Source organism: Cnephaeus nilssonii (genome assembly GCF_951640355.1).
Source record: "Cnephaeus nilssonii genome assembly, chromosome: 16".
NCBI classification, from domain to species: Eukaryota; Metazoa; Chordata; class Mammalia; order Chiroptera; family Vespertilionidae; genus Cnephaeus; species Cnephaeus nilssonii.
The window spans coordinates 47,927,322-48,071,500 of record NC_137087.1 but is presented as its reverse complement, the minus strand read 5'-3'; positions in this window follow the sequence as shown (position 1 = coordinate 48,071,500).

Genomic DNA, 144,179 nt, shown 5'->3' with positions numbered 1-144,179 from the left:
CTGTAGATGCAAGGCGATGAAAAGACCTGTCTGTGACCCAGGATTTTTAGGCCTTTATCTGTTAGAATGAAAAATTTCTTCACATTTTCTTGTTATTGGTGTTGTTTTTCAAATACAAGAAACAACTTTCTCAAAGGAACACTGATATCTTTATTTCTTGAGAGCTAGAAATGTGTATTGTGTTTAATTGTGAAATATGTATGTATATATTTTCTATCATTGAGGCTTTTGAAAATCCAAATATTCAAAATAGTTTTGCAACTCGTAAAATAGTGTGCAATTAAGTTGAGGCAGATGAATGTCATTAAAGCACTGAAGAGCTTTAAGTAAGGCACAGAATGGGAATGCAAAAGTCTAAGGATTCAAGGAAGGTTGCATGGAGAAGTGGGAGCTGGAATTGGACCTTGAGAGTTGGATAAACTTTCCATTTGCTGGAATTTCCATTCATAAAGATCAGCATGTGTATCACACTGGAAGTGAGGCCGGAACATGATTCAGGTTAAATGGTTCATATATCTAGTGTTGTGTTTACTTATTTATTTTTTTGTGTTTATTTTTTGCTGCTAATTTTTGCTGTGTACATATTCATTGCAATATATCATAAAATACACAAATCTTGAGTGTAGAGCTTGATTAGCTCTATGTACACACACACACACACACACACACACACACAAATACACATACAAACATACACACATACATAAAACACCTGTGTAATAGCCAAATGCATGGAGGATATAGACATCTCCAGCACCCCATTTTCCTCCTTTGTACCCCTTTCAGGCAATAGGCATCCACCCACCAAAAACTGTGGCAGGGGGTTAGTGAGAGACGACCAAACGACTGACCAGCAGGCTGCGTGGGGCAACCAGGCCAGCAGGGGGGTTAGTGAGGGATGACCAAATGACTGACCAACAGGCTATGTGGGCAATGAGAGGTGACCAGGCCAGCAGAGGGGGGCAGTTGGGGGTGACCAGGCCGGTGGGGGGCACAGTTAGGGGTGACCAGGCCTGCGGGGGGGGGGGGGGAGCAGTTAGGAGCAATCAGGCTGGCAGGCAGAGGCGGTTAGGGGTGATCAGGCTGGTGGGGGGGTAGTTAGGGGTGATCAGGCAGGCAGGCAGGTGAGCAGTTAGGATCCAGCAGTCCTGGATTGTGAGAGGGATGTCCAACTGCCGGTTTTGGCCCGATCGGGCCAAAACCGGCAGTTGGACATCCCCCAAGGGGTCCCAAATTGGAGAGGGTACAGGCTGAGCAGAGGGGACCCCCCCTCCCACCCCCCTATGCACGAATTTCATGCACCAGACCTCTAGTACTTTTACAATTATTCTTAAGTGGACATATGCTTTTATTTATTTATTAATTATTAATTAATTAATATGTCTCATATTAGTATAACTACCCAAGTTTTCTTCTGGTTAGTGTTTATATCATCTTATTTTTTTTAAATCCTCTACTCCATGTCCTTTAAGATGTTCCTCTTGTAAGCATCATTATTTTAGCCTGCCTGAAAGGCTATGTTATTTAACCAAATTACTGTTTTTCTATACATAATGTAATTGCTAGTATGTTTGGGTTTAAATTTACCATGGTAATATTCATGTCTACTTTTTCCACGTTTTCTTTGTTCTCTTTTATTGTCCTTTGTCTCCTTTTTTCTTGCATTAATCAAATATAATTATCATCATCATATCTCCCCCTCTATCAACTACAGGGATATACTTTTCTAATGTTAACTTAGAGTTATCCTAGACATTACAATGTGCATCATACAAAAATTAACATTTTGATTCTAATATAAATTTTGAACCTCCTGGACAATAAAACCTCATAAAATTTTAACTGCATATCCCCTTCATTCTTTTCATACTTTATGTGCTACTGTTGTCCTGTATTTTCACTTTAAATTTAAATCACACAAGACATTTTAATTATTGTGTATACAACAGATATGATTTGAATTTACTCCATATTTATGCATGTATTGCTTTTCATTACCACATGCATTATCCTGCTTCCAACTCACAGCATTTCTGCATGAAGAATTCAGTTTATTATTTTGAATGGGGATGGAACTATTGGCATAAAATGTCTCGGTTTTTATTTGGTTCAAAATGTTTGCCTTCATTTTTGAAGGACATTTCTGCTGAATATAGCATTTTAGGCTGGCACCCATTTTCTTTGAGGTCCTTCAAGATAACATTTTATACCTTCTTATACTCATTGTCTCAGTTACAAGTCAGTTTTCTATCTTTTACTACTCTTTTAAAAACACTAGTGTTCCCTTTGACTTATTTAAATAGTTTATACCTACATTTGGTTATTAACAGTCTTATTAAAATTTGTTTTTGTCACATGTTGATGTATATTTTTCTTTGATTACTCTGCTTGCATAGTCTGTCATCACTTATGAAATTTCTTGGCCAACATCTTTTCACATGTTGCTTCTAATCCATTCTTTACCTTTTCTCCATCAAGACTCTAAATATATTTGTTCAATCTTTTCATCATGGTCCCCAGGTCTTTACTCCATTTTCTACATTTTCCATTCATTTTGAATCTCCATACTTAAGTCTGGATATTTTGTTCTAACTTCTTTTCCAATCATGAATCTTGTCTTCTGCGGTGTTTGTTATTAAGCCAACAGATTTTTTTAAAATTTAACTTAATAAAAATGTTTAAGAATTTTTAGCTCGAGAATGTCCACTTGATTCATTTTATAAATCTTACTTTGGGTGAATTATTTATCTTATTATCTGTTTTGTTAAACAATGAAATCTGAACTGTTTTATAATCTATATTTAAAAACTCAAGATCCGGGTCTTTTACTATGGTAGGCTTGGTTTGGTTTTTGTTTCATTGCTTTGTTCCCCTCTCTTTATTGGATTTTGATCTTGGTCTTCTCTCCAGGCATATCTGAAGTTCTTGTTTTAAATTGAATTCAGTCCATATGGACAAGAACGTTCAGAGGCCCTGGGCTGTTATCTTTATCCAGAGAAGTTTTGGTGTTCTCCTGTGGACAGTTAATATAAGAGAAGATTGCCTTAATACAGTTATCTTTCCAAATGACTCATGCTTGGGTCTCAGTCTTGGTGAAGGCTGGTCTATACAGAATGTTACTACTCTTTGAGGGTTTCCTTTTCATACTCTCAACTGAAAACCAGAGTTTTACCAGGGCTCCAAGCCCTTATTTTTCTCTGCTCCAATTTTGTCCTCAATAGTATTGAGAATATCAAAAGCTGAGCTTAAGTTTTTTACTTTCCTAACATCCACTTGCTGCTGGCTTCTAAGATTAGGAATCAGAAAATGCCCTGAGGATAAAAGTGATGCTGAATATCAGGCTTCCTTCTCCAGGTGTCCTTGCCTCCCCCACCCCATTCTTGGAATTACCACTTGCTAGTTTTTATATATTCGCCCTGAGAAACTGCTGGAAGTTCATATCCCCCAATTGTGATTATCTTCCCAGCCTGGTGATACCTAAGAATGTCAGATGCCTCACGTGGAAAAGTGATGGAGCACTTCTAGCCTATCGCCTGGTGTTGCCAATCTCTTGGGCTCATGATCTATAAAATCCTGACCCTCTCAGTTGCTTTCTGATGCCCCTGAAAAGCTGTTTTGTGTTTCTTTCAATTTAATAGTTGTTCTCTGTAGAATGGTTTTATAAAAGCTACTCTGCCTTAGCTGAAAGCAGTAGTTACTTGGAGGTTTTTAATTTTGTCAAGCAATCAGGTGTCAGTTAGGACAATGGACCAAACTGAATGCAACAATCAAACCTTTATTCATTTTCTTCAACAGTGAAAGCCAGAGGCAAAATGAAGGACTGGTCCCCCAGTGTTCCATTCATCCCCACCCACTGAACGGTGCCAGGGACAGGATAGGTAGATGCAGGAGAGACAGAGGGAATCTAATTGTGTCACTGTGAAAGAGCCTGTCTCTTTTTGGAGGGAGGTGGGGAAAGGCTAGAAATGGAAATGTACTGAGTCACAGTGGAGAAACATGGCCCAGCTAAAGATCCTAATAAGATGATCTTGGTGTAGATGCCTCACCCGAGGCCTCTGAATAAAGGGCTGTGTCCTTGAATGTAATCCCCCCCAGAAAACTGTCATGCACTGGCTGGGCACCAAGTCTGGTGTGCAGATAGCAGCTTCCCCCATGACTCTTGCTGGGTGTATCCTTGGAATTGTCTATGGTCAGGTCTGAAGGATCACTCAGAGGCCTGGAGCCAAACTTCTCCATAAGGAGTCTGTTTAATGGATTCACACTCCTCAAGTCCCTCTGTTCTGACTTTCTATTATTATAGTCCTTCCTATTATGTAGTTCAAGGTAGCCTACTTGGCTGTGTACATGCCATTTCTTCCTGATTCATTAGTTCTATCTTCCTGTACCGACAATTCCATGCATTGATAATCCAGGTCCTATTTGTAGCATCTTTAGCTTCATCCAACATCAGTTTCTTTATGGCCATTAGATAAATATCACTTCATTCTTTTATATATTCATACATATGTACGCACATATATTAACCAGTATATATATTTAGAAACAAGTTTCATAGATAATTTTATGAGATGTTCTATAGATAGACTACTTTAAAATAATTAGGTGGGATGCTGGAGAAATAGAGTTTATCAACTTCTAAGTCTATAGGAGTTGATACTTGTCTTGATTTTTATTTGGTATCTCTCTTAACTCTTGTTCGCCTCTTAGGGGACTCAGTTGGCCAAAGGACTTGATTTAGTGCATCTGCTCTACAGGGTGATGTGGCTCCCAGTGGGGGTGTGGCATGGCTCATTTTCTGGTTATTAAACAAGAAAAGATCATTTACAATTTACAGAAGAAATGCTCTGCAGCAGAAATAGTATATTCTTGCCTGCAGTGAAGGCAATCATTCTGCTACTCCAGGCAAGAAAGGGGCTTTCCCAAATCTGCTTCCATGCCTGTGCATGCCGCATCATCATAGCTCCTGTGATCACATTGCCAGTGTGTACAGTATGAGCAAACAGGGACATTTGGAGTTCCTATCGATCGTGTAACCTCCAGCTAACGCTCCCTGAGCTAGTAACTCTCAATTTCTTCCTATATTTCTACATTTTAACAAAATTAAAATGGCACTCACTTGTCCCCCAAACTCAACCACCACATGAAGACAGAGCCATTGCCTGCTTTAATCAGGTGTTGGGGTTGTTCCCCAGCATTTGTCAGAGGAGCAGGAGGGCTACAGTCCGCTGCGGGGAGGTGCTCGGGCTGTATGCCAGGACTGTCTGCAGGAGAATGCCGGTAAGAGCATCTTCAACTTCTCCTGCCAGCCTAAAATGAGGCAAAATTCTGGGTGACATATTTCTCATCTGAAGCTCAAAATCTAACATTCAGCTTTGTAGGAGGCGAGATGCTTCTTGGTCTTTTAAAGCTAGTAGGATCCTCTGTGGCTCTCCTGAAGTGAGAGGGTGTTTGTACCCCATCATCGTACCTTCGCTCTTCTGTTCCACAGCAGGAGGACTTGGAAATATGCCTCATCCTTGACTCCTGGTTGTGGGGTCACAGAGGTCATGGAAGTGGAAGTTCTGAGCCCACCTTCCCTGCAGGCCCAATCACCAAGGACTCCTGAATTATTCTCCTCTGCTTTTCTCGGATAGTGAATGACTTTAACCTTTTGCACTCGGATGTCGAGTGTGACGGTTATTGAATGTATCAATAATTTGAAATATAAAAAAATCCAAATAAATAAGTTTGTATGAAAAGAAACTCCAGTTTTTTATTCTACTGCTGCGCTTTGTAAAATCTGGGGTATTAAAAAAATTAAATCCCAAGTAGAATAAAGGAATCGAGAAAAAAGCAAGCGAGTGCAAAGGGTTAAGAAATCTTGGCATTTCAACAGCATGTAATCGTTGCTTAGACCCATATTTTTCATCTTTTTCTTAAACATGTCCAGGTCAGCTGTAAATATCAGAGCATTCTGTATGCAGCCTGTTTAGCGAGCTTGTTAATTGCAGCATGAGAGGCTAAGCATTTGCAAATAAAGCATCTGTCCTCTCAGAATCAATCTCTTTGCCCAGAGCCTACAGATCAGAGAGTGTGTAAACATAAGCAGTGCTCTACACAGCAGACGTGGGCTCTAACCACAGCACAGGATTATTTTTGTGGAACTTTTGAGCGAGTATTGCTGAAATGAAAATAAGTTCAGGGTTTCTCTTTGGTTGTTATTTTCCCCCTAAGTATGCATTCCCTTGAAATAAAATCCATACTGTTACAAAAAAGTACACAAATCAAGTTTACAGCCAGATAAATTTTCAAAAGGGAGACTCACTCCTCCAACATACACACCGATCAAGAAACAAAAATTATCATCACGGCAGAAGGTCCCCTCACTTCCCCTTCCAGTGAGTTGATATCTACTCCCCATGGACAACCAGAATCTTGAACTTTCAACACCATAGATTCATTTTGCCTGATTTTTGAACTTTCACATATGGACAATCATGTAGTATGTGCCCTTTTGTGTCTAACATTTTACTCAACATTGTGAGATTCAAGAATATTTTTGCTTAAATAGTTTATTTATTCTTAATTAGGTCTGGCTTTTATTACATGAATATACCACAATTTATCCATCCTTTTATTGGACATTTGAGTTGTCTTCAATTTGGGACGATTAAGAATAGTGTTTATGTAAACAGAACTGCCTTTTTTTTTTTTTGGCAAATATACAGATTCCAATTAGTTGGGTACATACTCAGGAGTGGAATTTCTTGGTAAAAGTTTATGCCTATGATCAGTTTTGCTCGATATTGACAGATCATTTTCAAAGTGGTTGTCTAGATTTATTCTCCACAGAAGAATATGAGACTCCCAGTGGTTTCATTTGTTCACTAATGCTTGGTATCGCTTACTTGCGTTTTTCCCATTCTGACAGGTATGCAGTTTTAGTGCATTGTGGTTTTCTTATGCATTTCCCTGATGACTAGTGATGTTGAGAAAGTTTTCAATGCATTTTGTTATTTAAATATCCTATTTTGTGAAGTGTCTATTTGAGTTGTTTGCCCATTTTTAATTGGTCTCTTTTCCCAGATCTTATTGATTTGTGCAATTCTTATTATATTTGTATTTCATTTCCATTATGTGACTTACCATACTATATTTTGGTTAACAAATATATTTATTTAAAGTAATATGCAATTTTTCATTTTATTACTGAATGGTTAGCACATTTGGTGCCTTGATTAGGAAATCTCTGTTTGTCCCAAATGGCATGGAAGTATTCTGGTTTTTATAAAACTTTTATTGTCTTACATTTTGTATTTAGAACTGCAATCTATCTAAAATTGATTTTTTATAAAGCCAGGGAGGTATGGAGTCACGATTCATATTCTTTTACCTTATACAGTACGGATATCTAATTAATCCAGAACTATTTATTGAAAAGATCATCTTTTTCCTCACAAAACAATAGTATTGCTTTGTCATAAACTACAGTCTGTTTGAGAATTCTCCATTTTTGTTGTACTGGTTTATTTCTTTATCCTTGGATGAAGATCCAGTCTAATTATTATAGCTTTATAATATCCTTGATAATTGGTGGTATAATACTCCAGCTTAATTTTTCTTCTTCAAGATTCTCTTGCCTATTCTTGGATCTTGTGTTTCCACTTAAATATTATAATCCACTTGTCAATTTTCAATAAAAATGGTTCTATATGATTGGAGCTTTCTTAAATCTACAGATCAATTTAGTAAGAATTGATATTTTATATTAAATTTTCACTCTATACCATACTATATGCCTGAATTTATTTAAATATTATCTAATTTCTAACATTAATATTTGTAACTTTTGGTGCAGAGGGCTTGAATATCTTTTGTTACATTTATCTATAGGTATTTGGTGGTTTTGAAGTTATAGTGATGAGTTCAGTTTTAATGAACTCAGGGAGGTAGGGAGTCACGATTCATATTCTGAAAGATGTCTTCTGAAAGAGATTTTGGCAAATAGGCAAACAGTGAGAGATCCACCTACTTACTAACATGTCATTCTGAATATCTAATGTGGAAAGTTGAATGTGGCAGTAGTATTAAGATTCTGGAATTAGACTGCTGGAATTTGAATCGTAACTCCACCATTAATAGATGTGTAAAAATTGGTATTTTATAAATATGTCTTCACATCTCTTTCCTCATCTATAAAAAGGGGGTAATAATAACATATACTTCACTGTGTCTTGAGAAGCTTATAAATAGTGCATGGAAAGCACCAAACACAGATCCTGGCACATAATACACGCTGTATAGTAGATGATGATGTTGGTGATGATTAAATAATGATGGTAGTGATGATAACAACAATGATCTATCTATATATAAAAACAATATGCAAATTGACTGGACTCCAGAACGGACTGATTGGCTATGACACACACTGATCACCAGGGGGTAGATGCTCAATCAGGGCCTGACTGCCAACCTCTCGGTCCCTTCCCCAGGCCAGCAGGCTCTGATTGCCTGATGGGGAATCGGGAAACAGGGGTGAGTGGCGGTGGACGCAGGCGACGCTGGTGCCCCAATCACCCCGCCGGTCATCCCACACACAGAGGGCGACTGGCGGTGGTGGGGGGTGGTGGGGGGTGGGCCCGGCTGCCGGCAGCCGGGGAAGATTGGCCCTGATCACAGGCCAGGCCTATGACCCTACCTATGCCTGAAATTCATGCGCTGGGCCTCTTGTGATAATAATAATGATTGTGTATCTGTGAGTTTTGAGATAATTGTTTTTCCCTCTGTCACTGGTCTTGTTCAGAACTCTTCACACAAGTTCAAAGGCCCGGGTGTTACCTTCATCTGATATATTTAAACATCTGTAGTTCCAGAAATATTTTTCTGACAAAGTACATGTAAGAGGTTGGCAATTCTCCAAACCCCTCCTTGACAGCCATGTTAATTATGTCACTGTATTAATGCATTTCAACCAAATAACATAATATAGGAAGGATATTCTTATATAGTTACTCTAAAAAGTAACAGGATTGATTCACATTAGAAAGATCGCACTGAAATCACCTTGGAAAGTTGGAGTGCATCAGAATTAGTTGGAAGGGGTAGATAATGATATATTTCTATATTGTTTGCTATATTTGTCTTTTGTGTTATTTCTTTCTGTTTGCACTAGGCATATTCTGGATGCCTAAACTCTTGTATATTGGCAACTTACGTTTGTTTTTTAAAAAAACAAAGTTCAACTCTACTTGCATTCCTAAACATCCTCTTAAATATTTCTTCTGTTTCAACCAAATTTTTATACACAATACAATTCATAATAAAGCTTTTGCTTTTGCTTCTGCTGCCTGCTCCTGGCAAACTGGATTATCCCAACCCTATGTGCTTATTGTTCATTAAAAAAGAAAACACATGTGAGTCACAAGGCCTGCCTCATCTCTAAAGTCCTTCCTAAGCCAATGTGTTTTCTTTCCCCTCCTGAAACTTAATGCTTGTTATTATGCCTGTATATGTTCATACTCTATGCTCATGCAATAATAATAACATAACACAAAAATATTGATTCTTTACCAGATGACAAGCACTCTCTTAAATACTTTATAGGAATATCCCATTCAGTCCTCACCATAAGCTTCACAAGACAGACACCGCTATCCTCATTTCACGTATGATGAAGGAGAGGCACAAAAGCAAGGGTGGTATTTAATGAAAACAAGCATCATTTTCAGGATGTAGCTTAAAGAAAGTGAGTTGTACTCAAATTCTTTTCCCTCTTCCTCATTGGTGTGTCAAGGGGAGCAGAGGAAATGAGAAGGAAAAGTCCCTTTTAAATAAAGGTATTTTTGATCTTTATTGCTGAGTGTATTACAGATGTCCCTCCCCGCCACCCCCCACTGCACCTCTACACCCTATCCCCACCCTCCCCCCAGTCCTTTACCATCCTATTGTTAACAAATTGGCAAATTGGTAAAGTACTAGTATGTGTACGTCTGGGAGCAGGTGTATGTGACATGCACAAGCTAATCCTGTCAATCTTCTTTGTTGCTTTTGTTGTTTTGCCTCTTAGGTCTTTGCCTCTTAGATAACCCAAATCTTTATACTTTTCATTGCCACAAGACTCTACACCCACATGAGTTAGTCTGTGTATCTTCTCAGTAACTGTATTATTCACAAAATGTGGTACACGTTATTCAGGATTTCTGCCTGGCCTGTGTCTGCACTCTCTGCATGGCCTACATCCTGGTTATAGACAAATGGATCAGGAATATGCATTCACCCAATGCAGTTTACCCTGGGAATTTAGAAGAAATGAGAGTGACTGGTCATTTTGGGCAGGTTCCATAGTTGGGAGGAGTTATGAAATCAGAATGAGAACAGCCACATTTGGCACATTCAAGCCAACCAGCAAGAGCTAGACAACAAAGAGGGAATATGAAGCTGTCACACTGAAAAAAATCAAATGAGAGCCCATGCAGCTCTAAAGAAAGTCAAATAGTAACCCTGTTCCTAACTTTCTGTTGTTGGTTCAATTCCTCATGATTTAATATGTACTGATTTGCCCCTGGATTATGAGAGCTATTCCCCAGATTATTCCAATATGTTTCCTTCCTCCCGCTTCCTGTCTTTTTTCATATGTCAGTTTCATGATTTTCTTTTTTTTTTGAAATGTCTCTTTAAATATTTCTGTTATTGAATTTAGAGACAGAGGAAGGGAGAGGGAGAGAAACATCTATGTGAGAGGGTAATATTGATGGGCTGCTTCTTGCATGCCCCCTACTGGGATCAAGTCAGCAATCTGGGCATGTGCTGTGACAGGGAATCAAACTAGTGACCTTTTGGTGCATGAGACAACACTCAACCAACTGAGCCACACGGGCCAGGGCAGCTTTATGCTTTTCTGTTACTTGTGGTCAAAGAGTTTTAACAAGCACATTATGAGACTCTCCTTGTAACATAAGACAATTGTCCCTCCCTAGCCTCAGAGATGTCCTCATTTTGTCCCTTGGCAAAGCCGTGAAAAATAGTAGGTGGGATTCTACTTGTAATTCTGGCACTCCACTATGTCTCCTGTTCTCATTTCTTTCCAACTTAATCTATTTCTTCCCAAATGGACTCATTGTACTCATGCTTGAAGTTTAATCATTAATATTCTTGGAAAATGTACATTTTTAAAATAGGAACCTGCAGGAGATGATGATTAGTACAAAGAAGTAAATCACTGCTAATGCTATTCATATAATAATGTGCTTTCATGTTTCTGTAGATGATTTAAGATATACATAAGTATATACATTATCTCATGTTGTTCACAGAGCAATCCTGTTGTGGATACTTTACTCATCTTTTCCAAGCATTATGATACCAAGCAGAGTTCCCTATGCTCTCCTGCACCGCACAAGGAGCCCAGAGTGTGCACACTGCAGGAATTGCTAGATTCCCTGCTATTATAGCTATTTAAGACAGGGACACTGACAAATGGTTTTACTACAAAGGAAACATCAACAAAACAAGAAGACAACCACTGAATATAGAACATATAATATACTGATAATGATATACCAAATAGGGGTTAATATCCAAAATATATAAAAAACTCATTCAGGTCAATATAAATAAATAAACAACAATCCCATTTTAAAAATGGGTAGAGGGCCTTAAATAGACATTTCTCCCAGGAGAACAAGCAGATGGCCAACGGACATATGAAAAAATACTCAACATCACTAATCAACAGAAAAATGCAAATCAAAATTACAATGACATATCACATCACACCTGTCAGAATGGCTATTTTCAACAAACAATAGGTACCAGCAAGGATGTGGCGAAAAGGGAACCCTCATGCACTGTTGGTGGAATTATAAATTGGTGCAGCCTCAAAAAATAAAAAATACAACTACCAAGGGGGGACATATGTAATACGTTCAACAATGTAGATAATAAAATAAAATAAAAATAAAAGTAAAATAAAATAAAAATAGCACTACCATACCTAGAGAGTGAATTCTGAGCCCCATCCAAATAAATGTCAATATGTGTAAATAACAGTTTTAAAAAATGGGGGGAGGGAGAGAGGCTACTCAAATGCATTATTCTTAGCATAAAAATAAAAAACTGGGTCTACAAAGAGTTTCAGGAAGAGAAGTTGAAATAAATTAAGAGTTTGAGGACGTAGAAAGTTTCTCAATGGAAACAGATGGTATGTACTTACACAGATCTGCAGTGTGTTCATTGATGACAAAATGGCAGCACTGTGCAAAGAACAAAGAAAGAAAAAAATAATATATTACCTATTTAATTCTCACAGTATCACTCTGCTGTGGATCACAGCGTGATCCCTACACCAGCACAATCAGCATCACATGGCAGCATGGAAGAAATCCAGGTCCCCACCCTAGTATTTTTGAATCAGAATCCCAGCAATTGCTGGCGCACAGACCCAAGCTCTCCTAGGTGATTCTCATGCATGCTAAGGTTGGAGCATCGCTGCATTGTGTCCATCCTAAGGACAGGAAAACTAAGGATGAACAAAGATATAGAGCTTGCCCCACGTCACCCAGTTTGCATGCGGTGGACAGGACATTTGGACTCAACTCTTTCTAACCCTAAAAGCCACGCTCTTAACCTACACAATCTGCAAAGAACACAACCAACGCCATCTATGACCTTCTCTGATACAGTGCTCTTTCATATTTTTGGCTTCCATGGAGATTTGGCTCATAAGCAAATAAGGTATTAGGATGGAAACTGAATTCTTCCAGGGAAGGGCATGGGGAGAGAAGGTAATAAAGCCTTCCTCCCAGTCCACAGAAAGAGACAGCTGCAGAATCAATGTCCCTCCATGGAAACAGCTCACCAAGAGGGAGGTGTTCAGCAAGGCAACTGGGGTGAAAGCCCTGAAAAATGCCCCAGTCTTTCCCTGCTGGGTTTATGAACCGCTTTGGCAGACTAACAGCAGCACATTATACATAATTGCCGGTTTACTCTACCTTGTCTGCCTTTTATTTTCACAAGGAATCCTTGTTATTCAGGGGAATTAGCAAAGGAATCCATTAAGTGCTGGCTACAAAGACTGCACAGTATTTATTCCAGTAATAAAAAGTCTAATTTTGCAATAACATGGCAATCTTTGGAGAGCGCTGGCTGATGGGTATCCAAGTCTGGCAAAATTAGCCTCTTTTGGTGGTACTGATTATTATAATGCTTGTCAGAAGGGAGGGGAGGGAGAGGAGGCTTGCCAAGCTAGCATTTTTATAAAACAAAACAAATTCTCTTCCACAGAATCCTAAAATGGGGGAAATGGGGAAACCGCCATCAGGCTGAGAGAGTAGGACCAGCAGGGACGGGCTTGGAATTCATGTGGACTGTGGCTCACTGCAGTCAGAGGCAGAGATGGGTCCTTGGCAAATGTGCTGAATAGTTTGCCACCTGGCCCGATTCTTCCCTTTCTGACCCAGCCACAGGTGCCCGGTGCTATCAACTGGTGGTCTCTAAGTGCCCTTGTGACTCAGTGAAAACCAGCTCACACGTAGCACCTAGGGATTCACAGCAGTCAGAGTTTAGAACTTGTGTTCTCATCTTATAGGCAACTAACAGGTTATCTGAGACACAGCACTAGGACTTTGAATCCTGTCTCTTGCGTGTATTTTTCCCTTTCTTTTCCCAATGCTTCATTAATTAATGTTGTTTTACACATTACTATTTCCTCATAGCACAGTGATAAAAGCAGAACGCTGGACCACCTTAAAGTGGTACTGTAGCTTCAGAATTCCTTATTTCATCAGCACAAATCCCACTGGTATTTATTGATTAGGATCCCAGTTGGTTCCTTCTTGATGTAAAAGATGTTTTAAAATTCAAATTCTTAGCCTGACAAAAAAACAAACAAACAAACAAACAAAAAAAAAACAGCTGTGCGTCTCTGTCCCAAAGTCTGCTGGCTCCAGACTGAGGATGCCTTGTTTTGCTCAGCGTACCCCTGCCTCCAGAGGCATTAACTGTGAACCTGCTTATCTTTGTTTCTGAAACAATGGCTCTGGTGCTGGCAGGATTTAATAAGGGGGCTTCAAAGCCTTTGTTCTGATTGTAAGAACATGAGACTGATCTGTTGTGACTGCATAGAAAACTAACACTCCAATTAACCCCGAGTCTCCAGGAGCTCTGAGAGGCAGCTACATTTGATAGAGAGATTCTCATGAACACACAAAAGTGGGCTGTTACCAATAGGAGTGGGCCTTCTACTCATCTGACCAGAAATGACTGACTGCTGTCCAAACTGGGAAGCACAAACATTACAAAGCACCTAAAATGGTAATTATAACATATCAACAAGTAAAAATCGGGTTATGTCTTTTATTCTTTCTCCCATATTTCTAATTTAGCATCCACACTTAAAGAGTAAGTTAATAGCATTGCATATACCCTTATTTTGTCAAAACACATAGTAGAACCTTATAATTTTGGCATAGCTAAATATGTTCCCACCATATAAAATTTGTATTGAAATTAGTAAGCCCAAATTATCTTTGAGTTTAGCCAGTAAACATCAAGGTGAAAGACTGATTCCTAATGTATGCTTATAATGTGGAATAAATGGTGGTTTTGTTTTCCTGCCCACTGAGAGAGGTAATGGGGTTTGCTTGTGAAAGCTTCTACCTCGGTTATACACATTAGCAGCCATTTGTTATCATTAGTAAAGGAACTCGTGTTTGAAATTCATAAGTAATTACTTATAGCACCTAAAGTCTGTCCATAGACTCATTTACCTCTGATTTAAAAGAACAGTTCAGCCCTAACCAGTTTGGCTCAGTGGATAGAGCATCAGCCTGAAGACTGAAGGGTCCCAGGTTCGATTCTGGTCAAGGGCATGTACCTTGGTTGTGGGCACCCAAGTTGGGGTGTGCAGGAGGAAGCTGGTTGATGCTTCTCTCTCACTGATGTTTCTAATTCCCTATCCCTCTCCCTTCCTCTCTATAAAAAAAATCAATAAAATATATATTTACAAAGAGAATAGTTCAGTTAAAGGACAGTGTGGTTAACTTGATTTTTGGATTAGCTTGGTCTCATTCATAAACTGTTGCCCTCATCTTCTATAGTCTATGCTCTTTTCCCCCCTAAATATATATATATTTTTTTATTTCAGAGAGGAAGGGAGACGTAGAGAGTGATAGAAATATCAGTGATGAGAGAACACCATTGATAGGCTACCTCCTGCATGCCTTACACTGGGGATCGAGCCAGGCATGTGCCCCCACCGGGAATTGAACCATGACTTCCTGGTTCATATGTTGATGTTCAACCACTGAGCCATGCCAGCCAGTCAGCACGCAGCCTGTGCTCTTCATTCCTTCCCTTCCTTTTGACCTTTCTGGCTGCCTTCTGTGAAACACCATGGCCTTCAATAGAAGTTCTGAAATAAAAGGGATATACTGATTCCCTAAATTCTAGTCAGATCTCGTGTGTGCCATCAGGTCTGTGGATTCTGTGTGAGTGCTTAGAATAGCACAGTCATGTGAAGGAAGGAATCCAAATGTTGCATTTTCAGATCAAGCTTTCAGTCATTTCTCTGTTCAGAATCTAAGTGACATTTAATAGAAAAGACATACAAAGGAATATGATGTATTAGCTTGTTGATAACTAGTGTCCTTCTAACTCCATCTCACCCTACCCCACTGCATAGACACCTCAACACACATACATATCCTGATACACACATGGTAAAACATCTTAGAGTGATAAAAATTGTGTCACTTTCATTATTAGCACTGTTGAAATTATTACCACTTACGTTTCATGTACATTTAGAAATCATGACCCAACATGGTTCTAACCCCTCTATTTAGAGAGATGATATAAACACTAAGGAGTAGCTTCTTCATTTCTCTTAATTTGGACAGGATAAAAGCACCCATTTGTTAGAAAAGTGAATGTAAGCTTTGATGCAAACAAGTGATTCTGAAAAGAAGGGATCCTTCCAATACACGAACCTGTGGGGATGAGATGAAAAAGAACTGCGACTTCTTTAAAGATAGAAGAAACTCAACTGTGAATAAACAAGCATGCTGCTAATTCTTTTTGAGACTCTGCTGTAACGTTCCCACAACAGAGAGCTATTAAAGAGAGCGCACAGTTTTTAAGTCATTGTGCTGTTCTATTTCCCACATTTGTGTTCAGCAACAGCAGTGCTCTTTAACTGCTCATCCTGCCTCCCACACAGCGACTTATTCATGTGTAAAGGTCAAAGCTGCATAATTAGGGTAGAACACATAAAGGCTACACAGCCTGATGAGTTCACATAATATTGGAAAGAGTAAGGGGCAATATATATATATTATATATGGAGCAAGTTAATAGGTGATAGGTAAATAGATAGATAGATAGATGATAGAGATGATGATGATAGATAGATAGATAGAGATTCTTGCAGAAAATATGTTTGTGGCTCTGAATCTGATAATGGCCATGTGTTACCAACTAGGACAGGAAGAAAATTTTGCTTCCAGACATCTAACTACCATCCCTCTAAGGACAATTCATGATAACACCTATGATACTTTAACTCACAAACGTGGGTATACTTATAGAAAACAAAGATTGACCCAACTTACATAGTTTAGAATTTTTTTTCCAGGAAAGGCACCCATTTAGGCACCCAGTAGGTGCAAAGTCAATGCTGAATAAAATAAGTTTTTTATGTGGAATAATTATGTTACATTAGTATATAGTTGCATTGGCTTAAATTAAACAATATATTTTGGGAAAGTTCTTGAAAATTCATTAAATCTTGGAAAAGAGGTCATTTCCAATAAATTGGAAACTGGACTTGTCAGATGTAACTTCCTGAAAAGGGAACATAGATCAGTAAGTGGGTGAAATCCCACTTGTAGAGCAGAAGTTTAATGACTAAGATCACCTTCCTTACAAATGAACAGGAAATCAGTGCCTTGTGTAAAACTTATATATTGCAGCTGAAAGAAGACCCTGATGAGATGCTAGGCATTTTTATTATGCATTCTTACATTAATTCTGTTTGCTCTTTAATTTAAGGAGACTTTAAAAGCACAATCTCAGATAATTTCTGTAATAATGACCTCAGTATCACCATGGTACTTCATGGATTAAGATACAATTGGCTTGATAGAAGCTGGATGATAACTCAACACTTAGGCGTACTTACTGATTTCTTATAATTAGTCCAACTTGAAAGAGAAAGAAAAGGTATGATGCTCTAACCCCAAGGTATATAATGTTAGGACCAAAGAGATATTAGGACTTATTTATTATGAGACACCTATATTATATCTATACCAGATAAGGCCTCAAACAATGCCTAACTTTGGAAGTGAGGAAATTGATATTCATAAAATAATCAAGTCTAAGGCTAAACCCCACCTCTTCTGGCTCATCTTTTAGAGCTTATTTGCCATGTTAATTTCTGAACTGAAACATTACAGAGTTAATAGTATCCCAAAGGCCTAAAGGAAAAATTCTCATGACTCCTGGTCACTGGGCATGTTTATCAGCATCTCTGCTCATTCTTGCCTAACTTCTATTCACTTTTCTACCTAACTCAAGCCACAAAGGTTTATATCTGTAGACGTCCATCTCTTTGTTAAAGTTCTATGCCTCTCTTGAAAACTAGAAGTATAGGGCTACCTGTAGACATAGGATATCCTGATCTTACAACAATAAAAAAAAAACAAGACAAATGAACTAAAACTCATAGACACAGACAACAGTGTGGTGGTTACTAAAGGCAAAGGGGGGTGAGGGGAGGTAGTAAAGGGTAAAAGGGGTCAAATATACGGTGATGGAAGAAAAATTGATTTTGGGTGGTGAAAACACAGTGCAATATATAGATGATGTATTACAGAATTGTACTCTTGAAACCTATTTTATTAATCAACTAGGGGCCCAGTGCATGAAATTGCATGAGACCCAGACCTGGCGTGCCACGGGACACAGTATCAAGTCCCACTGGTGCCGCAGGACGCAGCGTCAAGTTCCACCTGTGCCACAGGACCCAGTGTCAAATCCCGCCGGCCACATGGGATGAAGCATCAAGTCCTGCCAGCACTGCAGGACCCATCAATGCACCTCCTGGTGACCAGTCTTTGGTCGTTACGGCATCACAACCACTGGGTTTTTATTATATAGATGGCACTCCAAGAAATTTAACAAAACAATTGAACAAACAAACAAACGAAAAAAACACCCCTGACACTTAATGGAACTAAAAATGGCATTTTTAAAGATATTAGCTTTTAAAAATTATTAACTTACATAAGGTTGCATACGGATGTTTATTTTTTAAAAGAATAGTTTATTATATTTGAGAGAGAGAGAGAGAGAGAGAGATAAACATCGATGCTGCCTCCTGCATACCCTCTACCATGGATTAAGTCAGCAATCCAGGCATGTACACTTGACCAGAAATATAACTGGCAATCTTTAAGTACACAGGAAGATGCCCAACCAACTGAGCCACACTGGTCAAGGCAGAATGTTTAATTTTGATTTTATTATTTTAATTTTATATTTAGCATCACCACAGAGCTAGTGCATACTGATAGTAATACTTTCAAAGAATGCAAAAGCACTGGAATAACTAAAATAATAAATAATAAAAATATAAAATAATACTGAAGCATACTTATTTGACACTTTATTTTTTTTTCTTTTGAGCACTGTACCTGAATTATCTCATTTAATTTCCACACCCACTCCAGTAGATAGTATTTTTAGTATCCTTATTTTATAAATTAGAAAATCAAGAGTTAGGAAGGCTTAAATGATTCATCCAAGATCACGCAACTAGTAAATTGCAATTAAGCTCTAACTTCATGTTTGTGTACTTCCAAAATGAATGCTATCAACCACTATTTTATTCTGTATAGCTATTTTTTCCCATGAGAAGAAAGTAAGCCTTTATGGTAAAGAGACCCATCAGATTCCCATGAAGAAAGAAACATAGACCAATCTAGTCTCCCAAGAAATTAATTCTAGTGTAACAAACCAAGCATAAGAAATTCCAATCCCAATTTAATAGTCACAGAAATTTGCATGAAGAAATAGGTTTTGTCTGTAATAGCCACCTTGGTCTTAACTATCCTGCCTCCAATGCCTGATTCTAATTTTGTCTTAGATTCCTAGTATGTGCATACCAAATGCACCAGATATTTTCAGGAACTAGTAATAAGTAGATCGGAGAAGCTATTCTTCTCCCCTGAAGTTTATGATCATTTGGACAAGACTACCATTAATTTCCCTCCTGCTCTTCTTTTGCTGGATTCCAAGATTGTGTGATATTTTGTAACTTGTTTCCAGAGTAACTGGAGAATAGAAATTAAGAAAAAAATCATAAATTTTTAACTTGGTCTTTTTTGTCTTTACTTCCTGCTCTGTATTAGACATAGTTTTACTCCTAATTATTTCTTGATCTCAAGGAGTTTCATATCTAAAAGCATAAAGTGAGAAAGGGGTGGGGTTGAAAGAAAGAAAAAAAAGTTTCCTTTTTTCAGTCTACACTACTATAAACAGAGATAAAGGATAGTGCTTTTGCTTTCATCATAGCCACTGCCTCTTTAAGGCAAAAATAATGAATTTGACAGATCTTGCTCACTCCACTACTTCTATGAGAGGTTGCTTAGCAACCATAGGACATTGGAGAGAGGGAGATGTTAGAGCAGGTTGCACAAAGAAGAAACTAACATTAACTCTGCGGATGTTAAACAGGATCCAACCCCTATCTTCCTTTCTTTCATGTTACTTTTGGTCATTTTACAGAACTTGAGGTTAACTACTCCATCCTTTACCCTTCAAACCAAAGATCTGATCCAACTAAAGAGAGAAGATCTTTCACAGAGCTGAGGGAGTGATATGTTAAAAATAAGAATGCCCTTTTTGGATGTTATTTGTTTGATCTTTCTAAATGAACTAACTGAAAAGCAAAGTATTTTCAACAGTTTCATTGGCTAATTTTCACTTTTCAGTTCAATTTTGGACCTTTTTTGTTATTGTTGTTCATGAGATGCGCTTGACTTTATTAGAAACTGATTCTCTGAGTTTTTAAGTTTTTGGGATAATAACTTTGGGCCATTTATATGAGATCCTGTTGCCCTTGAGAATCTGCTGCCATCAGATTCTGTTGTTATTATTGTTTTATATGTGCAATGCTACATATACATAAATAATTCTTAGTCACCTTTGTTGGATTGCTATCTCTTGATTTTATCCAAAAGTTCTATTTTCTAGTTCTGAATAGAGATGTTAAAATTTTTAAAGCAACTCAAAGATTATGAAATATAGAAGATTAAATTTAATTCATAAAATAAATAGTAGCCAAGAGAGCAAAAATTTTATTGTGTGTTTACTATGTGCCAGGCACAAAGCTAATTGCATTCATAAAGCATTCCATTAAATTTTCATAACAACCCTATAAAGCAAGTACTATTATTATTATCCCATTTAAGAAAAAAGAATCAAAGGTTTACTATCTTTTTCAGGATAAAAGCATTTTCAGTAGTGGAAAGAGTGACTGAGCCTAAATCTGCCCACCTCAAAAAGCCAAACAGGGACTTCAGAGCTATCATATCATTCTATAACTTATTCTTCAAAGATGACAACAAAAAAGGAAAAAAGAAAGGGGGGGGGAAGGAAGGAAGGAAAATATATTGATTTATATTAGAGTCTTAAAAAATAAGAAAACAGTAAAAGCATGTCCTCATCTTCCAGTGTGCTCCCCAGAAAACCATCAGCTCACTTTCTTGTGATGGAATCCAGGACACACAATGTTATAACAGATTATGGTGTGACAAAACCACTCATGTGCTTTAATTAGATAGACCTGTATTCACACCCAGTCTCCTCCTACCCCTGGCTTTGCAGTTGGGCTGAGTGTCTTACCCTCTCCACAGTTCAGATTAACAATCTGTAAAATGGAGATTGTAACACTGGGTTTGTACAAGGATTTGAAACTACGAAATAAAAATGTCTTACTGATTTCTTATACATAAAAGGCAATCAATACTCAACATACTGGTATTATTTATAGGAAATGAAATAAATGTGAGTGATTGAGGATCTATAAAAATCTTAAATAGAAACAATAAACTCTTTTGCTAGTCTAAGAAACCCCCCCAAACTGTACATTACTGATTTCCATGGTTCCCTAATCATTTACACTTATTTCATTTTTCTAAATGTGATATAACCTATTTATTTTAAATCCATGTGAAATATATAAAAACTGAAGCACATGTAGTTTAAGAATTGCCCACCCTCATGCATCTAGTACACAGCAGAACCAAGATGAAATCCCTAGTAGGCTTGTAACAGAGTGAAATGTTTCCTTTCTCCCTTGGCCTTTGGGCTAATAACTCCTGCTACATATAGGATAATTAACTAGAGGAATTCTGCTTAAGACTTGAGTTTTTGCAAAAGCAGCCCCTTGCCAGTGCACACTTTTTCCCAAAAGGTGAGAAATATGAACAAAACAATGACTGTTCATCAAAGATCTACAAGAGTTTCCAGGACCAGACTCAGATTAGTGGGGCCAATGGACAAAGAACAAAGAGATTTAGAAAGTTTGCACTTTTCCTTGGATCTCTTCTCAGATACTAGCTGTCTATGGTCTCATCCATACCTTGTCTCACCAATCCTTCCTTCCTCTTACACATAAGATGCCTGAATTTTGAGCTCTATGAAGATGGATTTGAGAATTAGTTCTCCCATCTGCTTGAGCAAGGCCTTTTGATCAATAAACCTTTTATTACTCCAAAACTTTGATAGATTGAATATTGGCCTTTCTTTTGAAGCATCGGACGCATGAACCTTGTATCTGCAACAGGCTGGCCCAGATCCTGTAATTATCACTAGAAAGCTATGTTCTCCTTCACATTACTAATTTGTTTGGAATGGACAATGCTATAACATAGTAATTCTATCAATAGCACTTCATCAGGTATATCTATTATCCCCTGTACCATCACTTATCAATACAACTAAGATAATATAATTTGAGCAGTCTCTAGGTCTTCTGCAACCTCACAGAGCAATACACATAAGATAGACAGAGTGAGTCTTGTTGGTTGATTGTTAAAACTTCAGATACTTTGGAGGGACTAAACAAATCTTAACAGCTACTTAGTAATCCTACATCTTTATTGACTCCTGGTTGGGAATAGAATCCTAAAAACCAAAACGTAGAATAAGAAGAAATATATGGATATAGAAAGGAAGAGAGAGTACCTATGTCAAACTTGGGCTCCTTTATGATTTTGCTTTTGCTGTTTCTGCCTCTGTTTTTGCTCTTTGAGTAAATACATGTGGGGCCACTTCTCTTTTTTAAGACAAACCCATCTGGAGGCAGAGTATCTGGAATGGTAGACAACACTGCAGACAATTCACATTTGTGCATTACTGTCCTACACATGTGTAAACTAGGAATCTGCCTCCCTTCCTGGATTCTCTTTACTAGCTGCATTTTCCTGTAGGGGGAAAAAACCTTCCAAACACTAATATACATATTTTATAAAATCTATTTTGAGAGTGATTTTTAATAGAAATGTTTGCAATAAAAATGCTCAATAATTATTATGGTTCTTCCTTGCTGAACTAATCTAAAATGGTGACAGAAATTGAATTAGTTATTTATAATAATAGTATTCATATTATGTTCCTTGTCTTTCCTATTTGGCATATGATTCTTTTATTAAAAGCGTCATAAATGGCATTTATCGGATGAAACCGAAATCTGTAACAGCTAAATCTAACTTTTTCTCTTATTTAAGTAGAATATATATTTTAAAAAATGTTTCCACTGGGGAGCTATTTAAAGCATTCCACTAGATTAACTCACCATCCTTCTTCCAGGAGCAAACTTATATTCTGTTTAGGAGGTCATGAGTCAAAGATCTGGAGATCTAAGCTAATCCTGATATGAAGATTTCAGCTACGTCCCCAGAAATCTTCCTCAAAATGTCTCAACTTGATGGTTGGAAAAGATTCCAGGATAAGAACAGAATACATCAGCAAGGACATCCTCAGAAGCAATGTTTTGTTTTGATTTGTTGCTTGGTTTTGTTTTCACTTCAGCTTTCTCATCTCTCTTGATTTTCCTTATCCTATTCACAAAGCTAGTCCTTGGCAATTTCCCCCCATTCTTCTTTCATCTCACTTTTCACCATCTCAAATAGAATGAACTTTATAAATAAAAACTTGACTCAGTCTCCTCTGATTCAAATAAAGCCAGAAAATAATACAGAATACACAAAATTGTCACCCTAAGAATGCTAAATATCAGGCAAAAATTTTTACCTTTAAAAAAATCAGACAGTCTAACACTAAATTGTGTAGGAACATCATGTATTGTGTATTATATATATATATATGTGTGTGTGTGTGTACATACATACATACAAATATGTGTATATATGCATATACATATATTTATACCCATACAAATATGTGTATATTTGCATATACCTATGAGTATATTTTATCTTACTGCACCTTTGTGGATTAATATAGCCAAGTCAGATAGTACAATTTAAATAAGCAATACCTCATTAAACACCTTGGACCTTCTCTAAATGATATCACCACAAATAATTAAGTCAATTTAGTGAGAAAATCTGTCATAGCAGCTACTTGGCACAATATAGACAAAACATGGCTAATTAAGTTTTCCCACTTAACTGTGGTTGCTTGAGCCCATAAAGATTTGATCCCAATAACCAGCTAAGAGTACATAGCCTTTCTGATATTTATTAAGCAGCTATTTTAGTATTAATCCCCCCAAATTCTCTAAATACCTACAATAGTTTAAAGCTATTTTCCTGTTAAACCTTTACTACAATCATTGTTTTAAAGACCTCAAGATGAAATGCACAACATACTAAGCTATGTCTTAAAAATACCTGACTTGCTTGTATCTACCTCTGAGGATTATTGTGTTCCTATTCTCTGCTCCATCAGCAGAGCTCCATTTACCTGACAACATATTGAAATAGTAATCTACATTTCCTGCCACATATTTTTCACCTACCATTTATTTTTAACCAACTGAAACCTAGTTGTTATCTTCATCATCCCCCTAAGACTGTTTCCTCAAAGGTTAGCCATAATCTTCAAATTGTCAGGTGCAACAACTTTTTCTCTGCATCTGGTTTCAAGTCTATATAACTTGACTGTGTTGAAACTTTGTACTTTAGCTTTTATAGAATCACTTTCTTTGAGTTCCTTGGCCAATATTTCTCAGTATGTCTCATTGGCTCCTTTAGCCTAATCTGTTCCTTAAAAGGAGGTGTCAAAGAATATCCTGTTCTTTTACCTTCTCTCCTCACACAACACAATTTTTATTCATGGCATGGCTACCTAAATATCCTATGGATACTCAACATGCTCCCATAGCAAATTCTTTTTTGTTGTTATTATCCTCACCCAAGGATATTTTTTTCCATTAATTTTTAGAGAGAGTGGAAGAGATGGAGGACCAGGGTGAAACTGAGAGAGAGAAATTTCAATGTGATAGAGACACATCGATTGGTTGGCTCCCACACATGCCCCGAATGGTGGTGGGGATTCAGCCTCCAACCAAGGTACGTTGTGCTCTTGACTGTAATTGAACCCAGCACACTTCAATCTGAAGGCCAACACTATAACCACAGAGCCAAACCGGCTATGGCACATATCAAATTATTTATCTTTTTCTCCAAATAGTTTATATTAATTATATTCTTAAGGGTGAACACATTCTAAATCCTTCCAGTCTTCTAAGAGCTTTATATGTATAATGTCATTTTACATTTGCAGCTACACTCCAACATAAGTGCTATAGTACTATTATTATGATCATTTTTAATGTGACAGAGGAAAGTTAAATAATTTTCTTAGGTTATCCAGCTAGATACCAGGAGACCTTGACTTTGAACTCAAATTGGCTGAATGTATGTTCTTAATATCTACACTATTCTGCACAAAGGTGAGGAGAGCAGAAAGAGGGAGAAAAAAGAACCCTCCTTAAATAAACTGTTGAGAGAAATATACTATTTATTGCACTATGCTTTTATGCAGCCAAATTGAAACTTTATTTATTAAAATCTGCATTGAAATATATACTGAGTGATTTAGTATTGAGCAATATGTGTTATAAACTACTTTTTTGTTTTACTGCTTACCATTCCCTTGATAGGGAGGCCAATTTGAGAAAAAAATATGTATACACCCACATACAGACACATTAAATTCATCTCTCTAGCAAATGAATATATGTATGTGTATGTGCACACAAACGTGTATATTTTAGTTTTCCTCATTATTTTTAATGTTGTTCATAAAGGGTCATAGTACTTCAAAGCTAAAAGAGATCTTCATTTAGGAAAATCCTTTTATAAAGAGGCCTAGCGAATTCAGGTAATTATCCATTGTCACAGAACATGTTAGTGACCAAACCAAGAAAAGAACCTAGATCTTAAAGCATCAAGTCCCATATTTATTCTACTACATTGTATATATATTGTTGTTTTTTTCTTTCATAAAATAGGTAGAACTTGAGAATAATAGTGTTTTAAATACCAATTCACAATTTGAATCTTTTGTCACTTTGCACAGAGTTCTATCCTTCCTCAGCACTCTCTGGGCATCTCCCAAGTGTGGAGACTTGTTTTTCCACATCCCCATACAGCTCTTAGCAGGCCTCTCACTTGTGAAGAGCCTTCAGAGGACTGGGTGGCTCAGCACGCATTCTTCTAAAAGCCTGGGCTGAACTGCCCCTGCCTGGGACCAGGAAAGGGGATATTGTTGGAGACAACAGACTGAAGTATCAAGGGAGGTAGCATGTGCAATGTGGCCCAAAAATGAGGATGAGAAGAAATAGAGCTCAAATTGGCAGCTCGAGCACTTCCCTGTCGGAAGCACTCTCAGGGGTGCAGGTACAAAGAATGGGCGCTGTCACATCGGCGGACAGAGCATCAGGCATCAGTAGCTTCTAGTGGATCCACTGCACTTCCGGCTTAGGCACCCATTCTTCAGGGCCTATCATGGGAGCAGCCCACATCCTGTGGCTCCCATGCCAGTTAATGAACCTGTCTCCAGGACTTTATGCCCTTGGCTTCTACAGGTTATAAATCAGGCAACCACCATTATCACTTGACTTTTCTTTTAAACTCGACATTGCTTCACTGTGGACTGAGTTTTCAATGTACAGATGCATTTATGAATTTCCTTTCATTTAATTCCTACAGGAGCCAAATACCTGAAGTGGGTCTGGAGCTATACTCCATTTACAGATCAGAAAATTGAGCCCTAAACCGATGGACTGAGGCCTGGAGTCGATGCTGGCTCCACCACTAATTAAATTTAGCAAATTATTTCATTTCTTTGGGATAATTTCTCCTTTTCTGTAGGACTTTTTATCCTAACACTCTGAATCTAGGATTTCCAAGTAGATGGGTATGTTGTCATAATAGTTCCTATTACTTCTGTTCTTATTTGAGGGCCCAGGGAAAATAAAGGCTAATGACTAACAATGTTTATAATTATTTGACATTATTTTAATTTTAGGGTTCTTGTGCAAAGACAACATACTAAAAAGAGGTAAGCATTCCATTCCTTGCCTGTGAAGAAAGTCAGGTGAAGACACTCAGCATTTGTTTCTGAGCTAAACTTCATCCTAGGGACATACTTGTGGCCAAGTCTATAGGCGTTAAGAAAAACTGTTTGCCCCAACAACATTCTTTGCTTCTCATATTTGGTTTTTGTGCTAGATGAAGAGAAAATAGCTGTTTTGATAGATTGTGGTAGCCTTGCCCAGTTTTGTTTAATCTCTTTTCTATATGCAAACATTATATTTACAAGGTAATTGTAATGCAAATGTATCCTTCTTTAGCACCTTTTTCATTTACCATCACCTCAATACTATGACTATTAGTGTCATCTCTTCCAGCTACACACTTTTACTAGTCAATGCTCTATAATCTAATTGGCAATTCCTCAGTGTTGGACATTTACATTATTTTCAAGCTTTTCTCAGCTGTTATTTTAAGCAATTCTAAAATGCATGTCTCATGTTTATAGCATATATGCCTTTTGTGATGTGAATTTCCTTTGAGTAAATTCCCAGAAGTGGAATTAATGGGCCAAAGGCTATGACCATTGTTACTTTTAAAATAGATTAGCACCTTACATTCTAAAAACCATATAATAATTCAAAAGTTCAGATTATTGCAAAAGAATCATCATGTTTGACCATTAACAAAATTAAAACTCACCTATAAAAATAATTTTAAAAAAGTAACCTATAGTTCTTGAGAAACCTGCAGAAACAGGCACACATTTTCCTTTCAAGTTCTAGGGAAGTACTAGGAGGTCTGTATTCCTCATTTAGTGGTTCTTAATAGAAACTTATTCTCTATGTTTAATAGCAGAATGTGGTTAATTGATTTAAAACCATGAGTTAATTGTGACAGAAAATCAAAATTGGGAGCTTTGTGTTTTTTCGGTTCTCACAAAAGCAGAACCTGAGACAAAGACTCAGGTACAATTTATGAGTAAGACAATCCCAGGAAATAGAATTGAGGGAATGGTGAAACTGAGGCAGGGAATGATGCTTTGGGAATTAGGACTCAGTCCCCTGACCTTCAGGTGTCTTGGAAAAGACTCTGCTCAATTGTCTCATGGAAACTGGGTATTTGTCTACCAGCTACAATTATGTTGCCCTAGGTGTATCAAGCTTCAGCATTTTTAGGTTGTTGTGCTTTCTTAGAACTGAAGAAATCTGTCAGGTAGAGAAACTATCAGGGTGCTCAAGATGTGTCCACCAAAACTATATGTGAGCTTAGGGAGATGAGTAGATTTAGAACAGGTCATCAACAGCAGCTTCTACACCTGTGAATAAAGGCCTCTTGCTAACAGAGTGTGATTCGAAGGAGGACTAGATCTAAGGACCTAGCTCCTTCCTGTAGGAGTTTGCCAAGCCTGAAGCAAGCTCTGAGCATTGAACCATGGTCGAAAGTATAAGAGTTCTTACATTATAGAGTTAATTAAATGTAAATATATCAATCGAGCCAACGACTTGGGAATAGGGGATTCTGATTAATTGAATTTTTAAGTTAAACAAAAAATAAATTAAAATTCTGGTTTTAATTCTTGATGAAAATACTTTTCCACAGAGTTGCTTTGCTTGCTTTAATAAGAACAGTCTTGTAAATGTGAATAAATAGTTGTTTGATGTTTAGGACTTTGTAAGGCATTAGACTAATCTTTTCAGAGTCAATTCTCTTGATCCATGGACTAAAGATAGAAAAACATATGGGAATCTGAGTTGCATGCAAATTGATCTATTACATACTCTCAGTTTTTAACATCTCCTTAAAAAAATCTTTATTGACTTTTAACTTTTTTAATAAGCAAAATGTACAGACATAGGAGAAGAAAAACAGGAAATCATACTTTTCCTATTCTATTCCTTTCAGGTTTTTATTCTGCTGAGCTAATAATATATGGAAATACTTGAAACTTGAACTCTTCTCTAAGCAGGACACTGAAGATTAATTAGAACAGTAGTCAAAGTAATTTGGGGGAAAGGGGAGATTTTAGGCTTGAGCAAATTAAAGTAAAAATATTCAACATATTAACAAAAGATAACTATAAAAACGGGAAATTGCCCATAAAATAATTACTAAATTATCATGATCATAAGAAAAAAGTTGGCTGTGCCTCTTCAGGCCCCACCAGGACTGCGAGAATTTAGGTCAGTGTGATTGGAGTATTATATTGCTATCTGAAAGGCTTTCCCTACTGTGGAGATGGACATATCAGGCTTTTTCTGTCTCACACCATTAAGTTTAAAAATCATCTAACTCATGCTCCTTTCTCTAATTCCATACTAATCAAGCAACCTTATGATTATAATTTGGTTTCCCGCATTGGTCTGCCTACAGGGCGAGAATGTGCTGGCCATGCTGATATAAGTTTTCCAGCCCACAGGGTGACTATAGTTCTCAGTGCAGATTAGTGATTTTTCATCCTGAGCTACATCATTTTCATAAGATATGGAGCTCCTTTTGCGATGATGCCATTTGGCTTATATGCTCAGAAGACTGAGGTCCACAGATATCTTATTATCACATTAAAGTCTCTGTACAGGGCTGAATCATTGAGCACCACTCCCTAAATTCCAAGAGCCCCCTGCTAAAGCTTTCCATTTGAAGCATCTATGTGCTGTTGGTCTTGACCATTATTAGCCTGAGAACTCTCATAGGCAAAACTTTCTACTGAATCCTCAAAAACTTCTAGTATACAAATCCAAAAGACCTATATCCCCTCATTATAACCTACTTCAATATTTCACTAATGAGATGAAAAAAAGAAAAGGGGTAATTGTTTTTTCTTTGCTTTGCTTTTTTTTTTTTTTTTGGTACACCATTACTGGCATCATTCAGCAACCTCACACAAACCCAGTATTAAACCTTCTGAAAAAAGGGAAGGTCAGAGAGGGGATATGAAACAGACGCTGTAGTAACTTAGGGGAATGTTTGAAATCAGGCAATAATATTCTGCCTGGATATGAATTTTGGCTTTTGGATATGTGATCTTTGCCAAGGTACATGAGCTTTTCTATGCTTTAGTTGTCATATCTGTAAAATGGGGCCATAGATAGCGTCTACCTTGTAGGATTGTTAAGAGAATTAAATTCAAACATTAAATTAAATGACCACATAGTGTTTATACATTTAAAAAAAATGTACTTACCAAATGTATTATACCAGTCGCCTAAAACACCAGACACTGCCCTAGCTGGTTTGGCTCAGTGAATAGAACATCAGAGTGTGGACCGAAGGGTCCTAGGTTCAATTCCAGTCAAGGGCACATACCTTGGTTGCAGTCTCCTCCCTGGCTCAGGTTCTGGTCAGGGCACATGCAGTAGGCAACTAACTGATGGGTTTTTCTCACATCAATGTTTCTATCTTCCCCTCTCCTTAAAAATCAATGAAAAAAAATATCCTCTGGTAAGGATTTAAAAACAAACAAACAAAAAAACTCAGGCACTAGTATTTGATTTACCAGTTTTATAGATCTTGGGTACAAGTCTACAACGCTCCCATTTGGGGCAGATGATGTAATGCAGCAATAATTTTGAGCCTTTTTTAAATCCACACTAGAAGCCTCTTTCATTCATTCTCTGGAATTTCAGTTGAAGCAAGGATAGTGTGTGTAGACAGAGGATGTGTTGCCATGCAGTGTTGTTAAAATACTAGAGGCCCAGTACACAAAATTTGTGCATGGGGGGCAGGGTGTCCCTCAGCCCAGCCTGCACCCTCTCCAATCTGGGATCCCTTTCACAATCCAGGACTGCTGGCTCCCAACTGCTCACCTGTCTGCCTTCCTGATTGCCCCTAACTGCTTCTGCCTGCAAGCCTGATCACCCCCTAACCACTCCCCTGCCAGCCTGGTCACCCCTAACTGCCCTCCCCTGCAGGCATGGTCTCCCCTAACTGCCCTCCCCTACAGGCATGGTCTCCCCTAACTGCCCTCACCTACAGGCATGGTCCCCCCCAACTGCCCTCCCCTGCAGGCCTGGTCGCCCCCAACTGCTCTCCCTTCTGGCCTGATTGCCCACAACTGTCCTCCCTTGCAGGCCTGGTCCCTCCCAACTCCCCTCCCCTGCTGGCCATCTTGTGGCTGCCATCTTGTGTCCACATGGGGGCAGCCATCTTTGACCACATGGGGGCAGCCATCTTGTGTGTTGAAGTGATGGTCAATATGCATATTACTCTTTTATTAGATAGGATAGAGGTCTGGTGCATGGGTGGGGGCTGGCTGGTTTGCCCTGAAGGGTGTCCCGGATCAGGGTGGGGGTTCCCTTGGGGTGTGGGGAGGCCTGGGCAAGGGGCCTGTGGTGGTTTGCAGGCCAGCCACACCCCACGGTGACCCAAGCAGAGGCCCTGGTATCTGGGATTTATTTATCTTCTATAATTGAAACTTTGTAGCCTTGAGCAGAGGCCAGGGTGGCCAGGGCGGGAAGCTTGGCTTCCTCCATCTCCAGGGGCAACACAAGCCTCCGGCTGGCTCCAGCTCCATGGCTGCTGCCATTTTTGTTGGGATTTATTTATCTTCTATAATTGAAACTTTGTAGCCTTGAGCAGAGGGCAGGACAGGCCAGGGCAAGCAGAAAGCTTGGCTTCCTCCATCACTGGGGGCAACCCAAGCCTTCTGCTCTCTCCAGCTCTGTGGCCGCTGCCATATTTGTTGGGTTAATTTGCATACTTGCTCCTGATTGGCTGGTGGGCATGGCTTGTGGGCATAGCGGAGGTACAGTCAATTTGCATGTTTCTCTTTTATTAGATAGGATACCAGTACTCCCATATTTGCCAAGGGTCACTTTCGAACTTTGTCTCCATCCGTAAACTCTAATATCCTCTCCCAGATCCAGAGAAAGTACCAGAAGAGCAAGTAATGGTTGGGCTTGTTGATCTCTAAGATCCCTTCCAATTCTCATATCTGGACTCGGAACTGACCTTTCTCCTTCCAGGTCATTGGTCTCAGTGCAAGCTGAAGCCTTGCCTCAACCAGCTGAGGGTCTGTTCTTCCAGAGAACGTGAAATATGATGGCCTGCTGTTGCTCTGGGTTATGATGTTGGTTCCCACAACTTAGGAACACAAGGGCCTAAGGTTTCAGACACGTGTGTTTAAGCATTGAATTATCTTGTGGGCAAGAAAAAAGCTTGAGGTCAATTTTATCTCACTCTGTAGAACTGTATTACTACTGCACTACAGTAGTCTATAAATAATCTTAGCATTCTCACAACTCACCAGCTACCATTATTCTATATGTCTTAAATAAAACAGATAGCTTACTTTGGCATTTTCCAGGTGATAGAGGGGAAATGACTAAAAATAGAAAATTCCTGTCTTTCCACATTACTAGGGCTTGCATATTGTCTGTCAGTGGAGTTGTTCTAGGTATATAGTTGAAAGTATTAAAATTGGAAGAGTGTCAGGTGTGCTGGGTGTTTGCCACATTCAATGTGATGTAAAGTATTTTAAAATTTGCCATGATGACTCTTGGTGTAACACACTGTTCTGTCTCAATCAAGGGAGACAATTACATTTCAGTCTTATGTAGATAATTGTCTTTTCACGTTAACATAATTTAATCTTGTGCACTCAACTTTACAACTTGTAATATTACTTTTGTGTAGTGAACATGAATGCCTTTAGGATTTCTTAATATAGAGGCAGGTGTAGAAGCCCCACTCTCAAAATATATGCAGGGAATGCCAAAAATATTTTAGCAGAGGAATTTATTCTTACTGCTCAGGTTACTGCTCAGGTTACAGAAAAGCGATATGTCTGTATTCTAATGTGCCTAACTTTTACACTTGATGAATCTCAGTCATTCTGTAAAATTCACAGAAAATTAAAAAAAAAAAAATTAGAAGGGTATTGGATTGGGAGCAAGAAAAAGCTGAGCCAGAAAGTGGTAGCTCTTCAATTAGAATGCCAAGCATTCTAATATCTTCCAAACTCCTAGCAAGCTCTTCTTAAATGGATATAATCTGGTAGATAAATTTTATTGATAATTCAGTTACGATATAAGAAGCATAGTTTTTGTTTTTAATTATCAGCCTTTGCAAACAGCTCTGAAATGCTCCATAGTCCCCCAATTTCTCTCTAAATAGCAGCCAAAAATTCTACCATTAAGATGGGCTCATTTGGTTAAACATTGCTGTCTCTCTTCAAAAGCACCTATTGCCCAAGGGACCAAACACTGGTGGGTCTATTGGTTTACTCAACTAACATTTATTGAGTGTTTATCATGTGCCAAGCATTGAATGGGTGGAAAGATGGTGATCTTAGTTGGAATGAGCATGCTTTTCCCTGGAACATCCTGCTCATTTTACTTCGGCAGAAGCAGGATCCATATACAAAGCTTACGTGCAGAAACTTACTCTGGTGAAAGCAGACTAATTAAATCAGAGCAAACCTTATTTAAATCCAATTCATGAACTATTTTAACAACCGGCAGTTCCAAGAACTTACCTCCTCACTCCCCTTGGTTAATCTATATAATAAAAACCCAGTGGTTGTAACACCATAACGACCAAAGACCGGTCACTAGGAGGTGCATTGATGGGTCCCTCGGCACCAGCGGGTCTGGGTCTCACACGGTTTTGCATGCTGGGCCTCTAGTTTATAAATAATTTGCATGCTGCTTCAGTTCTGTGTTTGGAGGGTGAACTAAAAATCTATTTACCAAAGTGATTAATAGCCACCCCCACCCAGTCATATATGCATAAAAAATTTATTTTCTGCATAATTTTGTTTGCTTGAAAGATCAGGCATATTAGAACGGGTGAGAAAATCTGCTTTTTGTGATGTATTCAATGAATCTTTAAAGTAGGAGGACGTTAAAAACCTCAAGTTTATCCCTTCATTCTAAATACAGGGGCTGGAAAAACTGAGAGCTGAAACCCCGGGAAATTCTTCTATATTCTCAAATGGAAGTTCCTCTGACATTTGAATATTATTTTCTCCTAAGATAGTCCAATTCCTATTGTAGCCAAGAAAAACAAAACAAAACAGAAATGTCAAAAATAATGGAATGGCCTTTTTTCCTGAGACTAGTTCATTCAGGAAAATGTGTAGTTGAAAATTTCATAAATTAAGTGTTAAAAAGTATTAATATACACACTGCTCATTATTTGTTTTGTTTTGTATGTCTCTGTTCCATGTTGTGGAATGACTAGGAGAGTTGTTTCATTTTCCATGGGTATGGAATCTAACCACTAAAAATTATATACACTTTGATCCCTTCCCCCTACTTTAATGAATAGATTGCTCAGTCCTTTTACTAAGAAATAAAGTGTTCTTGGGGTCTGGGTCCTGCCTATGCCACAATTGACACACTGTATTATCCCTCCCCTTCTATGCCTCAGTTTTCTCCTTGGTGTAAAGAGTAAAAGACATTGTCTCAAAGATCCCTTCCACCTTGGACCATAGAGAGTTGTGAGACTCAGTCACAATATACTTCCTTGGGTCTTTGGCACAGTGTTGGGCACAATCTCAGGGGCTTGGATTTCTCTCAATATCCACACATCAGTAAGGCTTTTTGAGTTGCCAGATAGTATTATTCTGTGGGGAAGAAAAATTCAAATCCTTATTCCCTGCCTCCAGGTATACTGTTGGAAAAAGTCCACATTCTTTAAAAAGGCCTTTAAGACCCACCGGACATAATTTCTGAGGACCTTTCCTGACTCACCCCTCATCAGTTTCCCCTTTCTTTCCACATTCCATATTTAAATGTTCTTGGTTCCCACTTCAGCTTTGTCATCTGCCTTCTCCCTGTCCCCTGTTTTGGCCTGGCTGAGTCCTATGGATCCTCTCCATTTCCCCTCGGATGTTGCTTCTGGAATGCATTTCCTGAATGCTCTGCATCCCACAGACAGGTCCAGGTGCTTGTCTTTCATGATCTCACAGCTCTCTGTACTCCTTTCTCACCAGTTTTAGCCTTAAAATGTAGGTGTCACCTGCATTTACTTATTTATTTTCATTTCATTCGTCAAGATAGCCTTTACTTTTTAATACAGTAGAGGATGTAGGACAGGGGTTTGGTGAATATCCCTGACATGAATACATGAAGGAATGAATGCAAGTAGAAGGATGCTTATAAGTCTTAACCGTCCCAAAGATATCTCTCTCCATAGCCCGTCTAACCAAAGGGTTCCACAGCCTTCTCTAGGCTGAATTTCCTGCACTGGGTCAATAGTGGGTGCTCAACAAAGACAAGGGCACCACCTCCAGAATGGCCCAGATCACCATCCCGGGAACCACTCCCTAAACTCTTCTATTAAATGCTGCTTGTATTGTGTCACTGCAATAATCATATTGTCTTTCTGTTTCCAACTGTTTTTATTTTTTCCTCTGGCTGGCATAAAATGTTCTCTATAATCACAACTCATACAACCCATTCAACAATTCTCTTTTCCTCTTCAGTTAGTACCATACACTTCAAACATTACAACAGAATGCTGTCTCATCCACATGTTAGTGGTTATTCCCACTTCTCTATATTTAGAAATGTTTATTTGTTCCACCTGAAATGTTCCCATTCCCTTTCACCAATCCCAACCCTATTCACCCTTCAGAAAGCACTGTGAATCTTTTTTAGGTAATTTTAATGGAGCAGATTATTAGACTCACTAGTTGGCATCAAAAGCATCTCTAAGTCTGAGGTCTGAAACATGTGTTCAAATTCATCCCACAGAACTTTTTGTTGGATCCACATTACACTTTTTAAAAGATTAGTTACCAACAGTTATAAAGCAAGAGAGTTTGCACAAAAGTAAAGATTTGGAAGCATCTCTTGAAAAACATCAGAAGATCTGGGGAGAGCGGTGGGACCAAACTTCCACAGACCAATAGTCATTTGATGTTGAGGCTGTGACCTCTTCAGTTACCATTGTCCTCCCATCGCCATAATCACCCAGGTATGGTAGTTGCCTAGCCCCTATATGAGTTTAAGACCTCTAGACAGACTAGTTTGGGAGTGGTGTAAGATGATTACCTATTCAATGAGGGGCAGTACTCAATATAAATTTCCCCACCATAAATTTATTTTTTTCACTGCTTTGTTGCTGTTTTTTTTTTTTGTTTGTTTGTTTGTTTGTTTTTCTCAATATTAGTCACAGGACACTAGTACTAAAAGAATTCATTGTCTTTGTCTTTCTTGTACTGAGCATTCACACATCCTTGGTGGCCGCTGAGATAACAGGGAGGTACAGACAGAAATATTTCAAAAAGCTTCAAGCTACCACTTAACAACATATGCTCCCTTAAAAATACAGGAATTTATAAAAATGCCAACTGTTGGAATTTCAATTTTCTATTATAAATCATCTTCTCTCTTTTATGTTTTTGATGGCTGGAAGCTGACACACATCATTATTTCTTGTTAGATATTGAATAAAAAGGCGCAGGAGATACTGTTCAGGCTGTTCAGGGTGTGGGAATGGTAGAGGGCATGAGACTGCTGAGTAATGAAGGCTTTCTTGTGTAATAGCAATATTTTTGTTCAGACTGCATGACAATTATTAGTTATTAGTTACATTTAATAATACAGTTCCAATCTATCTGTGCACAATTTGGAGAGTACCTAGAATTCCTTCTATTTTATTATTTCTGCAAATCTGATTTGTGAATACCTCTAAGAGCATTCAGTGGACAGGGAACAGGGCTAAGAAGCAGAGAGAGAGGGAAACAAAGAAGCTACAAATACCATGCAGTTGGAAGAACTGATTTATTCTTCTGGCACCCAGGGCCAGGGAAGTACATAGGACTTGAGAGGTAGAAGATTTAGATATAATATATTGACGCACTTCCAAACACGTTAAGTCTCTGAAGATACTCTGGGTTTCCTCAGCAGTTAGTGAGCTCCCTGTCGCAGAGAGGTTTGAGAAGACATTACAGGGCTGTTTGTAGGTGAGTGGGCATTAAAGCATCAAATACTAGTGGGACTATATCTTTGCACATCACTTCTAGACCATTCAGAGTTGCATAAGACAATTTTATGCCTCTCACATTCTGACAAGAAATCCACTCATATCTCACATTTATTTTTAAAAATTGAATGGTTTACAAAAGGTGTTGTGGTTAAATTTTAAAATAATCACATAATTTCTTAAAAAGAAAAAAAATTGTGAATTTTAAAACGATACCCTCCCTTTCCCTCTGGATTGCCTAAGGAAGCTTGCTAGCACTAATGCTTGGAGTTAGAAAAACTTTGGAATAGTTAAAGGTTGCAAAAGAATAGATGAGGTACTTAACGCAGCTTCAAAACCTAATTTAAATACCGCTTTCTTTGCACAGCATGTCCTAATTATCTAAAAAATAAACAAACAAACAAAAAAAAACACCCAGCATCTCTCCCTCCAGAACTCCTTTACAGCATGTCCTATGGCTACCACCTGTTTTACTCCATATGACCTGGATTAATTGTCACCATCTCTTGTGTGCTTATTCTGTTACTTAACTAGACTGTAAACTTTGAAAAAGTAAGTGCCCCATGGCAGCAATTAGCAGAGCACTTAAAGTACTTGTAGGTATGTAATTTAAGTGCCTCTGGTGTGTGCATTGACAATTTCCAAACAAAGATAATCCTATCTCTCTGTATGGTTCAGTTTGTTCATCTTTATGATATTATATATCTCGTTCAATTGTAAACAATAGCTAAACAATAGATATATTAAAGGCATTTGCATGAAGTCTTATGTAAATATATTTACATGTTTGTTTTCTAAACAAGGTACATTTAATGGTAAATTATTAATGGCAAATGTGTGTTTATGTATGCATGTTTGTGTTTCCCCCCAATATCCAGAATTAAAAAAAAAAGTACCAAAACCCAACATAATAATTAGAATGTTATTGGCATTGGCTTTTAGAATGAAGTATATTTCTTTCTAATTTTTTCTTACTTTTCTTGATCTAAGCTACTCATTTTTAGTTAAGGTCATGTTATTTCTCACTTGTCATGTCCACTTTTTCTGAGCACAAACCCACTAGTAGGAAAAGAGGACAAAAGACATATTCAAGTGCATATTGGAGATCTGGGTGGTTGCAGCTCTGAATGTGTATTTATATTTCCACTGTAGGTCAAACAAAAGTTTAAAAGATGTTCTGTAAATTTATGTTTGGGGGCACAATTATGGTCAACAGGCAGTTAGAAATGTCACTAATTTAGTTTCTACTAAACTGTTTTATAATAAAATTACATAAAATGAAGGGGTTTGTGTTAGATTAGGGTTAATGGCAATATTGGTCATTTCTTGGTGTGTTTCCATTTTCATAATCATCTGTCTCTAGATAGAATATTTTAAACCAATCAAAGTCATCCAATTGTTTTCCTGAAGAAATATAGCAAATGCTATTGGCATAGTTCAGTATGGTCAATTGCAGCCTTCACTGCAGTGGCACTTAAGATAACAATTGAAACTAATGAACAAAAATAGATCCAGAGACAAATCACAGGGGAGGTGGAGGGTTTAGAGATCAACCAAAGGACTGGTATGCATGCATATTAGCATAACCAATGGACATAGACACTGGGGTGGTGGGGGCTTGCCCTCAGGGGTGGGAATGGCTGGGGCGGGGAGGTGTCAATGAGGGGAAAAAGAGATATATGTAAAACTTTAGGAAAAAAAAAAAAAGATAACAATTGACCAGTGTGGAGTACACAAGCCCAGAACTCTTGCCTCAAAGCTGGATTAATTTACACTTCAGAACTTCCTAAGAAATCAGCCTTAGGCTAGATCACATCTGAACCTGTATTTACTACCCCTTCCTCTTTCCTAATCTGTTTCCCTCCCTGGTTCTTCACAGAGCACTCTTTTGACAATCTGCTTGCACACAAATTCCTGTTTCAGGCGCTTCTTCTAACACCTAAAACCTAAGACAAATAACCTTAAAATTAGATGGATAGAACTAAATCATGTGCCTTGACAATAAACCTTGGATAATAATATCTATAGTAGGTAAGAAGGTTTGGGATGGTCCAAATGAAAAAGTAATTGAGGTTTTTGCATTAGACCAGTGTTACTTAATCAGAAGCAAATTTGCTCAACAAGCAACATGTGGCAATGTCTGGAGACACTTTGGTTGTGAGAAGTGATTGTGAGAAGAGGGGAAGAAGGCAGCTGGCATCCAGTGAACAGGATTGAGAAATGCTGCTAAATATTCCACAATGCGTAAGACATCCCACCACAGCAAAGAATATTGGGTCTAAATTGTCCCTAGTGCTACAGAATACCTGCTATAGATCTAACATACTTGTTAATTCTTGAAGTCACACTACATTGGAACTTTTGTTTCCCTGACTCAATGGATTTTGATTAAAGCCCTATAATTTGGGAGTAAATGAAAAAAGAAATCTACCCAGACATAGGTTGGGATACATAAAACAAAACAAAGTAAGATTTAATGGACCAAATAAAACTTTTCCTTTTAAGCAGGTATTTAATTTTCTTCATTGAGGCAATTGCCCATTTCATCTTGCTCCACACATCTCATCCCTAGGAACATTCTTGTGTGAAAAGGAGTAATTCGTAAGCCAGCAGTTGGACATCTCCTGAGGTTCCCTGGACTGTGAGAGGGCATAGGCCGGGCAGAGGGACCGCCCCCCCCCCCCCCCCCAGTGCATGAATGTTGTGCACTGGGCCTCTAGTATATAAATAAATGAATATATCCACTAATATATGTCATTTTCTATAATGTTTAGAGTTATTAATATTAATGTTCTCAAGGAATTTGAATCCTCATTTTTGGCAAGAAAATTTAAGTCTCTAGGATTAACACAACTTTTGTCTATGCTCTTCATAAGCCAGGGCATACTGACCACATGCCCAAAAGGCAACAATTTGATATGATTGCTGTCGCCCTTCCGTGACTAGGCTTAGTCCCATTGTGTTTAAAATACACCACTCAGCTCATCCCATCTGCAGGGGCAGTGTGAAAGGGTTGATTCCCTTCTGGGTTGATTCTGAATCTGTCTGGTGCTCCAGTGTAATGGCCTTCCTTAGGTTATCTAAACATCACTTGATGAAGGTACTGCTGGTCTACCAGCAACTATCAGCTTCCTTGTGGCTCTTTGTGGGGCCACAAAGAATCCAGGAAAGTCTTGGTTTATGGGAAATGAAGCACTGCAGAGGCAGCTTAGGCAAATTTAATCTGTGAAAACTCAAGTTTACACAAATGCTGAATAATGGACAGATTTTAGAAAATAAGTCTTCATTTTGTGAATTTCATGAAGTTTCTTTAAATTGCATTAGCCAAGTACATTTACAATATAACTTAATTTCTCAAAAAAAATCATACAGAAATTCCAGGAAATGGTTCTTTTCAGCACTAAAATTATAAATCACAGACAGTGTTGGGAGAGAGCTTATTGATCACACAGCTCAAGTTCTAACCTTTTCAGCTCTGAGGAGAAGTGCTTAAAGAGATGCGGTACCTAACAGTCCAGATCCCTTTGACCTCACTGTAGCTTTGAGTTGACAGCTTCCATTTGATAAAGAGAGGCTTTGGCAGGGCTATTTCTGATCCTCCTATACAGAGCTTCCCTTCCATTGTTGACATCGGAAATCACAACTCCCTGAAGACTCTTCCACAACTATTGAATCTGCTATTACCCTCAATGCCCAAATTATCAGTCTTTCTGGGGAGATAATCAGTCAACCTAATGGTTCAATAAGTGCTTGTTAAATTGCATTGAACCAGGTTTGTTCACCCATCCATCCAACTGTGCTAGACTCTGGGGATGCCATGGTGAAATATATAGAGTTTGAAGTAGACCCGATCCTCTCTTGATAGTTTGTTGGTGGCACAATTTTAATGTGAAGTCTGGAAATGGCCTTAGTACTCCACACACTTCCCACATCTCTTCTCTGAAGTTTGAAACTTTTTACAAAGTAATGGGCAGCCATGACTTTGAAGTGATGAGTTCTCTGGGAAACTGAGTTGTATTAAGCATTTAACTGGAATTGTGGCGAGTGAGGATTGATTCAAGCAGCAGGTTAAAGTGCTGGTTCAATATCCATTATCCATTGGGTCTCAATGGTGCTTATCTGCCTTGTAGCCCTTCTTCCCTCTTTTTAGAAACATACCCCATCTTGTTGGTTATGGGGATTGCCCAGAACCTAGTCTAAGTCAAATGGAATATCTCTACAATTTGACCTTATTTATTGATCCAAGGATAGGCTCATTAACCATGTTGTACCAACCAAGGCATTTCCTAAGATTGTTCCACTTCTTACTCAATGAGCCATTCTTCTAATAAATCTCCTAATTTCTCTGTAATATATTTTGAGTTAGGGTCTTGGCACTTATCTTCAAGTGGGTTCATGCTAATACAATGGTTAAAATCCTTGAGATTGTAATTCTGTGTGGATGATGCATCATATAAGTCATGCCGAGATAAATAATTATCTTTTACATCTTTGGCCTCTCTTTTTAAATCCCTAATTTTACTATTATGTGCCACAAATATGTGGCTTTATAATAAAACCAAACATAAAAACAAACTCTTTGCCCCCAACACTTACAAAGGCACAAATTCTGTGTGTGTGTTTTTTTCCTGAATTTAAAATTAGTTTATAATTTGTGAGGAGCTCAACTACCCCTGTTAGCAAGCAGGTCAATGAATCCACCTATTACATTCCTCAATACCAAAATAATGAAAAAGAGACAAAGACAGACAGAGACAGAGACAGAGACAAAGAGAAACAAAAGAGAATGTAGCTCAAAGAAAAACCAATAGTAGTGATCAAGGTCAGCTGATGCAACCAAATAGTTGTCCTCAAGTTTATGAGAAAATGATCTAGAGCAGTGGTCAGCAAACTGCGGCTCGCAAGCCACATGTGGCTCTTTGGCCCCTTGAGTGTGGCTCTTCCACAAAATACCACGTGCGGGTGCGCACGTACAGTGCAATTGAAACTTCGTGGCCCATGCGCAAAAGTCAGTTTTTGGCTCTCAAAAGAAATTTCAATCATTGTACTGTTGATATATTGCTCTGTTGACTAATGAGTTTGCTGACCACTGATTTAGAGTGAGTGTGAGTGTGAACAAACCTATATTATTAGCAAATCCCAGTTGCTATTCTACCCAGCCTTTAAAAAACAAACAAACAAACAAACAAAGGGAGGAGATTTCATTGTATATTTTTGGAAGATTCAGATGCCATCTGTTTCTGGAAGGGTTTTGAAAAAAAAAATGGTTTTCCTAAAAATGTATCAACATTTTTGCTTCACTTGTTGTCTTTTCTAACTGACTCTGAGAGGTTGAGGTGAGGAGCAGGGAAGGGGAAGTGGAAGAGTTTGGGTTGACGGATAGGGACAAAATTGCGGGTGACTTCTGAGAACTACCAGAAGATGCATATATGTGGTCTGTGTTCACAGCCATTCAAACCCTTGGGGAGTGGGCATTCTTGATGAGAGGCACAAAAACCCTGGTTCTCTGTTGGGTCAGCCTTCAGGCACATGTTCATACATTTTGTGGAGAAGGTGGCTCTGTCATTCTCCCAATGAGCTCTATTAGCTACTCACTGGATCATGAAGGCTCTTTCATATTTTTTTAAAAGTCATTTTTGGAGGAAGAAAGAATGTATTAGACATGAATAGTTGGTTAGGTAGAATAATTTCCCATTCCTACTTGCTAAGAAAGCCGCAAAAGTTGCCCTCAAGCCTGGAGGAAGATGAACTCATTCAGAGTCCCACGGGTAGGGATGGTTGGCAGGGGGAAAGTAATGCTCTTAAAACTGTGCTCAATCTAGAATTTTGCACTTAACCTCATCCAGGAAGGCTGAAGGGAAGATCATTTACTCCACAATTACAAAGAAATTGTTTTCATTTCTAATTTTTGGATGCCTAATATGAATAAGGAAGCAGTGAGTCCGAGTTATTACAATCAGCCACAGATGCTACCAGCCTGTGGATTAAGCCAATTCTATAATTGGCAGAATGGAGAAACTGATCCCTAAGAATGCTACTGAGCTGTGGAGTTGACATACATGACTCCTGCCCTAATACGGGACTTATCATATTTAAATTTTCATTTCCATAATATTAAAGGAAGTTAAATGAGGCATTTCTGATACCTATATCCAAAATTGGAAAAGAAATGACATTTGAATACTAAGAAATCATTCCTTATTTTATACAATTACATTTTAGTTTGGGGAAAAGAAAGTGAAAGCGCATACAAGGACTCAGGATGACAAAAGGGAGGACGGGAAAGGGAGAATTGAAAGATCACAGAAACTGGAGACCAGCAGAGCTCAAAGAAAACCCTACTGAATTCACCGTTTCCCCAGGAGCTGTTTTAAACCCAGCTAACTTTAGACCAGAAGGCTGCCTTTTTTATTCAATAATTTTCTTTTTTAAATCCCTGCCATATGCTTAGAGTAGTCAAAATCATAGGGACAGAAAGTAGAATGGTGGTTGCCAGAGGCTGGGGGGAAATAGAGAAATGGGGAGTTATTGTTTAATGGGTATAGTTACAGTTTTACAAGATGAAAAGAGTTCTGGGGATAGATGGTACATAATAAATGTATTTAATACCACTGAACTGTATGTTTAAAATTGTTAAGATAGTAAATGTGATGTTATGTGTATTTTACCACAATAAAAACATTAGAAAAAAATTATACTGGCCATATACTGTTATTGGAAATGCAAAAATTAAAATACCCACTTAGCTATTTAGAAATGTTCAATATTAAAATGTCCATAATAATATTTAAAATTTTAAATAGTTTCTTGTACTTACATTCCATCATTTCATCCTTATAATGACCCTGTGGACATGCATATATTTCCCCACTTTATAAAAGGCATTGGAGACTTTGTTCCCTATTGTCCTTTTTTGTTGTTGTTAATCATCACCCAAAGGTTTTTGTTTTTTTTTTAGAGATAGTGGAAGGGATTGGAAGAGACAGAGAGAGTGAAACATCGATGTGAAAGAGACATCGACTGGTTGCCTATCACGTTCACCCAACCTATGTACGTGCCCTTGACTGGAATCAAACCCAGGACCCTTCATTCCACTGGGCCAATGCTCTATCCATTGAGCCAAACCAGCTAGGGCCCTGTAGTCTTCTAAAAAGCAAATTGTGAAGCTAAGGTTTCAATCCCAGTCTGTTGGATTCTTATCAAAACAACCTTGTTTCTTATATTGTACTATGCTCATGGGAGAATCAGAAGTTAAAATTCACCATTCCCAACCACCTTAAATATTGTAACCACATTTTGTAGAGGAAATTTTTAGATAATATAGTGATAATAGGACTCTCCCAAGGCCCAAAACTCTGAATGACACTTGGAGAGGGACTGATGCTTTGATAGAATAAAGTTGTTCGTTTGTCAGATGGCTAGACATCATTTAACATATGATCTGCAGCCACAAATTGAAAGGAAAAATGGCTTCAATCAAGATGTAATCCATTAGCTCCACATTCTAATGACTGAATCAAGACTAGCATAGTCTACTGCCTGGAAAAGGTCCAGAACAGACCCTTTGCTTCATGAAGGTGCCCCATATATTTTCGGAGCAGAGATAAAAGACAATTTGAATCACAATTTCTGAGAGTTGTTAGTGCACTAAGTATCTGTAGATGAGCTATTCTGGTTGCAAAGAGTGTCAGGGAGCTGTAATAATTACAACACAATTAGCTAAATATTCATGGAAGGGCAAGAAAAGGAGTTGGATAGTGAAATATGGAGTGGGCAAAGATATTGTGGATCATCATTAGTGGATATTTTGTAATTTCCTTTTCTTACATGACTATATTTACCTGTCATGTCCCAGGTAAAACTTTTCTATGGCTGATCATGGTCCGTAGGTTTATATCAAAGCAACTTGACATGCCATATACATACCCTTATGATCTGGCTGATGTCACACTTTCTATATATTTTTACCATCTCCTTCTAGCATTATGTTTACATCCCTACATTTATTGAATCTCTTATATCTCCAAGCTTTCATTATTTCTGCCTTATCTGGCTGAAATTTTCTCTTGGAACTATTAACTTCTAATATGCTTTCAATTTTTATCCATTGAGATCATAGTAGATACCCTAATTCTGGATTTCCCTGTTGCCAACTATATCAAAGCCATTCTAATAATCATAATTACTTTTTTAATTCATTATCAATATGGATAGTTTATGAATATAGGATTATATGTTGATCACTGTTTTATCTCCAGTCCCAGATACATCACAGTCAATAGATAATTGTTTATTGAATGAATGTGGAAAGACTATACAGCCTTCTAAATGTTTAGGGACTCACCTGCTGATGAATAGCTTGGCTGTCAGAAGTAGTTTCCTAGACTAGGTAATAAGTTAGAGCTCATATCACTCAAGGAATATTCTTGCATTAGAAGTCCATGATTCAATGCATTATTAACCCTTTGCACTCGCTTGCTTTTTTCTCGATTCTTTTATTCTAATGCTAACCGTGTCGAGTCACACTCGACATCCGAGTGCAAAAGGTTAATGAAACATTAAGTTTTATATATACCTTATAGTTAGAAATGGCAGAAGTAAAATCTACTTCCTAATCCTCACAATGATAGAAATAGTTTACTAATGGATGAATCAAAAAAGGATAAAAGACTGGGGAATGAGAAATAAAAACAAGCTTTTAGAAGCAGGAAGCAAATGAACAAGTGAAAACTGACTTAGCAGAACCAAGAAACCTGAATGCTGTGCTTGAAGTGGGAAAGCCAAGATGAAGCCTTATGTACATAGCTCAGTCCCTAGAAGACTTGGAGAAAATAGGAGCCTTGGCAGTGGGGATTAACGTGGGACTAAAGGATTGTTTGAAGATCTCTTTAGGAAGGAGTGAGGTCCACAGGTATTCTACCCTGCTCTGTACAGTCACATGGCTGACTTTCCTCAATATGAGTTGATAACTAGAAGTGTATTCTTTAGAGAGAGTGAGACAGTGTGTCTAGATTTGGAATTATAGACATAGTTGAGGGTGAAATCCATTTTTTAATATAAAAATAAAAAGAATTAAGTGAAAGCTTCACAGTGAAAGTTGAACTGCCCCATTGCAGTCTTCTCCTACATGGTTCCCAGAAAGCTAGCAACCAGCTTATACCCTAACAAATAGAAATTCTGCTATAGTTCTTATTTAGGATGTCTCAGCAACCTGAGCTAAAAGACCTAAAGATGCAGACATTAAGGATTCCCAAAAGACACAGCCCATTCAGATAATGTTAGAGTTAGGACCATTGAACAGTTCCAATTATATGCACAGGATTTCCGATCAACTCTTTATTCTTCACTATATAATGTGTGCAAAAAAAGGGGGATTACTAGACATTTGAAGCAAGCATTGGATATGAAAACAAAGACCAAAACCAAATAAACAACAAGTGTTTTAAACTCCAATTTCTTTAGTTTTATGCACCCTGGATAGTTTCTATCATTGATATCTTCAAAAAAGAGAAGTATATATATTACATTTGTTATTCAAGAACAAAAGGCTGCATAAACATGTGTAGAACATACTTGAGCTCTTGATAATAGAGAAAAATTAAAATAATAGAATATTTAGAATATAAAGTTATGGAAATCATATAGAGAGCAAGGCAGAATAAAAGTGAAGAAGAAAAGAAGGTAAATGACTGGAAAATTAGAGAACCAGTTCAGGAAGTGCAATGTCTGAATAATAAGAGACAAGAGTAAATGGGGGGAGGATATCATCAATGATATAATTCCATGTTTTTTTTTCCAGAATTAAGATGCATAATTATACAGAAAATAAAGACCAAAAATTATTACTGCAAATTTGAAGACACAAGTGATAAAAAGAAAGTTCTAGAAGCTTCCAGATAAGGGGGAAAATATTCATATGAAAAAATAGGAAAAATGGCCTAAGATAGTATATATCTCCATTATAGCAATATCCTTAAAGCTCTGAAGAATTGTTTTTTCAAAATAGAACTGCATATTCATAAAAATTGTCAAGAAATTTTCAGTGTAACACTCCCCAACCCCCCCCCCCAAAAAAAAGGTAAAAAAAATTACCTGCAATGCACTTTATTAAAAAAGAAAAAGAAAGCTCTCAGAAAACATGCTGTATCAATGAGGGAGAAAACCAAGAAACAAGACAAAATGTGAGATGGAACTAGGGGAGTGAGCAAAAGTGGCAGGTAAGAAATTCCTTGTGGTGGTGTTAAAAGAAGTTTGCATAATGGCAGTTATTCAACCATTTTAAAGAGCTACTTTCAAGACCAGAAGTGGTTGGAAGAGAACTATTACTTTAAGAAAATGAAATTGATAAAAATTTAATTTCTTTGATGATATTAAAGAGAAGATTTACCCAGTTGTTGAAGAATTTGGAATTGGATTAATGATTAGTACTTAGAAAACCAAGCAAGTGAAAAGAGAGAAGGATGAAGAGGATGAGAAGGAAGAGGTAGTAAATGACTAAGAGCAGACAAAAAAAAAAAAAGAAGAAAGAAAATTCTTACACAACAAAGGACAACTAGCCATGTTCTATACTACATGTCTCAGCTGTGAACAGTATTAATGTGGTAAAAAAAAAATTCAATAGTACATATTGACCTATTTAATGTTACAACTATGATGGAAGGATATGGGAGCAGGGCAGGCAAGATGGTGGTAAAAGATGTATTCTTATCTTCCATAATGAAAATTCAATAGACAATTTAAAAAATAGCAATATAAGGTTGTCATTTAGAGATTTTAATGTAAATTCTAAAATTAGCAATTTAGAGAGTTGAAAATGTTTGCTCTGGGAGCAGATAATGGAGGTGGCAAGAGCATGCTATCACTGTGAGGTCAAATCGTACTATTAGGATGACACTAACTGCTATAACACACAAACCCCAGGATTTACAATGACCTCAAACACAAAACAAGTTTATTTCTCACTCACTTAACAGCCCAAGGTGAGTGTTCTGCATGGTTTAGATGGCTTTTACATGAGCTCAACTAGGAAGAAGTTCTACCATTTTCAAACCTGAGTGAAGTTTATCACCATCCCAGTCTGTCATCGCGAACAAGGAGCATGGAAGAGCACACACACTCTTGGGAAGTTCCGAAGGTCAAACCTCAGAGTCACACCACCCTGTCCCAGTTGCACTGAAAGAACAGAACCACAGGGCTACTCCTAACTGCCACAGAGGTTGGGAAACAGAACCCAGCTGTGCATCAAAACAGGAGGCCCCAGATGTTGGTGAACAGTCAGAGTTTTGGCAACAATTTGTAAGACTATTTGATTCTTTAAACAAAGTACATGTACAGCTTGTTGCTGCAATTGCTTTTTGTTCTAAACGGATAAAAGTAAACAGACCAGAGGGAGTGAATACAATTTAACAGGGGTTAGATTATAATCTATTTATCTGATATTTTTAAATTATAAAATTTCATTGAAGGCACAAAATACTGCTTATCTGGAGCCATTGCGCTCCATGCCCCCGACAGGGGCAAGTCCAACAGCCCTTCCTATGAACAGAGGCTGGAAATCCAACAGCATAATCCTAACATAATGGCAGAGAAGGTAGTGTTGTCCCTATTTTACAGATGAGGCAACTGAATTCTTGAGTTACTAAGCGAGAGATACAAAGATTCAACAATATTTTTAAAGCCTCTACCACTACCATGGGCCACTCATCATCTATGTGCATCAGATAGAGAAACAAACAACCCAGACACGCCCTCCACTCACACAGAGCTTTAATCCTAGGGAGGCTGCCCAGTGGCAGAGGGAAGACTCTAGCTCAGGTCTGCAGCCAGGGGGCTCAGAAGATCCCAGCAGCTCCTGCCAGGCCTCTCTAGCTATTATGCTTTTCACATATCACCTCTCATTAGTTGCACTGAAATAAACTCTCTACAGCTATTCATTCTGAGGGCTTTTCCTATTTATGGAGTCAACAGAAGATGAAAATTCTCTTGGGAAAAATCTCTGTGAGTCAAAATCACACCCTTCCCTTCCCCCTCGCCCCTTAACAGCTTTTGACAGATGCTTCAGACCAGTGTGGAAAAGACATGAATGCTCTCTTTCTGGGTCTCCCCTGTTTTATCCCAGCGATTAGAGGCACTGTGACAGCACCTTTCCTAGCTGCCTCTAACACTTGTTAGGCATGCTCTTCTATTCCAACAGACTTGGGCTGTCTGATCTCCTGAATTGTGATGTAAGATAGTCACCCAGTTGTCTGAAAATTAGCAATCATCTCTGCTTCCTACATGCCCCACTTGCACTTAAATGATGGATGCTTTGTTGGTGCTAGGTTTAATGAATGAGAATGTTTGTAGGAGAGCTTTAAATTTGTAGTGAACATGACAAGTGTTACAAGAAATATGGAGATTCTGGAGAGTTGTTCTCAAGGGATAATCATGCAATTAATTGTCCAAACTGGGATATGTTGAGAATGAGAGGTGATGCTGTTAACATCAATGATGTTGAGACAACAGGGATAAGTGGCACTCTGGACAAAAAGGATATGTGAGCCTTGAAGACTGACTTCACTTTCCTTACCCATCAGTGGAGAAACAAAAGGTGGTATATACACCAATGAAATAGTATTGTCTTAAAAGGAAGGAAATTCTGACATGCCACAAAAGGATGGACCTTGAGGACATTTGCTAAGAGAAGTAAAGCTGTCTCACAAAAAAGACTATAAGATTCCATTTATTTGCCATATCTAAAGTAGTCAAATTCATGGAAACAGAAAATAGAATGGGGATTGCCAGGGGCTAAGGGGAGGAGGGAATGTGAATTTAATGAGTACTTCTGGTTGCAAAAATGAAAAAGTTCTGGTGATATTTGCACAACATGTAATTGCACTTAATGACACTGAACTGTTCACTAAAAAAATGGTCAAAATGGTACATTTTATGTTATGACATTTCACCACCAAAAATATAAATACAATTATTGATTTCACTTTTAAAATCTGGAATATTATCAAGCAGACCAGAGTATCCCCAGGGACCTCTCTCCCAGAGATAACACATTATGATTCCAATGAAGAGTAATTGGGATGTAGTTGAATTACCCCCTGCTGCCCTCTGTGTTATAACCACTTGAGAAAATACATGAAGAGTACAATGTAGATTTGTCTCTGGGGAAGCTGGTCAGAGAACTCAGTAAACCTTCCCTCCTCCCTCCTCACCCTGGACTTGAGCACAGCCTTGAGTGCAGAGAGCAGTAGCAGGCAGAGCATCTGGAACTGGGAGAGCGGCTACACGCCGGTTCCCAGAAAGCAAACTCTTGTTTGATTTACTTCTCACAGGTAGCAAGGCAAACCCTCTGTTCCCGAGAGTAGGAAACCCAAGAGGCCAAGAGGAAAAAAAAAAGATCAAGGACATCAAGCGGGCAATGACCCACACCATCTGGGGTTTCAGATAGTGGCACTGTCTGCCCTCCTTTTAATGCCTTACAGATGGCAGGTTCTCCGAGGCTCAACAATCACACCAGAGGCCCCAGGCTCCATACACAGAGAGGAGGAAACCATAAATGGGATGAAAGAAAGAACTGAAAATAAAGATGTCCCTTCCATAATAACCACTTCTAAGCTCTGCTTTTCCTGTGGCCTCCTGGATTCACGACAGACATTTTTCTTCCTGTTAACATCTGAGAATGGGAAAAACTGGTTTCTCCTTTACCTGTGGCCCATCATCAGTGTGTGCCAGGTAGTTCCTCATTACTCCCAAGGCTGCCCACATAAAGGAGAACTTTTTGGAGTACAATTTATAAAAGGGAGGGGGTAGGTTATGACCCTTGGATCCAAGTTGAGCAGTTCAGACACAGTTTCAATCCTATAATCAATTTTCCCCTGTATTATTGTGTTGATTAGCTGATTCATATGTCTATGACTTACCCTACCAGTGAGCCCCAATTCTAGAGCAAGCTCCAAAAGGGCACACACAATGTTGGTGGACTGCTGTCTCCTTTTTTCATAAGACAATGCATGCTACCACACCCTAGGGATGCCATAAAGACCTATGGTGCTTGAACATTTATTAAGTTCCCCCTACATGCCTAGGGCAGGTTCCTACCCTAAGGAAACCTATTATTTAATAAGAATCTATAGATTGTTGAGCTGCTGGTGGCAGGGATGCATCGGAGCAGGCCCCGTGAGCCTCAGGGAGGGAAGATTTTCAAGATTAGGAGATGAATGTGTTCTGAAAGACAGCACACAGTTAGCCTTGACTGCAAATTGGGCATTTTATTGCATTTGTCTGATGGATAATCACAGATAAGGACTTTGATCTTTATCCCCAGGGCAGCAATAAGAAAAAAAGCAGGAACTCTGTGTGCTAGCTTTTCTTTCTTTTTTCTGCAGTTCCGGGAAAACAGAACCTATTAAAATGCTCAGAGGAATCTCTTTGTGTTGTGTTCTTAAGCATCAAATCAAGTGTCGCTGTGCCTCTCTGCTGGGTGCCTCTCTCCCACCAACACCATGATAAGGAGAAGATAGGAGAAGGAGTGTGACACTCTTCTCCCTCAGCAGAAAGACTAATGATGGGGAAGAGGAAGAATATCCAAGGGGAGGGAAAGGAAATAGTAGAGGACAGATTAAATACTGAGTATCAGGAAGAAGATGCAGGGCAAGATTACAGTGGAACATAGCATCCCTAATGAATACAAGTGGCCCGATCCAGGCTTTATTCCTCAGACACAGGACTCTGAGGGCCTGTGGTCTGGGGCAGCAACATCAGGCGGTTCCTCCCTTTGTGATCTAACCAAGTGAAACATTCTATGGTCAAATTTGAAAACTGAGTCTAAATAGGAAAAAAAGAAAAAGAAAAAAAGAAGTTAGCCTGTAGGAAAGCAAGGGCAGACTTCAGGGATTTTGTAGTATAACATGAAGGTCTTCCACCCCATCATGCATTTAACAGATTCCACTTGTTAGCTAACCGTCCTGATTCTTGACAATGCTCACTAAGGACAGAAAGGTAACTTTCATTATAAAATGAAGTCCCAATGTTAACTTTTTTTCATTCTCACAAAGGAATCAGCCAAAGACCAAGTCCTTCAAGGCTGAGGTGAAGTCTGGGATGCTAGAGCGAATGTGTGTGGTCGTGCGTGGAGACTGGTGTGCCGGCTCATGTGGTCTGTCCTGTGTGGAGGGCACGGAGTGCAGGCTCACAAGGGCCTCATTCTGTATTGACAAAGACTTACATGCAGACATGTACCATTAAATCCAAAAGGGATTCATGCAGAATCCTTTTGTTTTCATGTCAGTAGAAATAATTAAATGCTTAATACTTGTAAATGCTTACTTGTGTATTTATTTCCTCATTCTTAATATAATCTTATTATTGCGACTAGCCCAAACCTAGCTTGACTTTTGAGATGTCCTGTGCATGTGTTGATGGTGGATAAAGTGAAAGGAATCTTAAGTTGAAAATTAGATTGCATGGAATGTAGGAAAAATTGCCAGTTTCCTTCATCAAAGCCCTGTATTTATTTTTGAATAGCAGCACAAGCCCCATAACAACCAATTCTGTACCTAGCCACTGGAACCCCAGATTCACCAAATACAATTTGTAGGTGTAGTTCCAACTTCTGGAGAGAAAACAAACGTCTCAAATTGTCTCAGAATCAGGTAACTTTTCTAAAAATCACTCTGAATGACACATGTAAAACAATGACCCCTAGTGGTGAAAAGCCAAATCTAATTAAGACTAAGCTCTGAATGGGTGGGGGTGGGAATGCATTCAGTTACAAAGCAACAAGAAGCTTCTATGTGGAGAACACACAGCCACCCAGCTTTGTCTCCTAACTCAGCAGTTACACTGGAGTAACTCCAAAGCCCCCATATCTCATAGAAACCTAGAATTAGACCAGGAGGCTATGTTCTAACTTCTCTCTCAATATAGCAACACTAGGCACAGTATTACTTCTAGCTACACATCCAACTCCTGCCTAAAAATTCCCTTACTAGATAAAGTTGTAGTGGGCATGTATCTTTGTTTTTTTTCTTTCTGCATAATAGTAAACTATACTTTTTGTTTTGTTATGTTTTGTTGGTTTGTTTGTTTTGTTTTGGCGGGTTTAGGGGGAAGAATTTTCCCATGTGCCTAATTTTGTGAAGGGGGTAGAAGGCAGAGAACATTACTCTACTTCTCAATATAGAAATTGAATGAGGAGTATCCGTCTCTCAGCTCCCTTACAGTTAGGATCTAAGCACATGGGCTAAGAGTGGTGGTTGTATATTTCTGCTCAGGAATGTGAATCTGGAATGAGGTGCATGTGCACGTAGCATGTGCAAAGGTGATGTCTAGAAGCAGAGATGATCTAGCATGTTGTGTGCCATCTCCTCACCAAGTTATTTCATTCCACCCTTTAGGATGTCTCAATTCTACCCCTTTCCAAGTTGGCTCCTCCAACCTCTCAACATCCTAGAACATCCCAGTAATAATTTTGTTTAGAGCAGTGGTTCTCAACCTTTCTAATGCCGCAACCCTTTAATACAGTTCCTCATGTTGTGGTGACCCCCAACCATAAAATTATTTTCATTGCTACTTCATAACTATAATTTTGTTACTGTTAATGAATCATAATGTGAGTGGAGCATATTTCCCATACAAACTTCTCATTTTAGCCATGAACTCTTGGGATTTTAGGGTGATGGAAAGAAAAAGAGAAGATAGTCTATCAATCTTGACATAAAATTTGTCAAGATTATGGTGCCTCCTAGAATCATGGGAGTAGGTGATGTGATAGTCAAGCTTAAGGGTATAACATGTCTTATTATTTCTTCCTTGAAGGGACCTTCTCTAATATTCCAGTTATCTAACTAGCCACCTTCACCCACCTCCTACCTATCCTTAGCACCATAGCATCTCAGACCTTGCATCTAAGAGCATTAATAGTAAAGATAGAGAAACTTTATCCACTTCAATTGCAATATATATCTCCAATATACCTGATTTTCTTGTATTCACTAGAACCTTTAAATTTTCCCAATTCATCTGGACACAGAACCTATCTTGAAGAAAGGTATCCTACCTAAATCAATAATAGTGCTCTCTAAATCTTTTCACATGAAAATAAGAGTGGAACCCTGTTTCATAACTCTTCCATGGCAAATAGAATACAAATGAAACACGGAATTATTAGATTTCAAGTTTTAAAAAAAGATTCCAAAATCATCCTGGAAATGCAAGGAGTAAGAGGATTTTGAAGCAGAACAAAAGCATCTAACAATCTTTAGTTCTAAAAGCTGAATACTCAGCATGCCTTGTTCCAATTCAACTGGGATTTCTCTCTTTTAAAAGTTCATTAAAATACTCCATATTTCTACCCTGTCATATGTCTTTAATTCTCATTATGCTAAGAAAATTTTCATTCTGAAAATCAACAATATCTGGAGTTGTCAGAGAAAAAAGTCTGTTATGTGCTACCCAAGAAAATTAACCTGAACATCACATGTCGTAATGTGAGTGGAGCATATTTCCCATACAAACTTCTCATTTTAGCCATGAACAGGTTAACAAAAAACAAGTGTATGCATGAGTTATTTGCATGAATCAGCAGTTTGCCAGTGCTTTCATGTGTTGCCATCTCCAGTTCTATAAACAGGAAATGAACAGCCCCAAACATCTCCCCTTAAACAGGTAGTGTATTAATTGTTTTAAAATGCAATGTTTAAAAAGAAGGAAACCTTACCTTTTGTAACAGCATGGATGGGCCTGGAGAATATTATACTAAGTGAAATAAGCCAGTCAGAGAAAGACAAGAACCATATGATTTCACTAGTTATCAAAATAAACTAACAAACAAAATAGAAACAGACTCTTAGACACAGAGAACAGACAGACAGCAGTCAGAGAGGAGGAGAGTCGAGGGACTGGGTGAAAAAGGTGAAGGAATAAAACAAAAACAAACAAACAGTAAAAAAAAAAAACTCATAGACACAGAAACCAGTATGGTGATTACCAGAGGAAAGGGGTATTGAGGGGAGGTAGAAAAGGGTATAGAAGGGATAAATGGTGATGGAAGCAGAAAAAATGGAATGCAATCATTATTGGAGATAATCATGGATCTGCTATACACCAACAACCCACTTATTCAAAGCTTTCAAAAGCAGGTAATGGTCCTATTGAATAAATCTAACCAACCTTTTTGTAGCCAGGCCTTATGCATGCATCAGAAACAGTTTCATGCCATAGTAAAATTTTGTAGCAAATAGAATCAGACTGTGCTGTTGATAAAAAAAAAAGCTATCAACAAACTCAAGTGTCTTTATCAGAATTAAAAATCTGGAAATATCGATAGTAAGAGCTTTGCAAGAAATCAAAGTCACAATCTACAGAAAGCAAAAGGGAAGCAGAGTGAACATAAACGGCCCTGTCATTGCCAGCCTGTATCCTCTACTGCAGTGCATCAGACACGCCCTACCCTCATGCTGAGTAATCATGACTCAGCACACACACACACACACACACACACACACACACACACACACACAGAGTAACCCTACTTCTGGGAATGCTTAATAATTTGTACATAATTTTTCACTTTTGTTATTATTGAGGAATAATTAACACAGCACAATGTGCAGATTTTCAGAGTAGAGCTGGATCAGTTTAGGCAAATGTCTGCCCCTGAGTACTGATCACCCAAATCTAGATAGAGAACATGTTCAACTCTCCAAAACTGTGCTGGTGCCCCTTTTCAGGCAGCCTTCTCTCCCACCCAGGCAACTACTGTCCTGATTTCTTTCACCATAGATTACTTGTGCCTACTCGTGAACTATATATAAATGGAAGAATGGAGTATGTACTCATTTTTCTTACCTGACACATTCCACTAAATTTATTTTGGAACTCAGTAATGGGTTGCAACCTCCACTTGGAGAAAATTTTGCTGAAATGTATACCATCAATGCATCCGATTAGCTTCGTATGAAAAAAAAAAAAGGCAAGTTCTCAGGCCTCTCCCACAGAGATGCTGATTAAATAGATTACTGGGACCTACTGCAGGCCAACTAAGCATACGTCCTAGTGTGGATCTTATGCAGGTTACTCAAGGACTATATTCTAATACAGTTTACAGCCAGGTTTCTCAATCATTCTACACAATGCTTTCATCATATCACCATCTTTATCCCATTTAAGGAAATACAATGAGTCCTCCTTTACTGCCTACTGAATCAAGCCAGAATACCTTCAGCTGACATGCGAAGCCCTCCATCAAAGGTCTTGCTGTCCTGGCCTGGCGGATACACTTTCCTATTACTGAGCAACAATCTCCATTGTCACCAGTCTCCTTAGTGACCCCCCTCCCACTGCCCATTCATCCCCACACTGCAAAATCTAATGCTGGTTTTTGCTACATTCGAGAACCTAGCAATGCTCTTTACATTGAATAACAGCCTCAGATTAGTATTTTCTGGAAACTGTGGTGGTGGTGGTGGTGGGAACATCTGTAATAGCCATGTCTGCAAGGCATCAGAGCCTCCTTCAGGTGGACTGATTGTCCTGACTTAATTCTTCTCCACAAAAGTGCTCTGTGCTAAGAGAGCATCCTTTGGCTCTACCACCTTCTTAGAACTTGGTGGTATGTGGGCTCCTGGTATATTTGGAAAAAGATGGGTCTTAATTCTCTTTATGCTTTCTTACTCTGCAGATAGAAGAGAGGCCTCTTGAGTTAGTGAAATAAAAGCTATAGAAATATATCATTAAATGAAGGGAATGGCGGTAAAGATAGGAGGCTATAGAAGCTAAAGGAAAACTTGAATTTATAGTTCTTGTGTTCTAATCTCTTCTCTCTGACCCACATGAAACACTACAAAGGTGTATGGATACCAGCGTTCTCAGCACTCTCTCATTTATATTCATTCATCCTTTTATTCATCCAACACACATGTTTAAGTTTCTACTATCTCTCAGGTAATTTTTTAGACACTGAGACCACAACCACAAGTAAAACAAAGTCTGTGTCCTCAAGGAACTTGCATTCTAGGGGGAATCCAGACAGTAAACCTATCAATATATAGAGTGATAGATCATTAAGAGCAAGGGGAAAAAAGGATATACTATTTACAAATGGTGATAATGGAGGTTCTCTTCAATAAGGTGACATTTTAACAGACTTGAAAGGGGTGATAGAGTGAACTACCCAGGTATCTAGAGAAGTTCAGGAAGAAAAAGGAGGATTTCAAAGGCCCTGAGGTGGAAGGCTTTTTAGCATATAAGATGACCAACAAGCAACTGTTGTGATAAGCTCAGAAAAATATGAGAGATTGAAACACAAAGGGCCTGTTGGCCATTGTAAAAACTTTGGTATTCACTTTAAGTCCATTAAGAATGAAATGGACTTTTTCAGCGGCTGTGAGCTGGAGAGATCCCAGCTAGGCCAAGGACCTCAGATCTCATTGTCCTCCCAGCCCTTCAACCATCACCAAAATGCCCTCATAAAATGCCTTGATCTTTAAGAAAAAATAAAAGGAAGGGTTTTGAGCTGACGCATGCATTATACATTTTATATTTTCATATATTTCTTCTTGCTACTGTTTTGAGAATAGACTAAAGGGGAATAAGAGAGTAATGAAGAGAGGATATTATAATGAACCAAGTAATAAACAATGATGGTAATTTACATCAGGGTAGTAGAATGAAAGGAGTTTAAAATACAATTATATATATAATTATACTCGAGGCCCGGTGCAAGAAATTCATACACTGGGGGGGGGGGGGGGTTGTCCCTTAGCCCAGCCTGCACCCTCTCCAATCTGGGACCCCTTGAGGGATGTCCAACTGCTGGTTTAGGCCCAATCCCTTGGGATTGGGCCTAAACCAGCAGTCGGACATCCCTCTCACAATCTGGGACTGCTGGCTTCCAACCGCTCATCTGCCTGCCAGCCTGATCACTGCTTAACCACTCCCCTGCCAGCCTGATAGATGCCTAACCACTCCCCTGCTGACTCGATTACCCCCAACTGCCCTCCCCTGCTGGCCTGGTCACCCCCAACTGCCCTCCCCTGCTGGCCTGGTCACCCCCAACTGCCCTCCCCTGCTGGCCCAGTTGCCCCTAACTGTCCTCCCTTGCCTGCCTGGTCACCCCTAACTGCCCTCCCCTGCAGGCCTGGTTCCCCCTAACTGCCCTCCCCTGCAGGCCTGATCACTCACAACTACCCTCCCCTGCTAGCCATCTTGTGGTGGCCATCTTTAACCACATGGGGGTGGCCATCTTGTGCAAGGGTGTGAGGGTCAATTTGCATATTACCTCTTTATTATATAGGAGATATATATATATATATATATATATATATATATATATATATATATATATATACTGAGTGGTCAGATTACTATGATCTCTGAACGTATAATAATCTGGCCACTCAGCATGCATATATATATATATGCATGTATATATATTTTAGAGGCCTGGTGCATGAATTCGTGCATGGGTGGAGTCTGGCCAGCCTGACCAGGGGGAGGGGACATGGGCGGTTGGCAGGCCTGCCTGCTGGTTGAACTCCTGGTCGAGGGGACAATTTGCATATTCACTTTTTGTTATATAGGATATACACTAAATGGCCAGATTATTATGCGTTCAGAGATCATAATAATCTGGCCACTCAGTATATATATATTATAGTTATTTTTTAATTCATTCATTTTTTTATTTTTCAACTACAGGTGACATATAATATTACATTAATTTCAAGTATATAATACCTTATAAAGGTATTTTGAATATGACAAAGAGAAGATATGTTAAAGTATGAGGTATAAGAAAAACAGAATAGTACAGGATAAACTCAATGTGTTTTGGCCTGAGTGAATGAGAGATGGAGTTGTCATTTACTTAAATTGCTGGAGGACCAGATTTGGCTTAGGACTAGGAAGACATATTTGAAGATGTTAAGATTGAGATGCCTTGAGACATCCAAGTGGATATCCAGAAAGCAGTGTACATAAAACTTTAGAGTTCACATGACATGTTCAGTTCAGAGATATGTCTTAGATTTGTTGGTCTATAGATAGTGTCATAGGAAGTCATCAGATGAGATGGTTGTAAAAGAGAAGGAAGTCTAAGGACTGAGCTCTGGGCATCCCCAATCTATGGCTGTTGGAAAGATGTAGAGAAATAAATACAGAAGATGGAAAAGAAATGTCCAATTATAGAAGAGGAGAAACACACGGAAGTGATGTCCCAGAAGCAAAGTGTTAAGAATATTTTAACAAGGAGCATGTTATCAACAATGTCAAATGCTCTTATTGGTCAGTCAGATATGCAAATACTCATAGAAATGTGTTAAACAGAGAATTAAAGAAGATAAATTAGAGATAAAAATTATAAATAATTCTCTCAAGGTGATAGGATATATATGTGGTAGAGAAATGGTGGAGTGTTTGAACAAGCAAGTGGGAGCAAGGTATATACACATGCACATATATCATATTTTAAAAAATAAATATATAGGTTTGTGAGCTCAGGAAGTAATCCAGTTTATAGAGTAAAAAACAAAAAAAACAAACAAACAAACAAAAAAACACACAACTAAAAACTGAAGGGGTTAAAGAGAGAGAATTCCAGAAATGTGGACCATAGGAAATGAGATCTGGATAACAGGGGAGGTGCTGGCCTTTGGACCATGGCAAAATCACTGATAGAACCTGGAAGGAAAAGTGAGCATAGGGATACTGATGATGCACATATGATGGGGAATCTACAGAAGTTTTCTTCTACTTGCTTTTATTTTCTCCACAAATAGAAACTGAGTTTATCAAATAAAATAGAAAATGACACAGAAGCTATTGGAGGAGCAAGAGAAGGTGTAATTCCTCTAGGAAAATGACAGGGTACAAGGGCAAGGGGGGATGCAGTAGGATTTCTAGGCAGCACTGAGGGCCCACATGAGCATCGTCATGAGTGTGAAATATAAGTGATCAGCATGATTGGCTACCTCATGTGAGTTCATCTTTTTTTCTTCATATATATGTTTTTATTGATTTTTAGAGAAAGAGGAAGGGGGAGTGATAGAAAAACATTGATGAGAGAGAAACATTGGTTAGCTACCTTCTGCATGCCCTCTCCTGGGGATCAAGGCTATAATCAGGGCATTTGCCCTGACCTGAAATCAAACCAATGACCTCTTGGTACATGGAACAATGCTAAACCAACTAAGCCACACTGGCCAGGGGAAATTCATCTTTATTATTGCCATTCTGAAGATGAAATAGACACAGTGAGGTAATGTGAGTTGCTGGAGGGCATATAATAAGAATCAGAGATACTCCAGGCCCTGGTTCGCTGCCACCTGCCTATGTGCTGTTGTTTTGTTCTCAGTTTCACCTGTGTTGCTTTTGTTTCTCTAAGCAGATATAAAACTCACTCAGGACAGTAGTGTGTCTCCCATGCCACCTGAGAATTTACAAGACCTCGCACTGTAAATGATGTATTTAATTTCATCATTTATGTTTCCAGCAAGTTTTTTATTTTCTGACTATACCATTGTGGCTGACTGAAAAGCTTACTAGAGTCTATTCCCTTGGAGAATGCTACAAAGTGACTACTCCATAATTAAGGAGACGATCCATCTAGAAAAAGGACAATCAATATAAGTAAAGGACAACATGAGTGATCACCGCTCTCCTATCTCTAAGATTTATATATTTGAGAGGAAGGGAACTTCAGGTGAGAGCCCCCCTTTATTTTAGAAAGGAATAGCAATGGAGTATTACTTTCTTAAACTTATAATCATAAAAAGGAAAGCAAGTCTTTTTAAATTCCCTTCGGAAATAGGTCCAAAGATTTCAGAGATATTGTTAGTTGTCACTGGTAGTAAAGAGAAATTGAGCCTATATCCCTTATTCTCAGTCCAGTTCTTTTTCTAGGCTGTCAAAGAGATCTACCAGAAGCTAAAGACATTCTCCTCAAACCCTTAACATAATCAGACTGCTTAGCTTCCTCCTTCTCAGACTTGGGCTTGAAGGGGTGGATTAAGATAACACGTTTCTGACTCTTACAAGAGGAAGCCTTGGCACACGAAATCTCAGCAATTAAATTCTAAAGTAGTTGTTCCCAATGCATGGTCTTTCAGGGTCCTCCAGATTGAAAATGTGCTGGACCCTCTGTAATAGTAACAGCAACAGTAATAGAAATAGTAATTAATAGTAATGGTAATTGTATATCAGAATAGTAATAAGCAATATTTTAAAAAGGTTAGTGCTTGGGCTTTTGTCTCCATTGTGAATACATAATTTAGTCATGAGATTGAATGAAAACCAGACATGATCTCATTGGTGTCTCAAAAGAAAGGCATTATGGGTCTTCCTATTCAATCTGGCTAGGTTTATTTTGAAGTTAATCAAAATATGTTTTAAAAGCACCTACCTCAAGACACTGGGCTCAAACTGGGAATGCAAGAAAGTGAATTCCTGTATACTCCAGTGGCTAAAAGCATTGGATTCGGGGTAAGTAACCTTGGGGTTGAGTCTCTGTGTCACCATTTACTCCTGCTGTGACTCAGGGTAATGCAGTTTGTTTCTCACAGTGAAGCTTCATCATCTGCAAAATAAAGATATAATATTGGGCTCTTTGATTTGGGTCTGGCCTGTAAGCGGCTTCATTCTGTCCTAACAACAAGTAAAAATAAGAACAATTTGAAAAAAAATCAAACACTTCTCTCAGATCCCTCAAAAAAGGAAAGTCACAGGGCAAAACACTGACCTGAATATTGGAGAGCCAGGCAGGTGGACATAGAGATTCACAACTCACAAGAGCAGAAACCTCGTGGGGAGCCAAGATCAGAGTAGGACAACCTGGACTGCATTTAACCAACTGCTGGCAGCTCAGTGTGACCAAACCTGAGAGAGAAAAGTTACAGGAGATCCAGTCACAGGGCACTCTCACACTTTGGGGACTTCTACCTCCAGGAGCTTGGCCAGGTCCTCACAGTGACTAGCAAAGAAAAATGGCCTCCTGTTTCCAGAAGCGGGAGGAGAAAAGATATAACTTTGAATTACACCACAATAAGGCCTGCTCCCAGGAAAAACGTCAATCATGCATCACTTAAGAATAGAGATATGTCCTGAGAAGTGTGTCTCTAGGTGATTCTGTCCTTGGGTGAACATCACAGGATGCACCTGCACAGAACTACATGGTGAAGCCTACTACACACCCCGGCTTTATGGTATAGCCTATTGCTCCAAGGCTACAAGCCTGTACAGCATGTTACTGTACAAAACAACATGAGATTAAATCAAGCACAAGAGAAAACGATGTAATCAAGAGACACGGTAAACATGTGATATATGAGGCTGTTGCTGTTGTTAACAGGATCTGCTGTTTTACAATAGGCTTTTTTTTAATAAGTAGAAAGAGTACACTAAACACATAAGCCAGTATAGTACAGTAAATATCAGTAACATAGTTGTCCATTATCATTATTAGATACTAGAGGCCCGATGCACGAAAATTTGTGCAAGAGTAGGCCTTCTCTCCCCCAGCTGCCGGCACCGGCTTCCCTCTGGCACCCGGGACCTGGGCTTCCCTTGGGCCACCCACAGGCACCGGCGACCCAGGTTGGCTTCCCTCTGGCCCCAGCTTTGTCAGGAAGGACGTTCAGTCTAATTAGCATATTATCCTTTTATTATTATAGATTATATACTATACATAATTGCATATGCTATATTTGTATACAACTGGTAGTACAGTAGGATTGTTACTGCAGCATCACCCCAAACATGTGCAAGAAGCCAATCTAAAACGCTTACATAATATATGATCCAAGACAATCTGGAAAAAGGCAAAACTATGGACACAATAAAAAGATTAGAGGTTACCAGTAGTTATTCATGAGGGAGGTATGAAAAGAGAGAGCACAGAGCAGTTTTAGGGCAGTGAAACTATTCTGTACAATAGTACATGGTAGATACATGTCATTATACATTGTCCGAATCCATAGAATGCACCACACCAAAGTAACCCCTAATGTAGACTGCACAACACCAAGTGGACTTGAATGTAAACTATGCACTTTGGGTGATTGTTGGTTCTAGAATTCCTGCTGTGGAACGGCCACTATGCTAGAAGATCTCATTCCCAATTAATTATTTAATCTCTAACTAGACTACAAGTTCCATGAGGATAGCAATCCTGTCTTGCTCACAGCTGAACACCCATCTTCTGGCAGTGGGAAGCCATTACTACATCTAGACCTGGGAAATCATGAGGGAGGATCAATGTCACCAAAGCCCAAGGAGAAATGGAGCAGTGGAAGAGTTGCCACCTGCAAGGGTATGCACTTGTGGAGGGCAGCAGCCAGTACCAGAAATGTACACCAAAGCAGGAAAGAAGTGGGCAAGGAAAACCCTCCTTCCTCCTCCCGAATTACAATCTCCTTCTTGAGACTTTTCTTATCTAAGCCCAATAGTAAAGCAGAAGGCGAGAATTAGTAACTCGTTCATAGGAGTCAGTCTCCAAGGGTTTGGAAGCCGGCAGAGAAGAACAAATATTTGGGAACTGGGTAAGGGAGGTTGGCAATGAAGAATAATCAACATGCTGATATTGAGGAAGGTATCTTTGATATCGTAATATTTATTTATGAGAAAAAAATATATAAATACATGGAAACACTTGATGAAAGCGAAGTGTTAGAATGCTTTAGTCTGTTCACCCTTTAAGCAACTCCAACAAATGAGATGCCGGGTAACCTGAAAGACTTGGAACAGCATCCAGAACACAGAATTGATAATATCTTGCCATAAAGGACTGTCATTCTAAGCTGCTAAAAGAGTTTCAGAAGCAGTTTGTCCTTTAGCCTCCCCTTTTATCTAAAAATACTCAGCAAGAAAGTGACAAAGCTAGAACTCCCTTCTTCCTCCCCAGCCCAGCCCAACCCCTGCTCAGTGCAACCACTTAGCAATTTGCAGGGGGAAATGGGAACAAATTAGTGCTGATGATTGCCGGCCACTAATTGGCTGCCCAGCTGTCTCACCAGCTTCACAGTTGCTAAACCAAATTGATAGCTAAAGGCCATGAACTGTTCAGCCTGCTGCTCTTCCGATTCCGGGCTTGGGGGCCAAGGAAACCCTGACATTACGGTCAATTTGTCACGACCCACCCATCATCCCCAGGACAGTGCACAGTCAGCATGTCCTGTGGTAACTGTGGGGCTGGTGATGAGGCTGTGGCTCTGGAAAGGCGAGAGGCTGCCACTCTTGGGAGATGTTCTCATCCTTTCTGACAGGCAGCAAGGCATCGGGGGTGAGCTGTGAAGCTGACGCGGTTCTGGAGAAGCAATGTGAATTCTTGCATAAATGAGAGAATTTATTCTGGAGCACTTGTGCTATATAACAATGAAATGAGGAGTTCCAAAAATATTTTTGATGTATACAAACTCACAAGAATCAAAATGCAAGTTGTTTCTTCCAAAATAGTCCTCTTATGAAGGTATTCCAAAGATACTGTCATTTCTCAAGTCACATCTGGACATCTTTTTGGAGACTTGTCAGAAAAACCAACACCTGCTGCTTATTAAAAAAATAAAAAATAAAATCCTCTTAATGATTTACAACAGTAGCTCTTAACTGGGGCACTTTTGTCTCAGTCCTAGCCACCCTGGGACCTTTGCAAGGACATTTCTTATTGTGATAACTATAGGGGAGGAGAGGGAAGATTCTAGTGACATCTAATGGCATAGAGACCAGGATTCTACTAAACATCCTACAATTCAGAAGACAAACCCTAATCTGACAACAAAGAATTAATTATCCAATCCAAAATGTCTGCAGTGTCAAGGTTCAAAGCCCTAATTTACACTGATTTCCTTCAGGAGAAATTTGATTGATTTTGTGGTGCTATCCAAAGGTCGGTTAGAACTAAATCTAGTGATTGAGTTGATTCAAGTTGGAAAAATACCATTCCTTTACTAAGATGAGTGGTGATTAGAAAGTAACTAGAGCCCCAGTGCATGAAATTTGTGCACGGGAAGGGTTCCTAGGCCTGGCCAGAAATCAGGGCCAATTGGGGTCTTCCTTCCCCCCGGCTCTCGGCTGCCGGCCTGGGCCTTCCTTCATTCTGTGATGCCCCCTAGTGGTCAGCATACTTCATAGCGAGTGGTCTAACTCCCGGTCGGTCGAACTCCTGAGGGGACAATTGGCATGTTAGCCTTTTATTATATAGGAAGAGACTGACTTTCTTGCATGACAATATCCAACATGGAGTTCAAAAACGGGTTCCAAGGAATATTGGCATTTATTTATTAGTTCCTCAATTTATTAAATATCTTTAAGCATTCAGTATGCGCTAGGAACAGGTTAGCAAAACAAAATTCCTATGTTCAGAGACCTCTTGGTCTAGAAGCAGATAGAGTAATGTACTAGGGCTACCCGGTAGAGCACACCCTTTTAATCCCTTCACTATTTTGCCTCTCCAAAGGTTGTTTCAGGTGAGGATTACATAAATTAACAAACATAAAATATTTACAACAGTTACTTGATACATGGTAAGCACTCAATATATGCTAAGTATGAGATATTAATATTAAAATGCAATAACTATAAATGATTTTAACCCTTTGCACTCGCTTGCTTTTTTCTTGATTCCTTTATTCTAATGCTAACCGTGTCGAGTCACACTCGACATCCGAGTGCAAAAGGTTAAACATGGATTTCTTTAAGGAATAAGTATTTCTTAGAAGTATACTCTTGGGCAACCTTGCTAATACACATACATTGCCAATTGTGCATTTTCTATGTTAGGCTATGATTAACAAGTTTTTCCAACAATGTAATTACATCCTCATGAGATGATTAATCAGAAAATATATCTATCAAATATATTGTATATCTTTGTCTATCATTTCTAATTTGGAAGGCACTGTACAGGTTAGTGTCACAAATATAAAATAATATAGTCAACTATCTCTGCCCTCAACTGACTACAATTTCTTGAAGATATTTAATATGTACTAGTATCTAATGGGTTGTTTTAGAATGCAACCATTTCCTATTAAATTGAATCACTGTTTTATCGGTTTAAAAAGTTTAGGTTTTGACTTCATATGATTTAGCCTAATGATTTCAGCCTTTTCTATACAACAAATGGTTTCTCTGTAGTAAAGTTGGAGCAAGAGTTCAAGACCTAAACATGGGAAAATGACACCAGAATAATTTGCTCTATTGAATTTTGGTGCAATGGAATGGGCTAATGAAAGGGAAGATGTTTTTAAGTAAATGTTATTATGCTATTGATACATATGAAAGCAATGTTAATTATTTCTCCTCTAATTATGTATTTGAGTTGAACTTGGTGTTGACATGGTGGAGTCATATCTTGGCAGGAATTAAGGTCACTTAGCTAGAACCTCTTCCTATCCCTGACCACACACGCAGGACAATCCAGCAGGGTATGTTCCAGTTAATTCAGTCATTTCATTTGTAAAAAAAAAACAAACAAAAAACACCTTGTAGGAAATTTTCAAGGAAGCAAATGAAAAAAATCGGGAGACTTTCCCAGATTTAGCATTTCCTGAGTATGTGACAGCAGAGACAAAAATCTTCCATGCTTCCAATTATCGATCAGGGACTGTGCAATTACAAAACTCTGTAATTGTCAGAATCTCTATCTAAATAAAACCTGTATGTTTATGCTTTGAGGTTTCCAGGAAATGGAGAACTCAAACAGCGATTATTCTTAATAGTGTCCTATTAAACAACCAGTTCCAGACTGTTTGGTCTCTGGCAGGAGATGTGTGATGAAAAGGATGCACCAGGATGTCTCTAGCAGCCGAGCACACTAATTCCTTTCTAAGTGCCTTAACACAATTTCAGGAGGCAATGGAAATAAATGAGCCGACAAGGGGAAAGCAGACTTTCTTTATCCCTCCCTTTCTCACAGGTTAAGCTCTCTGCTCACAGGCTGCCTGGAGGAGTCTCAGTGTCCACAACAAAATTACACTTCTGTCTCAGGAAAAATAGTCAATCACCCAAACAAAATCAATAAACAGCAAAACCTACCTAAACTTCTCTCTGTGCACGTCTTAGTATCTCCTAGATAACAAGTGTGCCCTAAATAGCATGTCTGGTTCTTGATAATGGTGAGTTTCAATATTTAGTCTTTAGTCCAAAATATCTGTGTGTCTGTGTTTCATGAGTGAAAAAGAAAAGTCTGTTATCTAAAGCTACCAAATGCCATGAGCTGAAATGAAGGGTTAGATACCAAGTCAAGCCAAAGCCCAAATCTATCATGGAGACAGGGCCCAATGATTAACCACCTTGAAGGGTAATGATGAGGATAATCAAAACAATCCCTAATAATAAAAAAGCCCTTATATTGTGCAGAGATTTTGAAATCCATTCTTTCTCTCTTTCATTCAATGTTCCAGACACTATTCTAGGTTCTGGGGTACAGTGGTAAACACTTTGAACAAGAAACATACTTTCTGGAAGTTTTGATTCCAGATAGAAGTGGTTGGGAGATAGAGACATCCATCAATGAATACACCAGAAAATATCAGAGTGACAAGTGCTGTGATGAAACTGAACAGGCCAGTATGAGTTCATCCTCCACCACAAGGCTGTGAAACAGCTACAGTGAGTAATGGGGAGGGATGCCTGTTAGTATAAAGTTCACAAAATCTCCTGGTTTAGGCAAGATGGAATGGCCAGGAATCTCTGAATCAGGGACTGAGTCCTATTTCAAACCTCTGTTCTCTGTGCCATGCTTTCTTTTAAAATTGTCTTATTTTTTACACATGCATATGACCAGACATGTGCACACACAGAGATTCACAGCTTATGGAATCAGCAAGATTTTAACAGCAACACTTAGGGCAGCAATTTACCAAGGAAACATTGAAGACCTAGAGTTAGATGGAGCCCAGTTTGAATATTGGCTTTTCCACTTACTGTCTGTGTGAACTTGGACTTCTCTAAGCTTCAGTTTCCCTATCCTATATAATAAAGAGGTAATATGCAAATTAACCCTCATGCCATCACAAGATGGCTGCTCCCACAGTGGAGGCAGGATTCCCATAATGAGTGACCAGCAGGGACATTAGGCCATGCCACCACCCGGTGGGGCTTGATGGGGGACCTGAGGCTGCACCCCCACCCCCTGCCTGGCAGGGCTTAACGGGAACCTGAGGCTGCACCCCCCATCCCAGTGCTGAGCCAGGGGACCTCAGGCTATGCCCCTGCCCTGGCACCAGGACAGGGGACCTGAGGCTGTGCCCCTGCTCAGTGGGGCTTGACAGGGGTGGAGCAGGCCGGGTCTGGATCTCACCCAATTGGGGTGGGGTCAGCTGGGACTGGATCTTGGATGATTTCAAGGCACATGCAAGTGGGCAGGGACTTGATTCTGGGTCCTGCGGTGTGCCACAGACTCTTGACAGGAGGAAGATTTTCATATACATTTTACTAATTTTCTTTCATCTCTGACACTTCTATTATAGAGAAAGGGCAAATAGCAATATTAAAATATTTCCTCTAATTAATTCCCTTTTAATGTGCACAAATTTTGTGCACCGGGCCTTTCGTCTGTTTATAATAACATATAGATGATAGATTGTTAAAGGGGGTTGAAGAACAATGTAATGTTTGCTTTTAAATACTACCTAGCTCAAGTTTTCAGGACAAAATGAGCAAGGGACATCTTATAGAGTAGAAAGCAGAATATTATAACTTACAAAGTGTATTTTCTATTAGCCATGATGTGGGAAACAAGGAAATTTCCCTAAGAAACATAACAGGTGTTAACCCAATGTCAGCTCCTCGTATGTTGGGATATTAGTAGATGATTTTATTTGTTGAAAATGTTTAAATGTTCTTCTCCTTTTTAACAACATTGGGCTAAAATGATAACATAAAAATATTTCTACCTTTAAGAATTTAATATTATTATAGCTTACAGCTGAAGCAACACTGGAAAAAAAAGAAAAAACACTACTAAGACTGACATATCAATTACACTAATTACTTCTGAATGATAAAAATCTTGTTTGGGGGTATTTATATAGATCCCAAAATTAGATTAAAAGTCGGGTAAAGTACATCTAAGGACGGAACTAAATCCATCAAGCTTGCAGCACAGTAGACAGCATCTCCCCAAGGAAGCATAAAGAAATGAAACTCACTTTTATTTGCACAGATATCTATATATTATTTTTTTTTTTTGCCAACTTTCATGTGTATGTATCCATAGTCAGCTGAGGTGCTAAAAACAGTTTATACACAGCTTAAAATTATTTGTGGGGAAATAGAAATTTACTTTAACTTCTGTATACTAGACTCTTTAATTAAAGGAGGTTAGTTCGAGCCCCACTTCCAGTGTGGTTCAGTGATTGAGCGTCGATCAATGAACCAGGAGGTCACCATGCAATTTTCAGTCACGGCACATGCCCGGATTGCTGGCTCAATCCCCAATAGGGGATGTGCAGAAGGCAGCTGATCAATGATTCTCTCCTATCATTGATGTTTCTCTCTCTCTCCCACCCTCTCCCTTCCTCTCTGAAATCAATAAAAATATTTTTATTTAACAAAAGTCTAGTTAGAGCCTCGATTTACAAGGTTGTTTTAAGTTTAAATAAATAATTTAATTCACTAAGCATAAAGCCTGGAGCATAATAGGCAGTCAACAGATCTTAGATGTTGTCATTATTATGCCTCCCAAGAAGTTTATTTCATAAAGCCATAAAATGAAAAGGAAACTAAAACAAAACTTGCGTAAAAACAGGCATTCTTTTGCTCAGTTTTTTAGCACCTTCTTTGGCCAAAGACTGTGCACTGTTGAGAGGGACTCTGTTTTTCTTTACATAATTTTTCTATATAATTTTTAGAGAGAAAATCATCTTTTTTATTTTATAAAAACTATTTAGAAACAGTAATGTGTAGAGGGGCTCATTTAGTGGTTTGCTGGGGCCTGCCATGCATTCTAGCCAGCTGTGTTTATATGGAATGCATTGCTATGACATCCAGCTTTTTGCCCATTTTAATGGATGCTGTATTTCCCAGCCCCCCAATTCCTATATACATGGTAGCTCTTCCGACTTCATGGTCAGTGTTTACCAGGATGACTGCTACAGCAATTATTTCTGTATCTGTCTGGATTTCTGACCTCAAGGTATGCCCACTAGAGACATGGAGACAAGCTTCATGCATTTCTGCAACTTCTAAAGATTATAGCTCCGTTCCTTCTACATTGTAGGGTTAAATGCTTGACATGCAAATAGTTTTCCCTCAGGGAGTGAACAGAGTTATGAGAAATTATGTGGAAGCTTAATGTGCTTTTTAGATACCTTTAGCATGTCCTTTTATTGATTCGAAGGGATATGTTTGTCTGTTTGTTTTTATTGAGCCCATAGAGTAGAGACTTTTCCTGCCTTTTACAGTAATACTCCTGACTTATAGATACAAATGTGGGCTTCTGGATAGTGACACGGTAACTGAATTCTGTAGAAACTTAGATTCAGCAACGCTTTTTCCCTGAACCATATCTAACAGTGACCTTGAATGGATTTCCCCGTTTCAGTGAGCATTAAAGCCAGGAGAGCATCTACTGTAAGAATTAGTTTACTCTGCGGACTGCTTGTGTGTATCGTTAAGAATCAAGCTGAGACACTTGCCCAGTGTTTCCTTTTCTTTTTGCTTTGCATCTTTTGTTCTCTTTTCCTTTCTGTTTATTGAATTTGTCTAATGTGGTTCCTATTAACCATATTAGAGGATGCAAATCAGCTTTGATTGGAAACTTGTAGACATATATTTGCCTAAATACAGTCATTTGCTCCAAGTTCCTTCCTCAGGAAGGGCAAGAAAGGGCAGCGGTGAGGGGGGTGCCGGAGGGGGGATGTGTGTTTAGTTAAGCCCAATCTCTGTATCGGCTACTTTAACAGCAGTTAATGACTGCTGTGGGAGCCGGATGGGGGTGTGTGTCTATTTTCAGCCACTTTCAAATGCACGGAATAATGATCTGCCTGCCCATGTCCCTAGGCTTGTACCTGCCCACCCCCCTGAGCTGGCAGGGCCTTCCACGCACTGCCTCCCTCAAGGACTGCAAACAGAGCTTAGGTTGGTTTGAGTACCCAATTAGCAGTTGGTAGGCCAAAGCCAGCTTTTCTTCTCAGCCTACACACTCCGTACTTTAGGATCCTCTTTAGTCAATTACATTTTACATTAAACTTTGAAATGTCGCTGCTGAACCAAAATGTGGAGTCAGAAGCTTAGGGGTTTACATCATGACTGTTAGTCAGAAATCGATGTTCTGTACAGATACTATCAACCCTATTAAACCTACGAGCGTCGTATAAATCTTAGTTAATGGCTTGTCTAATCTGTGCCCTTTTGCCACATATTCTACTCCAAACTAGGGCCCTGGCAGCATTTGCTCTTGTCATGGGAGGGATGTCAGCCATATAGAACGTCCCAATGCAGTTGGCCAACCCCCTCCCAGTAATACACAGATCTTGGCCGCCAACATCTAAAATGGTTTGGCTTAATAGTTGTTGGGTTTTTTGTTGTTGTTGTTGTTGTTGTTTTGATTTTTTTCTTTAGGAGTCAATAAACAAGCTCCTCGATCCACTCGAGCTTCTAATAGCAAAAGCTCGAGGTTGCCATTCATCACTGCTGCCAGAGAACCAGAAACTCCATTTGTTTTCTCTGCTGCTGACAAATGTAATTTATAGGCTTTAAAGACCTAATTATTTTCTGCGATGCAGGATTAAATCCAAACACTTCTCACCGGAGGGGTGAAAGAGGTAGAGATCTTGGAAATCTGCGGATCTCCAAACTCTGTTTCAGATTCGCAGGCGGGAAGAAGTCATGGGGATAAAAATACAAGACCAGGCCAATATGAATGGCGGGCCAAAAATAACGTTGTTATGCAACCAGTGCCCTGCGGAAGTACCTACTGTTGGTGCTCATCCCAGATAACCAGACCTTTTCCAGGCATCCATCCCCTGGCTTCTGTGTTCTTACGGACCATCTCCAGCTCCTTAAAGAGGAGGGCTGCTCTGCCTGCAGCACAGAGAGCCAGGACTACCTGGAAGTTTACTTTCTTACTCCCTCCCCATGACAATTCTTAGCCAATGACTAATTAGTACAAGGAAATTAAAACCATTTTTTTTTACCTGGATGAATTCTGAATAAAAGCAGGTGTAATTCACACCCCAGAGCTCTTCTGCAAGATCCAACTGCAAGAACCAACTGGTTCTTTGCCTGAAATTGCTTCCTAGCTTGGCTTCTTCCCTTCCCTTGTCTTTGTTTCTTCCCTCTTTTACTGTGTGTGTGTGGAATGGTTTTTGTTTTTGTTGTTGTTGTTGTTTGTTTTTTTTTGGGGGGATAGCACTTCCTGAATAAATCACTTGATCAGAAATCACTGCCTCAGAATCTACTGCACACCTGCCGTAAAATACTCACCAGCCAGCCCCATATGGGGAAAGTACCAGTGGGACACTGAGAAGCAATTTTGGAAGCAGCTATTATGATCCAAGCAGACATTCAGCAATGACAATAAACACTCACAATCTGTATTTATCTGATTTAAAACCTCAAATTGGCCACTTCTCCTCCAGAAAAAGACTACTTGATAGTCAAGAGCTTCCTGGAGACCCACCCTTAAGGTCTCAGGCGGGTTGTCACCTGAGTGGACTGGCTATCACATTATTGCTCAAACAGTTATAGACACCACCTGATGCCCTACAATATGAATGCAAGCACCACCCCCTGACCTTGAAAGTCTCCCAATTTTTCCTGACCTTCCACCTAGACAGTTTTGATTTCTACCTGATTCCGCATTCATCCTCTATGCCCCAATCTATTTTGATTATTTACTGACCCCAACATGTTTTGGCTTCATTCCAACCACAATACTTTGTTCATATTGTTGTCTACCTAGACTGCACTCTCTCCTACCAGCCACTAATCTATTACAATTTAATTTTGATCCTCAACTCTTAACCTGCATTCTTCTTCTAGCTTATATACATCTTGACCCTCCTTGTGGACAAAGCCTCCTTTTGCCAATCTCTTGGTTGTAGCTCCTACAGAGTAGAAAATACTTATCTTTTATCTTTATGTTTTACCTATATTGACTAACATAAGGATCTTAAGATATTTTGGGGAGAAAAACCTCACATTATAAAACCCCTGTGCCTATCTGTCAAGTTTATTGATTTGTGCAGAATTATAATGTGAGGTTTTCTCCCCCAAATGTTGCGTGGATGCCTGATGTTATTTCATTGGTAAATGTTCAACTTCAGTTTTCTTTTGATCCCAGAGTAGTTCAATTTCAGAAAATGAAGTCAGGAATGAGTGTGCTACTTTAAGATGTCAGGCCACTGGGGAATTCCTTAGAGACCAAGAAATGGACTCAAACATAAAATAAAAGTCTAGTTAATAAAATAAAAAGTAAAAGTCTAGTTAAATCTTTTTGTAGGTCACTTGAACTTAAACTGGAAAGGTATAGGGGAAACTTGTCATTAGCCTCAATAAAAAGGTTATCTATACCTACAAATGAATTAAAAGCAAGAAATTTATCAAATTCATCATTCAAATCAATTTTCACTCTGTTCACATTGATAATCCCTGCTTCTAATGTTAGGGGTGCATTGCTATACCCTGAAAGTTTTTATCTTGTTTTGGTTACATAACTTCATCAGGCATCCAATTTTGTCTGGAAAGTAGAGAAAATCATATCCTATTCTTTTCTTTCCTTCTTGATTCTATTAAGACTAGTCTTAAAAAGTTTAATTTGAAGCATTAAAATATTATTATAACTTAAAGATAATAAAATAATTAAGGAATTATGATGTGTTCTGATAGTCTTGGACAGCTACTACTTAAATACTAATTTCCCCTACTAGATTTTCTATGCCTTTATATTATTGTGGTAAAATATATTTCTCATGCAGAAAAGTGTAGTATATGCCTGCTTTTTACATGTGATAAGAAGCAATTAGGGATCTTATACTGTTTTACAAAGACAATATTTTCATTCGGAAAAAAATACATAGATATGGTGAGCTCATCAAATTTTCAATGATGACAACTATCTCTTGAAAGTTAGCAATCTTACCAGATGACTGTGTGTTCTTAGATAACTTGTTTTGGGGAAGCTAAGCAACATTTTAAAGTGTTAAGTGTGCTTCTTGGCGAAATGATCAATGACTAGAGTGCTATGGTTATGATGACAGAATAAGCCACTTAAACAGTGCACTAGTGATTATGGTAAAAGGATGTTGAAAAGATGGTACTCTTAGCTTCAAAATTTAAAAAGAGCAAGTATTTATTAAGCAATACTATCTTCCAACTTTTATGGTTTATCTCATTTGATCGCTGTAGTAACCCTGTGAACTAACTATGGTGGTTATCCTCATTTTACATAGAGGACATGAGCCCCCCTCCCCAAAAGTAAAATTATTACTCATCTAAAGGGTCATTGCTAGCAAGGGGCTGAGTGGGAATTCAAACTGGGCAGTCTGACACTACATAACCACTGGGTAACACAGCCTCTCGTGAGCAGCCGTGTTTCACCATCTGACAGACTAAAGAGTCACATGTTCTCCATATGAGATTTTGTCATACAAAAATTTATCCAGGTACTCTTACATCTTCTTTTAGGGAAGAGCAAACTAAAAATAATAGGATTGGACAGAAAAGGATTTGTTACCTAGGATGTCAGGAAGTGGGTTCATGAGATGTAAAAACAAGACAGGACATATAGAGAAAGGAGGAAGGAGCAGCATGCAAGTATCTCATGGCCAATGACTTATATGGTGTAAGAGAAGATAGCCTGAGGTGTACATGAGATAAACTTTCCAGAACATCATGATCCAATAAGGAGGAGAACTGGTCACTACTGGGTAAGTTCCTCACTTTTGCCTTAATAAGTTCAATCATTATACTTGAGAAACTTCTAAACGCTAGCATCCTCTTCTGGGCATGTCTCTTTTAAGATATATATTGGTTGATTTCATAGTGGAAGGAAGAAGGATAGAGAGAGAGAAACATCAATGATGGCAGATAATCATTTATTGATTAGATAGAGAGTTAAGAAACCCCTCCCTCACCTTTTTCTCCTCACCATGACTTCATATGAAGGTCTGAATTATGTGTTCTCTGAGACGTCATCACCCTCATTTGGACTCTTCTCCAGAAAACTCATACATGTTTCTTTAGAAATAATGCTAAATATTTCTCTCAAAGGGCCATGAACACAGGGGCTAGTCAGAGGAGGGAACACCCAACTAGCTTAGCTGTTTTGGAAGCAATTAACAATGAGTTACCCCAAGCATTGTCCAAGGTTCACTCCTGCTCCTTATGTTAGCTGACTTGAAAGTTAGCAATCTTACCAGATGACTGTGTGCTCCTTTCCCCCACTTTATATTACCTTTTTAAGAAATATATATTTGTACTGGTTTCAGAGAAGAAGGGAGAGAGAAAGATAGAAACTTCAATGATGAGAGAGAATCATTGATCAGTTGCCTCCTGCATGCCTTCTACTGGGGATCAAGCCTGAGACCCAGGCATGTGCCCTGACAGGAATCATAACTGTGACCTTCTGGTTCATAGGTGAACAATCAGCCTCAGAGCCACACCTGCTAGGCATATTACCTTTCTTCTGATTCCCTCTGCTCTCTATCTTCCAATATTTACTCAAAATAAATGATCCTCTGTTGGCTGTCTTTCTTAATTTGCAGCACCATTAAAGTAGCATTATTTTTACCTATATTTTCTGTTACTTTAATGTCTTCCCTTACTCTTCAGTATTGAATTTTGAGAGCCTCATCCTCCACAGCCCATAAGAGAGGTAGCCCATCCTCCTATCTAATAATAGAGTAATATGCAAATCATCACTCTGCTACACTCACAAGCCATGCCCACCAGCCACGCCCCAGCCACGCCCACCATCCAATCAGAGTGAGTATGCAATTAAACTGAAAACATGGCGGCAGCCCCGCCCCCCAGCCTCTCCAGGTCTTTGTGAGTCAGAGAAGTCAGGCGCCAGCGCCTGAGGCTGGCTGCAGCCACAGAGACCAAGAAGCTGCCCACCCCATGATCCCAGGCTGCAGCCAGCCTCAGAAGCCTCAGGTCCGCCTGCCCAACGTCCTGGGGAGACGGAGAAACCGGGCCCTGAGCCTGAAGCTGGCTGCAGCCACGGAAACCAAGAAGCTGCCTGCCCTGTGATCTCAGGCCTCAGCCAGCTGGAGAAGCGGTTCATCCCACGTCCTGGGAGAGACAAGAAACCAGGTGCCAGTGCCTGAGGCTGGCTGCAGCCCGGGAGATGAAGAAGCCGCCTGCCCTGTGATCCCAGGCTGCAGCCAGCAGCAGAAACCTCACGTCTGCTTGCCCCACCTCCTGGGGGAGACTGAGAAACTGGGCCTCAGCGCCTGAGGCTGGCTGCGACCTGGGAGATGAAGAAGCCGCCTGCCTATGATCCCAGACTACAGCCAGCTGGAGAAGCCGCCCTCCCCATGTCCTGGGGGAGACAAGAAACCGGGTGCCAGCACCTGAGGGTGGATGCGATCTGGGAGACGAAGAAGCCGCCTGCCCTATGATCCCAGGCTACAGCCAGCTGGAGAAGCCACCCACACCATGTCCACCCGCCCCATGTCCTGGGGGAGATGGAGAAACCGGGCCCCAGTACCTGAGGCTGGCTGCAGCCCGGGAGATGGAGAAGCCGCCCACCCTGCGGTCCTGGGCACCAGTACCTGCAGCTGGCTGTAGCCTGGGAGACAGAGAAGCCACCCACCCTGCGGTCCTGGGCACCAGCACCTGCAGCTGGCTGTGGCCTGGGAGACAGAGAAGCCGCCCACCCTGCGGTCCAGGTGCCAGCACCTGCAGCTGGCTACAGCCTGGTAGATGGAGAAGCCGCCCACCCTGCAGTCCCAGGCACCAGCACCTGTGGCTGGCTGTGGCCCGGGAGACAGAGAAGCCACCCACCCTGCGGTCCTGGGCACCAGCCCTTGTAGCTGCAGCACAGGCGAAGCCCCTGTCCACCATCCCCTGAGGCTGCAGCCAGCCTGGGCACCTATGGCTGACCAGAGGGAGGGAAGCTCAGATCCTGGGTGCCTGTGGTCAGCTGGAGGAGGGAATCCTGGGTACCAGGTGCGGGCCGAGGCAGAGGTGGTTAGGGGCAATCAAGCCAGCAGGGGAGCAGTTAGGGACAATCAGGCTGGTAGGCAGAAGCAGTTAGGGGCAATCAGGCAGGCAGGTGATCGGTTAGGAGCCAGCAGTTCTGAATTGTGAGAGGGATGTCCAACTGCTGGTTATCCCATGAGGGGTCCCAGATTGGAGAGGGTGCAGGCCAGGCTGAGGGACCCCCTCCCCGCTGCCACCCCACCCCCACCCCGTGCACAAATTTCGTGCACTGGGCCTCTAGTTATGCTATATTTTGGTGATGAATCCTCTCTGGCTTCCACTATGTTCTGTGAAGAAACCCAAAATTTAAATCTATAGAGTTGCTGAACTTCACATGGATTCATCCAGTATCTGCTGGGACTCCTGCATGTACCGCAAAGGACTTTGGCATATGTCTCCCGATATTCACATAACTTCCACTTCCTGACCACAAGGATGAGTGAGGAAGAAAATATCATTAATAAAACTTGGAAGTTATATCTTATTTCTCACTCACTCTTTTTTTTTAAATAATATATTTTTATTGATTTCAGAGAGGAAAGGAGAGGGAGAGAGATATAGATACATCAGTAAGAGAGAATTATTGATCTGCTGCCCCCTGCATGTCCCCCATTGGGAATCAAGCCTGCAACCTGGTCATGTGCCCTGAACAGTGATCTCCTGATTCATAGGTTGACGCTCAACCACTGAGCCACACTGGTCAGACTCACTCACTCTTTTCTGTCTGAATCCTTTCTCCATCACCAAGATATAGTGGGTGTTTTTTTTTCTAGATATCTCTGTTCACCATATTATTCCCCTTAGTGTGGACCCTTTGCCTGAAAAACTATGCACTTGACTACGAAGACATCCTATCTCTACCTTCTATATTTACTTTCTTACTGTGGAGCTCTGATTATTCTCCAACTTACATCTTTAAGTTTTCTCATCACTTGATTGCTTTAGGTAAACACTTTAGTTCACCATATGCTTCATAATCTAATCTCAATTTGGAAGGTCAGAAATGTAGGCTCTATATTCAGCAAACTGGAATTTTTTATTAAAATATATGATAGTTCTTCCCCACTTCCACCCTCTGGTATTCTCTATGTGAGAATTTCCTATAAACTTCTCCCCTACCTGCTAGGAGCAACCCATATCTTCTTTCAAATCCTTGAAAACTCCTATCTTTTCTTCTGTCATTTTTAATCTTCCAGGTTGAAGACATTTTGTTCTTTCGTTTAATTTCCAGAGCTCTCCATACTTCTGTAGTTCTGATCCTATACTGCCTTTCATTTTAAGTGCATGTATCTTAGAAAATTCATTTCTTTAGGGAAGGGACCATGTCTCACAATTTTTTTACACCCCAGTACTTTGCACATTTGTAAGAGTTCAGTAAATTTGAACTGAATTTGTCAACAGTGTCATTTAGAGTACCTGAAAGTGTACAGTTTCAAATAGTAGTTAATCTGTGCTTGCTTTTCACAGGTCACAAACTTGTATGAGTTACATTATGTAATACCAGCAGCAGCCAGAAAGTTCAAATGACAAATTAAAAATAGATTCCCATACATAACTTAGCATATGTATGGAAGAGAGTGACCTGTTATTCCAAAAATGAGCTTGTGTATTTTTCCTCTGGAAATGATTCTCTGTACACATTCTAGGTTAATTATGTTTGATCAGCATTTGAATTTATAGGTTAAGTTCCAGGTTATTTAACCAGACCAATGTATCTAAATCCCTGGAAGTATGCCAGTTATTAAAATATAGTTGTGCTGCTTGGTAATATTGTATTCTCAGTAGATACATGTCATTTATTTTAAAATAAATAAACTGGAGTATATTAATTCCTATTTGAGGCTAAGAGATTTGAGGCATCTAATTTAATTGCCCCAAAATTATTCCCCAATTTTTATCACCTTCAACAGCATTTACACATTTTTTTTTTACAGGCATGGGCTGATTGCTTTAGAGACATTAGTTTACTTAAATCTTAAAACAGTCCAACTTTATAGATGAGGAAACTAAGACTAACAGAATTCTTAATATTACACAAGTGGCAGAGCTTATAAATTATGGAGCCAGGATTCAAAGAGATTGTGTGTGTGTGTGTGTGTGTGTGTGTGTGTGTGTGTGTGTGTGTGTGCGCGCGCACGCGCAGAGCCCATAATCTATAAAGCTATGCCTAATCCAGCGGAATTTCCTTCCTTCTTTGTTCTTGGATATACTCTTGTAATTTAAGGACTATTCAGGTGGCATGCAAGCCTGTAACTGTCCAAGCATGTTTAAAAGCACAGTTAAAGCATCTATTGACAAATCTCAAGAATGAAAGTATCCAGTAGACAGAGATGTGCATGTTCCATCTATATAATATGAAATATATCTGAGTTTTCTTTCTCTTCACTCATCTTTAGAACAGTTTCAAATACCTAGCTCAGGGAACAATGGTGGGTGCAATTCTCTTTGATGTTTGCTTTTGCTTCTGTTCTTACACAAGGATGCCCAGGGGCCCTTGAAATGTCTACACCTGCAGCCTGAAGAAAGAGCCTCAGCCCAAAGAGGTTCCTCTGAGAGAGTGTGCTCACCCATCTGTTTTCATAAAAGTTTAATATCAGAAAGCAAACTCATACATTGTTTCAATTTAATTTTTGTTTAATCTGTTGCAGAAATCAGACTTGCGCTATCTGGCGGCAGGTGGGTAGTAAATACCCCACGTGGCCCGTGCACGATTCCCCAAGGAACCATTCATGAATTCATAGCTTCTGCACGGCAGACCCTTGCTAGGATGCAGCCATTGATTCCTGAGGCTTCATATCCACTCTACCAGGACCCCAGAGGTGGCATATCCCCTTTCCAAGCAGGATAATTCTCATTACTCAACTCAGCCTGGAACTAGGGTTTTGCTTCCCCTTGCCTTTCAAAATCTAGAGACCAGGAGGAGATGCCCTCATGTCATCACCTCACTGAACCCCAGCCAATGACAGGGAACCCCTTTGCTCTGGTCCTTGAGGTGAAAGCTCCTCTGGCGAGTCTCAAGTTTAAGTCTAGTGCCATAACAGGCACTGGTATTATTTTAGGGATGGTTCTCATTGGATAGAAAGAGACATTTTTACTCAATTTTTACTTTATGCTCTTCTGCTTTCCAGGCAAGTTTCCTTAGCATGCAGATCGGATGCTGTTTTCTTTCCAGTCAGCCACAACACATGAGGTTGTGAAAGGATTGTCTCCTTTCTTATTTTTTTATTATAAATCAAGAAGCCCTAACTGGTTTGGCTCAGTGGATAGAGCGTCGGCCTGCAGACTGCAGGGTTCCAGGTTTGATTCCGTTGAAGGGCATGTACCTTGGTTGCGGGCACATCCCCAGTAGGGGGTGTGCAGGAGGCAGCTGATCGATGTTTCTCTTTCATTGATGTTTCTAGCTCTCTTTCCCTCTCCCTTCCTCTCTGTAAAAAATCAATAAAAATATATTTAAAAAAGAAAGAAAAGGAGGCTACTGTAACTTTTAGATGCCTCTGAATAAAAGAGCTTTGGCCCTTAGTGAACAGCTAAATACTCATCTTTGCATCTGACATAATTGTGTCTCCCTCCAAGTAAGTGCCATCAGGAAACGTGGAGCATGAGTGGTGATGAGACTTTCATGTGTGGTTGGGGTGAAGTTGTCACTGAAAGCACTGAGCCGTGGCAATTCATATTCAGTAACTATTCATTATCGTCATTATTCATTTTAAGTAGGATGTAGGGATGGGACTTGTTCAGCTATGAGACCAGGTTTAACATATAGGTAGAGTTTGCATTTTTCCAATTGTAAAGGATAGAGAAATAGGTTTCAACACTTAAAAAAAGTGCCAAGTCCAGGAATCAACCAGTACCAATACTATTAAATGGGGAGGGGGGGAAGGCGGGGGGAGAGGAAGACAAGGAAATGAAACAACTCTTTATTGTAATGCTGTGGCTCTCAAACATTAGTAGGCGCCGGGATAACCTGATGGGTTTGATAAAACACACATTGCTGTGTCCAAACTCTAGAGCAGGCGTCCTCAAACTATGGCCCGCGGGCCACATGCAGGTGTTTTTGCTGTTTTTTTTTTTTTTTTTTTTTTTTTTTACTTCAAAATAAGATATGTGCAGTGTGCATAGGAATTTGTTCATAGTTTGTTTTTTTTTTTTAAAAAAAAAAAAAAACTATAGTCCAGACCTCCAACGGTCTGAGGGACAGTGAACTGGTCCCCTGTTTAAAAAGTTTGAGGACCCCTGCTCTAGAGGTTCTAGTTCAGCAGGCCTCGGGTACAATCCAATACTTTTTTTTCTAACAAGTTCCCAGGTGATGCCCATATTCCTTGTCAAGGCTAACACTGCTCCAATGACCCTCAAGTCTACTTGCACATTGGAATCACCTAGGAGGTATTCAAAAGACTGATGACTGATCTTTTATTAAGGCCAATTAATATTAGTCCAATTAAATCACAATCCCTATGGCTGGGGCTAGACATTTAGTGTTTTAATGTGGGTAATGTAAAGTGTAGAAAGGTTTGAAAATGGCTGTCACAAAATCCTGAGTCCAACATACTGCTGGACTTGTTCTCACTTTGTTCCTTGCATTTCCCGGCAGAGGCCATGGCACTTTCCTCAACCTTAGGTCTGAGCTTGTCCAAGACATGCTCTAATTACTTTCTCAACTTCTCAGATCTAGGCAAGAAATTTTGTTTGTGCAGTGGGTAGTGTAAAAAGATGAAAATCCATCTTATGAAGATGAAATCCCTCTTTGGAGAAGTCCTCTCCATCTGATCCCACATCTTTCTCTGCATTTCCTCCACCCTTTTCATTGGAGAGCTCAGTGCTGGATCTGACAGAGATCACCAGGTAAGGACACTGAGGTTGCTGCTGAGTGATACACAGAGGATGACACCTCCTCCCCACCTCCACCCCCGCTCCCCTCACACACACACACATACACACGGAGTGCATTCACACCCTCCCAGCAGCAAAGGGCAGCAGCTAATTGCTTTATGCTGAAGAGGCAGCTCAAGTCGGGAATTCAGTTGAATTAATTGGCATCTCCATTATGTTTGCTGAAAATAATGACTTGTTGTGGCGCTGGGACTCAGCAGGAGAAAACACACTGCAACCGAGTAATTAGCCATGCCCCAGCATTCATATGGTGCTTCTCATCTCCCCCCTCAGTGGGTCTGCGATGACAGTAGACAGTCAACACTTGTGAGAGCTGGAGCAATGCTCCTTAGATATTTTCAAATAAGATGAGAAATGCCCTGAGCGTGGGCATGTGGACAGTCAACCAAATAAGCAAGATAAATCATGACGTCCAAAGGACTTCAAAGATACTCTGTTTGCTAGAGAAGCCTAGGATCAGAGAACTGCTGAGCTTCTGGGGAAGGATGGTTTTAGAGACTTTCTCACTCCCTGGCTGATGAGGAAACATTTATCTGGGGTGAACTTCAGGTGCACAGGAATTATTTGGGGCATCTAAAAGACTGGAATTTTTCTGACTTTGAATGTTTTAGCATCTTGACACAGTTCTTTTGTTTACCTTAGAAGGGATTTGGAGAGTAGAAGAGGATAAGGCAAGCCTCATTACAAGGTTTCCTCTTTTTTTTTTTTTTCTAGCCTATTTAGAACTTTGCCTAAACCAGGGTTTTGCAACTTCATAACTCTTGATATTTTAAACTGGATAATTATTTTGTTGTTGTTAATCCTACCCAAGGATATTTTCCCATTGATTTTTAGACAGGGAGTAGAAGGGAAGGAGGGAGGGATGGAAGGAGGGAGGAAGGGAGAGAAGGAGGGAAGGAGGGAGAAAGGGAGGGAGGGAGGGAGGGAGAGAGAAACATCCTTGTGAGAGGGACACATCTATTGGTTGCCTCCTGCACGTGCCCTGATCAGGCCTGCAAAACAAGTATGTGCCCTTGACCAGAATGGAACCCACCACCCTTCAGTATGGGGGCCAACGCACTAACCCCTGAACAAACTGGCTAAGGCTAAACTGTATTATTCTTTATTGTGGGGGGTTTCCTGTGCATTTTTGAATGTTTAGCAGCTTCCCTGTACTTGACCGACTAGGTTCCAGAAGCACACACTCCTGTTCCCCTGCCAGTTTCACAGACAAAATTATCCACCACCTGGGAAGCGGGTAGGAAATGGAAATCGCCACTGTTGTAAACCACTGGTCTAACAACACATCACCTACTCTTGACCAGCTTCTTGTGCATTTGGGTGGTCCAGCACTTGCAAAGGGTTTCATGCTTTAAAAGTGCATTTGTGTGCATTTGCTTATTTGACCTTTACAAGTTATGTTCAGAGTTGATCAGACAATAGATGATTCTGGCAATCAGTAGGAGAATGTTGCCTGGAGCCATACCTCAAGTTCATAGGAGAACAGGAAGAAGTCAGGTCTCTAGGTTTTAACAGTGTACACCATCACTGTCAGCATTCTAAGTATAGCACAAGACTACCACCATAATGTAAAATTTATATACTGGGAATTCTGATTCTCTTGAAATCCTCAGGCTACAATGTCATCACGTATGACACAACTGATGCCGTTCCTATGGGCTTTCATACTGGCTAGGATCTGTAGTGGGTGGAGTATGTTTCTCTGGTCATTGTTGCACCTTGTGTTTTGGAAAGGAAAATGTAAGCTGAGGGGAAGGGATGATGCATTCTTCTACCTTTACTAACAAGTTTTTGTCAACTAAAGTGCTTTCCTAAGGTATTATTAGTATAGTCTAAAGAATCAAAGCTCATTCACATACCTAACCTCTCTGAGTTCAGTTTTCACCCCATAGATATTATTATTTTTATTTTATTTTAATATTTATTTATTTATTTATTTATTTATTTATTTATTTATTTATTTATTTTACAGAGAGGAAGGGAGGATAGAAAGCTAGAAACATCGATGAGAGAGAAACATCGAACAGCTGCCTCCTGCACACCCCCTACTGGGAATGTGCCCATAACCAAGGTACATGCCCTTGACCGGAATCAAACCTGGGATCCTTCAGTCTGCAGGCCAACGCTCTATCCACTGAGCCAAACCAGTTAGAGCCCCATAGCTATTTTTAAAGATGAAATGTGATTAAGGCATTTATCCTAGGGCCCCAGCTTCAGCTAGTTGTTCACCCTTTGTTTGTCAACAAGGCCCAATGCTATTAATGTTAAGTGAGTTGCCTAAAGTCACAAAAGCAGGGAGGGAAGTAGCATAGCCAACACAAAGCTCTGCTTCCTCTCTGCTCCTCCCAGGCTATCATTTGAATGGTAAACAATAATTAAATCAACTCTCCTCTCTTTCAAGGACAGAGGAAGACAGTAGCAGAGAATGGAATATTCCCAAGTAAATGGTTTACTTATTGCATTCAGGCTCTGTACAATGCTGCCTATCTTGAGTTCCCTTTAAAAACCACTTCAAGACTATAATCAAGCTTAAGATGCTCCCTGGCAGGGCATCTGGTATGTATGTGTCCATAATCCATTGCGTCTTGGTAAGCCTCTTTATTTTGCTATATTTCATATAGTAATGTTATCCTATTAAATGTACAGGACTTATTTTATTAAATGTTTATACCCATGTGTGTATACTAACATTGAACCACAGTTCTTCATTTTCATAAAGTTTTCAAATGGTCCATTCTATGTTTTAAACAATGTATAGAGCCTTGGACACCAAAAGAGTTGAACTTTTTTTTCAAACTTCAAAGAAGTAGCTTTTGGCATTATTATTATTACTAGAGGCCCGGTGCACAAAATTCGTGCACGGGGGGGGGGGGGGCGGGTAGTGTCCCTCAGCCCAGCCTGCACCCTCTCAAATCTGGGACCCCTCAAAGGATGTCCAACTGCCCGTTTAGGCCTGATCCCGGTAGGATTGGGCCTAAACGGGCAGTCGGACATCCCTCTCACAATCCAAGACTGCTGGCTCTCCAACTGCTCGCCTGCCTGCCTTCCTGATTGCCCCTAACCGCTTCTGCCTGCCAGCCTGATCACCCCCAAGCACACCTCTGCCAGCCTAATTGATGCCTAACTGCTCCCCTGCCAGCCTGATTGCCCCTAACTGCCCACCCCTGCAGTCCTGGTCACCCCTAACTGCCCTCCCCTGCAGGCCTGGTCACCCCCAACTGCCCTCACTTGCAGGCATGGTCCCTCCCAACTGCCCTCCCCTGCTGGCCATCTTGTGGCAGACATCTTGTGGCAGTCATCTTGTGTCCACATGGGGGCAGCCATCTTTGACCACATGGGGGCAGCCATCTTGTGTGTTGAAATGATGGTCAATTTGCATATTACTCTTTTATTAGATAGGATTAGATAGGATAGAGGCCTGGTGCATGGGTGGGGGCCGGCTGGTTGCCCTAAAGAGTGTCCCGGATCAGGGTGGGGGTTCCCTTGGGGCATGGGGCTGCCTGGGTGAAGGGCCTGTGGTGGTTTGCAGGCCGGCCATACCCCCCGGCGACCAAAGCAGAGGCCCTGGAATCTGGGATTTATTTATCTTCTATAATTAAAACTTTGTAGGCTTGAGCGGAGCCACGCCTCCTGTTTGCTCCCTGGCCACAGCCATTTTTGTTGGGATTTATTTATCTTCTATAATTGAAACTTTGTAGCCTTGAGCAGAGGCCAAGGCAGGCCACAGCTGCGGAAACTTGGCTTCCTCCATTGCCGGGGGAAACTCAAGCCTCCTGCTCTCTCCAGCTCTGTGGCTGCAGCCATTTTTGTTGGGATTTATTTATCTTCTATAATTGAAACTTTGTAGCCTTGAGTGGAGGCCTGGCCGGCCAGGGTGTGTGGAAAGCTTGGCTTCCTCCATTGCCAGGGAAACCCAAGCCTCCTGCTTGCTCCGTGGCCGCGACCATCTTGGTTGAGTTAATTTTCATACTCGCTCCTGAATGGCTGGTGAGTGTGGCTTGTGGGTGTAGCAGAATGGTGGTTAATTTGCATATTGCTCTTTTATTAGATAGCATTATGATTATTATCATTATTATTATTATTGGTTACTTCTCCAAGCAAAGAGGAGAGACTAGGTAATTGTGTTGATGAGCAAGGTTTTTTTTTGTTTGTTTGTTTGTTTGTTTTCAGACAAAGACCTAGGATGTAGTAAGAAAGAAGTGTTTGTTTCCACTGCATAGGCCTGCCTGTATATAAAAATGCACAGATAATTCATTTTCCAGCTGTTTTAATGAGGCTCCCAGCTGTTGTATGAGAGTTGAATAATGACAGGACAGAAGTAGGACTTGTTAAAGAGGTGGCCTTAATTTATGAAGAGACCGGAATTGATCAGCTAACTTCCAGCCCTCAGTCTAACTTACATCTCCCAGCTACCTGGGATCATTGTGTTGATCAAGCTGTACAGGCAGATCAAAAGCAGATTCTTCTCTATCTTTTGGTCAAATTTGCCTGTTCCAGAGTATCAATTATTATTTGTCCCATGAAGCCTTTCCCTAATCTCTCATCCTTAATAGGAAATATCAGTCAACAAACCACTAAAAATTGTATAATTCTAAAAATTAATTTAGCCCTGGTTGTGTAGCTCAGTTGGTTAGAGTGTCATCTCAATAAGCCAAGATTGTGGGTTTGATCTCCAGTCAGGACACATATAAGAATCAACCAATGAATGCGTAAATAAATAGAACAACAAATTGATATTTCTTCCCCCCCCTCTCTCTCTCTATAAAAAAGGTAAATAAATTAAAAATAAAAATTAATTTTAATCTTTAAAAGCATCTGTTGGACATTAATTTCAAAACCCACAGTTCTCTGAAAAAAAGCCTTATCAGGGGTAAAATTCTTTCTTTTTGAAGAGAATTTTGGGGTGTGTGTATGGGTGTATGTGTTTTAGGACCAATCAAAAATATTTGCCCCAGTCTCTGATTTCCTCAGCGAATATAATGTCATTCCACAGCATTGACTGAAAACTAAATATAAATAAAATCCACATTTACTTTCTTCCTTTGGTATAATTGACCAACAGGGTTTTCACTTTGAGAAATGTCAAATTGTTCTAATCCCTTGCTGTATATTGTAGTTTGCAACTCTTTTATGTATTTGCTTGTTTTTTGTTCCCTTTCTTTAGCAAGCTTTCAGTTTTGTATTTACATACTTAGCCTCAAATCTCTTCCTTTGTTTCTTTATTTCCAGTTTTTTTTCTCTTTAAGAACTTCACTGGTGCTTTTTACCATTTTGAAAATGAACAAAGGTTTTCTAGGCTGTGTCAGCCCCATGTTAAGCTTTAATTTATGGAGTGACTTGGAGATTTGAAACAAGGCAATTGACAGAGTAGTGAACATGGTGGGAAATGTTTTGCATGAACAGAAAAGGGAAAGATAGTTGGCAAATATTTATTTAACAACTGCTGTGTTCTGAACCCTGTGTTCAGAGGCTCCTTGGATAGAGAGGTGCTGAAATGCTGAGAGGCTGACTCCACAGATGGGGCCCAAGGACAGAGAAGCCTGGAAAAATAACTTAAGAGTCACATAAGACTCTAAGGTCAAGGATACATAAGAAGAGCAAGAACAAAATAAAACGGCAGAATGTGTATCACTTTATTCTCATATCCTTGGGTTCAGCACATGGCTTCATCATCCAGCAACCACGTGAACTTTGAAAATTGACTTATACTCTAAAAATGTCATCTTCCCGTAAGTAAAATGAGCTTAATATTGTTTATGGAATCGGATCAGAAAGAATATCTGTGAAGCACCTGGGACAGTACCTGGCACCTACATAGCCACAGAGTACAGGGTAACTGGCATCCTGGAGGCCACAGTGGTTATAGTTTACTGTCACTTCTATTGCTGCTGCTACTATGAGCACAACTACTACATCCATTATTACAATTATGACTCTAACCACTTAATCCTTCCAATCATTACCCAACCATTCGCAAGGAACTACACTAGTAAAACATCCAGGTTCATAGGTCGATGCTCTACCGCTAAGCCACGCCGGTCGGGCTGGATCTATAAAACTTCATTTCTGGATAAGGTATATGTAAGGGCACATATGTGTCTTAACTCCACCTAAGAATCTATCTGAAGATTTACGTTTGCAGGTTTACATTTGGAATTCTAGAAACCCTACTTTAAAAAAGTAGTCTATCTTAATGAGGAAAAGGGAAAAGAAGATAACCAACACAGAAAACCAAACTAACCTGGACACAGGTGCAATGGGAGGGTGTCAGCCACAGCATCTCATATGCAGCAACACTGCCTCAGTTACTGCAGAGTCCCCAGGACTGCTGGCACCACGGGCTGCGGGGAGAAGTGGAGAACTGTGAGGAGAGTGCCTCAGGGGTGAAGGGTGGATATACAAACTCACAGCACAGTGGAACTGTCAATCTGTACTTCTCAAACCCTTCACCATACAATATAGCCCAGAAGTTACCGAACATTAAGACAGGATCACTGTAGTGGCCATAAGAATACTCCCCACGGAGCCTCAACTTCAGGAGCATGTGCTGTGAAACCTAAGACTCCATTGGCACTGAGGCCATGCTTTGCAGGGACTGTTTCAAGCCAGTGGCTTAGAATGGAGGCCATAATAAAGGGGCCCTTTCCCAGGAGACATAGGTCTCTTCACTTCAGCTCAGGACCCCTCAATGGCAGTGCTGAGTTCACCTTAGACTGTACAGCAGCTCAGCACACTCCCATCCAACCTTCCTTCCCACTCCCTTTCACAAGGATGGGGGTTGGGGGTGTGACTGTCATCATATTCTGACACCTCTTCTAACCTCTCCCTGCTCCCTCGTTTTCTTTTACAGGGGTTTCCTGGGAAACTCTTTGCATATTTAATACTTGAATGTTTTAATATGCATAAAATCATTGCATATTTAATCCCATCTTGTCCTCTGCTTCCCAGACTAACATAATCATCATAAAACAAGAATAAACATCATGCAGAGATTCTGGGTTTAAAATTAGATGCAATAACTAATGAAATTCTGGGCTAAAAGTTTTTGATGAGCAAGTAAGAGAGTAATCGGAGGAATGTTATATAAAACTAGGGGCCCAGTACACGAATTCATGCACCTTGAGAGGAACTGTGGGCCAGGAGGCAGCAGTGGGCACAGAGGCGAGTCTTGGCCCATTCTCCGCACCTCCGCCTGGGCCCTCTTGCTTCTGCCCCCATTCCCCTGTTTGCCAGCTGCCCCGCTCCCACCACCACTGCTCGTACCCACTGACGGCACGGAGCAATTGGGGCCGGCGCCAGCAGCAGGTGCGAGTGGGGCCATCAATGGGTGTGAGTGGCAACTGCTGCCCCGATCATACCTCAGGAGCAGGTGAGTGTGCTGGGCAGGACCACAGGATGCAGGAGCAAAGAATTTTCAGTAACCACTAGAGGCTTGCCCCAATGACAGCAACCAGTGCCCTGCCTTGGTCTGGCACCCCCACTCACCTGCTCCACCATCCCATGGTGTCTGACACCCATCATGTTCCATGTGCACCCCTGGTGGTCAGCGCACATCATAGCAACTGGTTGTTTGGTTGTTTGGTTGTTCTGCCATTCAGTCTATTTGCACATTAGGGTTTTATATATATAGATTAGGAAGAATTGCCTTTCCTAAGTATATACCTACAAACCATTGACCCTGGTACCTTTTTAAGAATGGCACTTGAGCTCTGGCCTGGTGGTTCAGCTGGTTGGAACATCGTCCCATACACTTACTGAAAGGTTTCAGGTTCAATCCCAGAAAGGGGCAACTACTGGAAGCAACTGATTGATGTTTCTCTCTCTTCTTCTCTCTCTCTTCCTCTCTCTAAAATCAATAAGCATATCCTCAGTGAGGATTAACTTGAAAAAAAAAGAAGAATAGCACTTGAATAATTGTCCATTATTGTTTTCTTTGGCCATTTTATTGTATTATCTTCTGTGGGTAGATTTAGTAATTTGTATTTGCTAAGAGAAACATTTATTTCATATGGATTTCAAATCTACTTGCAGACTTGAGCTGTTTCAGCTCAGGAACATATTTTTATCAATAGTTATTTTCCCATCCCCATTTCTTATTTTATTCATGTGCTTTCTTCCTATTTTATTTTCAATTTAATGTATATTTTAGTTTTTAATTTTGTTATAGTTTTTAAAATGACATACAGATTTATTATTTTAACTATGTTCATCTTTTCTAATTCATTTTTGTTATGTCCTTATTAATAGAGTCTTTCTACTGTCTATAGACTTTTATTGTTTGACACTTTCTAAGTTATGGATACTTAAGTTATTTGTGTTTACTTTTTATTATTTGTGTAAAAATATTTATATTTTTGCATCACTTTACCTCTCATACATTGTGTATCAACCTTTGAAAATTTTACTTTCCATAAATTCTATAAATTTAGTTTTCATTCTCTAATTGTTCTTTTTGTTTTCTAGTTTATTAATTTATTAATTTTGACTAAGGATAATCATATGTACCATTTTGACTTTTGGGGATGAATTGAGACATTTTTATCATTTATTATAAGATCAATTTTATTTATATTTCTGGGTACTTGTAATGTATTCTCTTTTATGAAATATATCAGACCAAATTAGTTAGATTATTATAGGCCAGATTAATTTTTACTTTCTTAATCTCCGAGATCTCTAATGTACATAGCTGTGCTTTGACATGGCCATTAAGGTGTTGACTATGCCCTCTAGGTAGAATTTACTGCATAGTTTTAAGAACAACATAATGAATATTTGGAGAAGAAAAAATAATGTGTTTTTCTTTTTAGAGCATCTGAGATTAGTCAATAAAATTACCACTTCTTTGTCACCTATAGATAATTACATTATAGCTAAACAAAATATAAAGGACCAGTAGATTCAGTCATTCCTAGTATTTAATCTGGTGAGAGTAAACAGACTTGTTAAAAATAGCAATAAACAGCACACACAATTATACACATATCCATACAATTATCAAAAGCTCCTAGGTTTGCTCCCATCTGTATAAAGCACTCTCTATAAGCTAGCTAAACACTGTCATTATTTACTAGAGTGGTTTATATGGTGTTACAAGTCAAAATGAACAAGCTTTGGAAAGTTCCTGTCTGTTTTTGTATCATGTATACAAAATGAAATGAAATGTACAGTTTTTAGAGTTACTATCTATTTCCTTTTCAAGGTCTGTTCATTTGATCTCAGTTCAGATGGGGTCACATATTTCAAGTTTGCCGGGAGCACCAACATGTATTGGCTACTGATCAGAGAGTGGGAGTGGGAAGAACAAGAAATTCAATGTCAATGTGCTCAGGGAAGAAAGCCTTGAACTCAAGAGGAAGTAGAGTTTGGGTCTCTGTTTCATCACCATCACTAACTGAATGAATGGCTTTGCTAAAACTAATACTCTACATCTCTTGATTTTCCCATCTGAATAATGGGTGTGATTGCCATTTCCCTATATACTTTAATGAATTGATTCACAAACAGAATGAGATAAATTTTGACAACTCAAGCCAAAAAAGCTCTAATTCAAAATGCTGGTACTGATATTTCTTCCTAACCCCCTCCCCCAGAATAGATGAATTTGTCCTCCTCTCCACCCTACCCCAAATGCTTTTAACAGGAGTTTCTAGCAAAAACAACCTTGTGGTTATCTTTTTTCACTTCTTTAGAGTTTCCTTTAGCATTTCAGTTACTAGCTCGAAATCAGGGAGTTTACATTCTGAGTGTATCTTCAGAGAGCTACAAATGCATCCTCAGATAGCTCGAGTCAGCTACTCAGGCATAGCACCTGACCTCCCACTGTTGGTTGAAAGCTTAAGGCATTTAAGAGTAAAAAAATCAAGACAGGCTGCCTATCTTGTATTTCCATTCATTTCAACAGGCATTCACTGCTCACATGAGAAGTGTTTTTGAAAAAAGCCTTGCAGTTGGTACTGGGAAAATACACAGTTGGGTAAGACTATGTCCCTCAAGAACTTCCAATCGAATGCAGTAAATCTTAATTTTTTTTTCTCCTCACAGAAATACCCTAAAACAAGAAGCACAGTCATGCAGAGACCTCCCATGGGCACCAAGAAGAAAGTGGAAGTTTCCAGAGTAACAACCATAGCACCCAGTATCATTAGGCTTCTTTTATTTATTTATTTATTTATTTTTAAAAATATATTTTATTGATTTTCCACAGAGAGGAAGGGAGAGGGATGGAGAGTTAGAAACATCGATGAGAGAGAAACATCGATCAGCTGCCTCCTGCACACCCCCTACTGGGGATGTGCCCACAACCAAGGTACATGCCCTTGACTGCAATTGAACCCAGGACTCTTCAGTCCGCAGGCCAATGCTCTATCCACCGAGCCAAACCGGTTTGGGCACATTAGGCTTCTTTTAAAGTAAATAAGACCTACTGATTCTTGGTGAGCCCAAGTGTTAGGAGAAGCCTAAGTTCTCAGAATTAACTGCTTTAAAGAGATGGAAAGATAGCAGCTTCTGACAAGCCTTTTCCAAGGCAATGAAAGGGATAGAGGAGACATGTAAGCAAATCAAGTGGCAGAAGGCTAGGCGGGGAGTCCCACTAGGACTGACACACCTGCTAACTCTCATTAATCACTCTGACTTATTAACTTAAAAATGCATATGGGGAAAGAAAAGCACTTCATTTCCTTTCCTTTGTTTGTGTTTATTTGCTGTGTAAATTGCCAAATGCAAGAGAAATGTATCCAGTGGCCTGGGTTCTACTTTAAAGTGATCATCTATATATTGTATTGTCTTGAGATATTCATTTTAATATAACATTTTTCTGCTGAGCGTGTGTGCCTGGAGCTGTCTTTGTCACAAACAAAACAAAACAAAAACGTGGATTTTTTTGCATGCCAATGGCCCAGACATCCCGCCTTTCAAGTTGCATCATTTTGTATGTTCTACTCTTTTAAGTTAAAAATGGCAGAGTCTTATCTCCCCTCTCTTGGGATCCCCAGGATCGTTCTGAGTGTCCACCATGGTGTTCATCAGTGGGACAGTTTATAAACATCAATGCATTTTCAGCTGCCATGCAGGAGCAAGGAGAATCTGAAAATAAGTAGGTGGCCAAATGCACGATGCCATCCTTGATCTCTGTCAAGTATGACTTGGGAAAAGGAATCCCTTCCAACTCTGAGTAGCTTCAGGAAAGCTATTCACTGTGAGCAATTATTCTGAGGCACCAGAATACCTAGGCAGCCACATGGTCCTCACATGCCTCAGCTCTTTGCCAGTATTTGTGACACGGGTACCACAATTGAGGGCTTACTATTTAGTCCCGTTAAATCCTCTTTTTGTTTGAGGGGAAGGGGAGGGTGGTCATTGTATTTTGTTAAGGCTACATTTTCTAACATGTTCACACACAGCCAGACCTGAGTGTTTAATGGCACGTAGGTGACTCTGTGTAACTAGCGTACTCATTGAATGGAATAATCCCTAAATGCCTAACAGGAAAACAAATCACTTTTACATTCAGATGCTTTTTTCCCCCTCGCCTCTCTCTTTCATTTCTGCGCATACTTGCTATTGAACATTACACTGTCAACTCGTCAAGGATTTGACTACAAAATATGCTTGGTAAATAATGTAGGGAGATTAACTAAATGGCGCATAATTACTACAAATTTAGAGTCCTGTAAAAGAATATATTTTACCCATGATTAGAAGGCTTACAGGCTTTCCAAATCCATTTTACTAGATTTGACAGTAAGCCCTGGGAAATTTAAATAGCAGACAATGCTTATGCAGAATTCATAATAACTCAGCCTTAGATTACTGTATTATTAAAAGCTTCGGCACACAGAGCTACTCATTTGTATCCTTTTCCTAAACACACATACTCCCTCCCAGCATATTGTCACCACCCCCACCAGCAACCAACTAAAAACTTCCCTATGTTGAAAGCTGCATAAAATTCAAATTTAAGTTGATTTTTAATCTTTGCCACTCTAACGAGATGTATCCAGTCCTCGCACACACTAAAACAGGTCAATTAAGTAAAGCAATGAAGCAATACAAGAAACTCTAAATTTTTCTCTTTTTTTCCTTCTTTTACTTAATTGGTGCTAGGGAAGGCTGGGCGCACTGTCTCTGGTGAGGGAAAATATCCATGTAGTAATCGTCTGAAAAGCTTTGCAGTCTCACTAAGAAAACTCCATCTGGTATAGGACTGGGATCCACAAAATTAGCAAGGCAACTGGAGAGCCCCATTAGGAATCTGAACTAATTTTTTTTTTTAACTGGTCAGCAAGAGGAACAGAACTGAAGAAGACATCATATCTCCAACCATTCTTTATGTCCAAAAATGTTTGTTCGTGTTAAAGCCACAGATGCCATCCTTATCCCACGTGACTCCTTGACACAGACACTTCCGCCAACAGTTGGTGGCAGTTATCACTTGTGACGCTGCCAAGAGCTTCCTCTGGCCATGGGACTGTGCTCCATCCCCACACAGGATGGCCAGACAAGCTGGAGAGCTGGTACCCCAGGAGCAGCCCTCAACAAAGAGGAGCTGGTGGATTAGCCTCCTGGCTAATTAGGTGATGACTTTGGGGTATGTCTTGGACTTACTTAGAGCATCTCCCAAAGAGCCCCAGCAGGCTGAGCAGGAGCCTGCCCGCTCATTACTACATCCTGCCATTGGCTGCCTGCCTTTTCCTGCCTCATCCCCCACTCTTCCTACCAATGCTTCTTGGCTGGAGTCCCAAATAAATTATTTACAATCAAATACCTGTCTCAGGCCTCCTGCTCAGGGAACTCAAATCAAAGACAGAAGCCTATACCTTAGGTCAGTGGTCGGCAAACTCATTAGTCAACAGAGCCAAATATCAACAATACAACGATTGAAATTTCTTTTGAGAGACAAATTTTTTAAACTTAAACTTCTTCTAATGCCACTTCTTCAAAATAGACTCGCCCAGGCCGTGGTATTTTGTGGAAGAGCCACACTCAAGGGGCCAAAGAGCCGCATGTGGCTCGCGAGCCGCAGTTTGCCGACCACGGCCTTAGGTGAATAAGAATATAAATTCTGGAGTCAAAATTTCTGGGTTCAAAATGTCTCCATCAGAATAGCTGTGTGATTTTTGAAAAATATATATATTTTTAAATTGTTTTGTTTCAGTTTACTCATTTGTTGTGGTTATCACATGGATTAATGCATGTAAACATGCTTAGAATAGCACCTGGCACCTAGCAATTACATGAATAATAACTACTTTTACTACTATTATTATAGCTAAACATTGGGCTAAGTGCTAGGATACAATAAACAATTTGATAAGTTAAATAAGATAAAACTATTGGTCTCCATACTCAAGTTATAATCTAAAGGAAAGGGAGATATTCAAACAAAATAAAATCAATTACAAAATAATAGTTGTATATAAAATACTAGAGGCCCAGTGCACAAAATTCGTGTATGGGGGGGTGTCCCTCAGCCCAGCCTGCACCCTCTCCAATCTGGTACCCCTCAAGGGATGTCCAACTGCCCGTTTAGGCCCGATCCCAGTAGGGTTAGGCCTAAATGGGCAGTTGGACATCCCTCTCACAATCCAGGACTGCTGGCTCCCAACTGCTCGCTTGCCTGCCTACCTGATTGCCCCTAAACTTTTCTGCCTGCCAGCCTGATCACCCCCTAACCACTCCCCTGCCAGCCTGATTGATGCCTAACTGCTCCCCTGCCAGCCCGATTGCCCCTAACTGCCCTCCCCTGCAGGCCTGGTCACCTCTAACTGTTCTCCCCTGCAGGCCTGGGACCCCCCAATTGCCCTTTCCTGCAGGCCTGGTCTCCCCCAACTTCCCTCCTCTGCCGGCCTGGTCACCCCTAACTGCCCTCCCCTGCAGGCTTGATCGTCCCAACTGCCCTCCCTTGCAGGCCTGATCCCTCCCAACTGCCCTGCCCTGCTGGCCAGATCGCCCACAACTGCTCTCCCTTCCAGACCTGGTCCCTCACCTGCTGGCCATCTTGTGGCGGCCATCTTGTGTCCACATGGGGGCAGCCATCTTGTGTGTTGGAGTGATGGTAAATTTGCATATTACTCTTTTATTGGATAGGATAGAAGCCTGGTGCACGGGTGGGGGCTGGCTGGTTTGCCCTGAAGGGTGTCCTGGATCAGGGTGAGGGTTCCCTTGGGGCATGGGGTGGCCTGGGCGAGGGGCCTGTGGTGGTTTGCAGGCCAGCCATGCCCCAGGAGACCCAAGTGGAGGCCCTGGTATCTGGGATTTATTTATCTTCTATAATTGAAACTTTGTAGCCTTGAGCGGAGGCTAGGGCAGGCCAGGATGGGTGGAAAGCTTGGCTTCTTCCATTGCTGGGGAAACCCAAGCCTCCTGCTCACTCAGTGGCTGCAGCCATTTTTGTTGGGATTTCTTTATCATCTATAATTGAAAATTTGTAGCCTTGAGCAGAGGCCAAGGCAGGCCAGGAAGCTTGGCTTCCTCCATCGCCAGGGAAACCCAAGCCTCCTGCTCTCTCCAGTTCTGTGGCTGTCGCCATTTTTGTTGGGATTTATTTATCTTCTATAATTGAAACTTTGTAGCCTTGAGTGGAGTCCACAGCCAGCCAGGGTGTGCGGGAAGCTTGGCTTCCTCCATTGCCGCGGAAACCCAAGCTTCCTGCTTGCTCTGTGGCCGCAGCCATCTTGATTGGTTTAATTTGCATACTCACTCCTGATTGGCTGGTGGGCATGGCTTGTGGGTGTAGCGGAGGTATAGTAAATTTGCATATTGCTATTTTATTAGATAGGATAGTTTCCTTTTTTATTCTGTGACTATGGATACATTTTTTATTTGATGTACCCATGTGTTAATATCAGGGGATAATTGAGTATAAATATAATGTTTGTTATACTACAGAATCCTTACAAAACTGTTTAAAGAAACCCTATTTTAAATTAAATTTAGTGAACATAGATGCCTTCATTTGCATATTTTGTGTGTCAGATTTTCTTAAATTAAGGCTAATCTGTACTGAATCTTGTAAGCCCTTGCTTAAGCCTCTGTTTTTGCCATGATCTCTCATTAATCCAGTAAGTAAAGATGCTCCAAGAGGAAAATGAGATGGTGCTGTTAGATCAATTACTCAGCTAATCTAATCATTCTATTCTACCGACATTTTCATAATTTACTCCTGAAAATACTAAAAGGCAGTTCTCCAAGGAGCCTTTCATGCTGTCCCAAAGGATAGCATCATTCCAGATGACAAGGAAGAAATGGGCAGTGGAGCGGAATTGCCAGTACCAACCCAGACAAAGCAGTGCACCAGATTGTCCTTGTGAATGGGCCCTATTCTCTCTTTTCTCTATAAGATGGAAACAAACCTAATAGAAAATGTTAACGAGGAAGCTTTGTTATCCATTGGGTCAGGACCCAATTGGCTTCATGTGCAACCTGTGCTTGGTTCTTGGATGGAGATGCCATGTGCTATATTCAGTATATTGTGAGAAAAGTTCACTGTTCTCTGGCTCAGATCCAGAAATGAGCCCACAATAGCAGCACCAGCTCTAATTAGAAGGGAAAACTCAGTTTGTGCCTTCTCTGTGCTGTCTCCTTCATTTCTTCCTGTCGCCTCAAATGATGATGACATTAATAATCGATTTGAAAAGGAAAATAAAGGTTTTATGACCCTGGTTCTCTTCAACACCTTGGAACAGAGTGCCTGCAAAGCATCAGGCGCCATAAAAGCTAGGGTGCTTGCCCTTTCCGAGGTGACTTTTTTCCTAAGCATGTTTATAGACTGCCTGGAGCTGGCATGAGCTCACCGGTGTGACTGCCTCTATTGATGATGGGTCCCTTTAGTCCCTTTGAAAACATATGCATTTGAAGCTTTTCTTCCCTTTGAACATGGAGAGCTGATGAAAGAAATTGTGTTGTTGGTAACAGGGAGCCCCACCGAGCTCTAACTTGAAAGCCCACCTGCACTTTAAAGTGGAAACCTCAGCCCAGCACTTGGGGAATAATTAATTAATTAAAAGGAGAAGTTCTGTTCTGCTCTGAGAAAATTCTCAAGTTTTAAGCCTGAATAAACTAGAGGGAATCCCAGTTCTGCCTGGCTGCTTTTCTTTTTTCTGTGCTCTCTTTGACCACAGTCTATTGGAAACCACGGTCTATTCTTTTCTTCTAAGAGTGTGTAGCTCAATCTGTGGACTCTCCCTAGTGGCTGCGGCACACAGTCCTCTGAGTTTGGTGTCTGTGCCACGTGGCTTCAGAAACTCATGGTGTGACAGCTCATTCCCAATGGATGATATTCCCAATGAGCATCACATGGGGATTTTGTAAGGATTCAAGACAACTTACAAAATCAAGTTCCCTTCTAATTATGAGAGTATTCATTTCTTGAACTACTCGTTTTGAAAAAAAAAATAACTCATCTTGGAACCAGCCCAGGTAGAACTACTTGGTATTCACCACACACCCTTGCACTTCCCTCTCAGCTTCTACGATTCTCTCCATTTAGATTACATGTCTGAAACACCCTGATTCTTTTTCAATAATTTTATTGTTTTATCATTCAAAGTCCAGATCAAATGATTCTTAATCCATTAGGCAATATTGATTTTCCCAGATAAAGGGATCTGTCCCTCCTCTTATAGTATTATCTCTCTCTCTCTCTCTCTCTCTCTCTCTCTCTCTCTCTCTCTCTCTCTCCTTTACACTGAATCCTGTTCACATTGCCTACTTGTACAAGTTTCCCTGTTTGGCTAGGAATCTCTCAGTGACAGCATATTCTGCACTACTAATATTGGGATGTGGTAACCAATAAATATTGTTGCATTCATTTATTAAAATATGTATTATGTGGGGAAGTTGTTTTCCTGTCATCATAGTTCCTAAGGTTGGATATGCAAAAGCTCAGTGGAAACCAGCTGAGTATCAGGAGTCACCAAGTTTCATGAGTTATTTAATAATACTAGAGTTGTTATTGTTGTTGTTTTTATGTTGGTTGGTTGGTTTGCTAGTTTTGTTGTTTCCTTTTAGGATGATCAAGAATAACATATTGTTATGTGTTTTTTGTGCCCAGCATCAGAACCCCTTGGCCCATTTCTGATAGTACAGCTCTTTCATGAATCTCTAAGTATCTGCCTCCTGGGCTCTGAGGTCTAGATCAGCCCATGTGAAGGTAGAAGCCACACCTGCAGGACTATGAAAACTCTGAGTGCAACTCTCAAATGATGGGGTACAAAAACCAATGGATAAATGCCTGAGCCTCTGGTTCTTTGTGAGATAATTCTGGGAGGTGTCGGTATACTTCTCCAAAGTTCTATTGGAGTTGAGCCTTCATTTCCTACAGTAGCAAACTTGATAATGAAAATCTTCCTGATTTTTCTTCTTTTTCTTTATTTTTCTGTACTTCCTCATTCCTGCTTCAAAGGACCACTATTCAAATGAAATGCCTATACCCAGTTCCTGTAATAAGTGAAAACCAAACTAGGATTGGAGGAATGGCCCTAGGAAACAGGCCCTTAGAATGAAATTCTGAGAGTGGATCATTTTGTTGCCAACACAGACCCCCTGGCTGATAATGGAGTAATGGTAACAACTGATATATTGGAATATCACAATCACTACAAGTCTACTTTTTTTTTTCTTTTTAGATTGCAATATAGAACAAATTCAAGGGCAAACATTGGTTTAAGTAGTAGCTCTAGTACTTGGACATTTGGGTGCAATAGGTATTTTCATAATTGTGGTATTGGTTGTCTTTTGTTAACTTCTTTAGACACCTTGAAGAGAATGGCAGGATTCCATCAGACAACTATAGCCTGCGGATATGCCCTGAGCACAGGATACCTTTTTGGAAACATTGAAAAAGAAAACCATATTCTGTAGCTGGAGGGCTGCCTATTTAAAAAATTATGCCGGGGATAAATATAGTCCTGACCTAAATCCTCCCACAGTTTTTTCCAGTGGGCATGTGGACTCACTGAGCAGACATTTTCCTGGTTCATTATACTGGTCATGAACTTGCTATCGAGGAAAAGATGGACTTAAGAAAGAAGTGCATTGACTCCACCTCCCCGCTATGTTAGGGACCTGGAATAGGCAACCGTAGAAGATAGAAAAAAGGAAGTCCAGAGAAGAGGTATGTAGATGGACCTAAAGACATGGTGCACAGTGTGCAGATTTTTGTGTCTTACTTCAATGCCCAACAGATAACTTTAGTTATGAATGGGGCATTAAAGAGTCAGGTGGATAGAATGGCTCATCCAGTGGAACTATCCCTCAAGAAGACCAGTTATCCACTTGGTGGCAAGGTGATTGTTCAACTCTAGAGAAGCAAGGATTCTCTTTTATTAAAACTGACAGCTACTTCATATATGGGTTTGGCATTCCACCCAACTGTATTCTGCCAACTCCATTATCCAAGGGCTTATAGGATTATTAAGATTAGCCTGATTTAGTGACATGAGTCCTATAAAAATACTAATTTGGACCAAGATACATGTTTTAGAGTAAGTGAGATGACAATGGACTCATGACCAGAGTATTAATTCTTACTATAATCTACTTATCACCTCAAAGTAGATGTCCTAATAATATTTTAATAAATCATTAAAATCTCAGCTAAGGCCCCAGCTTGTGGATGACACTCAATGGGGTAAAAGTTATTCTCAAGGATGGTGTATGTGCACTATACTAATAGCAGAACTAATAGCTACATTACATCAGGTTGGAAACCTAGAGATGAATGTATGATTGGCCCTTCATTTCGTTATTCCCAGAAACCAAGTACAGACTTTGTGCTTTCTGGCACCACAGTGTTAAGCTTTGCTGAATTAAAATTCTTGTTTTCCTTCAAAGAACATTTCCACAGAGAGACACAATGAGAATCCCATTGTGCCTGAAGTTACAAATGCTGCCAGTCATTTTGGGCTCCACATGCAGATAGGTCAACAGGCAAAGAAAGATTGGGATTATCAACCTCGCATATCATAAGAAGTTAGGGTTGTTGTTATATCATGGAGATGAGGATTAAATTTGGAACTATGGAAATTTACTACAATATATTTTGGGGCTTTATGTCTGGTCTTAACAGCAAGTGGAAATTAAACACTATCTGACAAGTGCAAGGAAAATCAAGGGATTATGCCTCAGGGATGAAGAATTGGGTCATCATAGCATGCAACCTAGGGGGCTGATGTTCTCCCTGAAGGTGAGGGAAATCTACAATGAGTGGTGAAGGAGGTGCCTAATGAATGTCAATTTCACTCTCAGAACCAATTGCAGCAGGAAAGCTTATAGCACATTCCATTCAATTCCTTACATTTCTTTTTTTTTTTTAAACTCCCCTCCAAGTTCCTTGCCAAGTTCAGCTCTCATTGCCAACACCAGCAACTAAATAGTACACCTTCATAACATGCTTTTATTGAATTTCCTACCTTCCCTGTCTCACTCTCCTCACTCTCACTGCTGCATCTTGTAATTATTTCCTAAAGAAATCATGTCAAATCAAGTCTTTATTTCAGGCTCTGCTCTTGGCAGAATCCAAACCAAGGCAAACACCATCTTTACGTTTGATAAACACCCATATTTTGAAATACAACATACACATTATATGATTTCAAAATAAAATTGTCTGTTCAGAAAATACATTGTGCTTATGGCAAGTTGCTCCTGACTGTACTCTGATCAAGTTGTTCTTAACATTTCCCGGACCAAACTTTAGAAAGGATGCTTCCTGCTTCTAGGCCCCTTTCCTAGAGCATTTATTTTAGAAAAGGTGAAATAACAAATCCTATACATGCTCCTTTGAGATGGAAATCTTCTTCCAACCTCTTGCCAGTTTTAAAAGCGAGGAAGGTCTTTCTCAAGGAAGTGGGAGCCATCTCTCTGAAATACAATTTTCAGAGCATCCCCACCTCCAAATCTCTGGGAGGGTAGGGGCCTAAATGTTGTGGGTACTTTGTTGTAAAACTACCTGCTGTCATGAAGACAGGGTAAAGTTTACTTTTCATTTGGGTAAGGCCAGTTAGCAAACACAGATGGCCTAAAATGTTCCCCACCCCAGCTCTCAAAAACTCCCCAGCCTCTTGTTTCAGCAAGGTTGCGTTCAGACTGCAGTCTGGTCTCTCTCTCTTATTGCAATGGTCTTGAATAAGTCTTCCTGTTTAACATTGTCCAGTACAATTTTTGCTTGTGCTCCAAGAATATTCCAGGACATAAATGTTCTCTCTTCTGTCATTGAGCTGGGTTTTTTTGGAAACTGTAACAATCAAGGTATAAACAAATTTCCCTTGTGGTTGGGCACTGTTGCGTAAGTATTTCTCCTACAAGACTGAGGATAAAACTAGTGACACAAGATGTGTTCACTATGAACTTCCTAGATGGTAGTATATTAGGTCTGGCTACAACCATCTCTCCCCTGGATAACTGTCTAGATATCTCAGGCCTTCCAACCCTCAGCCTTATTAGAACTAGAATCACACACCCACACAACAGTTTGATGCCACCCCACCCCCTGTTCCTCAGGTAAAGTTAAAATTCAACATAACTTGTATGATTTTACATGATCAGCCCCTATCTTGCCTTCCTAGCTTCTTTAGTAACCATGTTCCTTCTTAAAACATATGCTGCACCCAAGAAGTTAGATGCACAAATGCATTATCTTAGCACATATGGCTCTTTCCATCCTGAAATGTTTCCTTTCCAATCTTCATTTGGGTCTCGGTCCCAATAAAGATATTCTTCCTTTGAGAAGTTTTCTGAAACACAGGTTTGAGTTAAAAGTCCCATATGTATCATTGTATCCCTGTTTACCTGTTTGTCTCCCCACCACCTCCACCCTTTCCTCCAAACTGTGAGGATCATTACCCTCTGCTAAGTCTCTAAAGGTTTTTGTCCTCCACCCTATTTGCTTGGCAAAACACTCTCCATTCCTCTTTCATGGATCTTATTTAGCCAAATATGGCTTGTATATAAATAAAATTCAAATTTATATATTTTTTCTGACCACATCAATGAGTTCCAAACACAAATTTACTGAATACTTGATACTTCTACTTAGATATTTCATAGGCATCTCAGGATTATAATGTTTAAAAGCAAAACTCTACATTTCATCTCTATCAACTGTATTCTTCCTGCAAACTTTTACATCTCAGTAAAAGACATCAATATTGAGAGATAGGAACTAAAATTCTGGCAACCATCCTTTGTTTCTCTCATCTCTCCATTCTAATGCATCAGCAAATCCTATCAGTACTATATCTAACAAACACCTGGAACCTTTCTGCCCTCATTACTAAATGCACAAAACCATACCAGAATAATTTGTCTCATGAACTATTTCCAAAATCTGCTAACTGTTTCTCTACTCCCCCTTCTGTCTGACAACAATTCATTAGAATAATATTGACATTTAAATTCAATAATTACATTATATTGACAAACATCCTCCACTGACTTCCCATTGCTTTGAAATTAAATATGAACCCCTTAGCACAGGCTTATCAGATCTTCATACCCCTGCCATCTTCTCCAACCCATTTTCTCCCATCTCTCCCCTTAGCCCCCCTCTCTTATGTTCATGGTTTTAATCTTGTTCACCAGAATATGCTAAGCACAAGGATTATGCACTCACTGATTCAACTGTTTGGAATATTCAGTCCTGAGATCATTGCACCACTGGTTCTTTCTGATCTCAGATCTTAGCTCAACTGTTGACTTCTTGAAGAGATCTTTCCTGATTACCTTACTAGTATATATAATTTATTTTCTTAATAATACTTATTATCTAGCTATCATTATCTTGTCCAGCTATTTGTTTTTCTAATATACTGTATCTTTCTACAATTGTAACTTGACTTCTCAAAAAGAGGGCTTTGCTTCTCTTATTTCTTGTTGCATCTGAAGGACTTAAAACAGTGACATATTTATACCAAGGACACATTGTCCTCATTGCTACATTCAACTTAAAAATAGAAAGAAAGCAATTTTTTTTTCTTTTTCTTAACTGGAGGGAAGGCTGACAGGATACATTTTTAGGGAGACTGAAGTAAAGCTGTAGATATGCAGATTATTTGACATCTCTCTTGGGATTGTGTCATTTACATGTGGGTCCACCCATCTATTATGTATGATACCTTCACTTATAATAAATTCTCACTAAGTATATTCTTAGAGTGTAAGGTCTTTGTGAGGTCAGAGTTGAAGCAGCAGAACAAAGGCCTCAATAATAAGTGCCATGCATGATATGGGAGACTTCAGCAGTTGAAGTGGGGTATCATGTATTTGTAATAAAGTCCCAGCACCAGGACCACTGAATTTACAAAGGTCTTAAGTTCAAGGATGTTTCACTATCTTCCAAACAATACCAGCATCCATGACATAAGGAAATTCTTATTAAGGAGCTACAGCTTAAGAAAATTAAATATTAACAAATTCACTTTCTTCATTAGCAGTCTATTGTTCCCTGAGCACCATTTAAAAAGTCTTCAAATTAAACAGAACCATCTTTGTCTCTTGGGTCAAATTCAGCCTGGTAATCACTTTCCAGGTGAAGGACTGGCAACCTCTGGGAGGTGTCTGCGTGTATCAGCATCAAGCATAACTTTCACAGATGCCCACACAGGGTTGGCAGTAATTGGCACGGGGGGAAGACGCACTGGCCCGAAGGACTGAATCACCCCTTGTCAAAGACGTATCTGTCAGTGAAAATTGAGGCCTGGCTACAAAAATTGGAAAGAAGAAAGCATTTTTTTTTCCTTTCAGCATTTTCAGAAACAGGAGAATTCTTATTAGTTGGCAAAGTTACCCCTTTTATTATAAATTCCTTGGACATCAAAGAACATTAAACTGTGGAGTGCAGGCTCTTGAATTTTATTTATATTTATTATCTGTCTGCATTTCCTACCCAGGGGCTTAGACACACACACACACACACACACACACACACACACACACACACACACACACAGAGCTTGAGTGATCTCTATGTGTCTGTCATTGTCCTTGATGATTTGGGGGATAGAGAAATGAAAGATATGTTAGGTTTTCTATTTATTATGGGATTCATTCCCCAGGAATGGGTTAAAAAATCTCTATTTCAAGGCATAACACTATGAAAGTCCATGGCTGGGTTTGTGAGAAAATTAGCTATGATGTGAGACAAAATGGGGCAGACGAGACAGCCTTTGGGATTCATCCATAATCAGAGATTAAAGCCAAGTAGGGATGTGGTCAATCTAGACTAGTCTTCAGATATTCATCCTGACCAAGAGAAGCATTCTCCAGGGAATATTGTGGAATGAGAAAACTGTACGTTGGAGGTGGAAGAAGTCCCCACAGTTGGGTCACATCAGGATCTCTATTGAAAGGCACCTTAAGGAAGAAGAGAACAGACCCCAGACCCTGGACACTACAGCATATAGGAAAGAAGCAGGTCAAATGGGGTGCAGTGAGCCTACCTCACCTCTCTACATGTCTTCTCCTTCATAAAAAATATGTCTGAGATGAAAAAAGGAACAGAAAAGGGATAGCTCTGCCATAATGGGAACAGGTTATCTGTCCATCCACATAAGCATGACATGGTGGTCACCCTAGATGGACCTAACTGGTCCACATTTGGGAAGTGGATACTCTCCCAGAATGATTGGGATGTTCTTCAGCTAGCTGTGGGAGGCACTGGCAAGGAGATGCACTTAGATAACAAACTGAAGAATGAAGACCCCTATGTCAATCCCAAACATCGAGGCTGTCTTCTAACCAATGCTTTTCTGCCTATTAGAAATAGCTGCCTTCACTGTTCCTCCAAATTATACCTCTCCTCTTCTGGAGCTTTTGTCCTAATGGGAGATAATGACAATGATAAACAAAATAAAACCTAGTGCCAAGTGGAGATGACTGGTGGCCTCTTTAGAGAGGGGCAAGAGAAGCCTCTCTTGGAGGTGATATTCCAAGGCAAGCCCTTTAAGGAGTCCAGGTAAAGGCATCCCAGGTGGAGTTACCATCACAGGGAACCTTCAGACTGAGACATGCCTGTGGGTGAGCAAGGTGGCCAGTATGGCTGGAGCCCCATGGGGAAGGGAGAGAGTGTTCGATGAGCCTGTGGGGGAGTGATCTAAGGGCCATGTCTTGTAAAGTATGGTGAATATCATACGTAGGTTAGAAAGCCATGAGAGAGCTTGAAACAAGAGAAATCGGATTTGTTTGTTATTTTTAAAAAAGAGCATTTGGACAGGTTTGTGAAAAAATGAGGGTAATGTGGGCTTTGGTGAAATAATGGTAAAAAGGTGAGAAATGATTAGTTCTGCTAAAAGAATAGAGGAAAAATTTTAGAAAAATAGAAATGAAGAAAAACATTGAGGTTTTGACCCTGAATGACTGGATATTGGAGAGAGAACAAACTAATCTATGGCTCTTCGCTCCTGTACTTTCTACTACTGTCCAATGGTAGAGGCATTTTTATTTAATCTCCAAGAAAAACTGTGAGGTAAAAAATGCACAGTAAAAAATTGCTCTTTTGTTTTAAATAAAAAAGCAAGAAAGAAATCATTAGTGGGATTTCATATTTTCCTACTTCTCTCCTGTCTTAAAATCCATGGTAAAGGCAATTATAACCTAAAAAGCTTTTGAGAGGCAATAACAATCTCATATATAAATTGAGCCTTTGAAATGTGTTTATGGCTAAGCAGTGGAAGCCATTCTAAATCCCTTTGTTTCTGGGGTAAGAACAGCAGCATTTTGCTTATTTCCTCGTGGCCTAGTAAACTCAGGGTTTCGGGGAAACAATGCATCACTTGTACTCTGGGTGTGAACAGAGCATTCCGGACAGCAGTTGCTCTCAGATGCCTGAAATAGCTTTTGGACAGCTTGCTCATTCGGGCTAGACAGATAGCGTTTGTGCGCTGTGTCTTCATGTAGCGCTCTCTTTCTTCCCTGTCCTCTGAGATTCTGCCAAGCACAGAAACGGACCTGAGCTTGGCTTTTCAGAGCAGATTTGGGGAGAAAATGTTGTTTATAGCAAGACACTGCTCAGGACCCCGGGTTGGACCAAACCCCTCAGTTTCTCTTCTTGGCCCACAGACTCCATTTCTATTTGCCCAGCATGTGACTCCTATTGGAAAGCCATCACTAAGCCAAATGCATCCAATCTAAGCCCACAATCATTTCACATGGTAGAATGTGAATCTATTACCTGTAATAACGTTTTGAATTATCATTTCTTATGGGTCTAAGAGTAATGATGATTTTTCACTCAGTTCTTTCTACTGCCACCTATATTAGTGTCATTACTGAGGTAATAGCCAGTGGAAAAGAAGAGAAGCATTTTATTTCTCATCTTTCACTCACTCTCCTTGATAGTGAACATGGGGCTCAATTAAAAGAACATCAATATGTGTTGTAGAGGACAATGGGGTCTTTACGATGTCCTCAGTGAACAAGCAAGTCTGGGCCTTGACTTTGCCCTTCATCAGAAAAATCCTCGCTGAGGCTCTTTTGCATTGTTTCCTATCACACTTTCGGGAACCCCCTAAGATTGGGCCAATTTTCCAAGAGGAATATAATGCAGTTTCTAAATATCAACCATCAAGTCACTGTTTTTAGCCTGCTGTACTTAATCCAGATGCAGGAGAGAGAGAGAGAGAGAGAGAGAGAGAGAGAGAGAGAGAGAGAGAGAGAGAGAGAGAGAGAGAGAGAGAGAGAGAGAGAGAGACAAGGAGTACACTGTCAAAGAGTAGACTATTTTGTGGTAGGTTTGAGACATTATAAAAAAAAATAAAGCAATTAAAAATAGGTGGAAATGTCACAAGTCACTATTCACATGATACCCTCCTACCTTCCTGCATCTGACACTCTGTAGTTCCTTGGATAAGGTTCATATACAGGTGGGGTTGAGGTGATCAAATCTTTATTCCTTTGAATGGCTGCACTTGACCAGCTAGTCTAAACAAAAGGAGTGACAGTGGGCCTGGAGTCAGGAAGAATGGGGGAAGAAAATGACAGGATGATTTCAAAGTGTCTGACTCTGCCCAAAGGGGTGGGTAGATCAGGGAGCAGTAGTATAGATTATAGACATTCAGAGAACCACAACATTTTAAAGCCAAAACAGAATGGATGGGAGGTAATATTTCCTGGAAGTGGATGGGATAGAGAGTAGGTCTTGAAGAAAGCACATGAGCTTAAAATTAGATAGACTTTGATCAATATTGGTTCTACCACTTACTAGCATTTGGGACCTTGGATAAATTACATAATCTCTCTGAGTTTTAGAATCCAGGTCAGTAATACAAGTACCTAAGTCATAGAGTTGTTTTGAGGATTAAAATAAATTGTTCATGAAAAAATACTTAGCACTGAGTCTAGCACATAGTAACCATTGAATAAATGTTAAACACCTACACCTTCCCATTGCAGTCTCTTAATAGGAGAAGAAAGCTCAAGTGCCTATGGAATTAACTAGGGGGACAGAACTGATTGAGGCACCAATAGGTAAGGCAATATAGAATGGTGGGAACTCTGGCACAGTGGAGAGAACTCAAACACTGTCAAGTGGGATTGTTACCATAAACAAATAAAAGTCTAGACACAAGAGGAATGCATGTGGCTAGATCTTCCATTTTTGATTTTTCAACAAAGGCAAAAATCTAAACTTGAAAAAATTTCAATTCTAAAATGGCAGCAACTAAGTCCATTCTCTTTAAATAGTCTATGATCCAATCAAGATATGTCTGCCTTCTTTCTCATCCTAGTCTCACAGTTCTTTTCTTCAGAAATAGCCACCCCCTTCCAACTGAACACTCACTCTGCTGCTCTGTGTTCCAATCCCTTTGCCTAAAGGCCTGTCCCTGTCTCTGTCCCACTGGTCACCTAAATTTTATCCATTCTTAGAGACCTTTTTCCATTGATATTTCCTTGATATACACCCTGATTTTTTGTTTTCCTTTTAAAATTTGAAGGACTTAACATTTTCTGCTTTGTGTTTTGAGTTTTTACTTCTGGGTCATATCCTTTCCACTAGATGTGAGCCCCATGAGACCAGAGAGAAACATCATATCTTATATTTATGTTACTACATGATTAGCAAAGTTACTAAAACATGGTAAGTACTAAAAAAAAAGTAAGCTATCTTATATATGGAGGGTCTATCATAATAACAAATGGTAATGTTTTTGAACACTTATATAGACAGTGTTATTAAAGACTTTACTTAAATATTGGTTCTTCTCAGTAAGCCTCTAATGTAGTTGCTATTATCATCCTCTTTTTTATTATTATTCCAAATTAGAAAACTCTGGCACAGAGAGGTTAAATTGTTTGCCCAAAGTCACACAGCTATTAAGTGGCAAAGGCAGTGTTTGAACCAAGTCAGTCTGATTGCAGAGACTGTTTAAGCTACCATGCTATGGTGAAGGACAGCAGAAGTAAAATGCTGCTGACCAGAGCGGATGGGTCTTTGGGAAAGTACAAAGGCCAAACAACATACATTCATCAAGAAATGAATAATAGCTTTTCTTCAGAGAGCTTACTCCAAGGAACTTGACCTCAACTGAAAAGGGCAAAGAAGTAAAAAAGTCTGCTCCCAACAGGATGACATTATTCTTGGTGTCCAAATACTTGTATACTTGGCTTCCCTAATTCATGCCACAAATGAGATAGTGAGCCCCACCAATAACCCCTACATGCAGACCTTTAAAAAATTTGTTTGAATCACAGCTATTACATACATAGAAAGCACCAAGGAACCACTGCACTTAACTCTATAGAGAAATAAAAAGTAACCCCAAAACTGGAACACAATTTATTACTGCTGTTCTCTTTAATGATTCCTGACTATAATGATAGAATGATACCTGTGGATGCCCATAAGGCCACCTTCACCTCCAAAGTGGTCCTGGGACCAATGCCTTCATCCTGCACACAACTTAAATCCATAGTCATAACCCATGTTCTTAGGTTAGAAGGAAGGTGAGAAGACAGTGATATATAACTCTGCTTTTGGCTTTAGGAAAAATGATATTATTAGTCTTAATTTGGGGTGAGTTGATCCCAAATCCTAGAAATATCAAGGCACTTTAAAATGAATGGTTGGAAGACTCCCCCAAGACTCCTTAGTTGTGACATGAAAGATGGTAGCAGATGTGCTACAAATCAGCCTGCCCAAACTAGGAATTACTCTATTGATAAATATGCATTCAGTGGCTGTGGTGTGGCTATAACTGGGTTGAGCACTGTTATTAACAAACTAAGTGTTTGGGGACCAAGTGCTGGCCCAGGCACTTTGTGCTCTGAAGTAAAGAATTTAGTATTCATGGGGTTCTAAGTGTCATGCCAGGCATTTCACATGCATTCTTTTATTCAGTTCTCACACTAAAATTATTGGGTGGGTATGTTTTTACTCTCTGTTTTGCTAATAAGAGTTTGAGGCTTTGGATCTATTAGGGTTTGGGCAAGAAAACTAAAGACCCTCCAGATAGTTCGGGTAAAAATATTTGTATACAGGAGTTAAAGGCTCACACAACAATGTGGATGCCTTTCTGGGGAAAGGAAATGAAAAGCAGAGAAGCCCCTAGCAGAATTCCAAAATCAGAAAGCTAGGCATAGGATCTCACCACCTATAGTACCAAAGCAAGGACCTGAAGATGCTCACCTAGAAGGAGTGGGGAAATCAGCAGTCACAGGGGTGAGGCTGCTGAAGATGTCACTGTCTGCATCACCATCAACTCACGGGTGCTCCTCCAAGCACCCTGATGCTGCTATGACAAACGTGGCTGTCCTTGGCTCATCCAGTAATTGGCGCCAGAGAATAATCATTGCCCTTCTCATTCAGTGGTCAATTCTCCCAAATGCCGTGAAATCTAACTTCGATCCATCTAGAGAAAAGGCTCCTAGGTAATGCTGACCCAGACTTTTCCCTGCTATACGGAGGATAATGAGAAGGGGCTGGTGATAGTGCTAACCTAACAACAGAACATCAGAAATACCCTTATAAATGTGAACATTTTGGCTCAAGGGCATAGAGCTCATTATTAGCAGGATTGTCAGGAATTGAACCTATGATGGTCTCATTCTTACATGCATTCTACTGAATTACCTCACTGCCTAAGACCAGGAGCCTAGGTAGCCACCGAAAGCTTCAAGGAAGAGCTCCAGTTTGAGTTGGTCCCTAGGGTTCTGATGGGCAGAGAGAAGTGCTGCGAATATTCCAGAAATGGCCTGAGCAATCAGACAGGAGGGTGCAGGGATATGGTTACATGATCTGAGAGGCTATTCATCTAAATGTGTGATTTTGGCATTTCTTCCTCCTGTCTGCAGTTCCCAGCCCACCCAGGATAGTGAATGAATAATTACGGAAATGATGCTAATGACCTGTAACCAGCCATGTTTAGAGACATCTGGATCCCTTCAGGCAGGAACAGTGCACTGGAAAGGGCACATGTTATATTCCTGCTTTCTGCTATTCTTGGGTAAAACACAAGGTGAGCTGGGGGCAGGAAAGTCTGGGGCCAGCAAGAGTTAACCAGTCACTTCCATCCAGTCTCAAAAATCTCTAGGTTACATAAGGCTGTGGTATTTTACTTTTTTTAATGCAATGGTTTCTCCCTTGTACCCTAAATTGACAAAAATATGACAGAAGAGAAGAGGAAGAAAACAAAATGGTAAGTAAACCAGATATTTCCATGTAAATATGAAACCCGCAGTCACTCTGCATTCAAAGGAGCGGGGTTTGACAATGATTACCCTGAAAACAGCTTTAGCTCACTGCGGATTCCCTCTCTTCTCTGCCCATTTCCAGCGACAGAGCCATCATGAAGAAGGATGTTCAAAGACATCACATCTATAACCTTTGCCAAAGGCACACACAATCTTTGGAAGGAAGACTTTTATTTTTCCTGTCACCTTTAATGCAGGATATACCAGCTGAAAGCTGAATTCTAAGGCTAAGGTCACGGCGCGGAGGCTTCCTAAAGACATAGAGCTTGAAAAGAAATCTTTTCTGAATGTCACTCTGATTTCGGCTCACATTTTCCTGGTACAGCCCAGATGCTCTAATTGGCCTTGCTATTGACGACAAAATACACACACACACACACACACACACACACACACACACACACCCCACAAGAAACAACAGCAATTTTATTGGCCAACATCCCCGAAGAAGGCATTCATGCCCATCCATAATGAGCCCAGGTTTCAGTTCAGAGTAATTAACTGAGATCCGCACAGGAAATGCCAAAGGCACAGCTTCTTTTTCACATGTCGTATGAATGTCCACGTTCTTTCCAGAAAAGAATCCTGTACATTTTGTCCCCCTGGGGTTGTAGTACGCATAACAAGGCCAGCTGCCTCAAACAGGTGACCTACTGACCACACCTGACAGACAGGTCTTGGTTTCCATGAGCAGGATTTTAAGAGAAAAGTAGCACGTTGGCTGCCTGCGGCAGGAGATTTCACTGATTCAGCTGCTTTGGCAACCAGAGCCCTCCATCCCAGCACAGATACTGGCTGGCGTTCATTAGCTTGCAAGTCCTTTAGTGAACAGACCTTTCAGTAACATCCTCTCAGCCCTGCCCATGATACCGCATGATCCTCACAGGGCGGTCCACACACCTGCAGGCCAGCCTCACCTGCAAGTTTGTTAGAAATGCAAATTCACTGGCCTCACCCCAGAATGTCCAATCAGAACTCTGGAAAGATCCCCTAGCTAATTTGTATCCATATTAGAGTTTTCAAAACCTTGCACTACACTAATTCAGTTACCTGCCCAGACTTTGTAAGTATTCAGGTTTGTATCAGGAACCCAGGCCCAACAAACACTGTGTTATTCAATTGGGTTTTAATTATCTTAAGAATCTGGTGGGGGAAAAAGAAAAGCAGAAACATAGACCTTTATCCACCGTACTAGTATGTTCATTATAATTGCTGAAATTCTATCTTCTATCAGCCTGGCTTATGTTGCTTTGTGACCCGCCAGAAAAGTATGCCTTGATAACAGTGGGTGAGTAAAGCCACTGACACATTTGGTTATGAGTCAGCGAGGTATCCCTGATTTGTTTTCCTCAGAGGATCACTAAAAACTGCCAGATTGCTGTGTTCCCTGGAGCTCAGTTATTTTGCTCCCGTGATTTTATCTCCTCTGCAAAGGGCAGCAAAACCTGTCTCAGGCTACTGCTCAAGTTACAGCCAAGGAGAGTGGTATCCACACATCCCCCCACCCCCGCCCACCAGTCCCATTTGATCACAGGAGGTCCTCTGGCTACAGCCACTTGCCTACATTAGTGTCAAGTGAGACCTCTCCCAGGAGTGACAGAAGCTTAGCATCCTTAGATCACCATTCAAAGCCAGATAGATACTTGCTGCCTAAAGAGACAAGCTTTAAATGGCAGCCCCACCGAGTAACATCATATGCTGATAATGGCTCTGTTAGAGGCTGTGTAAAGCATCTCTTCATTACCATTTGAAAACATCAGATGCTTTAGAATTGCTCCAGGTCTTTAAAAAAAAAAAACCCATCTTCCACTCCTGCCAGGACTGAGAGATTCAGTAAACTGGAATCAAGCCTCAGTCCAGAGATTCAAAATCACAGTGCCATCCAATGCCATTTCACATCTCCCTTCCGATCGCCCACCGCTGAATGGTCTAATTGTTCACGCCCAGTTTATCTGTGCTCCTTGCCTGCGTTCATGTGAGCGGCGTGGACAGTCTGAAGGGACCTCGGGGTGTAAAAAGCCTTCCAATTAACAACTGGTAGTTCCAGTAATTGAGGAATCAGCCTGGAGGTTAAGGTATTGATTCATTTTGATAATATTATATGTGCTGTGAAATTCTCTAATACTTAAACCACCACTGAGAACTATTGATGTAATAATACACGCTTAATAATGTTTCACACAACAGCACAGATTTGAAAATGCATTTCGAGATGCGTGCTTTTCGGCTCCTCTGGGAATTAGCATGCAGGGATTCTGTGGCCAGACGCTGCTATCAGCTCAGGATGTCAGCGTGGGGCCAGGGAAATGTTCCTATCAATAACTTCAGAAGGAACAGAGCTGTGTGTTTATCTCCTTTCATCAAAATCGGACTTAAAAATGCAGTCACCCTTCTCAGGACCCAGGCCAGAGCTGCCATAGTCCTCTCTAAGCTTGACAGCAAAGCAAAGCAGAGCAAACAAACAAAAACCTTGTGTTGTCTCTGGATACTCAGCACCAGAAACTGGCTTTGGCTATAACAGAGTTCTTGCCTAGAGCATATACTGGTGTTTGTCCCTAAATAAGTGAGGATACTAACCTCCTGGAACCATTAGGAAGGTATGCACAAAATACTTAGTCTTTTTTTTTTTTTTATCCTCACCTGAGGAGAATAATTTTCCATTGATTTTTAGAGAGAGTGGAAGAGAGAGGGAAAGACAGAGAGAAACGTCCATGTGAGAGAAACACATTGATTGGTTGCCTCCTGCATGAGCTCCGACCAGGGCCTAGGCCAGGGAGGAGCCTGCAACCAAGGTATGTGCCCTTGACCAGAATGGAACCTGGGACCCTTTAGTCCACAGGCTGACACTCTGTCCACTGAGCCAAACCGGCTAGGGTCAAAAGACTTAGTCTTGAAGAAAAAAGCAACTAAGGATAGATACACTAAGTTTTTTCCAACGGGGCTGAGAGAGTCCCTTTCAAAGGGCATGGGGACTTATGAGAACAAACCAGAAATGCATCTGATTTGTGTTGGGTAAAGCTCACCTTGGCGTTCAAGCCTAGGTCTCTGCCTCTGACTATCTCCTACTGCTCTGCAGCAGATACATGTGCCTCCCCTCTGGCTAGGCACAGTCTGAGCCTGCCTGCCTGGCTGGCTGCCTTTGGAGCTTGCTCACAGATTGGTGCCTTCCTGGAGAACAATCTCATCATTCTTTCTCTATGCATGCCAGACTCTCCTCTCTTTTTATAAGACTAGCTCTGTCCCATCTCCTCCAGAAATCCTTTCCTGCAGTCCCAGGCCTTACACCTTCCTCCTCCCTTGTCTCAGCACTGTGACCTAGACCACCCAGCATGCCATGGGGCAGGTCCCACACAGCCAGCCACCTTGCTCCCTTTGCAGAACACACCTCCCCCGTAAGTGTCTGCTCTCCAGGGAGTATACACTGTGCTCTGTTTGGGGTATTGCTTTTTTCTGCTTCTGGGAGAAAACCTCTGACTATCATACAGACGCTTTGCTCCCTCACTCTCGCCCTTTTGAAAGCAGAAACATGTCATCTCATTGATATTACTTAAAACTAGGAGTAGGGAGGGGAGTGGGTCGGTGGGATAGATAATGCAGTCCTCCTGGACCTCTGCAACATTTCAGGGGGGAGAGCTCAGCTGCCTGAGTCAATGCAAAACAATAAATCAGGAACCTAAAAATAAATCATTTTCTGGAGAACTCCCCCAAACACTCATTCTTCGGAAAATGGTCTAAGTCTAAACAACAAGGCAGGCAGCTTATTCTCAAAAGCAAGCCTAAAACCTCCATGTGTTGAAAAAAGTCCAGAACAAATTAGCCCTTAATTCTACGCCAGAGCTGTTCTGGGCGCAGGAATTAGAGCCTTTCACAGGGCGAACACGGTTTCTGCCCTCATTTACTGTATATACTTGTGGAAGAATATGCCATGTGTGTGAGAGAGGGGTTCCGGTTTTCCTGTGCCTCTGGGATTCAGGTTTTTCAGGATGCATAGGAGTTGGCCAGGAGAGAACAGCATGCACAAAACATAAAATGTGGAAACCCTGTGACTAACTTAGGGAAATGCAATTTGAGACTCAAAGACAAGAGCTGAGCTGCGGTGACCAGGATTCCTTTCATGGAGGTCCTCAAATTCCCACCAAACCAGAGCACTGTACAATAAGAGTAAAGGCATAAATATAGATCTATTATATAGCTTTTTCTTTAACTCTGGATGAAAGCCCAAAATAATTTTCTAATCTTATTCTTCTTCAATATCCACTCTGGCTTCAGAAACTGAAGATAGTAGGTAATATACATTAAAAGAGTAGGGAGGTACCATAACTCCTTCTTCCTGGGATTATCCCTCGCTCCAGACTTGCTCTGGGGTCCTGCATACAGTGGTAAAGCTGTTGCCAGGTTACCTACAAACAGGCACTGCCCTTGTACAGCAGGAAAGGGATGCTTCAGCAGGTCATACCCACCTTATAGGGAAGGAAGCCTTCCTACTGGGGAGACCCTCCTGGGAGAAATTGCTCCCAACTTTTTCTCTGATTTCCACCAGTACATCTTTATGTTCTGGATAAAATACCTCATTTATCTTATCAAATTCCTGTACACAGTGCTTATTAAAATGGTGCAACCGTTCCAATAGCTTTGTTTATGGGAGTGTGCAGGGTAAATATTTTATTTTCTGATGAGTGTTAGGGTTTTATTTGCCAGCATTAAAACTAGGGTAGAGTGACTGGGAAAAAGGAATCTAGATATTTACCAGCGCAAGGAGATGATATACAGATGCTAATGAATGCTCTGGGGGTAGTTTTCCGGGCTGTTGAATGTAATTTCTCACATCTCCAAATGGCTATAATAGGGATACACCCTGGAAAGAATTCTCTAATGGCTGTGCCTATGCAGCAGAGGATCATTGGAAAGTTAATGGGCCATGCAAAGCAGCTCTTTCTTCATTCATTCATTCGGTACGGTGTAAGGTGTTGGGCTGATCAGGGGACCCCCTGTGCCTCTTTTTGCTCATTTTGTTCCCCTGTCCCAGACCTCCATTCCTGACAAGTTAGCCTGTCTTTAAAGATCAAAGATAAAACTTTTCTTTTACCTCCTCTTAGCACCTTCCCCAACTTCCCAAACATATCTCCAGCGATCTGTACTCTGCAGGCACACTTCTGTTACAATAATTAACATATTTTAAATTAACTCTGCGTTTACCTCCTTGTATAGTTCACTGACTAGATTGCTTAAAAGCAGAGAGCATGCTTCATTCTTCATTGCATTTAGTCCTAAGCATTGTTCAAATGTGCCTTGATTACTGCAAAGAGAAAATCATCTTTTAATCTGCCTTTTCATTCTTCCTGGCACCTACTACATACATGTTTGTTTAATGAACAAATGCTCAACAAAGCAGGAGACCCTGGATGACTCTAAGAAAGTCACCCCATTTTTTTTCAGTATTTTCAATGTGGAAATTCAATAAATAGGGCTTTTGGGCCTAGAAGTCATTCGGGTATTCACTCATTAATTTCATGAGTGTTTAATATATCATGAACAGTGAGCAGGACATTGGGAAGATGCTCCTGCCCTCAAACTCCACAGAATCCTAGGGAAAAGCTGGGAAGATCTAGGGCCAAGCAAATGTAAAAGAATGTTGTACAAACTGTAGCTAGAAAATTCAGATGAAATGCAAAGTAAGGGTATGATCAAGATAGCATATGTTTGCTTCTAACTCCCTAGAACTAACTACCCATGGACCCCAGGAAATGGTTGGCTGACGAAACCTTGCAGTCACAAGTCTCCGAATACAAAATATGCTGCTATTGATCTTTCTCAATTTCCAATCCCAAAACCTGGCACCAACATCATCTTCTATAGAGAGGAGAACCTAGCCCAGTGAAAACTCAGTTGTCCTACAGAGGCCACAGATCCGGCCAGTGATTAGAACCAGATTGTGAAATTCATGCCTCTGTTTGTAGATTTACCTAGGGCACGTCTTCCAGAATAAACAGCACTGCTTCCACCCAGCCGACACTGGATTCGTTCTTCTTGAGCAAACTTCCTCAATTTGAAAGGCAAGTCTCCTCCAAGGAACATTGCTGTCCTAGTGTCCATGCCAGACCCACTTCATTCCTGATGCTGCTGGTTACCCATATCACATAGTCTCTCAGCACAAACACTGTGGCTGTTCACTACAAAGGAAAAGAGAACACAGTAACTGCTAGCACAACTCTAAGAACATTAATCATCCCCTGTTCTGACTTTCGCTTAGAGCAAAGTCCGCAGTGTCCACCCTCTGCCCCAACCTTCAAGTAGCATCATAGCCCAGCAACTCCGTACTGAACGAGCAATTAGCCGAACTGCGCATTGCAAGCTGAGAAAATCCTGCCATGATAAAAGAATGGTTTCATGAGATCTTTCCCTTTGCATGTCCAAGATTAAAAAATACAAATTCAAGTGACTGAAGTATCTACAATACATATTGCTGATGATTTTGTGATGTGCCCATCTCCACCCCCTTCCAATGCCAGGATAACAGGAAGCTAGAGATGAGTGCCTTATCACAGTGACCCACCATTCACATGTTTCAGGGGGAAAAATAAGACAACATCATTTTGAAAACAGACTCATGAGATGCCTAGACTTCGTTTGGGGCTTGGAAACAGAGAAAATGTCAAATCATCTCTAATAAAGGTCGACCTAAAGAGCAACTATGCACAACTGCCTGCCCTCCCGGCTTTCTCAAAAGGGAAGGCTTCATCAGTGCAAGCTGGTTGGGATTTGTCGGGGCGGGGAGAGGGGGTGGAGGAGGGGAAACACACTGGATCAAAAAGATCAGGTGCTCTATGACAGAAATGCCCTCGCCGGCTGAAATGTGTAACCATCAATGTCACTCTAGTTTGCCTTTGCACTAACTGAGCTGCATTCTGGGACACCATTCTTCAGAACATTCTGAGAAAGTAGAAAAGCAACGTTTATCCTTCCTCTTTTCCTTAACGTAAGTCCTTATCTTCGACACCAGGCATAGCCTCCCAGGTCTTGCTTCCTGCCACCTAGACACTCAAACCTGACTTTGGCATGATGTCCTACGAAGATCTGCCCTGTCCTCACTGCTCACCATCTCTCAGGATCTTTGGCTTTCTCCTACTGCCTTTGTAGTTTTCTTATTTTACCCCTTTATCCCGCCCTCTCTCACTGACTTCTCCAAATGATTATTCTGCTCCTATCACACTGTCTTATCAATGGCCCTTTAAAATGATGGTTTAAGTTATAGTTTAATAATATAATAATTTAATGATAATATTCTAAGTATAAGGACCTTCTTTTTCTGTCAGTCATGCCTATTATCCCAAATGTTACTCGCTTTGCATTTCTCACAATAGTTAATGGAAACATATGTTGAAAATGTTCGGCACATGCGAGTGGGGAGTGAATAAGTGGTTGTAGGCGCAGTTTCATTTTGGCAGCAGAGTGAAAATGAGAATCACTCAATTCATTTCTGGAAAACAGATACTTTTCATACATAATGAAGACATATGGGATTAGATATAACATCTTATATAGTACTTAACTTAGTCCTTACTAATTTTACAGGTAAGCAAAGTCAAATTCAGAGATGAAGTAAATAAATTGCCCTAAGCCATATTTCTAGCAAACGTCTGAACCAGAATTTAAATGCAGTTGTATGCATTACTGATAAATGTCTATTTAATATGAATTCAGTAGAGAGGGAGCAGGGCAAGGAGAGGGGGCCAGAAAGAATCCATGCCCCATCTACACAAGCCCCTCACAAACTCTAGAAGAAAGTTCTTATCCCTTTGTTAAAACAGCGTTCTATTAAAATGCACATATAAGATTAATTATCAGCTCTCAGTCATTGTCACATTCAAGACAATTACCTTTGTCTCTCCTCCTGAAAGTTGATTTTGATAAGCAAAGGAACCAGTGTGTCAGAGGAAGCTGGTCTTCTCTATAAGAACCTCAGGCTGAGAGGGATGTGGGGAGATACTTTGGTATATTAATCCTGGACCACTATAATATATGCTTTCCTAGAAGCTCCCAGGATAGTATCATTAACTTAAGGAAATCTAATTCTAATGAGAATCAGAAAAAGATAAAGATTGAAACACCTCTGCGCTGACTCAGTATAGATTTTAACACTAATCCCTAACTCCAAAGAGATGTTCAAGCCATGTCATCTGCTTAATGCTGCCTACACAACTGGCTTCAGATTCTTGGTCCCTTTGTATATACTGTATGAACAGGGAGGCCTTTTGCCTTCAGATATTGCTCCTAGTTTATAGCAAACAATTCAAAAACAAATTAAAGAATCACCCACCTAAAACCAAACAGGGTACCAGCCAAAGATCATAGAGCAGGTTGTGATGGAAGAAGGGGTTCTATGGAGAGTAACCTCACAGGGTGATCTGATCAGATATTTCTAACTGGGCAGGATAAGCTTATTTTTTGAGGTTTGTCTTTGCTTTAAGCAAACCCTGTTTATTGTTTCTGTGCATCTAGGTTAACTCACCTTTGAAATATGCCATATCCACCCCCAAGAGAGCACATAATCTTAACTATCCTGTATTCCAGCCCATTATTGTTTCCTCATACTTTCATATAAATCTCCATAACTTTCCCTTCTTAATCTCAAATGCATAAAAAGAAACTGAAAACAGCTATTCTCTGAAGCATTTATCTCAGTCTGCTGAGATCTTGCTTTCAGGTATATCCTCTTTTTAGCTAAATTTTTTTTTATGAAAATTCTCTGCATGTGTGGAATTCCTTATGTCGACATGGATCACAGGTTTAAATAGTGCCTTGTCCTGGATACAGAAAGGAAGGAAGAAGTGTGTGGGTGTGGAGAGCAAAGTATGAGGGAAGAAGGCAGAAAGGGAAGGAAAAGTTTGTCTTTAAAACTCTTATCCTACAGCGTGGCTTTTTCTTGACTTTTTCTAGAGACTTCAAATAAACTTCTATGTAGCATGGAACTGAGCTGAAAGCTACTTCAAGCTCTATATTCATATTGGGAGTATCTATTTTCTTGTGTACTGATATCAACTCAATGACACAACCAAAATATACTTCCTCAAGCAGTCAAGGTCTTTCTCTGTAAGACCTCTAACACTTGAAATTGATTACCAACATGGCTATTGCCTGCAAAGAACAATAGTGAAAGAGTTAGCATTCATTATGACTAATAAATGTCAACTATGATCATGATGATGACGAATCATGATAATTGAGACCATTGTTGGTAACAACTATCTATAAGACATAACTGATATTGTGTGACATAATTTCTATATGCATGTGTATAACTTTTGCCTATTTATTTTTAAAATCAGTGCACAATTATGTGTATGTACCACACACATACAGTCTATACTTCTGAAACCTATTAATATTTACCCAAGAGCCTAAAATTAATCATTTCTTTTCATTTCCATTTTTTTCCATATCTACCCGTCTACCCTCAAGAAAGAAGAAAATGCAGTATTCCCCAACTCTTGTACTCAGCCAGGCCTCCTCCAACTGCAAAACAAAGGCCTCCCAGCATGGCAGTGCTACCATGCTCAGAAAGCTCATGGTTACCTATGAGAACTGTGAACAGAATTTTCTTTCTTCCTCCTGGAAGAGTTGGCTAAAACCATGTTGCTATAACAGGTCAAAGTCCCAGGGAAGAACATCACTATCAAGACTTTGCTTAGACCAGATTGTGTGAAGTGTCTAGAAGTAGTTTTGAGGAACTTGGTGTTCTCTTTTTAAAAGAAGGAGAATATTTTGGTCTATGAAGTTATTTCAGAAAACAAATTATAAAAGCCATCTACCCCAATGCATTCAATTGCTGTTTGTTGTTTGTTTTTAAAACATATACAAAAGTCAAGTAGGGCAATATATCAAACAAAATACCTCTCAGCTTTCTCTGCAGAGGGAAAAAGGTAAATACGATATCTACTAGTATCTCTATGGTGAGCACTGTTTAAATTTTGGGAAAAAAAATTTGATTCAAATAGGGAAGTACCAAACTGGAAGTCATTAGGAGCATTCCACCAATGAAAGTCCAGAGAGACACTCGAATGGAGAAAAGGCTGATGCAAAGTAAGAAAATTATTCATTGGCTACAGCTTAAAGCTTAGGTGGCTTTTTGTGATAGGTTGTCCCTAGGTCTCACCTCTGTAATCTTGAAGCATACAGGCTTAGATTTTGGTTTGCATATGATACTGTAGCATCAGAGCCATTATAGTCTAATTGCTTCCTTGTTTAATTAATTTAAAAGCATGGACTTCAGATTCCTCATCAAATCTTCAGATTGGTGAAGGCAAAGTTTAGCTTGAAACAGAATCCATGTCCATTAAAAGCTTGAATTCACACAGGGTTAAGTTAGAAGAGGAATAGGATTTTGAGTTAATTTAGAGTGTAATCAAGAGCACTCAGAAAAGGATGACAAACTCCTCCTGCTTCAGGTATAAATAACAAATTGGGAAAATCCACCCAGTAGAGGGGGCTGTAGGCCTAAGAGTTCCACCTGCCATGATATGCAAATGAGGCAAATCTTAAGATTCCATTTATCTGGATATCCCTTAAGGAGTTGCTTGCTGTGGCAAGAGATGTATTAAATATGTCTATATTTGCAATATATCTACATCTATTTACCTAGACATTTACCTAGCTATAGTGTTATAATCATCATAATATAGAAATCAGACTTCTAAATTGGGACTTGAGTGTGAAGAGTAAAAAAGAGAAGGTTGTATTTAACTCCACGAATTGATATGGAGGAAAAGCAACTGGAAAGAAATATCTGAAGTATTTCCCCAGAAGCTTGAAATATCCTGAAGTTTTACAGCAAATTTACAAATCATTAGAATGAGTTCATTTTTTTTTTTTTGGTCCATGGGATTGTTAGCAAGCTCACACTGTACTTGAAAAGTTCTGCCTTACTATGCAGTGCAGTCTGGGGGTTGGGGTGGTATGGGGTGAGGCCTAATCTGTACAACCATTTTTGAAATTCTGGGCCTAGAAAGTGTTGCTCAGGTTTTCTGAAGATAACCCAAAGGACCCTGTGGAAAATGTTAAGGCTGATGATGAAGTACCCAGGACATAGATGAAAACTCCTATCAAACAAGAGGACAAAGAGACTTATCCAGAAAAGTGATTGGCAGGATACCTGAAGTGAGTTCTGAAAGCTTATTTTTAATGGGACAGATACTTTTGGTTCTAACAATCATCTATCTGCCTTCTGACAGTTCACTAAAGATATAGAAAAATAAAACATTAAGGCTTGCTCATACGAAAATCATTAATAATTTTAGTAATGAGGAAATTTCCCTTTTTTCTCCTAGATGTAGCCAGTGAAATCCCAGAGTCTAGCATGACTAAGATTTGAAGACTGAAGAGACTCAGCTCCTGTTTAAGGTCCTTGAGTTGCATTAATGGATAAGGCCAGTAGGTGTCAAGATGGGAACCAATGGAACAGGTCCAACTGGACCATTTTAACAACTCCCATGTGCCCTGCCATATTCCACTGCAAGAGAAAAATTTAATTTCTGTTAATTCTAGTGGTGGTAGCTCAGAGCCAAACAGATTCCATTCACCCTCAGTGACGTTATTCATGTTTTTATTTTATTTTTTTAATTCTCTATAGGTTGCATCTAACTTAAGTGGCCCCAAATGATCAATTGGTTTGTTGCAGGTACTGGGTTGCTTTTGTCAGTGAAGACATATTATGAGCATTTTCCATAAACTTTTTACAGGGGTAGTAGATATTTCAAAATATTTTAAGGCTCGAGCTGGTTTGGCTCAGTGGATAGAGTGTTAGCCTGTGGACCGAAGGATCCTGGGTTCGGTTCCAGTCAAGGGCACATGCCCGGGTTGTGGGCTCAATCCCCAGTGTGGGGTGCGCAGAAGGCAGCCAATCTATGATTCTCTCTTGTCATTGCTGTTTCTAACTCTCCCTTTCTCTCTGAAATCAATAAAAATATATTTTAAAAATATTTTAGGTGGGTTGATCATAATAGAATAGCAAAAATATGAGATTTGCAATGACCTTTTCATTTACCTTTAAGAAGTTTCTTGAATTGATCAACAAAATAGGAGAAACTTGCTATATCATCCAATGTGACTGCTTTCACTGAGTATGATACTTTCCCCAATGTAACAGATTGTGTTTTACCAATAAATGGCTAGTATCAAGCAATATAAATGTATTTTAACTCAACCTTCAATCCCTTAAGTATGTGGGCATATTCATAATAAATTTATGTAATAGATAAAACCATTTTAAGCTGATATAGATCAAAAAGAGGATAAGGAATATTACTCAACTTTTCTAAAGTCATTCATCAGAGTCAGAAGTACACATCAATTTCTTGATTCCAAGTTTTCTATTTTTTAAGGTTAATGTAAATTTTATCTTAATTTTTAAAAATCATAATAACAATGATAATATTAGTAATGATTCCAATATTTGGGTTACTGCATTTTTTTAGTGCTTTCAGATATTAAAGTCTTGAAAAAATATTTCAACCATAGACTAAGCTACTGGTCCTAAGTCAAAATTTATTCAGAATACCACTGATCCTCTGACAATGTATTTAATGGGTTGGGTAAAGATTGCTAGAATTTATGAAGTTTAACACAGCAAGGAAAGTAATTTATGAATTTGGATTAGTCAAATGAAGTTTCATGAATCACTTCAGAAAGGCTTCACTTGAAAGGAAGAATATATGTGTAATTTCTCATATTATTAATAGATACTTAGATTGGGGAAAAATACCTTTGGACTCTTACAAGGTCTATTGTTATTTCCCCACAGACTAAAGAGTATGGTAATGAGGGTCACTCCCAGATCATTGAAGATAATCTAGTATGGAAATAAATTAAACAAAACACAGCAGCTGGTGCAATGCACACACTTTGCTTCCTAGGCCCATGATTGAGTGGGGCTAGATGAGCAGCCAGCCTATTCAGATTGAAAATAGCTGCCTTTGACCCAGAGGAAGAAAAATGAAGTCTTGTATAAGGCAAGGCAGCAAAAAAACCAAAAAGAAATGTGATGAGCATAGTGCCTTAAGAGCAGTGTGGTGAGGGAGAAGAATGGAGATGTCAGAGAACATATGGAAAGATTCTTTTCTGGGCAACGTGGTCAGGAATAAAACCTCTTTGCCTCTCTAGACTTGTCTTTTTCTTCTCCCAATTCACTGAATGTCGAATTTAAAAAAAAAAAAAGAGATCCCCATTAATTAAAAATATAATTTCTGAATAATTGTGACCCCCAAACAGGATAGAGCATAGCTGTTATCTACATTTTATTTATTTTATTACTCATATGTTTATTAATTGGCACACAGTATAATGAAGATCTGCTAAGTGTAAGACTGTGCTCCTAGATGGGGAGACAGGCATGAAGACTGGTTTTTCTCTCTTGAAATTGGAAGTTTAACTGGGCTATAATTCTAATAAACATGCGTTTGTGGTGTGAGAGACTAGTTTGAGAAAGATGACCTGAGTGATTCCCAAATTGCCATAAGTATAATTTTTGACTTATTATAACTGGAAAATAAGAGCAAGTAACCAGCAAACTAAAAATGTTGGAGGTTTTCTAAAAGGAAGAACCTGGATAAGTTGGATGGAGGGGAGGAGATCACAGACCAGACCAAAACATGTAGAAAAAGATGGTTAGAACTGGAGGTGTAATTTCAGGGGTTGTTCACACCCAGATTTGATTAAGCTAAAGAAAATGAGAGGGCTCTGGGGAAATCATCAGGGTGCTAAACTGAGAACATTTTTTTAAAAGCAGCAGGCTGGTTAAGAACCTTCTCTTATGCTATTTCTGACCTGGAATTTTACCATTGGGAATGAAAAGTGGGGCAATTGCTTAGGTGTCTGGCTATCCCAGAAGGAACAGAGGTTCTTTGCCACCAATACAGAGCATTAGGCACAACCACTTCAGTAGAATAACCAGCCACACTCCCAAGGACTCCTGAAACAGGCTTCTGCAGTCAGAGTCTGAATCCACGTAAAGGAGAAGTGGAATTGTAAATGGCAGATATAACCAAACATTTGAAGAGGAATCGTAACTCAAAAGAAGACAACTCAGTGTACCAATGGAAGAACTAACACCCAACAAATCAAGATAACTTTTACTTATTTTACAATCTGTTTAATATTTGCTCTGAATTCTAAATGTTCTTGTGGATATTACATTAAAAAAGTAACCAGGGCTCATAACACTTAAAAATGGAATCCTCAAAATTTACACTTAAAACTTGTTTTCCAGCGGAACATGTGAAGTTTGAAAGTCATCACTCGTATCCTTCTCTCATAAGAGAAAAATTAACAAGCTAAAAAGCAATCATTTTGGACATGTTAGAGCTCTGAGATGTGAACAGACCACCACCCCCAACTCTGGAGAGACCGGGGAATCCATAGAGTCATAGCTCATAGCCAATATCTGCTTATCTGAAGTAGAAGCCACTAGAGCTATAAACTGGTTGGGACAATTAAAGGGTAATTTTGATTAATTGCTCTGCAGTCTGCCTGTGAGCTATGCACTTGTAGGAGGCCTAGCCTTTCCCTGGATAACCAGCAACCTCAGAGGGGGCAGAAGACAAGAGCCAGGACCTGAATGATGGTCAAGGTCTGGACCTCTGGCAGGCTAAAGATAACATCTTGACTTAAGTTATGTTTCAGCTCTTGAGCCTTAAGTTGTAATGACCTCCTGTTTTTTGTTTTTCCATAAAATCAGACAGAGGGAAGCCAGAGTAGACCTCAGAGCTGTCCTCAAGACCTGACGAAATGATTTACTACTTCATCTCCAACCAATCAGCTCCTAGCAGGACCCCAAACCCAAGCCAGGGTATCTTCAGATTTTGCCCTATATAATCTGTCACCCGCATGCCACTGGGGAGTTGGGTCTTTAGGAGCGTGAGCTCCCACACTACGCATGGGCCAATCCTATGATAATAACTTTCTTTCTTGTCTGTAAACTCCTGCTTGTGCATGTTTTTCAGCGCGTGCACACAGGTGAAGGGAATTAACATTGGGGTTTAATAACACATAAATACATCCACTAGAAGATGGAACACTGATTATAAGATTAGAAATGCTTCTTCTCTCCCAGCGTTTACCACCACACTAACAGGGTTTTGGGATAATAACAGTGCACTGCAGGGAAAAGCTGCAGATTGTCTATGAAAGAATCCTTAGGGAAGCTCAAGGGAGACAAGAACACCAGGGAAATTAGAAGTTTCTGACACCCACAGGAACAATTAACATAAAACAGAACCCAGCCCTTAGCAAGATTAACATAAGACCTCACACCAGAGACCTAATTATCTCAGTTTTTATTACATGATACATCATGTCCAGTTTTGCACAATTTTTTAATTTGTTGGATGTTAGTCTCATGATTAAACTGGAATTATAGGTTTGGTCTCATGATTAGACTGGAATTATAGGTTTTGGGAAAGGAAGACCACAGAGGCAAAGAGGGTTCTCATCAAAATATATCGAATACATAGCCCACCCGCATGGGTCAGTGGTTGAGCATCGAACTATGAACCAAGAGGTCACGGTTCGATTCTCTGTGAGGGCAAATGCCCGGATTGTGGGCTTGATGCCCAGTGGGGGAGATGCAGGAGGCAGCCAATCAATGATTCTCTCTCATTGATGTTATATATATATATTAACTATTGATAATGACCTTGAACACTGGCCGAGGCGGTGTTTGTTCATCAGGTTTCTCCAACTGCAAAATTATCCTCTTCCCCTTCCATACCCTGGTCTTTGAAAGGAAGTCACCATGTATAGATTAATTATCAGACTAACCAGGAAAAAAAATAGAGAGAGGACACAAATTACAAATAGCAAAAATGAAAGGAATCATTGATACCGATCCCCCAAAATAAAAAGAAAGGAATACTATGCACATATTATTGACAATGAATTTGATAAGTTAGAGGAAATGGATGAAATTTTACATGTAGACACAAACTAAGAAAATTCACAGAAGCAGAAATTGATAATATGAATAGGACTACCTCTATTTTAAAAAAATCAATAATTGATAACCTTCCTCAAAGAAAACACCAGGACCAAATGGCTTGACTGATGACTTGTACCAAACATTGAAGTTAGAAATAATACCAATTCTTCATAATATCTTCCAGGAAAAAAAAAAGAATCAGAAAGAATACTTCCTACACATTTTGTATGACCACATTACTCTAATACTAAAACCAGATAAAGACATTTAGATTTCAAAATAAAATCAGACACACTGTTTACAGATGACACATATGAAAATGACAAAAACAAGGTGACAAACTATATAAAAAGATCAACCATGCAAATTTGAATAAGAAAGGGAAGAATAGTAACATCAACCTAAAACAAAACAGAATTTTAGGTAAAAATATGAAATGGCTCTATGAGAGATATTTCATATGAAGAAAATTAAATTTGTGGAGAAGATGCAAAATTGCAGTTTTATACACCTAACAGGATGGCTTTAAAATACATAAAACAAACACTGATGGAAATGTAACAAGAAATAAACACCTCCAAAATTATACTCTAAAGGTTTTATTTACTTCTGGGAAGAAAATGAGATTCTAGGGTGAGGAGAGCCACTTTTACCTTCTAAATGATTTAACATTTGCAGATCATTGTGAAAAAAAAATCTAACTTTAGAAATAATGCTAAATTTCCCTCTTATCACCTATGTCAATCTCATTCTTTCCCTAGCGTCACCCATTCTATGAGTTTGATATTATCCCTTTAAACCTTGTCTTTTCAATTGCATTTATCTAATACACAAATCTATAAAAACACAGTGTTGTTTTATTGTCTGGGTTTGGCTAATTTTACATAAGTGGCATGATTGTTACATATTAACTATCCTATATATGTTTTATCTTTCAAACTTGGAGTGAAAGATCTCTTGCGTGAAAATCTTTCCACGTCAGGATATAAGTCTACCTCGTTGTATTTAACTGCTCTTGACCTAATACACTGCTGTTTATGTCCCTATTGATGAACACCGAGCTGCTTCTGAACTGCCGGCTGCTGTGAGTACCTTTCTGCAAGCCCCCTTGTGCACCGGGGGGTTATTTCTGTTGGGCACTCAGAGACCTGGAAGTGAGACTGTTAGAGTGAAGAGTATGCTCATTTAAAATATGGATAGATTATGACAAATTGCTGTCCACATAGGCCTAACCTTTGGCAGTTTAGGGTTAGTTTACTACTGCGGCGGACCCAGCTGTCACGTGACATTTTGGCCCTTTCCCCCAAGCCTTCCACTTATCTGGTTTTCGATTGTCTGGGTAGAGAGCTCTGGATTCTAATTCCAATCCAGATGTTAATTAGTTGTGTACTTCAGGCAAGTCATTTACTCTCCAGACATCAATTTCCTCTTCTTGAGATGAATAATGTAGAACTTGGTCATAAATTTTCCTCCTGTTTTGTTACACTCTAATTTTATGTTTCAATTTTGAAATGTTGAATGGAAAAGGCTCATAAAAGTAAGAACACTCTGAAAATAAAAACACTATAAAAATTGAAGGCATTGTTAGTTGTAGGCAGCCAGCTTTCTTGATACTTACTAAACAGGGAGAGAAGGGGATGCAAGTGTTTATTAATGGGTCTGGTTCGCTACCTGGAGCTCTGAGGCAGAAGACATAAAATAGAGTAAGGCATTTCTGAATCATATTGGCAGTGACAGTAAGTGAAAAAGTAGGAAGTAATTAAAACTGCACACAAAGTAAGGCAGGAAAGGGAAACACACAATTGTAAAATGCCTCCAAATAACCTCAAAAGGCAAAAACAGATAATTGTGACCAGGAACAGGTAGTACAGATAAAAAAATGGGGCTTGTCAAGCAGAGTGGACGCCACATCTCCCTCTGAAAAGAAGGAGAGACAAGAGAGCTCACTTGGAAACAGAGACAGGTAGGGGGATAGGGAGATGATAGGACAGACATATCAAAAAATGTATTTATTGTTTATCTAAATTTAAATGTAACTGTATCCTGAATTTTATAGGGTAATCCTAGTTATCCTTGGTCTTAGTACTGACATAAAAGCAAAGCCAGCAATGAAAATGTGGAGCTCTAGTCAGAGAAATAAGTTGGAGAAATAAGTAGCTGTCTACTAGACATCTCTTAAATAGCCTGCTGACTCCTCAGCATAATATATAAAAAAATAAAGACCTACGTTACTCAAACCAGAAACCCTCCCCTGATGGGTTCTTCTACTTATTGCTAAAATCTAATCCATTAAGTGCTGACACTTACCTTCAAGATATGTCTCAGACCCCATGCATTTTTCTAAGCCCATCTTCTTCAGTCCACCATGATCTCTGGCCTGAATTAATTCCATTGGCTAGAGTGGACTCACACTCCACCGCCCCCTCCAACCCTTTCTTCTCTCCATACCCAGAGTGAATCACTGCCTCCCCTTAAACTTCATCCAAAAGCAAACTCCTTACAGGGCCCACAAGGCTGAATGTGATCTGTCCCCAGCCTGCCTCTCCGCCTTGCCCTCTGGCCACTTCCCGCAGCTCTCTGAGTGTCAGCTACTATGGTCTTAGTTTCCTGAATGTGCTCATCTTTCCTCCCTCCTCCATGCATCTGCACACACTGCTGCTCTAGGCTTTCTTTTAGGCTTTATCCTCTGCACCTCCAAAGTTGACTTCTTCTGCACAGATTTGACTTCCTCTAATGACACCAATCTTAGAAGAGATAGGAGTGACTTTGAATGACATATTTTTGAGTCCCACAAAAATGAATGATAAACAATCAATCTGGTCTTTGATTTCTCTTACCTTGAAGTTTCTATTCCAGCCAAATGAATTTACTGACTTCACCAGCTCATTCCATGTATGTGTATTTGCAAATTACTGTTCCCTTCTTATATTGCCTTCCCTGGATTTTCAATGATCAGTGTAGCATTTTCCTAGGAATCCAGTTGAAGTTCTCCTTTCTCTATGAAATTGGGGCACCCTTCCTGCTTTCCCTAATGTCTACCTCCCACAAGCCAGCATGGTGTAGTTGCCATGTTGTGGGGCAGAGAGATCATGCACACAAACATTCCTGGGTTCAGTGCCACCTCTATAATTTACAAGCTTAGTTAGGAAACTTATCAGAGCTTTAGATTCCTCAACTATAAAACATGAATTATAGTATTATGCTTACAGTTTGGGAGGGAATAAAACAAGATATAATAGCATAGTTCCTGCCACACAGCACACAATTTACATTAGTTTCCATTTTCCTTTCTCTTTCCCTTGTTTCATGCTGAGAATATGGAGAATATGCTGCCATAGGATGTGACAAGTGAATGTAGACTGATAAGAATAAGGTGATGGGAAGTAAATTAATAAAGTCCAGGACCTGCTGAAATCTTGAAAGTCATAAAGACCCTGAATAGAACCTGCCTAGGTCATTCCAGACAACTGTAGAAGAGCAGCTACCCTTTCTACTAATGCGTTAAGAAAGATGATGTTATAAACTCAGCTCCAAGAGGCTCCAGAAGGAATTATAAACTTTGATTTATTCTTGTATCATCATAGAGACCCTTGGAAGCTGGATCTTCCCTCTCCCTTACTTCCTAAAAATCTACCTGCTGCACATGGGCCATCTAAATCTGTTTCAAATGTTTAAGATTTTGGTGACCTGGAAATACTTTGCTATAAATGTTTACTCTTTAACCCTGATATTTTTAAGATAATGCTATTGATATCATTTGATATTCACACTTGCTTCCAAATTGTATTCCCTTTAATCTAGAATGACAGGCTTCAACTCTCAAAATGTTTTGCGATCAATGTCTAAAAATTATTATCCTTTTTATTGCTTTTTTAGAGAGAGAGGACAGGAGAGGGAAAGAGAGAGAAACATCAACATGAGAGAGAAACATTGATCAGCTCCCTTCTGCATACCCCCTACCAGGGATTGAACCTGTAACCTGGGCATGTACCCCTATTGGGAATTGAACTGGTGACCTTTTGGTGCATGGGTAAGGTGACCAGACGTCCTGCTTTTGGTGGGACAGTCCCGATTTTTAACAATTTGTCCCGCGTCCCACGGCGTTTTAAAAAGGTCCCGATTTTTGGAAAGAATGCACGACAAGCTAGGGAACAGCGGGAGAATGGGAAGGGAATATACGGTTTTCCGTGGCCATGTGGCTATTTAGCCAGGATATGAGTTTTATATTATTTTTGTTAATTTTATAATGTTAAACTTTAATAATAACAAATAATTGTTGAGAACTGATTATCGAGAACTGCTTATCAAAGTTCGCATTGTTGATCAGTTGTTAGAATTTGACCACCATTGTTTGGACTTAATGAACAATGGCATTTTTTGGGATTGGCAACGACGAAAACAGTTTGTAACTGTCTCTCAGACGATACACATCGTACTGTGTGCTAGTAAGCTAGTTAAACAAGTGATGTCATTACAAATCAGCTATTCAGATAATTTAGGTAAGTAATTTATTTATTTATTTCATAAATACATAAATTTTCTTGAATTTAGCAGACAGTACTGGTATTATTTATATTTTATAGTGGCGGCAAAAAGTCTAGCGCCGGCCTTGAAAGTGACACTTACGACTTACGTTACGGCAAATTCATGACCTTTTAAACAACATAAATCTACTAAAAAAAATTCACTCAAATGAGAAATATGCCAAAGAATAAAATAATACTATACATAATTTTTTATTTATTATATTTGTAAATTGTACTTATGTTGAAATTTAAAAAATATATTACAATACTATTTTTGCGTTCTATGAAAATTTTTGTTGCTCCATATAGACCTAATTTTTAATCAAGAACCCCCCCCCCCCATCAATGGTGGTGTCCCACTTTACCAATGTTAAAATCTGGTCACCTTATGCATGGGACAATGTTCAACCAACTGAGCCACACTGCCAGGGCTAAACATTATTTTTAATATACTTTAACTAAAAAAAAAATCTGTATACCCTTCTCTCTTTGGATCATAGCAAGAAAGGATTCTCTGTGAAGGGAAAGAATAGATTAATTTTTTTTAATATTTAGAAGTATTCACATTTTGAAAGTGAAAATAAGCATGGATTTTAATTCTGAAGGAGATGACAATCATAGGGTAGAGAGGATACAAATGAATTGCATGAGGAGATACAAATGAATTGCATGAGAAGTGACTAGAAACCACATTACTGTGGTTTCTAGTGTAATTGGCCTGAAGTATCCATTTCTCACCATTATTTGAGGTAATCATAAAATGAAATCTGCTCAGAGAATTTGCAACTCTGCCTTAGTGAATTCTCCAGGCTCCAGAACCTAAACATCTTCTTCTACTCTCCCCAATGGTCCCTGCCTAAATGTCATACCAGATCCAGAACCTTCCGTTTCTACTGTGCAAAGCTGTAAGATGCCAGCTGTAAGATTATCAGACTGGACACTACCTCAGTCTTTCCTTCTCACTCTCCCTCCTTCCAAGCAAAGACTCTTTCTCAGCTGGAAAGCAACACAATTGGAATCAACTTTCAGGTTCTGTTTGGTGAGTAAAATGGCTCTGAGTGGAGTCTGATCAATCAGACTTAAAAGAGGAAACCTAATTTTGCAAGAAGATTGGGTTCCAATCACTTTATTGGTTTCTGCAGATAATTCTTTAAGTGGAGGGAAGGAGACAATTGGATTGACTAGGCTGGGACACTCTGGAGGCCTAGCAAGTTTAATTTATTTATATATATTTTACATCTATGCTCAGCAGGGGACCCTTGTGAGGAAAGTACACTGTGCATACATACTAAATATCATTACATTGGTTGCCACGTTCTCTCTTCTCATAAAACACGATTGGAGCACAATAAATATGGAAATATGGAATGCATTCAATTAAAATGTTATTAGTTATAGCAGTTGTAGGAACTTCTTATGCATAATCATAAAGCCCCGGCTCCCAAGAGAACATCAGGCAGGATGTTTCAGGCAATTTCTCCCAGGGAGACCTAGGAGACGGCAGGCACTATAAAACCCCCTACACATTTAAAATGAATTCATATCAGCTGCTGAAAAGATATAAACTATACTCACCTCATATATCTTATATGATAGATTGAGAAGGTAGAAAACACAATATCCAACAGAGAAATTGGACCCTAAATTTTGGAATGGCGTACAGCAACACAAATGCTGGGAAGAGTGATTTTTTCATTTTTATCATTTATGTGTAACATAATCATATAAAAGAATAATGATTAATTTAATACATCTTTATTCACCATTTTAAGAAATAATCTGTGATGTGACCTTGGGCAAAGCACTTATGCTTACCAAGGTAATTTTTGCCCCAATAATCTAGTGAAACAGGAATTTTTAGGGGTGAAAAAGACAGGTTTAGGAAATTTTAGAAATTAAGGGGACCATAGAAGAAACACAGGGCTACAGAGCAGCAGAAGGTATATTTCCATAGAATAGGAAAGCTGAAAACAGCCAAAGGTCTATATTTACAAAATAAAGGGAAGGAAGTCCCTCATTCAGAGGGGGAAGAAGGAAGTCCAAAGGGGAGATGAAAATAATAAGGAAGGAGGGGAGAAAAACCTCACATGTCCCATGTGAGGTTCAACCTCTGAGCTTAAAAGTTACCATAGTAACCAGTCCAAGGGAATAGTGACCAATCAGAGGGGATATCAAGGCACAAAGATCTGCAGCCTTTATAAACTGTAGGGAAAAGGAACTCAGTGGTACTCTTCCCTCTCCCTACGTGGAAGTCTGTGCTATGAGATTATTTTCCCTTCCCCACATGGGAGTCTGTACTCATTCTTCAATAAATTTCCACCTTTGCTATGCCACCTTCCGACCGTGGATTCATTGTTCGACTCCACTGGACAAGAGCCCGGGAACAGTCCTGCCCAGGGGAACACTGCGTGTTCCAGTCCAAAAATTCTACTTCACTAGGACTGGGGTGGAGTCTGTAGGAAGAAATGTCCAAAATCAGATGGACCCAATTTGTAAACCCACTTCTACCACTTAATACCTCTGTGTTGGTTTTTTTTAGTTTAGTGGGTTTTTTATGCAGTTTACCTCTCTAGACCTTTTCCTTTATGTTTTAGATAACTGATTGGTGAGATGGGGGAGAGAAGAGATAATAAGGTATCTAATGACTACTAATGAGGTAACATATATTGCAACAGATGGAGTAACTATTATTATTTTAGCACTTAATGCACATTACGTCCATGCAAAAACATTGGCAGAAGGACTATAGAAACATGAATTCAAAGGAGTCAACTAATTATAATTATATATTGGGTACCTACCAAAAGATTAAAATACAAGAAAAGTTTGTTAAATTACAAACTTTTAGATGTAGGGAATTAAAGTCCTGGCCCTGAGGTTTCTTTTTAAAAGGAGGAGACAAGTCTAACCCACTCAGCAAAATTAGAGACAAATAAATATTGTTGGCATCACACATTTAATATCCAGTAAAGACCAAATGGGGTCACTAACTTGCAGCAGCAAAAGATGGCGTTGAGGAAGGGAAAGGTAGAAACAAACCAAGAAGTTCCAGAAAGGTGTTTTTTGGATAAAATGAAGAGCATGAACGAAGACAATGAGTCAAGAAATACACAAATGCACATTTGGGGTTCAGGACAGACATCAGCATGGCTGAAGCAGAGGCTTTCTCTGGGCGTTAGTAGGAAGAAATCCAGGCAGCTGTGGCTGAGCTGGAAGCCACATAAATTCTGGAACAACAATAAGTCGCTAAAACAAAGGGTAATTAAGAAAGTAGAGTCTATTCCATACTTCTATGTCCCTTGACCTATTTTGTTCAGACTGTGGAATCTCAGATGTAAGAGGCGGGGAGAGTGGGAAGAGATCAACCAAAGATCTTATATGCATAACCCATTGACATAGACAATAGGGTGGGCTTGGAGGGGAGGGGGCTGGCTAGAAGAGGTCAATGCGGGGGGGGGGGGGGGGAGATATATGTAATACTTTCAACAATAAAGATTTAAAAAAAAAGAAAGTAGAGTCTGGAATCACCATAAATCATGTTTATCAGTTATTTAAATGTGCTTAAATTCTAGTATAGAAACCCACCTAAGATGGTGGCTAGAGAAAGGAAGATGCTGGGGGAGGGCAGGAAGTTGGGGGACTGTGAGGAGGAGGTGGAGAGCCAAGTCTGTGGGTCTATCCTTTAATTCTTCCATTTCACATCCAAAGGGGAACACACAGCACAGTCATTGGCAAACCATTCTCTATAGTACTCTATGGGTTGGACAATTACCTTAAAATATTAAAGAGGCAAGCTGGGTCTCGTCTTGCATTACTAATGAGAAACATTTTTTCTTTCTTTCCTATTTCCCCCCACAGAAAGAACTCTTTCCTTTGCCCAAGGTGGTTAAATGTGTTCTGTTCCCATAGAGCTTAAGAAAATATGCTTCTCAAAAGCCCGAGAGAACAAATTGGTGGCACTGCCTGGGGAGAATGTTACACAATGAGCAGGCCTTGAGTTTACTCCCCACCTCCCAGGCAAGAAGGTCTGAGTGAAGAGCCTTCCACAGGAGGCTGAGGAGAGGGCCAGATAAATGATGTGAAGCCCAGAGGCAAAGGTCAACTGTGGGACTCCTTCACACCCTCCTTCTTTGTTTGCAAAGGTTTGCTGTGAGCTCTGATTTCCTGGAGAGGGGGAGAGCAGTTGAAAGTAGCTCCTGAGACTCCATGCTTCATTAGGAGGAATGGGAGAAAGAAGGGAGACTTTTGGTTATGGTGTCATCACTGAGGACTCCAGCAACAAAGTGACTCTCATAGAGAGCTTAGCTGGGAGAGTTGATCAGGGCCCTCTGACATACAGGATTGTAAAGGATGAGATGAGTTAGCCAGTGAAAGGACTTTCAGGTTAGCACGCTCCTACTTGGTCTTTTTTCCCAGCAGGCAGTGGTTCTCAACTTGGGACCACCAGGTCAGCAACACCAGCTTTCTATGGGAACTCATTAGACATGTAAATGTTTATCCCCATCCCAGATCTACTTAATCAGAAACATGGGACAGAGCCAAGTCTAACAATCGCCCTCCAGGTGATTCTGATGCATAGAGAGGCTGGAGAACCACTGCCCCAGGAAATAAACTCAGCCCCAGAGCTTTTCTTTCTAGGCCAGGAACCTGTGACTTAACCCAGTCAATCTAGCTAGTGAACTGTGGCTCCTTGAACTCTGATTTTAGATCTATGGTCTATGATTTTGACAATGACTTCATGAGTCTAATCCAGCGCTAATGAAAATCAGTATTTCAAAACTTCTCAAGATTGTTGAGAGGAAAAATTGGAGAAATTATTCTAAAACTTCGTATCTGTTATGGAAGTGCTCCTGAAATTCCATTGTGGTTTAAAATACAATTAGAGATTTCATTTCATTTTAGGCATTTTGCTCAGTAATTTGCGCTTAAGAATGATGTGGTCTTTTATACAATTTTGGAGACAATCATCTAATTGATGGTTTTGCATCTCAGCAAAATAAAGGATATATTTTTCCTAGAATAATATTAAGATCTTTTTAAAAGCCTGGTCACAAATACAGGCCTGCCATCAAATAACTATTTCAATTATGACCTTGTTGTGGATTAGGAGTCACTCAATCAGCATTTGTGTACTAAGTGTACTAAGAGCATTCTGTCTGACCAGGAATGTGCTAAGTTTGGGAGTATTCTGAACTAAACACATCACCTAGACCCTCAAAAAAAATTTGGGTTTATTAAGGGAAAATGTCCGAAGATGTGCTATACTATATATATTCATGGATATCAGATATAATACAGAGTGGAAATCCAACAAGAAATCCCAAGATTTCTTACTTTAATTTAATTTTAACTGGAGAACTAGTTCTCTTTAGTTTTTTTTTTTCTGTGATATAAATGTTGTCTTTGAAACAATTGTTCTCCCAATGTTTTATTATGTTATTCATGCCTTTTCTCACCTGCTTATGCCTGAAGGTCTTGATTCAGGCTGGCCATTTATTGAAATTAGGTTTCAGAAATCAAAAGAGCAGCTCTTGAATGAAAAACAAAACAAAACAATGGAGGGTGGGGCTGACAAGTGGTGCGTGTAGGTAATTCCACACTAAACAATTGGTGCTTCTCTACAATAGGAAATGGAAGGAGATGAGTGTTCCCCATCCTCTGGGGAAATAATTCAAATATACACTCTTATCAAACTCTAATAATGTTCTTGCTTCTGCCTGTTTTCCTTGATGAAGCTGATAATTACAGAAATCTACATTTATCTGCATTTTTCTGCTAGAAGTCACTGAAGCATCAGCACCTCATTTTAAAGTGCATGTGTCTGCAAGTGGCAAAAAAGAAAACATGAAATGTTATACAATGCAGGCAGGGGAAACAGAAATATAATTCATTTCAAGAATGAGCTGTGAGCTTGCTTCTCTCTGCTTGTTGTCCTTGACCTCGACAGCATGCAAGGAAGTTATGTTTCTGAATCTTTTTTTTTTTTTTGTCTTCTTCAGTCTGAAAGCATTTTCCCCCAGCAATGTAACCAAAGCTCCCCTGTTTCAATTCCTACCCACATCCCCCGCCAAAAAAGAAAAAAAAAAACAACCACTGATAGAAATAACTACTTAGAAACATTTACAAAAAATTAACTCAAAAATTGTTTTATAGATCCTCTACTCCATTCATTTCCCTGAACAGATTTGACAAATTTTTCCCAGAGAATGTAAATAACTTTTCCAAGACCACAAACTAAATTGAAAAGCAGAGTTGAAGAAAAGCTGTCCACTCTCACCTTGACATACTCAGTGTTTCTGACTCCATCCTGAAGTCTGCCTGATTCCTGTGGCCTTCAGGCTAACAGTTTCTGCTTTAGACATGCTAATCATTAGTGAGATTCTGCTTAGGGCTGAGTTTTTACAAAAAATAGTCCCTCCTTTCTCCTTTACCTTGACATAAAGAAAGCCTGAACTCTGTACCTTCTTAAGATGAATTGGAGAGACTACGAGGGCTCCCATCTTCTCAGTTGGCACCTTCTCGACCAATACACCTTTCTTTACTCCAAACTCTGACGTTTTGTTTTGAGTTTTGGCCTTTTGCAGAGTCAGGCACACGGACTTTGGACAGGAAGCATTCCAGCACCTCAACATTGTTAAGGCATTGCCTTCAGGCTCAGAACTCATATTTTACGGGATCCCCCTCCTGTTTAATTTTTTTTTAACTTCATTTTTAATTTTATACTTTTAATACAAGTCATCATTTTTACTTTGATGGAGTACTTGTGAAAGAACACTGGTCCTTCCCAGCCTGCCATGCTGGGATCCTGTGATCAGGCTAATTTATGGGAGCCAGTTCTGAAGCCATCTGCATGAGCTCAAGCAGAACAAAAATAGATGTTGGCAGTTTCAGAGTCAGTTACTCTCTCCTACATTTTTAATTTTGTGATTTATTTCTTAAGGGCTCTATGGTCCACGGATGGTTGTAGCAAGAAATATTTTTTTAAAAAATGTTTGTATTGATTTTAGAGAGAGGAAGGGAGAAGGAGCGAGAGAAACATCAGTTGGCTGCCTCCTACACACTTCTTACTGGAAATTGGGCCCATAACCCCATCCCATCACGGGTTCTGACAGGGAATCAAACCAGCAACCTCTAGGTGCATGGGATGACACTCAACCAACTGAGCGTAAAGATGAATTAGAGTAGAAACTTTGGAAAACTCGAAAAAAGAAAAAAAGACAAAACCAGAGTTAATTCAAGAAACAAACAAAAACTTTCTTCTACTGCAAAGCACAGCAAGTCCCCATTGCTTTTCAGCTACATGCATTTAGGGATGCTCTCTTATCAAAGGACAGAAGTGTGGCTGACTGCTATGGATCCCAGCACCACTGCTTGGTAACCACTTTAGGCAAGTTAACTTCTCCACCTGAGCATCTTGCTCTATGAAAGAGACAATAACAACACACATTTACACACTTGTGAGTAATGAGTTCATAGACATAAAGTATTTCAAATAGCATGTGAAATAAGTGCTCAAAGATGTTAGTGATTTTATTTTTACTAATTGTTATTATTATTATGTGCATTAGGTTGGAATGTTACCATTGTAATTAGCTAGTTATTAATAACAGAAAAGGAGCAAAGGCAAGGCCAGACATTATAGGGCATACTATTTGGGAAGCTTCACCAGGAAGCTATAACTTTAACATTACTCAAGAGCCCAACAAAGGGGAGATAGACACATGCCCAGTAAAACTGGGGAGACATAGAGAAGGTGATTGCTGTCACTCATACCTGAAAACAAAAGGTCATTGGTCAGAATGGGCTTGGCCACTGCAAGGGATAGAAGGTTTGGAATATTTAACCCCATGAACAAAGGAATTCACTCTCTTGGTTCCTCTTGCTCTTCTTGGGACTCTTGGGACTTGTGTGACACTGGGCTTGTGGGGTTCTCCCGCATTCACCCACGGCCATGTGGACTGCATATACAATGGATTCATGGATTGCATCTAGCCTGATGCTGGACTGGGCCAGGCTCCAACATGGAAAGGAAACTTTGGGCACTGGCTCTGATTTTAGCTTTACTGAAGGGATGCAATTCTACAGAAATAAAGCTTTCTGCCACCTCTCATCCTCGTAGGCCTCTGGAAATGCTTATTCCAGCAATAGCACTTCCCAGTGCACCAAGCCCTTTTCTCTACTTGACTTTTTCTGCTCATCACATCAAACTGAGAGAAGAAGAAAGACCATCATTATCCCCATTTGAAACATCACATAACTGAGACTAAAAAAATAATAGGAAATATGTGAAGATTTTACATGGGAAAGTGAGATTCGAACTCCTGACTTAAATCCCATGTTCTTTACTCTTACTAAGTTTAGTTACTTAATAGCAAATGTCCCAATTTCATCCTGATTCCTGGATTGAAGTTAAAGTGCAAGTCCCAAAACTAATAAATGAGGTACTGATCACATGGACTAATATGATGTATTATTTATATATTACTGACTTCCTAAAAATTATCTTTCAATTATAAAAATTGAAAATAACATTAAAGTAAAAATGACAAAAAAAGTAAATTTGGTCCTCCTTTCTCAGAGCCTCTGTCCAAAAGTAACCAAAATTACACCGTTAGAAAAAGTTCTGCAGAGGTGAGTGAACTATACACACTGTTCTGCAACTTGCTGTTTTGTTTTTGATTGGCTGTTTGTTAGAATTTGTTTGTCTGTTTGTTTTTAGATTGGCAATATGTCCTGAGTATCATTCCATAGCAGCATACCTACTTCTCACTGTTTTCAGTGATGTATGGATACACAGTATTTTAATCAGTCTTTTCCCCAGTCTTTTACTGTTACACAAAATGCTATAAACATAGAGCATTAGGGCTTTTGGAAGCATCGATATCTTTTATTTTGAAGTTACCTAAGAGAAAATGTGTTCAATTTTCACATCGCAGAAACACTCATGTCTTGAGCTGACCCTTCCTGAGAAAGGACTATTCTTCGCATTTTGGACGATTTCATTTCAATCTTATAAGAGCAAAGCAGACATCAACCAAGAGGACAATGAAAGGGTGAAAGGTTCAGACAAGAGCTTTCCCTCTGTTGCTCATTCTCAGGGGTCAGCTGAGAGAGCAAAAGAACACTGGAGCCATATAATTGAATATTATCTTAAGTGTAGATGCCACATCTTCTTTTAGGGCCATTTGAATGCCATCCAAGAGACAAAAATGAGCAATAAGGCAAAGAACCTACATTTTAAAGAACTTTAATGAAATCACATCCTGCCGTCAACAATTTCTTTATTAACTTTAAAGGAAATCCTTCAGTGAATTAAACAAAATGTTTTCTGTCATTTAATTCATTTTATGTAAATTTTTATTTTATTACCAGTGTGATTTACCTATTTTATAAATATTATACTTAACTGTTTATTCTGTTATAATCCTCCATCACTTTAAATAATATTTTATGTGTTGTTTTTTTGGTGTTTTTTTTTTTCTTTTCAATTTTATACTTATTGTCTTCTGGTTAAAGTAGCAAAGGATTTTTAAAAGCTCTATTCCTCAAACACCCTATGTTTTGTATAATTTTTCTACCATCACTACTGAAATTCTTCCAACATAATTATATCACTTTGGGGAGAAACTTACTCAAATGTTGGGTTTTGCATTATTACACTTATTTTCATGTTGTACTGAAGAGCCAAAGTGCATGTGATTACATTTTTCTTTTATCTACTTTCCCTTTGGTTAATATGGCCATTTTCCACCTTAACTCTCTGTGTTCTATTACTAAGATTTTTGTTTTGGTTTTGGTTTTCCTTTAAATGTTCTGAGAGAGTTGTCAAATGCCTATAAGTGTTTTTGTCCAACTGCTGAATATTTTCAAACACACCCTTAGTTCCCACATATGTTTTCCTTGAAATCATCTCTCTTATAGTTTTTCAACTTCCTGCTTCAATCTAAACTAGTTGCTCTCTCAGTGGACATGAGCTTTATCTTTCAACGCTCATCTGATGAAATTTCCTCTGTCCTGGATACTAAGTCCCATTTTTTTTTTTCTTTCCTTTGCTGAGAATATAACAGTAGTTTCCTAAGAAAAAGTGTCTAGAGACACATTTTCTGAGTCCTTTTATACATAGAAATTTATTAATTACTAGAGGCCCTGTGCACGAAATTTGTGCATGGGGGGAGGGTGTCCCTCAGCCCGGTCTGCACCCTCTCCAATCTGGGACCCCTGATGTCTGACTGCTAGTTTAGGCCTGATCCCACAGGACATCCCTCTCGCAATACTGGAACGCTGGCTCCTAACCGCTTGCCTGCCTGCCTGCCTGATCACCCCTAACCACCTCTGCCTGCTGGCCTGAGGCCCCTAACTGCTCCCCTGCTGGCCTGATCACTCCTAACCACCTCTGCCTCAACCCCTGCCACCATGGCTTTGTCTAGAAGGACGTCCAGAAGTTGTCTGGTCTAATTGGCATATTATCCTTTTATTAGTATAGATACACTGAGTATCGATGGTTGGTGGGGTGAAGAACTCAAGTTCATAAATCAACATCTGCCAGCATTTTGAAAGTGTAACTCTACGGTCTCCTGGCATGCAATATCTGGAATTCTGATGCCAATCGTTAACTTTCTGGTATTGCAATGGGGTGTGATAAGGTGTCTTGGTGGGGACTTTTTTTCACCCAATGAACTCTTTTAATCATAAGGACCATGTCCTTATATCCAAGGAAATTGTCTTTATAATTTATTTGATAATTCTCTATGCTTCATTTGATATGTTCTCTATGAGATTTTCTTGACTCTATCTTCCAATCCTTTATTAATTATTTTTTTAATATCACACATAATTTCTAAGTTTATTTAAATGTTTTTTCTTTTCTTATTCCTACTCCTATTTATAGCATCCTGTTTTTGTTTCATGGCTATAGCTTCTTTTCTTAATTCTCTACAAAAAGAATAGATTTTACTTTTGAAGTTTTACCCTGTTCTCTGTGTTGAATCAAATTTTCTTAATTTTTTTAGGTTTGTCTTAATTTTTGAAGGTGATCCTCAATTATTTAGTAATACTTGGCTATCAATTTATATTGTAGAGTGAAACATTAAATAGCTTATAGCATCTCTAGATGCAGGGAAAGTTTTTTTCTGACATAGGCTGTCATTGTAGAGTGATTGGATAGCAAGTCAGTTTCTTGGTATAAGTTCTTCAAATACTGATATTCTGTATTCTTTAAAGTTATTTTACTTGTCCTAAGAATGGGTCTCTAGTCTGTTGTCTGGAAGTCTGGGAGTGGAATAACTGGGTAATATATCTCACTAATTTACTCTGGGAACAGTTAAGGATTAAAAAGTCAAATGACTTATGATTCACTTGGCATACTTTTCTAAGTGCCCATATTTTATGTCTGGTGCCTCCACACAATTCACTACCGCAAATACCAGGAGCAGCTACATAATTTATGGAGCCCAGTGCAACAAAAAAGTGAGGCTCCTTGTTAAAAATTATTTTAAAATGTCAATATTACAGCAGCCAAGTGTTAAACAAGTATGGGACCCTCTAAGTATGGGACTATGTGTGATCATACAAGTTGTACAACACAAAGGTAGTCCAGACAAGCACACACTCTGACCCCTACTCTACCTGGTTCAGAATCACCAGAAGAGAATGAATCTCCTGCCTTTTGAGAAGATGGAAAGGGAATAATCATTAGGCTAAATGGGACAAAGATGAAGACTGAAGGAATGAACTATAGCCAATCCACATGTTTTCCATGTAATGCCTCACTCCCATTAGCTGTGATTCTTGAAAACTCCAAGAATCCAGGCTTTTAAGGATTCTATGGGAGAAGTCACCACTTCTTACAATTTCATAATTATTGCATTCTGTAGCCATGATCTACTCTTAATAGTGAGTTACTTCTTTTCATTTTTCAAAACTTTGATGACATCCCTTATCTGTATTATCTCCTCTCCCACAATGTTTCAGTTTTTGTGTTTATATCTTTATTTTCTTAACTATCATTTGGAGGCACATTAAATGGAAAATAAATACATATATATATATATATATATACACATTTTTATTTTCCAAAATGCCATATTTAACCAGAACTGTAATATGTAGCAATTTTCTTCTTTTATTATATTTATTAGTGGCCCAATGCATGAAATTCGTGCAAGGGTAGGCCCTTGCAGCCCTGGTTGCCTTGGCCCTCATGGCTCCGGCTGCCTCATGGCCCCAGCTACCTCATGCCCCGTGGCCCTGCCCCCCACCCACTGGTCATTCCAGAAGGTCATTCTGCTGTCCAGTCTAATTTGCATATTAGCTCTTTATTATATAGGATACTAGTGGCCCAGTGCACGGATTCATGCACATTGAAAGGAAATTAATTAAAAGAAATATTTTAATATCGTGATTCACCCTTTCCCTATAATATAAGTGTCAACCAAATTCACAATCGACAATGACAAATCAAAACACATGTGTGCAATTGCAATTGAGGCCAGC